Source organism: Cryptomeria japonica, chromosome 10 (genome assembly GCF_030272615.1).
Source record: "Cryptomeria japonica chromosome 10, Sugi_1.0, whole genome shotgun sequence".
In the NCBI taxonomy this organism is placed as follows: domain Eukaryota; kingdom Viridiplantae; phylum Streptophyta; class Pinopsida; order Cupressales; family Cupressaceae; genus Cryptomeria; species Cryptomeria japonica.
This window is the reverse complement of record NC_081414.1, coordinates 921071104-921215282: the sequence shown is the minus strand read 5'-3', so window position 1 is coordinate 921215282 and position 144179 is coordinate 921071104. Positions and strand designations below refer to the sequence as shown.

At 37.3% G+C, this 144179-nt stretch overlaps 1 protein-coding gene across 3 annotated transcripts; it reads left to right on the top strand.

Moving 5' to 3' along the window:
- The first annotated feature begins 40949 nt into the window (after positions 1 to 40949).
- LOC131038356 (uncharacterized) lies at positions 40950 to 136432 on the top strand. Of its 3 annotated transcripts, none has more exons than XM_059213398.1 (5): positions 40950 to 41365; positions 62721 to 62914; positions 94388 to 94709; positions 96900 to 96974; positions 135939 to 136432. In XM_059213398.1, the coding sequence occupies exons 1-5, from the start codon at positions 41333 to 41335 to the stop codon at positions 135972 to 135974; spliced, it is 660 nt and encodes a 219-aa protein (XP_059069381.1). In that variant the 5' UTR covers positions 40950 to 41332; the 3' UTR covers positions 135975 to 136432. The 3 variants fall into 3 exon arrangements, with proteins under 3 accessions (XP_059069381.1, XP_057826740.1, XP_057826738.1); XM_057970755.2 differs by having other exon boundaries at positions 40960 to 41425; XM_057970757.2 differs by lacking the exon at positions 96900 to 96974 and having other exon boundaries at positions 40956 to 41425.
- Positions 136433 to 144179: the final 7747 nt, after the last annotated feature.

Below are 144179 nucleotides of genomic sequence, written 5' to 3'. Positions count from 1 at the left end.
TACAACTCGCCAAAGTAAATTCACTTTGCAAGGTGCTCCAACTAAAAACACCACTTCTTCATCAACCAAACCTGAGTATGACCTTGTAGAACAGTTAGGGAAGACACCCGCGCTCATTTCAATCCTTGAGCTATTACGCATATCTCCCGCACATAAAGCTATTCTTGACAAAATCTTGAGAGATACTGTTGTTCCTACTGATCTGAATGTGGACCAGTTTCAAGCCATGGTGGGATACCTTTCCATTCCACACTCCCTTACTTTCACAGAAGCCGATGACGCCTCTGTAAGTCAGCCACATAATGCACCATTACACATTGAAGCCTTCATACCCAAGCATCGAATAAAAAGAGTCCTGATAGATGGAGAAGCAGGTCTAAACATTTGCACATTTAGCACTATCACACAATTGGGATATTATGATAAAGCTGTAAATTCTACAAATCAAATCACCATTAAGGCATATGATGATGAAGAGCGTTCATCCAAGGGCACAGTCACCTTACCTCTCAGAGTTGGGCAAGTTACAAAGGATGTGGTTTGTCAAGTTCTAGATTTAAATCTCACTTATAACATATTGCTAGGACATCCTTGGATTCATGAAATGAGGGCAGTCCCATCCACATATCACCAATGCATTAAGTTTCCTCATAATGGAGTGGAAGTAACAGTTAACGGTGATCCTAATCCATTCATATACTGCAATAACCTGAAATCAAAGACTGAGACCATCATTTCTAGTAATCGGGAGGCTGTTCCTTCGTCGACATACATTGATCCTGAGTCATTAAAACCCTTGACCTCAAAACAAGGTGAGCTTAAAGGCAAGTTTCAGGACAAAGGCATGGGGGAATATACTTTCAATCAAACCATGTACTTATGACAAGTCATGAATTCCCCAAAAGAATATGGAAGACCACATCCTAACAAGCAAGTATCCATCATGATGCTCAAATGGGACCCTACTACCTTTCAAAGATGGGGTGAACTAGAAGAGGAAGATTTATACAAAATGCTTTTCAGGGACAATGAAGAGGAAACACAAGACCACATTAACCTACCATGTGAGAAATATGGCAAAGGCTTCAAAATTCTACAAAAATTTGGGTATGATGGAAAAAGCCCTCTAGGGTTACGAAAGGAAGGCATCATGGAACCTTTACAACCCGAATTGACCTTCAAAAAGGAACGCTCAAAAGGACTTGGTTTCTTAACTTCCAAGGTCCACACCCAAAGGACAGAAGAAGCTTTACAAATCAAAGCTGCCAAAATGCAACAAGAGGATCTCTATTCCACAGATTCTAACGAATGGGAATGGGGTTCAGACAAGTCTTCTAGTGACTACGAGCTCACCGAGACATTCAGAGAGCTAGATGAACCCACAGAAGAAGAGGAATTTTATAACAAGTTCAGAGTTGGTCAAGAAACAACCCAGGAGGATTCCACACAGTCCTTGTCTCAAGGTTCTAGGTTGAAATCACATAGGATGAGAACACTTGTCCCGAAGTGCGCTACTAGTAATGATAATTTGGATTTTCTCGTGATCGAGACTGATGAGGAGAGTGCCATCGATGACCTCGATAATTACCTTGACATACCCGAATATAACCACATCTTCACTCTTAGCTCCCCTAACCTCGAAGACATTAATGGCCTTCCCCTTGTCCACCACCAACTCATTGACTGGGATCATGAAGGGCCTGCATAATTTGATACATTCCAAAATGACGAAGCTTTTATTGACTATTTGGGCATACGAGACGATCTTCCCCCTGGAGACCATAAAGCGGGACACACTATAGAACTCAATAGTGTGGCATATTTTGGTGAGGGTGTCGGACCTTCCAGTCGCAAAAATGTGAAAATAAGAACAAATCAAGGGTCTTATGGCGAAAACCACACTGTGGCGCTGTCTGACCTCAAAAAAGTAAAAAAGAAAGGACGTATCTGAGGGTGAAAACCTCTCTGAGGCACCTGAAGATGGAAGGCTCGACATTCTCCCAGCATCATATGAGGAAAAGTCATCCATGTTGGTAGAGGAGACTATCAAAACAAACATTGGTACAGAAGAGGTTCCACACAACATATTCCTATCTCAATCATTGACAGAGTCCGAAAGGTCAAAATTCATAAGTTTCTTTAAAGAATGACAAATCAACTTTGCCTGGTCATACGCTGATATGCCTGGATTAGATCCAGATTTAGTAATGCATCATCTGACAATCAAACCAGGGGCAAAACCAATGAAACAGAAATTAAGAAAAATGCATCCACAAGTGGCATTACTAGTCAAAGCAGAACTTGAGAAGTTATTGGATGTCGGATTCATACGCCCAATCGATTATCCTGAATGGATCTCTAACTTGGTACCTGTTAGCAAACCAGATCGCAGCATCAAAATATGTATAGATTTCAGAGACATCAACAAAGCTTGCCCAAAAGATGACTTCCCATTGCCAAATATTGACTTGATTATTGATCTCACAGCAGGTCATGAAATGTTATCATTGATGGATGGATTCTCTGGTTATAATCAAATAAGGATCGCACCCGAGGATCAACACAAAACATCATTTACTTGTCCGTGGGGAACTTTTTGCTGGAATGTCATGCCTTTCGGGCTAAAGAATGCAAGTGCCACATATCAAAGAGCCATGACTATTATCTTTCATGATCTCATGCATGTAACCGTGGAAGATTATGTCGACGACCTCTTGGGAAAATCAATAGATAAAAATACACATTTGGACATACTTTCGGTCATCTTTGATCAATTGGAAAAATACAAAGTAAGATTAAACCCCAAGAAATGTGTCTTTGGAGTAACCTCCGGGAAGCTCCTAGGATTCATTGTATCCAAAAGGGGAATTGAAGTTGATCCAGCAAAAGTCAAGGCCATCTTGGAAATTAAACCACCAAGAAATATCAGTCAACTTCGATCCTTACAAGGCAGACTCCAGTCTATCCGGAGATTCATAGCCCAACTGGCAAATAAGTGCAATCCTTTTCAACACCTGCTGCATAAAAACATCAAATTCAAGTGGGATGATAACTGTCAACAGGCTTTCCAAATGCTCAAAGATTATCTTCTGAATCCGCCAGTTTTGATGCCACCAGTTCCAGGTCAACCACTATTACTATACATATCAGCTACTCCAACAACACTGGGGGCACTCTTAGCACAACAAATGGCTGAAGGCAAGGAAAAAGCAGTATACTATATCAGTCCCACATTAGTGGGATACGAGTTAAATTACACACCAATTGAGCGTGCATGTCTCATCGTGGTCTTTGCTTCACAGAAATTACGACATTACATGCTCACTCATAAGACTAAGTTAGTTGCAAGGATAGACCCATTGAAATACCTTCTTAACAAAGCGACACTTACTGGGCGACTAGCCAAATGGGTAATGATACTGAGTGAATTCGACATCAAGTATGTGGACAGAAAAGCAATAAAAGGACAAGCCATCGCAGATCAATTAGCAGATGCTCCCATGATAGATGATGTTCCTCTAAGTTCCGAATTTCCAGATGAATCCATTTTGACAATGTCACATGCGAAGCCATGGCAATTGTACTTCGATGGCTCATACACACAGCATGGGGCAGGAGATGGCATCCTCTTTATAACTCCTCAAGGAGATTCTATACCAAAATCATACGGCTTATCATTTCCTTGCACTAACAATATAGCGGAATATGAGGCATTAACAACAGGATTACGAATTGCAGTTCAATGGAAGATCCAGGAACTTCGCGTTTTTGGGGACTCCCAACTTGTCATCCGTCAAGCAACTGATGATTACCAAACAAAAGATGAAAAGTTAATGCCTTATAAACAAATGGTGGATGATCTGAAATAACACTTCACAAAGATAGACTTTGACCAGATACCAAGAGAGCAAAATCACGCCGCAGATGCCATGGCTACAATTGCTTCACTAATTGATCTACCTCCAAATGAGACCCGCTATGAGTTCTTGGTGGATAACCTTTTGGTCCCTTCATATGAGATCATGCCTATTGAGATGATATGCATTGTCGGTCCCGAGTCCCAGTTATATGGTTCCATTTTCACATACTTACGTGACAATACTCTACCTCCTGATCTCTCAAATAACCAATGTCGCACTTTCATTTGCCAATCCTCTTGATATGTCATTTTAGCTGATATCCTATACCGACGAGGTCTAGATGGCACTCTTCTTAGATGTTTAGAAAGCGACGAAGCTTAGATTGCATTACGGGAAGTGCATGGAGGGATATGTGGTCCACATGCTAGTGGTCCTACTTTGGCCAGGAAACTCATCAGGACTGGATATTACTGGCCCAATATGGAGAAAGACTCATATCATTTTGTCAAGAAATGTAAGCAATGTCAAATTCATGGAGATCTCATACATGCGCCAGCACAAGAACTTCAACCACTTGCGTCTCCTTGGCCTTTTTGTTAGTGGGGACTCGATCTCATAGGCAAGATTCACCCTCCTTCTTCCAATGGTCACAAATTCATTATCACTGCCACAGAGTATTTTACAAAATGGATTGAAGTCGTGCCTCTCACACAAGTTACCAGAAAACAGATTGCTACATTCATCCTTAACTATATCATTTGTCGATACGGTATTCCTGTTTCCATTATCACTGATAACGAGCATCCCTTCAAAAATCAGGATGTTCGTGAACTCTGTGATCGCTTCCATATCTCTCATCGTTTCTCCACACCATATTACCCCCAAGGTAATGGCCAAGCTAAGGCGTCTAACAAAACAATCCTTAAAATCCTAAAGAAGACAGTCGACGATGCTGGTCGTAATTGGCATATCCAACTCAATCCTGCACTTTGGGCCTACCGCACAAGTGTCCGCACACCTACAGGAGCTACACCCTATTCACTTGTCTATGGCACTGAAACTATCTTGCCTATTAAGGTCGAGCTACCCTCTTTACGAGTTTCTCTACAAAACATCATCAGTGATGAAGACTATAGGGTCTCTCGTTTACAAGAGCTGGAACTATTGGATGAACGAAGACAAACTGCTTTTAATCATCTCAAGGCTTACCAACAACGAATGAGTCGCAGCTACAATCACAAGGCTAAGCTTCGCACATTTGAGGTAGGTGACTTGGTTCTTAAAGAAAATCCTAAAAATCAACAAGATAGAGAGAAGAAGGGCAAGTTCAAACCAAACTGGCTTGGTCCTTACATTATTACAACAGCATATGGATCTAGTGCATATCAACTCTCAACTACAGAAGATCCTATCAACAGCATGCACCTTCGTAGGTTCTACACATAGCTCTTCGGAATATCCTAATTCAAAAATACAAAAAAATCAAAAATTTCAAAAATACAAAAAAAAATTTATAAAAACAAAAAAAATCGTTACTTGGTGAAAACCTGGCAAACAGGCGCCTTGTGACACAAAAAACATTGAAAAATCAAAAAAATTCAAGAGAAATAATTTCTTCCAATGGTGAAAACCACTTCGGTGGTGCCCTGGGCAAGTACCATGGTGAAAACTGGGTCACCAGCGCCATGCGTAGAGACATTGCTCCTCCCTCCTTCAAGATTCACTTTCATCCTTTCACCTTGCACACACTCACAACCTATTCGTTCATAATAAACTTACCCATTCCCATCATGGCTTGTTATTGATCTCCCTAAGATTGGTTAGCCATTCATAATAAACGTCCCTTTCCATCTATAATAAATCAAATCCTATCTGTGGCTAAGGCAAATCTTACGTCTAGTAATGGGTGTGGAACGGAGAACATCACATGTTTCGAGGAGTACAGTTTCTTCCAGCTTCCTTCAGTCTATCCGCACACAATCCACAATAAAGTTTCGTCTTCTTCACAATAAGGTATCAATTTCATGGATTTAGTCAGTTTCAGATGGGACACAGTAGCAACAATGGGCTTCAACAAATCAAATCTTTCAACAGACTCAAACAACATATGGTTCAGTGCTATCTATCCTTTTTGTGAAAGTAAACATTGTGACCACAATCAAATAAGACTTATACAAGTGACAAGAGACACTAAACTTGAGGACTATAGTGGATGTTGGTGTCGAGTCTTGGTTTTCTTTTGATTTCATCTTTTTTTTTTTGGTGACATGTCTTTTAGCTTTTCTGGGATGTCTTTGACTAGAGATTCTATCTCCAGGATGTCTTTGACTAGAAAGGCGAGGATGGGGTATCGTCACCTATTTGTATTTGTTGTCTGTGGATTGTCTCTTGGTAATGCTATGACTTGTCCAAGGATATGAAGACACTGCGAGTCTAGTGTGAACTGGGGCCTTCCTTGTTTGTGACTGTCTTATCTCCATGCAAACAGGTACAATGACTTCTTGGGTCGAACATATGTCTCGATTGTCATAACCTACTTGCCATAATAAAGCTCAATGATGATAACGCACAAGAAGCTCTTTCACTTTCATATCTTTTGTCTTTCATCCCCCTTTCTTGATTGACTTCCATCGTCCTTCTCGAGTCCGCGTAGCCTACTATCACATCACTGAGTATAATGACACGCCAAAAATATTTGCATTTCATGTAGTTACACCTACATTATCACATGTTAGCATTTCATACATACATATATATATCACAATTGCATCACATCCTGCACACAACACCTGTTAGCACAATTTATATTTGCATTATCATATTCATCTGCATTACATACATTTACATTTGCCTCATGCATAACATTTTAAAACATAAAAGAACAAAAATATTGAGTTGCAACATATACATATTTGCATCCATCTCATAAACAAACATCACATAAGAACATCTCATCACATAGGTACACATGCATATAGCTGCCGCAAAGATGAATCATCTCATATATATATATATATCAAAATCATAAGTGTCATGATACAATGATGTCAAAATCATATGGCTACAAAAGCACCTGCAGGTGTCTACAATACAAAAATGGTATAGTACTGATACAAAGGGAGCCCTCTACGGCTATGATGAACTCCCTCCCTCGGAGCCGCCTGGCCTCGGTGGAATCTGAGCCCCTGAAGGACCCGCCCCAGGATCATCCTGCCTGTCCCCTCTATCTGGTGGTGGTGGAGGAGCCATAACCCCACCACTCGATGCCTGTCTCCTCCGGCTCCCTCCCGTAGCTGTTGCTATACGCGACGGTCTATGGAAGCTCCTCATCCGCTGATCTGCTAGCACTGCACCATAGTAGAGGTCCCTCCAGTAGGCTCTCTCCTCTCCTACTCGCAGGACATAAGCGTATCATGCCCCTGTATCCTCAGCTACCTATCTCCCTACCCTCAGTGTTGTCTCAGCCTCTGTATAGTGCTGGATAGCCTGATCCCACTCCCACTCAGTATCTCTGAGCCTCATCCTGAGTCGATCCCTCTCCCTCTCCATCTCCTGGATCTCATCTGCCTGGCCTTAGCAAATCTCCCTCAGATCTAGTAGCTTAGCCTCCACTGGGTCAACCCCCTCTGCCTCTACCTGTGGCTCCCCCTCTGCGGGTGTTTGCCCCTGTGCCTGTACCTGTACCTGTACTGGTGCCTGTACTGGTACCTGTCTCTATCCCTGTCCCTATATCTGTACCTGCCTGGGACCCTATGCTGCTGGCACCTGTAAAGGCAATCCACCGCGACCCCTCACCACCTGAGTCTGCCTCTCCTCTCCACCCTCCCTCCGAGGTGCAACCCACCTCTCTCCAACTACTCCCCTCCTCCTCCATTGGCCTTTGCCCCCATCACCTCCACCCTCCTCATCATCTCCCCCCCCCATCTCCCTCCAATGCCTCTCCTGGATCTGTCAATCGTGGGAACAGATGCTCTGCCCAATAAGCTGTATACTCGGCATCCATGTCGGCATCCTCGATCTCAGGCCACATGTCCTAGGGTAGGGGCATCATCTCCACCAGCTGTGTCACTGAATGATCATATGACAGCAACAGCCCAAACTGTGCCTGATCTCTAACTGTGTGGGCATACATGCCTAAGCCCCGGGACATCCTCTGAATCCAGCCAAACTGTCGGCCAACCCTGTCCACCAGCTGTCTCTCTAACACATAGGGCATCCGCCCAATCAAGTACCTGCTCCGGAAGGTGTAGGGCAACTCAATTGCGTCATCCTCCCACTCCTCATAGCCCAGATATGGTCTCCATATGACCACATCAATGTCGTCCAACACTCGCCACCAATGCTCTAACCTGCAAACCCGTGGCTGTGATGTGATCATATCATACAAATGTACAAAGCTGCGTCCATGACCCTTGCCCTTGAAGTGTATCGGTCGGGTAACCGATAGATGCTCGTAGGCCCATACCTGCAGCAGTGTCACTTCACAGCCCAATCCTACTGATCCATGATAAACAAACTGATGAAGCTCATAATACAAATGGGCCAGCACACATGGTCCCCAGGCATATCTGGTGTGCTGCGTCACTAGTGTCTCCAGTGCTCCTCCCAGCCCACAGCCAAACCCCGTGTTGCCCTATCCGAACACAAGAACCCACTGATAGTTCCTCCTATCATTGCCAGCAGCGCTAGTCCTATGGTTGTCATGGTGTCCCATGCCACGTGTCCTGCCCTCATCTCCAGTCCAGGGTCCTGAAACACCCGTCTCAAGGCCTCTCTGTCTCCATCTCCATCGTATGGGATCAGCTCCCCATCGATCGGTACCTGTAGACATCCTCCAAGGTGAATGTCATCTCACCCATCGACAAATGAAACGTGCACGTCTCAGAGTGCCATCTCTCAGCTAGCGCAGTCAGTAAACCCATGTTTGCCCAAAACTCAGGCACATATAGTACATGTCTCAATCCCATCTCCTCGACGGCAGCTCTGTCCTCAAACGACAACTCGGGTCGCAACCTCTGCGTCGACGAGAATCTCTCCCGTGACTCCAGCATCGGCAAATACTCCTACAGTCAAGCAAATCAAATCATGTCAGTCATAGTGGCATTCCCCGTTCATCACAAAATACTACTTTTTATCTAAATGCATATGGCTATCTATCTGAGCGACACTCACTATTCATCACAAAGTGTTGCTATTTATCCTAGTGGTACTCCCTGTTCATCACAAAGTACTATGTGTGTGACACTCCCTGTTCATCACAAAGTGTTACTCACATTTGCACTCCCTGTTCATCACAAAGTGCTGCTCATATTTCAGTACTCCCTGTTCATCACAAAGTACTCTATCTTGGTACTCACTGTTCATCACAAAGTGCCTTGATTTATCCTAGTCTTCCTAGAGGACCTGCTTGAGTGTATCCTCTTAATAGCTTATCCAATCGATAGTGTATGTTCATCACAGAACTGTCGATTTGACCTAGAAGACAAAACTTAACACAAACGCGCTTACATGACATAAATGCGCTCAAAAACTGCACAGATGCACCTGAAAAACACAGACGCGCCTGCTTGACACGGACGTGTCTATGCTCTGCACAGACGTGCCTTCTTGGCACAAACGCGCCTGTCCATCACAGACGCGGCCGCAATTGACGCAGACGTGGGTCCAGACATAGACGTGGTTGGCACAAACACAGACTCGCCTAGCGAACATAGATGCGCCTAGCACCAACGCAAACACGCCTAAACATTTTTTGACACTTTTTGGGCCCTAGTCTAAGCGCATTTATGACCCTACCTAGCATGCATTAATGACAAAATTAAATGCGTCAAAGTACGAGGAGGTTTGGTGGAACTTACCAGCTCTTCTGCCTCTGCTGGCCTCTGAAATCGACGAACGCAGTTGAACCTATGAGTGAAAGCCATCGTTGCTGACTGCTCCTGCTCTATTTTCGCTCTGCAATATGCTCTTGTGAATGCGTAGATGACAATGAGGATGTATTTTCCCTCGTGGTCTATCTTATAGCCTACCCTAGCCCTCGCCTTCATTTCCCGAGTCAGTCTTCATTATCCCATTACTTTGTCACTTTATCCGGTCAGTCCATTCTAGCTTTTCTTTCTTATCGAGAGATTGCCTGCAATCTTTTTCAGACATTTTCATCCAATCTCTTAAGGGGGCATATCATTCCCATTCTGGGGCAACTCTGTATCAGGTCATCTTATCTTCTTTGAAACAACGTGACAAGCCGCATTGTCTCAAAGAGGGGCAAAATGTAGACATCTAAAATTGTCATGTCTAATTAAATAAATATCTTTATTTATTTAATTATCTAAGCCTAATTCTTCTATTAATTAAATAAATCCTTATTTATTTAATTAATTCATTTATCCTCTTCTAGCCTTATTTCTCATTTAAATAAATACATTTATTTATTTAAATTATCCTTTTCCTAAATTAAATAAATATTCTTATTTATTTAATTATCCTACTTCTTCTATTAATTAAATAAATCTTTATTTATTTAATTAATTCATTAGCCTTTTCTACCTATGACACATGTCATTCATCTCTTAATTCGTACACTACCTACCCCTTTTATTATTTTATTATTTCTCTACCTACCCTCTAATCATAGCTGACCTCTTTTTACACCTCTCAATCTTATCCCTCCATTTCATATAGTGTCTTCTATATAAGGAGATGCTTCCTTCATTATCAAACCCTAATCATTCATGCTAATCATCTTTTATGCAATTGACTACACTACGATCCTACTTGCAACCACATTTCGTTCTTTGTTGAGCTCTTGTGCACACATAAAATCTGAGAGCAAATATATCAAACAAGATCAATGGAGATAGGAAGAATGGAGATCCAAACCCTATTGGACATGTGATGGTATAATCTTTGTGATTTCATTTGATTTGCATTGTCTTAGGTAATCTTCATATGTTATGGTGGATATTTGTTGTTGTTAGGCTAGGGTTTTATGGTTGAATTCATTTAGCCTTTCAATATTGTTATTATTGTTATCCATTTTAACAATATACAGATGCTACTTTCACACTTCATTCTTTTCTGGATTGTAGTCCGATTATTTTGTAAGTTAGTGAGACTTCCTTTTGTGATGAGCAGTGCACTCTAGGTTGTTGGCCTTTTTGCATTGCATAACCCATTGTAATTATTCGCAATACTACTGCAAAGTATTCATCTAATTGTGGGTAGGGTTTCCCACCGTGGTTTTTCCCTTTTTCATGTTTTCCACGTTAAAATATTGGTGTTGTGTGTTGTGCTCTAGTATAAGGTTTATAATTCAATTAATTGTTGTTATTCTTAGTAAATTGATTCACCCCCCCCTCTCAGTTTACTATCGGTATCAGTGCATTCCAACAATTGGTATCAGAGCGAGGTCCTCTCTGCATAAGCTTAACCACTTGAGGAGATCCGATGGCAACTGCATCTAGTTCCACATTCAATCCTTACCAGAAGGAGAGTCCCAAATCTGATGGTACAAATTACAAGATATGGAAGGAGCAAATGAAGATTCATCTTAGATGTCTTGGAGCTGAAGTTTGGGAGATATTGGAAAAAGGGTATATACATCATGATCCTAATTCTAGAACAATGGCACCTTTTGGTGAACAAAAGGGAGCTAAAAATGATGTAAGAGAAAAAGAAGCATTGTTGAGCGCCCTATCTGATGAAAAGATATTGAATATCATAGAGTTAGAGAATGTTAAGCTGATATGGACAAAGCTTGAAACTCTTTATGAAGGTGACCAGGCTATGAAGATTTCTAAACTTGAAGGTTTCCAGGTAAGAGATGAAACTTTAAAGATGGAAGAAGATGAGAAGATAAGATATTTTATGGATAAAGTCAATGAGATTGTCATGGGTATCAAATGTTGTAGCGAATATGTTAGTGAAGATGAGATAGTGTCAAAAGTTCTAAGAGTTCTACCTCCAGCTTACAAGATGAAGGCTATTACTATTAATGAACTCTGGACAATGTCAAGTAGCCCTGTGACTAGAGATACACTACTTGGGAAATTGACTGCTTTTGATGACTAGGAGAAGGTTAGTTGCTGAAGAGGTATGTTTAATTTCTCAAATTGAACTAGAATCTTTCATTGAATCAAGTAAGCATGAAAATTGGATAAAAGCAATGGAAGAGGAAATAGATTAGATTGAAAAGAATAAGACATGAGAACTTGTACCTAGACCTAAAGACAAGAACATTATTGGAACTAAGTGGGTTTTTAGGAAAAAATTGAATAAGGAAGGTCAAGTGGTGAGAAAGAAGGATAGATCAGTTTGCAAAGGTTATTCACAGGAAGAAGGAATTGATTATGGGGAAACTTATGCCTCGGTTGCTAGAATTGAAGCGGTAAGACTTTTCTTGCTTATGCTGCACACAAGAACTACAAAGTATATCGGATGGATGTTAAATGTGCTTTTCTGAATGGAGATCTTGAAGAGGAAGTTTACATTGAACAACTTGATTGATTTTCTTTATCAGAAGACAAGGACATGGTTTGCAGATTGAAAAAAGCTTTATATGGACTAAAACAGGCCCTTAGAGAATGGTATGCTAGATTGGATAAGTATCTTTCAAAGCTTGGTTTCAGTAAAGGTAATGTTGATAGTAAGTAGTAACTTATATTACAAGATTGAGCATGATGACATATTGATTATTGAAGTCTTTGTGGATGATATCATTTTTGTAGGAGAAGAAGGTCTATGCATGAAATTTGCTAATGATATGAAGAATGAATTTGAAATGTCTATGATTAGTGAGATGAATTTTTTCTTAGATTTGCAAATTACTCAAACTAATAAAGGTATTTTCATTTGTCAAACTAAGTATGTGAAGGAATTACATAAGAAATTTGGACTTGAGAATTCTAAACCTGTCGGTACTCCTATGATAATCGGTTGCAAATTGTCAAAGGATGATGAATCACCTAAGGTGAACCCAAGTAGATTCAAATCAATGATTGGCGGTTTGTTGTACCTAACTCAAACAAGACCTGATATAATGAATGTTGTTTTTATTGCTTCTAGATTTCAGTCAAATCCTAGATAAAGTCATGATATTGTTGTCAAGACGATATTCAAATATTTGGCAGGTACAATAGACTTTGGGTTATGGTATCCAAAGAATGATGACTTCACATTATTTGCATATACAGATTTTGATTAGGTAGGAGATGTGGATGACTAAAAGAGCACTACTAGTGGTGCATTCTTTCTTGGGAAGAAGTTGGTTTCATGGGTTAGTAAGAAACAATCATGCACTTCATTGTCTACAGCTGAAGCAAAATATGTTGCAACTGCTACCAACTATACTCATATTTTATAGATGAAACATATGTTAAAGGATATAAGGGTAAGCTATGATGATCCTATTGTATTCACTATGATAATACTGCTTCTATTGATATGTCAAAGAATCAGGTATTTCATTCCAAATCAAAACACATTTCTATAAGGTATAATTTCTTGAAGGAAAAGGTTGAAGCAAAGGAAGTCAGATTGGTTTATGTGCCTGCTAAAGAATAGATTGCAGATATTCTAACGAAACAATTTCCTAAAGACACTTTTGAATATATCAGAGATCGGTTGGGGGTTACCAACCCTCCGAAAGAGACTTAGAGATCCAGAGATGCATCAATATGGTGAGATTGTCAGACATACTTTTCTTATCTGGGTTGATGAAGATGGTGCTACTACTCAGGGGGAGTAGTTAGCTATTTGGTTATGTACTCTTGGTTTAGTATCTATCCTTTATCATTGATATCAAAGGGGGAGAAGGTATTCATGTGAAAACTGCTAGATCTTTTGGTGTGTGTTTTGGAGTTTGTTGGCATTCCTTGGCACTTGGATGTTTTTTACATTCAGTGTTGCCATCAATGCCAAAGGGGGAGATTGTTGGCAATATGATGGATTTGGTTAAGTGTTGTCATTTATGTCAACATTGTATCTCAGTTAGAGACTATCCTGGTTAAATCTATCTTGGTTAGTCTTGGTGATCATTTTGGTTTTGGCTATCATTCTAATCCGATATGATCATACCTCTGGAATTGGTTTATGATACTTATTCAGATGGTTATATGCTTTCTATATTCTGGTGGTTTCATGGTTTGGTTATCGCTTTTGGTATTTCCAGTTACCGACTTGTTCTTGGCTTTGTCGGCTAAGCTTTTGGCTTTACTGACTTCTAGTGTTCTCAGTTAGCTTTACCGATATGTTTTTTTGGTGACTTGGTCAATGGTTTTTGGGTCCAGCTTATGGAATCAGTTTCTTTCATGTTGTTGGTTCTTCTTGATCATATCCTAAGAATTTGGAAACTTTGCATTGGATGGTGTGCTATTATGGTGGTCCTATTTGGATCCAGTTAAACTTTCACTAAGGGTTTCTACCGGCAAGTGAAGCATGTTGGATTTTGATCTTAGTGAAATCTCCGATGGATATAATTGTTTTGTTACTTGATTTAGGTCCATGGTATGTAATGTAAATCATAATATTGGTCTGGTGGTATCATGTGACGTAATTTTGTAATTATGGGTTTAGGGTTTAGCCGACCTTGTCAATAAGGTTGATGATCTGTATTTATAGGTGACCTATTCATGTTAATGGGCAATGTGATGGTTATGGTTGGTTAAGTTTGCATTATCATAGAAAGAATCAAGTGTGAATAAAGTCATATCATTCAGGTGAAGGTTGGAAAGGTTTTGTATTGCAGGGTAGACATTGGTGCTTAAACGGAACTGTATCAGGCATTAGTAGATGCTACTTTCATAGTTCATTATTTTCGGGATTGTAGTCCGATGATTTTGTAAGTTAGTGAGACTTCCCTTTGTGATGAGCAGTGTGCTCTAGGATGTTGGCCTTTCTGCATGTGCAAACGCCATTGTAATTATTCACAATGGTACTACAGAGTATTCATCTGATTGTGGGTAGGGTTTCCCATAGTGGTTTTTCCCTTTCCAGGTTTTCCATGTCAAAATATTGGTGTTATGTGTGTTGTGCTTTCATGTCATATTCTTTATTGGGTTGTGCTCTGGTATAAGGTTTATAATTGAATTAATTGTTGTTATTTTTAGTAAACTGATTCACCCCCCCCCCCTCTCAGTTTAATGTCAGTATCAGTGCATTCCAACAAAATCTACCTTTCCTGATACAGTGGATAAATCTTCGAGCAACAAGGATAATCTAAGTGAAAGGGGCTATACTTACATTGTAGCTGATATGGATTAGAATTTTCCCAATCTAAAATTTTCCCATAAATTTTTTGCAGTTAGGGATGGAGAGGATAAAGAAAATATGACCTTTGAAGAAGCTGGCATGGAAGAGGATAGCTCTTTTACTAGGGTGGAAAAGAGAAAAGGGAAGAGATCGAATAATACTCCTCTGGGGGTCTCCACCAGGAACAAGTCGAAAGCGGATTGTGGAATCACGAAGAACTTTGGAAGAAAATCTTCCAAATGGCATAGGGAGTAGGAATGCCTTCAAAATATTGTTGATGGGGTTAAAAGAACTATCCTGGAGATTTGCCAAAATAATACCCCAGGTAAGAAATGAAATTTATGTCATGGAATGTTAGAGGGCTAATTAGCTCTGATAAACAAGATATATTTGCACAAATTTGTTAAGGATCACAAACAAGATATTTTGTTAGTCCAAGAAACAAAGATACCTAAAGATAGAGTTGAAAGGATAAAGGTTTTTAAAGGATGCGGTGTGCAAGGGAATAGCTCGGGTGGAGCTTCTGGGGCATTGTTACATTCCAAAACCTTAATCACATTCAAGGAGATCCTATTTGGGAGGATGTGAATCATGTGGCTACTAGATTTAGGCATTTAAGAGATAGTTTTTGCTACATTCTCTCCAACATTTATGTACCAAATAATAAAGTGGCTAGAAGAAAATTTTGGATTAATCTTGCTTCCTTCAGATAGAAATTTCCCAATGATAACTGGATTATTATGGGGGACTTAAACACCCCTCTCCAAGATATGGAGAAGTATGGTGGCTCTCAAATTTAGTTAGATAGTAAAATGGACCCGATGGACTTTATAAATGCTCAAGGGTTGCATGATGTGGACTTAAAGGGAGCTACCTTTACCTGGACTAATAAGAGGACCGAAAATGATCTTATCCAAGTAAGATTGGACCTAGCCTTAATCTCTAATGAGTGGCTAATTATCTATTGTTGCTCCCTGAATGCTCTTTCTAGGATTGGTCCAAACCATTACCCAATTAGTTTTGTGGCAAATTCTATAGATGGTTAAAGAAACTTCCCTTTTAGATTTGAAAGAATGTGGTTGTCTCACCTTAAGATTCATGACTACGTTAAATATTAGTGGAACATAAATGTCAGTGGCATGACTATGTTCAAGATGGCTAAAAAATTAAGAGAGGTTAAGGTAAATATTAGAAAATGGAATAAAGAGACCTTTGGGAACATTTTTGCTATGAAATCTTCTATCCAATCTAATTTAAAGGAGATCCAAGATACGATTCAGATAGATGGATATATTGGGGATTACTTGCTAAGAGAGAATGAAATTCTTATTAAGTATCATGACATTATCTTCAAAGAAGAGGAGTTTTGGAAACAAAGATCCAAATCTTTATGGCTCACTTCGAGAGATAAGAATACCAAATTCTTACATATGACCACCGTTAAGCATAGAGATGTGAATAGAATATCTCATGTTATGAAGAATGGATCTAAGATTGAAAGGGATGAAGAAATAAAAAGAGAGGCAGTTCACTTCTTTGTTGACCTCTTGAAAGCTAATGATAGGTTGGTTGTGAAGGCCCAACAAGATCTAATTAATGTAATACCTAAAATTTGTGACCCACAATATTCACTTACTAGCCAATAAGAGAATATTACTTACAAGAGAGGCTTGCACATGCAGGAAGGCCAATTGCCTAGAGCTCATTGATCAATGGGAAGTCTCACTGACTTACAATGTGGATTATACAAATCCAATGTCTTGTACCACTTTACAATAGCATCTATAATGCCAGATTCAGTACCGGTTTCTGCCCTGCTTCTTACATAAACCCTTTAACCTATATTTCGCATAATAGGTCTGCCTAATTATTTTTCCCTTCTTCCTTACCAAATGTCTTACAATGACTTCTTATATATAAAAGTCATTTTACAATGATATCAAGTCGGCTTTCAAAGTTTTTACAATAATAACAAAATATAATATAACAAAAATCATGTCGGCCTCTGTGTCGGTATGCTTCCTTTCTCTGTCGGTGCCGATGGTCTGAGTGTGATCTGTTGATGTCGGTGTAATGCCTTGTCGGTGCCATAGGATTGTAAGGTTTCCATCAATGACAAAACCTTCAATCACCTTCAATGTCTCATTGGAGTGTGCATATGCCAACAATCTCCCCCTTTGGCATTGATGGTAACACTCATGAGAAAATTCAAAGGTGTATCCAAAAATGTGAAGTCCAAAAAAGTTACCAAAAATGTGTGTGCTCCCCCTGAGCATATGATCCCTATGATATTGGATTTTCTCATACCACTACTCCCCCTTTGGCATCAATGACAAAGGTTGTCAAGATGTCAATAGAGTTGTAGTCTCAACCTTGTACCTGTGTGGTCACAATTTGAAATAGATCTGCCAAAATTAAGTTTATACTCTCCATAAATTTCTTACTGTCTCTTATTGCTGTCTCGGTTCTTTGAACTGTACTGGTGAGGTGTTGCATATGCTCTGTCGGTGTTCTTTGTCCCTGTACAAGTGCCTCAAAGATTTCCTTCCGCATGAATGCTAGATAGTCCAGTCTTGGACTCAGTCTTAGTCTCAAACTCATTGCCTTATCTACTATTCTCTCCTTTTCTCTTCCCAACTTAATTAAATCTTCCTCAAAACTTGTTATCTTCTGTTCAAAAACTGATAAAGTATCAAGTGAGTTAACAAAATTGTCTGCAAGTTTATTGATTTCATCTTGTACCTTGCTCATCTGCTTATCTATGTCAGTTGTTAGTAGGTTTGTCTTGCATATGTCTTTGTACAAAGTTTTGAACTCTTTCAGTAAATTGCATAGTGCCAATATAAGTGTGTCAAAATCCCTTGTACACTTCTTTATCTAATCTTCAAAGAATTTATGCTTTTCAATTTCCATCTTATTCTTCAATGCCTCTTCCTTTATTTGCTCAATTGTCACTATGTTCTCAGTGATGTACTTGGACAAAATATCGATTTGACTTAAAGAATCCTTGTTGTCTATATTGTAGTTAGGAGCTAACTTCTTCAAAATTGGGATTGTGTCATCTATAGCTTTGTAAACCTGTGAACTACAACCTGTTATCCTTTTGATTGAATCTAAGAGTACTTTTGTTACATTTGTTGATTTATAGCCTGCTGATGAGGAACCAACATTCTGAATACCACCGGTGGTAGAAGTAACCAAGCTTGTTGTGACCTCTAGTAGGTCAGTCTGTGTTTCCATTTCTTTAAGCAATGGTTTTAGATCTTCTCCTGTTGCCGGTGGCTCTATTTCCATGTGAACCTGTCCCTGTTCTGGAGCCTGTTGCTCTTCTTGTTTCTCTATTTGTTGCTCAGTCTCAGTCTCAGTCTAAGTCTCTACCTGTTGTTCTTTATCTACCACAATGTTGATCTTTTGTGTATCAACATCCACTGTGTATAAGACTTCAGGATTAGGATTTGTATCCTCTACATTCATATTCTCAACTGTCGGTCGATCTTCAGTATTTGTTATTACCGGTGATGTAATTGGAGGAGGTGGGAGTAAGTTATCCTTTACTTTTATACTAGGAGGTCCACCAACCTTTCCTTTACCCTTGTCCTTGTCCTTCTGATATACCTTTATAGGTTTGTGGCTCATGTACTCTTCCTGTTTTTCTTTTTCAACTAGGAATATATCCCATGCATTTTCTATTTCTTCAATTACCTCATTGACTCTTCCAACCATTAATGCAATGTGCTGGTGTGCAGTAGAGAATACTGACCGGTTGGCTTCTGCAATTAAATCATCTATTTCTTTAGGTGAGTTCACTGGGTAAACAACAAGTAATCTTTCTATCTTGATTTTCTTGTCAAGTTCTACAATAGCTTGTCTTCTTGCTTCCAATCTTTTAAATAATTCATCTGGTAGTTCATCTACCACTTCCATAAAAAATTTCTTATACATGTCCATGTGCAAAATAACACTATTCTCAACTTGTTCTTTTTCATCTGTTGTCAGAGTATCATACAATTTCTCTATATTCTTTAGTTTCCCTTCCTCTGTAATTTCATTTAGCAATATGTCAACAGGGGCCATGTTTTGTTTTGTCCTCTTCTTCTTCTTGGGTGTCAGTTTCTTCTTTGGTGTAGTCTTTATAACTGAAGATCTCACTACTTGTTGTTTCCGTCTTGTTCTCCTAAGTGAAGGTGTGGTTGCTGGTGAAGGATCTCTTTTCCTTACAACTCTCTTGAAAGTTGCAAGCATGTCATTCTCTGAGGAAGTAGCTACCTGTGATAGGTGAGTTTCAGGCCGTGGGGCTGCTAACTCATCCTCAGTGATACCGGTTTGTTTCGTTACATTTTCTTTAATAGCCTTTGCCTGTCTAGAACCTCTTCTCACTACTGCTTCAACCTTTTTCACTCTTTTATGAGATTGAATTTGACTTTCTATGGTCTCAGCACTACCAAATACTTCATCCTTAGGTTCTCTAGGAGCTTCCAAAAGTGCTTTAGCATATGTTTCAATAATAAGGTCATCAGTCTCATAACCCATCTCTGTTACCCAAATTGTTCTTGGGATGACTGCTTCCTTCCATATCTCATCCTTTTTTATTACAAAGCATATGTTATCCTTATACTTCTCAACAATTTTATGTGATAATCTGATTCTCTTCTTCATTTTGGCCTTTAATGCTTGAAAGTATTCACGGATATTCTTTTCCTTGTCTTCACCCATGTTATTGAATAGTTCTGATAACTGTTACCTACCGGTATATCAAATCCAAGTTCTTTACAGCCTATACCGGGAACCTGTTTGGTTATGTGTAGCATCAAGTATACAAGTAGATTTCCAAACCTAAAAGTTCCTTTCTTATCCTTCTTGATTTTGCCTAAGTTATCAATCAACTCATCTTTTAACCACTCACATATATTAATTTTCACATTGTCTATAATCATGTCATAAGCACTCTTAATGCATAAACTTGAAACTGAATTAAGTCTATTTGCATGAGTAGCTTTATACCCTAAAATCATGCTGATGAATCTCACATTTATGTCGGTTACATCATTGACTCTTAAGGACCTTTTATCGGATGTTGCACCAATTAGTTTAATTACTAGGTCATTTGAGACCTTTTTAGTCTTGTCTAGTCTTTTACTGGTGGAAGGTAACCCTGTCACGGCTTTGACAGCTTCCTTGGTAATTTTGTGAATTGCATCTAACCAGAAAAATTCACCATGTACCCTGCTTAAGACTGTCCTAATCACATCCTTGGGAAATTCAGGAATGCTGAGGATTTCAGTAAATCCTAGGGTTTCGATAATTTTATGTTCGGGTTTTATATTTCTGGAATCATCACATATGATAGATTTATACACTGTTTTGATCTCTTCATCTCCTAATTCCTCTATGTTGCAATGGATGTAAATTCTGGGATCTTTAGCATAAACAACTCCTTTTGGAATTTGAGAAAAAGCACCTGTATTGTCATCCTTCTTTGCTATCTCGGGAACTAGTTGAAACACGGGCCTAGGGCGTTTTATAACCTCGACTACAGTAGGGTTTGGTATATATTCAAGTGCAGAGGTGGATGCCATGAAGATAAATACCTTTTTCTACCTTTGGATGGATTGATTGCTGAAATGCCTTTGCCTCTTTGCTCGAAATGCTTTAACTCTGCAAATTTCATGCTCTTCGAATGTTTGAAATCTTGATGAAGTGAAATGGAGCTTAAATCACAAATTTATAAGGTCTATTTGCCATCTACCACATTTAATGCATGCCGGTTAAGTAGTCACTTAACATTGTCTACTGGTAATGAAGTAATTTCCAACTTCTTACAATTAACCAAGGGAATAATAGCATATGCCTCATTTAATGCCAAACCCTCAAAGAAGATTTTCTTCAATTTGATGAAGAGCTCCTGCCAGTGGAGTACTACTCTGTCCTGTCGGTGAAGCATTGCTTTGTCCTGCCGGTGAAGCATTGCTTGGTTCTACCGGTGGAGGAGTATTCCCAACATTTAGGTCAGACTTTCTAATCCATTGTTTTGAGAATTCTTTCTTAACCTCTTCAACTTTTTCTTTTCCTTTCAAGTTAGAATTTCTGTTGTTTGTCGATGATCCTTTGCTTCACCAAATTTTCCATGTCTACTAGTGTCAAGATCTTCCTCAAGTTGTTAGGCTTCTGAAAATGGAGGACCAAGCTCTGATACCAATTGTTAGGATTCCCACAGATACTGAGAGGGGGGGTGAATCAATATCTAACCGGTGAATTGAATTTCTTAACTTAAAACATGTAGAGCATATTAAAACAGTGTACCGGTATGCAAGAAATAAAGCAATAAACAGAAATGAAAGCAACCACATGAAAATCACACCATAACACACTGATTTAACGAGGAAACCCGGTGTGGGAAAAACCTCAGTGGGATTTGTGACCCACAATATTCACTTACTGGCCAATAAGAGAATATTACTTACAAGAGGGGCCTGCACATGCAAGAAGGCCAATTGCCTAGAGCTCACTGCTCAATGGGAAGTCTCACTGACTTACAATGTGGATTATACAAATCCAATGTCTTGTACTACTTTACAATAGCATCTATAATGCCAGATTCAGTACTGGTTTATGCTCTTCTTCTTACATAAACCCTTTAACCTATATTTTGCATAATAGGTCTGCCTAATTATTTTTCCCTTCTTCCTTACCAAATGTCTTACAATGACTTCTTATATATATAAGTCATTTTACAATGATATCAAGTCAGCTTTCAAAGTTTTTACAATAATAACAAAATATAATGTAACAAAAATCTTGTTGGCCTCTGTGTCAGTATGCTTCCTTTCTCTGCCGGTGCCGATGGTCTGAGTGTGATCTGTTGATGCCGGTGTAATGCCTTGTTGGTGCCATAGGATTGTAAGGTTGCCATCAATGACAAAACCTTCAATCACCTTTAATGTCTCATTGGAGTGTGCATATGCCAACAGAGACAGGGTGACCCTATTTCTCTTATTCTCTTTACCATCATGGTTGAAAGTTTTGGCAGGTTTGTGCATAAAATGGTTTGTGATGAAATTTTAAAGGACCTAAAACCTTCTTTGGAAGATTTAGTGTGTTCCCATCAACAATTTGTTGATGACACCATAATGATGGGAAGTTATACCATTGGGCAAGCCATAACTATAAAGAAAATCCTAGTGAAATATGAAGATGCTTTGGGGTAGATTGTGAATAGGGCAAAGAGTTCTCTTTTCTTATTTAATATTGTAGAAGCTAGATAAAGGAAGATTGATGATATCTTGGGGTGTACATTGGATCCTTTCCATCAATCTATTTGGGACTCCCACTTTATACTAAACCTCCTGACTCCTTCTGGTTCTCTTTAGTGGATAGGTTTAACAGGAAACTGGCAGGGTGGAAAGGGGCTCTTCTCAGCCAAATTGGGAAAATTCAGCTCCTAAAGTTTTCATTATAGAATCTGCCTATTTATTCTTTAATCTTGTTCAAAATACCCTCTAAGTTTGCATACATCATTGAAAAAATTCCGAAACATTTTTCTATGCCCGGGAGTAGAGGAGAAAAAGAGAAGTCCTTTAATTGCATGGGAAGTTGTTTGTAAACCAAAAAGATATGGTGGTCTCGGCTTAAGGGATATAAGAACCTTCAATAAAACCCTTTTAGCTAAGCGAGTTTGGAGAAATTTTCATAATTTTAGAGAATGGAGCTCTATATGGCACAATAAATATCTACTTAATGTTAATTCTTTTATGGAGATCCTTGAGTCTCAAAATCTTCCGAATGGTTCTTCACTGCGGAACAATGTTATTAAAGCCAAGGATATGGTAGCTAAGGGAGTTTGTTGGAAACTTGGTAACGGTAGAAGGATTTTTTTTTGGAAAGATAGTTGGTTTGGACATAAGCCGCTATGTAATAACGCAAATTTTAGGCAATTAATGGTTGTTTGTAAAGATAGATATGGATCGTATGTTGTTGATTACTGGAGAAATGGTCAGTGGGTTAACCTAACCCATATTAGCTCTGCCCTTTTGCTCCTTCAGATATATCTTTATTGGTTAATGTGGGTCAGCATAGGGAGGAGGATGTTATGGTTTGGAAAGGATCTTCCTCGGGTATTTTTTTGTTTCTTTTGTTGTTGCTTTGTTGTATCAGTTTGCTTCCCCTCACCATGGGCTAAAGCTTGGATTCATAATCTTATCCCTAAAGTTAACATTTTTGCTTGGATTCACCTTCAAAATAAACTTCTAACTATATACAACTTGTGTAAGAGGGGCTTCTCTATCCCCAACAAATGTTATCTCTATTTAGCTAAGGTTGAATCTGTCTCCCACTTATTCCTTCATTGTCATTTTTCTTTCGCCATTTGGAATCAAATCTTACAGCTCTGGAATCTTAGTTGGGTTTTTCTTGAGTCTATTTTGGACCTTTTTTCCTTAGTGGAAGGCGCCTTAGCCAACCATGTTTTAAATTTTCTATGGTCTTATACCTTCACGCACGTGGCTTGGGGAATTTGGAAAGAACGAAACAACAAAATTTTCAAAGATCAGCCTCTTCCGGAGGACATTGTCTTTGGAAAAATTATTAGAGTTGTTGGGGAAATTTTGAATAGTCTTAATACCAACCCCAAGTCTAAGGAGAAATTGATATGCCAAGATTATGACCATAGGGTGGTTGAGGCTTGGCTCATAAATATTGATATTACTAATGCTTTAAGACTTGCAAAGAAATCCAAAGATGGATTTTATTGGAATTTCCCTTCCCCGGGATGGGTGAAAATTAATTTTGATGGGGCAGCCAAAGGTAATCCTGGGTTGGTTGGGTGTGGGGGAGTGATAAGAGATGATAATGATAGGTTTATTGTAGCAATGACACTCCCCTCGGGTTGCCAAACTAACCACCTTGTTGAAGCCATCAAGTTTTAAACTTGGCTCGTCATCTCAATTGTAAATGTGTTTGGCTTGAAGGAGACTCGAATAATATTATCCAATGTCTCAAAGGCAACTATAAGCCTTCTTGGACTACAGAGGGATGGATTAATTTATCTAAGGAGATTATTGGAACTTTTGAAAAGTGTGTGATTTCCCATGCCTACTAGGAAACTAACATGGTGGCAGACCTTTTTGCTAATAAAGGGGGTGTGGCTAGAGAAAGGATGGCATGGAACCTAAGTGATAAGAAGGATAAAGGTATCATTGCATTTCTTAAGTATGATGAGAATGACGAAAGAGGAAATAACTCCTTCCTTGGCATTGAATATTATTTAGCATGAGGCGGAGGTTGCAGACACCCTGAGGAATCTGGTTTAGTCTCTTCACTATCTTTTATGTTTTTTGTTGTCTTATGGTTTTTTGATGTCTTATGGTTTTTTGATGTCTTTTGGTTGCTAGTTTTTTGTTCATTTTTTTGGCAGCTTTCTAGATTTGTGTTTGTACTGTTCAATGTTAATCATGGTTTAAGACCAGTTGTTAAAGGGTTTTGGGTCCCTTCAAAACTTGTTTTAACCGTAATAAAAAACATCCCTTTCCACATCATCCAGTTAATGTCACTCAATTTCAAACTTTATTTTCCATCTAATTATTACTCCATTTGACTTTATGATCTACTCATGCATTTAGTAGACTTCACATCATGTCAAAGTGATTAGTTACAAGTACTTTCATTCCTATCTTATATATACATCATTGTTTAGTTAAGTAATTTTTTTGTTTTAAAAAGTGCATGTTACATCTATGGTAAGTATTTAAAACTATTATGTTACGATTCATAACTGCATGTTAATCGTGCTCTTTCAAAATTTTAACTTTTGACCTTTTCTAACTAGCATATGTTGACACTTATCTCATATTAAGTTGGGGGAGGGAAGTATTGTCACAACCTTTTGTGATAATCATTATTTTGTATACCATTTTTTTTTGTTCGCATATTGGTTGTGAAATGTGGCAATATATTCATATATGTCCACATAATTATCCTTTACCTCTCATTAATCACAAACTTCACATCATGTCAAAGTGATTAGTTGCAGGTACTTTCATTCATATCTTGTATATACATCATTGTTTTATCATGTAATTTTTTTGTTTTAAAAAGCACATAACATTTATGGTAAGTATTTAAAATTATTATGTTATGATTTGTAACTGCATGTTAATTGTGCTCTTTCCAAATTTAAAATTTTGACCTTTCTACCTAGCACGTGTGGACACTCGGCTTAGATTAAGTTGGGGGAGGGAAGTATTGTCACAAACTTTTGTGAGAATTATTAAATTGCATACCAATTTTTTTTATTCGCATATTGGTTGTGGAATGCAACAAGATATTCATATATGTCCAAATAATTATCCTTTACCTCTCATTAATGTCAAAATTTTATTTTTGAATACCATCTTGTCAAAACCCTCTTGTATATGTCATGCTCTTTGTTTCAAATTGAGCATTTTAAAACTTCAAGAGAATTGGTAATAAAATATCAGTTATAGAATTTAGACAAAGGAGTGAAATTAGGCAGAGGTAGAGGATAGTTGGGTAAAGCAGTGCTCAAGAGTGAGAATTTGGGAATAATTTTCAAGTAAAGTTGTTCTAACACCTGCATTTGCAATAGAGATGGATAGAGGCCCTATCAAGAAAGAACCTTTAGTCCACAACATGGTTGATAATGTGGTTCATTATAGAGATGAGTTGGTAAATACAGGGTGGATAAATTATTTTCACAAATTGGGTGAACATGAGACACAAATAGCTTTGGAGTTTGCATGGACTCAGTAAGAGAACATAGTCATTGTTAAGGGGTTGCATGTAGAAGCCAACATGATGACCATTACAAAAGTATCTACACTTTCCACATAAGGGGAAGATTATATGGATGTGCCCATGACATAGTCTCAACCATAGCAGAGTTTACTAGACCAAATGACCCGCCATTGCAAACTTATCAACAAGAAACTAGGACAGTTTCTTTACTAGGAAAGTGGGCATAAAGCAATATAATTCATAATTAAATATTTTTTTTGTGAGGGACATATGTCATTACCTCACTAGAATGGCAACAAAGGTGTAAAAAAGTAAGGATGCCTTGCTATCCCACCATTGTTTAATAACTATGCTTGTGAAAATAATTGTAGCTATCTATTTTCCTAGAATGAGCTACGAGGAATTCTTAAAGGTCAAGAAGATTAAACATGTGAATTTGGGTTCAAGAGGTAGAAAAATAAAGTTTAGAGGGTTGGAAAAAGGGGGAGGTCATAATCCCTTGGTGCATTTAGTTCAAGAAGAATCAACTTCTTTTGAAGAAAGAGACAATTATTTATTTTATATATAACCCTCAAATTTGTGTCTCTATAACCCTCAATTTTGTGTCATTTGGAGAAGACGCAAAAGAACTATTTTCATGCTTGAAATCACAAATTTAAGCTAATAAAGAAATAAGGACGATCACAGATCCTTAACTAATCAAGATAAATTCAAACACAGTGCAATAGAATAAATGAAATAAATGGAAGAATTAAACTAATTTAAACTCCCTATTCCACATTTGTGCTTCCATTGTTCTTCTCCAAATTGCTAGTGTAGGTGGCTCTCAGGTATTGCACTAGGATTCCTGCATAAAGATGGTAATTGTTTTGAAGAGTGTGATCTACCTTGAATTGAGAAAATGATCTTGTTTATATAGATTTTCATGAGAGATGGGGAGGGATTTTGAACTCAAGTTCTGATTGGGAGTGACTTGATTTAGATTGATCAATTAACAGAGTCGATTGATTTGTTAACTCAGATTGATTGACTTGTTAACTCATTTGATTAAGTAGTCAACTAGATAGATTGAATAATGAAATGAATAGATTAGTTAGTTGACTGGATAGATTGGGGAGATGACTGGATTGATTGATTAGTCAGAAAAGGTGATTTGGAGTGAAAAGAGGAGATTGATGAGTTGACTTATTTAATCAATCAGTCCTAGCATGTGTTGTAGGATTTTGAAGTTGAATTTCATTTTCATTTTCAATTTGCATTTGAATTTGGATTTTCAAATGTTGAAATGCACATGAAATTTACTGAAATTCTTTGAAATTAAGATTTGGTGAAATGTGAATTTGATGATTTGAAATTGGATGAAATTAATTGAAATTCGAATTTAGGGAATTGGAATTTGAGAGAAATGAAATTAGATGGAATTATTTTAGAGTATAATTTGGGGAATTGGAGGAATGGGTTAATTTATTTAAATAATTTGAATGAAATTATTTAAACATTAGAAATAGAATTAATTAAATAGTAAAGATTATTTAACTAAGGAATTAATCATAATTAATTAAATAATTAATATTAGTAGAGATTATTTAACCAAGGAATTAATCATAATTAATATTTGAGAAAGGGTTAAATGATGAAATGATTAAGAAATGATAAAAAATGGATAATTAGTAAGAAAAATGAATAATGATGATTAGGTCAATTGAGAAGATTTAATTAGCTTAATTAAATAAATTGAAGAATTATTCAATTAATAAGATGAATAATTAGCAATGATCAGTGAGACATTTTTAGGTGTCTACAAGAACCACAATCGACTCCTCCTATAGCCAAAAATCAAAGCTAAAAGTTAGCTCACAAATCTACTATGAAGCTCATACCTAGAGAAAAGAAGGGTAAATAAAAAGCTAAAACTCTAATAGAAGAGGGTGAATCAAACCCTACAAATAAAACCCCTATCGCTACCCCAACTAAAAAGAAGAAGAAAATTTCCTTTGCAAAATGGAAGAGAATTGAGGAAAAATCCAAACCTTAGAAGGGAAAGAAAATTAAAATTGATGAAAGCCCTATAGTTGAACAAGAAAAAACCTAAGTACACACTTGCTACTACTATAGGGAAGAAGAGAAAGCCATAGAATCACCCTCCTTCCATTGAATCAAAATTGATCACTAGGTACTGGGCATCATAATCAAACAAGATAACCAAATATACTACACTTGTGGCCCTCTCACAAACAACTATGTGCCCATGATAGGGATCTGGAAGATGTACCAAATGTCCTCTAGTGTCACTAAGGTCTCCCCTGTAGGCAAATGAAAAGAACTTGTCTTTGAGTGTCATCACTTGACAAGTATAATGATTAATCCTCAAATAGTTCTACTCTCAGACATGAAACACATGTGATATATCTCTAAGACAAGTAAGATTTCTTACTCACCTTGATTTAAATGATGCCACAATTGCATGCAGGTAGGCCTATTCTCACATGTATACAAATGAAACAACACCTCATGTGGTCAATCAACGTTTCACATCTACTATGAGTCTTAATTTAGCCAATTGGAGCTATGGGGGTCATTACTTTTACCCTAAACATGAAAATTTTGCCTAAACAGTCATATGTGTGAAACTTAACGATAATTGTGGTTCAATTATGTATATGTGTTACACTTAATGATTGTCCAGTGCACATAATGTGTCACCCTACATATTTAGTTGTGGTGCATTTAATAAAACTAAATTTCTAGTCAAAAGTGATGCATTTACAAATACATTGCTAAAACAACAATTGTATCGCAACATTTGTATTTGCATCATATGCGAGTGAAGTTGTGGCACACTACAATTGTTGCCCATTTTTTGATCCCTAAATCTACAAAAATTGACCAAGCAAAGACAAAGCACTCACTACTCTACCAACTCCCACAAGATATAGAAAAGTCCTCACTTGTGTTGCTTGGTGCTTGTGATCCCAAATACCCACCATAGCTCCACTACAATTCTCTGAGTACTCACTCCTCATAAATTTCTAAACTTGACAAGCACAAATGAGGAAAATAATCCCTAAATGACCTATTTAGAAGGTGAGTGTGGCCTAATGGACCTCTCTTTTGCACATTTTGTATTGGCCATGGTGCCTTTTGTCTTTTGAACCTCTTAAATTGAACTTACAGGCCCCATTTTTCTTCGTGAATGTGTCTATAGGTTGAAAATAACACTATCGACAAATTAGACCCAACTTTAAAAAAAATTGCCCAATTTTTTGAGGGGCCACAATATTATCCCATCACCATCCAAGTATGATTTAAAGAATTTTTTTTCTTAATTTTTCTTTGAAATAATGTTCAGAATCGCATTGTCTCAAAGAGGAGCAAAATGTAGACATTAGAAATCATTCTTCACCTATGACAACATATTTCACTAATTATTCGTTTGCACTAATCAAATGATTTTATTATTCAATTAGGACTAGTGTCGTTCTTTTATCTCTTCATAGTTATATAATTATCTAATTATGACTTCAACTAACGTCTTTGATTAAATAATTCATCATTTTCCCTAAACTGAGTAACTTTCATCATCCAATCACCTTGATTAATTATTCTTCGTCGATTAAATAATTCTTAATTATTTAACTCGTTAACCTAGTCAATTATTCTTCTTTGATTAAGTAATTGTTTTAATTATTTAATCCCTTTTGACCTGACCATTCTTCTAAGATTGAAATAATTCTTTAATTGTTTAATCTACCTATTTTCCAAACCTCATAATTAAATAAGTATATTGATTTAATTGTCTCCTCGCATGTGGGTGAGATTAAATAAATTTTATTTATTTATTTGGTGCAGTCATGACAAGAGGATCCTCAAAGAGAATAGTGTGGATTGTGCAACAAGAGTTGACACAACAGAAGAAACACAATGTGATGGACACAATGCATGATAGACTTAATTATATTATGAAAATCAATTACAATCTGTTGGCAACATGCAGCTTCCTAGATTCGACACACAGGCCTGATACTTACATGCTCAAATACAATATCTGGGCTCAAGCAAGAATGCGAGCCAACTTCGAACCTCCTAACCTTCATATTTATGTTCTATGTTCTTCTAATTGATTTTATAAATCCTTAATTACATTGATTTATATGATCAAGTATGATCCACATTAACCCAAGAAAAACAAATGTCGATGAACAAGATGTAACATGTAAAACAACAAGGTTGGCCTCCGCCAAAGAGATCCTTCTGGAAAATCCAAAGAATGAAGTGCGGACCCAAGGGAAGGTTGGCCACATGCCAAGGAACATTGGAAACAATGAACTAAAGCTCTGCAAGCTTCAAAAGTGATCCGCAAGAATCACCAATAGCAAATAGGTCCAAGTGGTTCTGGTATTCCAAGCTAGAAAACTGTCTCAAATTCTGGAAGTGATAACTTGTCGAAAAAAAAGATCCAAACCTCCCGCAAAATTAGGATAAGGTAGATGAACATGTCCACAAACAAAATCTAGCTCCACAAGATCTGGTGACCAAATGCAAAGAAACACAAAAAGAAATGTTGAAACTACAAAATAGGTAACAAATTGAAAAGAAAATGTTTTAGGTTGATGCAATATTGCCATGAACTAGGGATGCTTTTGCATTAGACATCTGGGATTGTTGAAAAAAGTGATTCCCTCACTTTTTTGGGGTCAAAGGAAAACCAAGGTGGTCTACCTCTACCTGAGAAATCCATTATGACTCTTCAACTAGTTTGCCCTTCCACTTCACAAGATACTCGCTGTATTGGTTGCTTCGGGTGCTATGCCCAATCCTACTGTCTAAAATGTCTTCAATCTGATCCAATTCCCTCAGGGGTATCTGCTTCTCCAATTCTACTCCAATGTCCTCACTAAATTTTGCCTCATGGTACTGATGTATATCTGCAATGTTGAATATAGGTGAAAAACCCAAACAATCTGGTAACTTCACTTCATATGCGTTGCCAGAACTGAATTTTCTCAAGATCTTACAAGGTCCAAACTTCCTCATCTAAAACTTATTATAGGTTCCAACTGGAAATCTCTCTTTTCTTAGATATACTATTACTTCATTGCCAACTTCAAATTCCTTATGTCTCCTCTTCTCATCTACTTTCTCCTTATACTTGTTGTTCATGTCTTCCGAGTGTTGTTTGACTTGAGTATGCATTGTCTTCATATGCTCTACAAATACTTTTTCTTGTACACTTCTTTTATCCTCATTAATGATGTCCCTCAACTCTGATATGCCTCTAGGGTGTGCTCCAGTAACAATCTCAAAAGGTGTTCTTCTGGTACTCCCGTTCACTGAATTATTGTAGGCAAATTTTGCTTGTGCAAGGATCAAGTCCCAACTTCCAGTTTTCTCTCCAACTAAACATCTCAACAAATTTCCCAAACTTCTATTTACCACTTTTGTCTGCCCATCAGTCCGTGGGTGAAAAGTAGAACTGAACTTCAAATCTATCTTCATCTTTTTTTCCAGAGTGCTCTCCAAAAATATCCCACAAACTTAGTATCTCTGTCAAAAACTATGCTCTAAGGTAACCCATGTAATCTCACCACCTCCTTGAAAAATAAGTCTGCTATATGCGTTGCATCTATTGTCTTCTTACAGGGTATGAAAAGTTCCATATTTGAAAATCTTTCTACCATCACAAATATAGAATCATTTCCTCTCTGCGTCTTAGGCAAGCCAAGTATAAAATCCATGCCTGTATCCTCCCAAGGTCTCTCCGGAATTGTCAAAGGCTTATACAATCCAACATTTTGACTACTACCTTTTGCAAGTTGACAAATTCTACAACTTTACACAAATTTCTTGACATCCTTATGAATCTGAGGCCAAAAGCAATTCTCATTGATCAATGTTGTTGTCTTATCAACACCAAAGTGTCCGGCTAACCCTCCACTATGCTTCTCCTTTGTCAGACTTTCTCTCATAGAAATTCTAGGTATACACAACTCAATTCCTCTAAACAACATCTTATCTTGAATGAAATAGTCCAACCACTCACTTCTATCCTCCATAACCAGTTCCTTACAAGCTTTCCAAGGTTTTGCAAAATCTAGGTCTTCCTCATACGAGTTCTTCAATTCTTCAAAACCTAATACCTCCATTCTCATCTCTATCAACAAATTCCTCCTTCTAATCAATGCATCAACAACTCTATTTGACTTTCAACTTCTATGCTTCAAAACAAAAGGTATAACTCTACAAGAACTCCATGCATCTCATATGTCTCTGATTCAACTTACTCTGACTATTAAAATATTGCAAAGCTTAGTGATCAGTATACGACACAAACTCCTTAGGCAACAAATAATGTCTCCACTTCTTCAATGCTTGAATTATGGTATAAAACTCTTGATCATACACATAATATCTTCTTCTTGCATCATTCAAATTTTCATTGAAATAAGCTACCGGTATTACTTCCTAACTTAACATTGCTCCAATCACATTCCCACTTGCATCACAATCTACTTGAAATACTTTACTGAAATTCGGTAGGGCTAACACAGGTTGCTTAGTCACCTTCTTCTTCAACAACTCAAAGATTTTGTTTGCTCTGGTTGTCCACTTGAAATCCTTCCTATCTCCTCTCATTGCTTCTAGCATAGGGCTACGAACTGAACTAGAATTTTTGATAAACTTCCAGTAGAAACTAACCAACCCATGAAATGATCTTATCTCTCCAATTATTTTTGGTGTAGGTCATTCGACAATTGCTCTTACTTTCTCATGATCCATCTTCAATCCATCCACATATATCATAAATCCCAAATAGACCAATTATTTCTTCATGAAACTGCACTTCTTAATGTTTATCAACAACTTCTCTTCTCTCAACCTCTACAAAACTTGTCTCAAATGCAACATATGTTCTTCCTTTGTCTTACTAAAAATCAAAATGTCATCCAAATACACAATAACAAACTTACCCAAGAATCTCTTCAAGACCTCATTCATCAACCTCATGAAAGTACATAGTGCATTAGTCAATCCAAAAGGCATCACCAACCATTCATATAGTCCTTCATTTGTCTTGAATGTTGTCTTCCATTCATCCCCTTCTCTGATTCTGATCCGATGGTGTCCACTTTTCAAGTCTATCTTTGTGTAGTATCTAACTCCACTCAAACAATCCATTATGTAATCCATCTTAGGCAAAGGAAATCTATACTTCACTGTGATCTTGTTTATTATTTTGGAGTCGGTACACATCCTCCATTATCCATCCTTCTTAGGTGCTAACACTACTGGCATTGCACAAGGACTCAAACTTTCTCTGATCAAACCTTTCCTCAACAAATCCTACACTTGTCTATTCAGCTCCTCATTCTCTATTAGTGTCATTCACTGTGCTACTTTATTATTCAAACTAGCTCTAGGAATCAAGTCCATGCAATGATTGATACTCCTCATAGGGGGTAATCCATCTGGTACATTATCTAAAATGATATCTCCATATTCTTTCAACAACTCCTTTATCTCCTTCGGTTGTTCTCCTTCGTGCTCCAGATTGTTAGTCTTCTTAGGAACTAGGGCAAAACACACATTCTCATGTCTCATCCCATTCAAGAATTTCCTTCCATCCACCAAACAAATTCTAGCACTTGTACAAACTTCAGTTTTCAGAGGCTCCTACAAGGGTAACAAGGTTTGCTTCATCCCATTTGCAAAAATAGTTTATATTTTCTTCCTCCCATCATGTATTGTTTGTCTATCAAACTGCCAAGGTCTACCCAACAAGATATGACAAATATCCATAGGCATAATATCATACAAAACTTCATCATGATAAGATCCAATTTTCAATTTTATCAAACATTGTTCACTTACTAATATCTTACGATCATATTAAATCCATGATATTTGATAAGGCTTAGAGTGCTTCAATCTCTCCAAATTCAAATGCTTGTGATATTTTTGTAATACTTGTATTGTCGACGCGTTCCTTGTCTTTCTCCCCAAGGATATCTAAACTACGACTATCAATAATGACTTTACAACACTTACTGAATACCTTACATCTGGTCTTGAACAAATTCCTCCTCTGCAAGGGCTCCTCATCATCTCCGATATGACACAAAGCTCTCCTCATCACCAATAATTCTCCATCTTCAGTTTATTAGTTGATCTGCAACGGTCTTCTTCTACTAATGTTGCTCTCCCAATGCTCTCTACCTTCCTACATTCAAAAGCATGATGTCCTTCTCCTCCGCACTTAAAGGAGGTTCCTCTAAACACTCTTTTATCTTCTTTTCCATAATCCTCATTCTGGTATCCATCAGGTTCCCTTCTCCGGTAAAAAATTCTATCATCCTTCTAGTATGAACTACTATCTCTACTAACTTCCTTGTTTTTGCTCTTATTTGTATAGGGTCCTCTTCCTCCGGAATAACTTCTTCCTCCTTGAAATTCTTCCTTCAGAAAACATTCCACCTCTACCTCTTTGCTTCTGCTCATGTCTTTTGTTCAACTTCTCTTCTGATTTAATAGGCTTCCTCAACACTTTGCAACTTAATTAGAATGAGTTCATCTTGTATAAAAATCCGCAATCCATTCAAATACCTAGCAACTTGTTCAATCTCATCATCTTTATGTCTGGATCTGATTTTCAACTTGTAGAATGCTTCAGTATACTCCTTCACACTAGATTCCTTCTGCTTCAGATTCTGCAACTTTCAAAACAGATTCACATGATAATCAACAGGCATAAACTTTGATTTCAACTTGCTAACCCTCCACTCCCAAGATTTAATCTCCTCTTTACCTCTTCTTTGTCTATCAACCTGCAAATGCTCCTTCCAAAGAGATGCATGTTCTTTCAACTTAGTGCAAACATATCTTACCTTTCTATCGTCAATGGTGCCTTCAAATCAAAATACTTTTCCATCTCCGTGATCCAATCTAGCTATTCATCTGAATCCAACTTGCCATCATAATGCGGTGGGGTAAAATGTGGTTTGGTATTCACTCTAGACAATGCTCTTATAAAATTCTCTTCGTCCAGGTCATTCCCTGGTGGATTTGCTCCTTTCTCTCTAGCTACTTCTTCTTCTTCATCATCACTCATATCCTCAACACGTCGACCTCTTCTCTGGGCCGTTTCAACAACTTCCAATCGGGTTGCAATTCATCTCAACATTTCCATCACAGTAGGGTCTACATTTCCACGCGCTCCACCACCTCTAACATTTCCTCTTCACACCATCTTCATGCCAGTCCTTTGTAGCTGCAGGTCGAATCCTCAATCTGCCACCCTACAACAAAATCTTATAGGACTCTACAATCTTCGAAACTAAAACTCGCTCTGATACCACTCGGTGTAGTCATGACCAGAGGGTCCTCAAAGAGAACAGTTCAGACCGTGAAACAAGAGTTAACACAACAGAAGTAATACAATGTGATGGAGGCAATGCAAAATAGACTTAATTATATCATGAAAATCAATTACGATCTGTCGGCAACATGCGAGCTTCCCAGATTCAGCACACATGCCTGATATTTACATGCTCAAATACAATATCTAGGCTCAAGCAAGATTGCGAGCCAAATCCAGACCTCCTAACCTTCAAATTTATCTTCTATGTTCTCCTAACTAATTTCTAAATGCTTAATTACATTGATTTATATGATCAAGTATGATCCGTGTAGGTCCAAGATGAAACAAATGTAGATGAACAAGATGTAATGTGTAAAACAACAAGGTTGACCTCTGCCAAAGAAATCCTTTTGAAAAATCCAAAGAATGAAGTGCAGACCCAAGGGAAGGTCGACCACATGCCAAGGAACATTGGAAACAATGAAATGAAGCTCTGCAATCTACGAAAGTGATCCGCAAGACTCACCAATAGCAAATAGGTCCAAGCGGTTTCGGTGTTCCAAGCTAGAAAATTGTCTTGGCTTTTGGAAGTGATAACTTGTCAGAAAAAATATCCAAATGTCTCATGAACTTAGGATAAGGTAGATGAACATGTCCACGAACAAAATCCAGCTCTGCAAGATCTAGTGACCAAATGCAAAGAAACACATAAAGAAATGCTGAAACTACAAAACGGGTAACAAACTAAAAAGAAAATATTTTTGGTTGATGCAAGATTGCCATGAACCAGGGATGCTTCGGCATCATTATTTTACATACCACTTAACTCTAACATGCCAGTTTCTTCACTCCACTTACCAAATTTCTCTCCTCACTTAACTCTTCCCTCTCTCTACTTCTCTCTCCCACTTACTAATTTCTCTCACCTCCCTCTCCACTTAACTTCTCCTCTCCTTCAATCTCCACCAGATCCCTTTTTAAACCTAGCCATCCATCAACCTCAAATTATCTATAAATTCAAATCATCTTCTCATTTCAATCTAACCACACTCTTAGAAATTTCAATAAATAATATCATTATTTTGAGCATTTATGCAATCTTGTGTATAATCAAAATATGAGAGCAACAAATATAAATTCAAGAAGTGGAGAAGAACAATGGAGGTGATTCAACATGAATGCTCCAAAGGTATAATTATGTTTTGATTTTATTATTGGTTGCATTCAATTTTGTTCTTCATTGAGTAGGATTATAATTTTAGTGTAAATCTAAGGTTTTGTGGTTGCCTTTGATGGTTTATGCATTCTTTTATGATTTTAAATCTTACAACAACATCAACCTGTAAATCAATTGAAGCCCCTCCTTGGCTATTACTCAAAATTATAAGAAAATAATTGTTGAGGGTAACGAGAAACCTTTCTTCATTTTACTTAAGCGAGTCTTATATATTTCATTAAGTTGCCACACAATCTCAAGGAAAGCTACTATGCTAGGGAAAAACCTTGGCAATAAATGTGGTGCTACTAGTGAACCATAGACCTTGATAACTACATAATTTGAATATAGGAACCAACCACCCTAATTGTGACCAATCCTCTTTTTGGGATAAATTGTTTAGGCCTCAAAAACCTCTTAACCTCTTTTGATAATCTCCAATCCGCTCTTTCCCCCATTTTGGCCAATACTTATTTGACAAAATACTCTTTAAATACACAATAATTTTCTCAAATGTTACAGTGCATGTCCCATATGTATGTCTATTTCTAGATTGGAAAGGTTTTATCATTTTCATCATGAGAATTTACCTTGAGAGGAGGTTGTCAAACCTTAATTCTACCATAAAGAATGACATGGAAAAGAATTGAATACCACTTAAAGGACACTGTGCTAGAATCCTTTTTCAATGAAGTGAAGGATTTATGAATGTCATCTCCAACATAGAAAGCATAGTCATATGACCTATTTTTATCCCATGATTGTACATTAGCAACAAGGACCATAAAATGGATAGGCATTAGAATCTTCATAATCCACATTAAAGAGGTGGCATAGAGAAAAGTATGTCTTCACAAGGTAATCCTCAAATATATCTTAACTAAAAGGCTTAATGTCCATGTTTGTAAATCTCCTTTTCTCCCTTGATAGAGATTTAGGTTTGAAATCATATAGCCATTTTATCCTATAGCTTCTCTTTAGCCTCTCATACTCTCTTATAAGGTCTCCAAAATCAATTAGCACTTGAGAATTTGCATTCAAGACAAACACGCTATAGATATACTACCTATCAAAACTTTGAGAAATTGACCTTATGGATTAAGAATGCCTCTTCTGATTGAATCATAATCTTTGGCAAGTGCTCTGATGAAATCCATACTATCAAACACATTTAGCACTACTAATTTACCCAATCTTAGTTTCTATACATTGCAAATGGGGGCCTTGGCTCTACATTTGTTACAACTATACTATAAAGAGTGAATCCATGGATTGGGATGCCAGGGTCTCTATATGATGCATTTTGTCTACTAGATTATCAAATAGAATCATTGCACCCCGAGAATGTCTACCCTTCTATGATGAACCAAGTAATTGGGCTGTGATATCCTTGTTTAAATTCATTTTTTCCCCCCTTGACAATTCAACCATTTTTAAGAAACTAGGATTTTGCAAAAAGAAAAAGGGCTAGGGTTTCTTGATAAATTTAAAATTTCTAACAATGAATTCATGGGGAGATACAACTTTTAACACCTATAATCTTAATCAGGCAACTTTAGGAAGCAAGAAAATCACCCTTTAGCAAGGAAATTTGATAAATATGGCAGGATTGCTCTTACTATTTTACTATTGTTGAAAATCTCAATTTGTTTTGAGAAGCTTTTGTAACTTCAATTTTGCAAATGGAGACAATTGATCACTTTTACATAGCTCTAGAGGTAAGAAAGATCTTGCGATTGATTGAGAAATGACCGTTGGAATTAGCTTTGCAGTGGCTTGAGACACTATTAACACTATATACATGAAACAGGTAGGCAAAACTAGTCTTTCACTATATTTGAATCTCAGTCATTGATCTCCTTAATTTGATTGTTTTGGTGATCTCATAGTTACCTTTTGAAAAAATGCATTAATAATGACAAGACTTACACTTTTGAATAAATTGACTCAATTGGGGATGTGTGGAAGATAAATTCACAAGAAGAAAAGCTCTAAACAAAGTTTTTTGTGATGTGCAATACATTGACACATAGCAAAGAATGGGCCCTATGGCTTTATATTACTATCATGTGCTCAAAAGGAAAGAAAACCCTTAAGTTGCAAAACAACAAAACCAATAGGAAGTCGCTACCTGGGAAAAGTGGGCCCCATATTTTTTGTTTGAAGGTGTGGGTCCATTTCACAATTTTGTAAGCTTTAGGGGAAGAGCACCAGTAGCCGTCGTAGCTAACTTCACGCACCCAAAGATCCTAAACGGTACATCGTGTATATATATATATATAGTTGTCTTCGTATGCGACTCAGCTGCTTATAGCTATTGATCTGGCTTCTGGGTAGTAACGATGCATGCTGTGGAATCAATTATGCACACAAAGGTCAAAAATTACACATTTCAAAGTGTCACCTGATACCTAACTAAAGATGTTCTAGTAATCGTCCACTCAAAATCGCCGGTACTTTGGAAAAATGTCCCAATAGTTTTGCACAAATGTTCCAATAGTGGTGCACAAATGGGCCAATTATGAACAAAAAATGTCTGTCTATTGGTACAAAACAAATTTATTAATGGGGTTTTCACTATGACGACTATTGGGGGGTCAATATGGCAATAAGTGTGCGGGTATTGGAACTATGTTAGCTATTGGTGCTCTTCCCCTAGAGGAAAGAGTATCCCTGACCTACGAAATAGTAATACCAATAGATATCAATGTTTCAAAACTTTGAAGACAAGCCCCACCATAAAACCTGTGATACAAATGTTAGTTGCAAAACGAGGATGAGGTAAACTTGGGTGACATGTAGTGTGTTAGAAACATGGGTGCCGTTGTACCAAAAGATTGACCTATTAATGCCTGATACTACTGTGAGATTTAATGAATCCATGGGAGGTGGTTAAGCCATCTCGCAAATCCTAGCACTGCACTGCACAACACAAGGAAACTAAGGGCTGACACCTTGCAATAATGCCCTCCCACCATGCAAGAGAGGGGTTTGAACTCGTGACCCAGACTCTGATACCACTTGTTAGAAACATAGTTACCGTTGCACCAAAAAATTGACCTGTTAATGGCTGATACAATTGCAAGATTTAATGAATCCATAAGAGGCGGTTAATCCATGTCACAAACTCGAGCACTATGCTACATAACACAAGGAAACCAAGGACTCACACCTTGTAACACAGTGCCTTTAAAAAAATTCATGACTTCAAAAGGTTACAACTAGGATATTTTGTGATAAGTAGGCTAAGTGTGATATAAAGGCAACATGGTGACGAGGACTCCAAGTCAATGTATTGGGGTTTCAAAGCTTTGAAAAATAAGAAATGCATGCATTGGTGAAATGATGGCAACTAGTACGAGAAGTTGACATAGTTGGTATTGTGGTTTCACAAGGACTTATACTTTAGGACTTAAACTATGATAACAAATTTAGATGTGATGCAATCAAGAGATGCCACATGGATAAGGGTACAAACCACAACCTACAAGCCTAACAATGATGACTTAATTTAAACACACATGCATGACCTAGGAACACTAGGATACTTGGGGGCAAAGGGGTCGGTCAACACATGCTTAAAGGGACTTCACAAAATAATTTAAGTGGAGGGTAAATAGCTCAATAGGTCAACACAAACTTAGAAGATAAAGCACCGTACCTTAAACAAAGGATTTAGGGTTTTAGCCAAAAAAGAAGGATAAGCCCTAGGTTATTTAGAAAAACCCTAAAACTTATAGAAGCATCACTGGACCCTACTCATGAAATATCCAACAAGAGTGAAATTCTCAAGCCATTTGTAGGCTTCATCAAACTTTGAAATTGTAAGAACAATATCTGCAAGCGGGTTAGGGGGCTTACCTTGTGAAACACCTTTAGGATGAATTTATTAGGTCACTAGAGCGGGGAAGCTATGAAATATTGTAGTGAAACTTTCAACTCCAACAACAACAATTGCAAAGGAATAAAATGCTGGGCCATACAAGATGACAAAAAAAGGCCCTCAAACTTAACGAATACAAAAAGACCACAATAAATATGAACAAGTGCTAATAAGATCCTACAAAAAAATATAATATGACATGCATACCACAAATCTGAAAAATCCTAACAAAATTCTATTTAGAAACTATTTTTTTACTTCAACTATTTTATTTTTTATAATAATAAATTAAATAACATAATAATTTTTTTCTTAATATTAAACTATATAATTTTAATATATTTTAGTACTTTGTATTCTTAATATTTTTTTTGGGTCTAATTTTGAATAATATTTTTTTAAACTGTATTAATTATGAAGAGATTTTAGAACATTCTCACTAAGTACATCTTGCATCCTACTATAAATTGAGAAAGAACGGATAAAAAACAAGAAAGCATAAAAAGAGAAGACAACCAACCGCTCAAACTTCTTTGTCCCAGTGCATGTGTATTTCTTTCTAACTACCTCAATATTAGGTGTATTTAATTTATTTTTTATATACGCTTTTTCCCTTTTCATTAGTTTTCGTAATTCACCGAAAATCATATATTTTTCTTCCCGCTATATATATAGAATCGCGTCTGTCCATACGCTCAGTCTATAAATACAAACAGTCACTTTTTCTTGTCACTGCACGATCCATTGCCGGGTCCAGGTGGCATCTCCCGCCTTAATTTATATCCACCCTGCTGATTTATGAACTGTATATCTGCAATTTGATTTATGGGGATTTGGGCAGGCTTAATTATTTGCCGAAAAGTTCCTCACATCAGATGCTCGAATTGTGGCGAATCTTACAGGGCATCGTTATTCTTTGGACATTTGCGGAAGTGGGTTACATTAGCTTGATAAAATTAGGTTTGATTAGTGGGCAGTTTCATGAATGTTTTGGAGCGGAGTGAAAGAGATCACAATATAACATGCTTTGCTCATCGGCATGGGCACAGATTAGGGTATGGTGGGGTGACTACGACAAAATTCAAACCCTTGCAGTTTTTATGCTTTACATTCAGGTGTGTTATGGTTGTTTCTTTTTTAATAAAAGTTTGTTATAATTTGAAAGAAACCTAGTTGAAGACGTTTATTCAGGAACTGACATTGTTTATTAATGGTAAACCCTTGAGAATCCACCTAGACATTGAGACACTGCCTACTGGGGGAATGCCGCATAGGTTAGTAATGCCGTTTTTAATTTTTTATTATTAAAGGAAGAGATCTCCCGTGCCATCAGGTTTCTAAGATTGATGTATTTTAGCCTTTCTTTCAAGGGACAGAAGATACATTGTTTGTAGTAAAAATAAATATAGTTAAATTCTAGGTAGCATTGCCATTTGCCTTCATATGCATCTGTTCTTGGGTGAAGTTATTCAATAGCTATAAAGAAATCAGAGTTCGATTCATTGGTATCAAGAAGAGGCAAAATTGTCTCGGTTAGCTTCATATCCTGTTCTATTTGGGTTGTAGTCTGCCCTATTACGGTTATAATTTGAAACTGGGTCGCGCTATTATGCGTGTCTACAATCACCGGATTTATGATACTTTTTTGTGATTATTGTCTGCTTTATCATTATGGGGAAGACCGGATCCTGGTTGAAGCTGTTACGAACGCTTGCCATCACTATTATACCACAACCTTTTGGATATTGGTGAAGCTTAAGATCAAAATCCTAATGCTGATGGCACAAACAAGTAAGTCTGTTGTGGGGTTTGCTCAAATTATAGTACCAAGTACCCACATGTAGAATTATTTTGCCCATTAAGCTGTTGTTTAACGTAAGAGTGGACCGCATTCATAAGATTTGTAAACTTTGGTTGTGCTGAATGTACTCTACAATAATTATGCGATTACCTCGTTACATTATCTGATTTTTTTGTTAGAAAGATATGCCAAAATATATACCATAATTGTTAAATCACCCTGCCATATGTTGAGTAGAATTTGCCTCAAAACAATACTGGCGATTGCTGATTTTGCAGTAGAACTTCCAATGCAACAGAACTGTCTGCCGAACCTTAGAAATAAGAAAAGAAGTTTATTAAACAACAGAAAAAAAACCTGAAGAATTGAATGAATGTTAGGAGAAAACAACAATGCAATTTTATTAGAGAGGGTATCGCTACACATTAAACAGATATCTCTTGTACCTTTCCATTGTGGCAAGTTTCAAAATATATTATGGCTTACACCCTACATGATTGTGGCCCTAAATTGCCTTCCGCTATCTCTTCATCCAAAATTTTAACTGGCAACAATTCCGAGTTATCTTTGTCTAACTGTTTATTGTTTGTACTTAAGTGGAATCTGGTGATACTGCAATCATGGGCTACCTTACTGTGAAGGATTCAAACTTTGGTACTTACAAGGGTCCCTGTTACCATAGTGTTGTGACGTATTCACACATCGCCCCATTGCAAATGGGGACCCTTGCTTTTTGCCTTCTAGGGTTCATTTTCTGGGTCTCTAGGGTTTTGTCTGTTAGCATTTGCATGATGAGTACTGTCAGGAGGATCGCTAGATAGCAGGCTCTGCTAGAGCTAGGATGAGTCAGTGGATGCTTCGAGTTAGGGTTTCTTTGATAGTCTTCCTTAGGGCCTGGTTTCGCTCTTGTTGCTAGTTGTGTCTTGCTTGGTGAGTGAGTATCATTCTTGAAGGTCTGAGCTAGGTCAAGTTGGTGAGTGATGAAGTCTGGAATGTCATCCCGATCTTCAAATGCCCTGAAATTTGCCTAAGTTTGGAATTTCCTGATCCTGAAATTTGGCTAAGTCTGGAATGTCCTGATCCTGAAATTTGGCTAAGTCTGGAATGTCCTGATTCTGAAATTTGACTAAGTTTGGAAAACTGAAGAATCCTCCAAAAACTAGATTTTGCAATATAACTCCTGGAGGTCCGAAACCACTCTCAAACATCCTGACAGTATATATGGAATATAACTTAAAGTATAAGTGACTTCTTATACTTAAATGTTATATTCCATAAAATGATCCTGACGAAGAGACCAAAATGTCAAACTTCGCTCCTGACCCTTCCAAAGGGTCCAAAGCGAATTTCTCCATAAGACATTCTACTTTGACCAAAACCTAGAACTAACGCATTCCTAGGCTTGAATGAAGTAAAAACGCTTGTTTGAATGAGGAAATGTGAAAATGAAGTAAAGATTTGAGCCCAAGGATGATTTTCGCTCTTGACCCTTCCAAAGGGTCCAGAGCAAAATTCACTATAAACCTCATTTGCTACCTTGAATAGGCTTAAAACTTGGTTCCTCAAGTGGAAAACGATCTATATTTGCCTCCAGGAGAAAATTGAAGTTTGAAAAATGAACAATCAAGCCCAAATCATGATTTTCGCTCTTGACCCTCCAAAGGGTCCAGAGCGAAAATCCTCCTAGACCTCATTTCCTTCCCTATTTGACCAAATTGTGATGTCCAAAGCATGTTGAAAGGGAAAATGGACATTATCTTGCCTTTGAGAGTGTTTGATAGCATTGAGGAATGAGGTTTTTAGCCAAGAAAGGAAATTTCGCTCCTGACCCTTCCAAAGGGTCCAGGGCGAAATTCCTTACAAGCCTACTTTTTTGACCTTTCTTAGGCTTAAGACCTTGTTCCTAGGGCGAAGAGAGATGAGATTTTACCTTGCAATGAAGTTTCAAGTTGAAAAAATGATGATTTTTGGTCAAGAATGAGATTTTCGCTCCTGACCCTTCCAAAGGGTCCAGAGTGAATTTTCTCAAAACCTCTCTTTGTTATTAACTTTGTGCTAGATCAAGTGTGGGCTAAGGTAAAATCAAGAAGGAGATGCCCCTAAGAGTGACTTCAAGTTGCTAGAAATCATTGAAGTTGAAGGAATTTTGCCAAATGAAGAAATTCGCTTCTGACCCTTCCCTTCCAAAGGGTCCAGGGCGAAAATTCTTCTATCACCTTTTTTCCCTTGCGAAATCAAGTCAAACTTGGGTTGGATGAGTGGGGAGACGTGTTTTCTTGCCTTGTGAGGTGGATTCAAGTTGAAATAATGGAGGAATAAGCTCAAAACAAGATTTTCGCTCCTGACCCTTCCAAAGGGTCCAGAGCGAAATTCTTGGAAACTCGTATTTTCTTCTTGGAGATGGTCAAATTCTTGAGTTTTATGGAATGGTTAGATAGACTTTGATGTGTTCTTGCCTTTGAATATTAGATTGAGGTAATGGAGTAGCCTAAACAAGCTCAAAATAGGAAATGCGCTCCTGACCCTTCCAAAGGGTCTAGAGCGAAATTCCTAAGATCCCTTATTTTCCTAGCAAAATCAAGTCAAACATGGGTTTTTTTTAGCTTGTATGAGTGTGAGGATTGATGTTCTTGCCTTTTAAGGTGGATTCAAGTTGAAATGATGGAGGAATGAGCCTAAAACAAGATTTTCGCTCTTGACCCTTCCAAAGGGTCCAGAGCGAAATTCTAAAATCCATCTATTCCTCTCATATTCATGCCAAGCTAGGCTTAGACTAAGATGGTAGAGGTCCTTGAGATTGCCCTTGAGTGGGTTGTCGTCTCCAAAAATGATGATTTTAAGGCAAGTATAGAGAGAAATTCGCTCCTGACCCTTCCAAAGGGTCTAGAGCGAAAAACACTAAAACCATCTTTTTCTCCAAATTCTGTGTTAAGTCAGGCTTAGACTAGGGTGAGAAAAACTATTTGGAATGCCTTGGAAAGATGTTTGACCATCAAAAGTGTGAATTTTGAGCTAAAAGGTGAATTTCGCTCCTGACCCTTCCAAAGGGTCTAGAGTGAAATTCTTCATCTACCATTTTTCTCCTTGTGTCAAGTCAAGACTTGGAGTCCTAAGGCGTAGTTGAGGTTGAAATGATGTTACTTTGCCCTGCAAGATGAATTGAAGTGAAGGAGATGAGGAATTGAGACCTAAAGCTTGAATTTCTCTCCTAACCCTTCCAAAGGGTCCAGAGCGAAATTCCCAATTCCACTCAAATTGCTCATGATAGAGGTCAAGGCGTGGATCCCTGGGCTCTGGAGGAAGGAAAACTAGCATATGCTTGCCTTGGAAGGCATTTTGGAGTAGAGACATGATGGAATTTGTCCAAAAGTGCAACATTCGCTCCTGACCCTTCCAGAGGGTCCAGGGCGAAATCCTTTGAAACTGCTATTTTTCACCTTGCTAGGGCCAGGCGAGGAGCTAATTGTGAGGTAATGTTGAAAGTAGGTCTAAATGAGCTAGGACTGCAAAATTCGCTCTTGACCCTTCCAGAGGGTCCAGAGCGAAATTCTGGATAGGGCCTGTTCCTGGGGAGAATCTTGAGCAAGCTTCATTTTAACATCTTCTTGTTGATGATTTAAGGTAAAAAAAATGCTATGCTGAAATGAATATATTATGTGTCCTTAATCATCTTATGGTTTGTCTTGCAGATGAAAGAAGACCAGGCCAAGACAAGGACGACCTTACCCAGTCTAGCATCAACAAGGACGACCTTCTCCAGTCTAGCATCATCAGGGACGACATCTTCCAGTCCAACATTCCAAGGAAAGGTACACCATCCATCCTGCACATCAAAGACAAAGGAGGTCAGAGCAAGGGTCCATTGGAGAAGCAGACAGTTTCAAAAGAGTTAACTAAAGTTAGCTTCTCAGCATCATCAAATTGAATATCTACCAAGTTACAAGTGTCAGACAAGGTGGCATCCCAGTCATCACTCCTCCAGTCGGATTGGTCCACCTCAGTGTGTCCAGATTCAATGTACCTGACTCATCAAAGATGGCACAAACTTCGAGGTACCTACCCTGGTTATCCATTGGTCGAATATTCTAGAGAAGTCATGTGTCCAAATAATGCAATTATTTCATTGGCTGGAATTGAGTTGGTTGTAACAAACCCTAATTAGGGTTTTCATTGTAAAATCTCGGCCATTGATCTCAAGTTGATCTGAGCCATTGAATTGTATTGAGGGCATTGTATAAGCCCTGGCTCCTCATTTGTAAAGGCTAATAGTTAGTCAGTAGTGAATAGACAATAGTTAGTCAGTAGTTAGAAGGTGAATAGTTAGAAATAGTGAATAGTCAGTTAATAGTATAGCAATTAGAGTAGAATAGAAAGAGAAGGCAAAGATTGTTGCCAAGATGTTGTTGTAAAAGGCTTGTAAAACTTCATTGAAGAAATGGTGAAATCTGTGGGTCGATTCAACAATTGGCATGGTCTCTATACTTCTCAGATTTGATTTCATGTTATTAGATGAATGGAAGAAATGTGTTTGATTGATGGTGAAATTTGTATATCCATACTACTAGCAGTTTGTTGATTGCAGACTTGCCTTGTGTAGGCAACTGGAATCATTCAGCTTAAGCTTAACTTCAATTGTCGCTTCTTCACTGATATGCATCAGCCTGATGGTGTCTATGCTTGTAGCGATGATCTGAACATCATAAAGCTTTCCTCCGAAGATCACACTAATCTTGTGGAGATGGTCCTGGGATGTCAAAATAAGACTTAGTTAGAATTTCATCAAAGATCATTCATTGCTCCTACATTCTTAGTGTCAGAATTAGATCCTTTCCTCGCCCTCATCCTTTTCCTTTTTTTTCAAAATCTAGGACCAGTATAAAATCTCACATTCCAGCAATATTCAAAGCAAATCAGACGTTTAGTCATCAAGTGTAAGTCCCCTTGTGATTCCAGCAAAATCACATCATACCACAGAGAGCTTATCCACGAGTAGAGATCCTACACACGAGAATCTTGGAGTTACTCTGACTGATCCTTCGGCGAAATCTTCAGCAGTCGGGAATTTTGTTCAAGAGAGGATAAGGTACCCTTAGGTATTTTATTCTGTGTTTGCATGTGCACAAAAAACACATCAACACATAGCACCATGACCCATAGGATACATGTTGTCTGTAATTATGGAATTGTCTTATTTTGGATTCTTGTGATGTCTGCTTTCTGTGTATGAGAAAAATTTATCAGTGTTAATAGACTTAAAGGTAACCACGAAACCTAGATCTATTAGCAATCATCCAATCATAACTCAATAAGGGAAAACGACCTGCAAATCAACCCTATGGTCAGACTAAACCCATCACAGAACGAAAATGATCTAGTTCAAGGCAGACCCAAGATTTATAAAGCAGAAAGATCCCTATTTTGACAATTGCGAAATACAACACTATCAAATGCGAAACTCTTAAATAATTGCAGAATTCAATAATCAGCTGCGAAATATCATTAATAAATGTGACAAACATTTAACGAATGCGAGAAATCTAGTTAACAGATGCAAAATTTGATAGTCAAATGTGGAACAATTAACAATTGTGAAATACAAGTAACAGTTGCGAAAAAGTTTTAACAGTTGTGAAAAAAGTTGAATTACGATTGTGAAACTCTTTAAAAAATAAATTGCAGGGAATTTTTTTTTCAATGAGCAATTACTGCTAAAAATCAACAAGTAGGGATGATCTATTTACCCTGCCGCCTGAGCCCTCTGGTCTACCAAATGTGCTGACTCGCTCCGACAGGTGTTGCCTTTTTCCAACACACACCATAGCTCCTTAATCGCTCAAATTTCGCTCTGAAAATTTCAAGCTCCAAGGGTGCAATTTTACACAATGAAGCCCTAATTTTCCTACTTTCATATGGGGCTTACCTAGCAAATATAATTAAAGAAATAATGCGAGTTTTGGTAAGTGGCTAAGGCTGTTGGATTCTTAAAAAAGCTCACATAATTTAACACACTTTGAAAATACCACTTGAAATAATTAAAGAAAGAAAAAAGAGAGTGCATTTCTATAGTTGGCATCATATAAGTCAGGTGTGTTGACATGAGTAAGGTTTTGATGCGATGCATGCACATATGGAGTTAAGCACCCTTTGCACTGTTTAAAAGGTGTTCACCCTGCAAAATAATTGAAAGAAGTAGAAACATATAGACATGCATCAGACACACCCCAAAATAGTGAGGTTGTACTGCACATGTTGTACCCAGATTTCTGATTATAATGTTAAATTATGGAGGTTTTTGGTTATGATTGTGATCTTAAAATACCCCCCACAGTGTTTATAAGGGCTTTACTTAGCTATATAAAACATAAAAAAATGCCAGACACCTCACAAATAATTTGTTGATGATGTACTCTGTCATGGCCAGAGTTGTGATTATATTGTAGAGGCTGGCCATTATAACTTTAGCAACTACTTATGAGTGGGATAGGTAGTTGCAGCAGGGCTCCTACTATTCTATGGTGGGGGATATAGTGATTCCCTGGGGATTTGATAGTATTAATATGTACAAGGTTAAACTGGATGAAAGTTGAAATGACGAAAATAAGCTCTTATTCTGGGGATCCACAATAAAAGAGATTTCATTTTCCTCATATTCATTGTAGCAGTTTCATTGGTGTACATCACTGGGTTTAGATGGTAGTTGATGCCACCAGCTGCATGGATACTACCCACAATCTTTGGTTGTAATGCTTTGTTGGATTTTTATTATTCTAGCATTTTAAATTGATTGTGTTTTTTGATTAAGTTTTTGGAGTTCTAGTAAGGGTCTCCAGCCCTAAGCATAACCATAACAAACAAACAACATATAGATCAAGATGCATGTAAGATCAACCCAAACTGGGTGGAACAGGCACAGCTGAAGCATTGAACATTACCGTGAACACATATAACAAAACAACTGCTGAAAGCTAGCATGAACAGCCTTTACAGGTATATCTGGATCATATAGAGCCTCCAACACACAATCATTAAAATTTGTCTACCTAAAATAGTAGTTGCAAGCTAGGTATTGCCAAAACCAGTGGCTTGCTAATCTTTTACTTCAGCTAAACAAATGCCTTTTGTTGAATTCTACCGTATATAAAAGACTTACCAATTGCCATCAGCGAATATAAAGCATTGTAACTGTGGAATATGATTTGATAAGGTTTCTCAAATATTGAATTACCTGTATAAAACTCCTTGTCTCAATCACAATGAAAGTCTTGGATCACTTCAAAATGGCTGTAATGTCCCCTTTATAGTAAGCCCAGCTATCTAAAATAGTCAATCGCAACCTTCAAATAAACTAGGAAAGTCTAATTGCCAAAAGGAATTCTTCAAATCTGAATAAATGGAAATTAATTTGAATTGTTACTAATAAAAAAAAATAGGGCATGAGTTTGGAAATAGGAAGTGGGAAATAGAAGTTGTTAAATTAGTAGAGAGAAATGGATTTTGCAATGGAATGTTGAAAGGTGGTTGACAAATGGCAAGTGAATGTTCTAAATTTGAATTACAAACATATTTCCTTCCTAGGCGTTGGATTTGGGTGCTTAAATTAGTAGAGAGAAATGGATTTTGCAATGGAATGTTGAAAGGTGGTTGACAAATGGCAAGTGAATGTTCTAAATTTGAATTACAAACATATTTCCCTCCTGGGCGTTGGATTTGGGTGCCAAGTTTGAATTCAAAATTATTCTGGGGTTTAACTATTGTTTTGGTTCCAATTTCATTCATTCTATCTTATCATTTCAACAAGGTTTTGTTGTTCTTCTTTAGACATTGAGAAAACATTGAAGGAGTGATCTTCCAAGTTGATAAATCAGGGGGATAGAGGCTTGCAGGCAGTGTGTTTACGAGTCTCTAGTGGCAATCACATTCAGGGGTTGCAGTTGTGCTTCAAAGAGACTTTTATGTGGGTTGTTTTGGCAGGGGTTGTAATAGTTAGTGTGTTTTAGTTTTTTAGTTCATTTTCAGATTTGTATTGCTGGTAATAACAACATATATTGTTGTTCTTGGCTGTTGTTAGACATTTATTTCATGCATCTTGCTATTGTGGGGAATTGTGAGGAGTTTGGATTTTATAGTGGATTTGTGAAACTTTAAGCTCCATTTTTTGGAGTCTATTTTGTAATTCTTCATGGCAGATTTGTAGACTGTTATAAACATATTTTTGCATGCTATAATAATGCCAAAATTTCTGCAGAATCTTCTTTTTGTGTTTTTATGATGGTTTAAGTGTAATAAGCTCATTGGTGCAATTTTTGGCACACCCGATTTCATTGTTTGGTTGCAAATTGTAAATCTGAGTTGGGTTATTGAAATTTTGTAAATCTGATATAAAATTGCAACAAGGGTTATTATAGTGGTATCAGAGCTAAGATCTAGCCAACTTGTAGGGTTCTGAGTTGCAAATAATGGGGGGAATTTTCAATTACTTCATGAGAAGTACCTCTGGAGGGAAGAAGTCAGTATTCAACACAAAGATAACCAAGGCCATGCTCGATTCAAATAGCTACCAAATGGTACGAGGATTATATTAAACAATTTGATGCTTTCAAAGCAGTTGTTCCCTTTGAGAAAATTATAGATATTTATGAAAAGGATCCAAAGAGAAGAGAACAAATGGAAAGGTATTATCATAAATTGTACCTACGCAAAGGATTCCAAGCACAATTATTACAAAGATGAAAGAAGACACTAGAAGTGAACTCAGAAGAAAAAGGCTTTGTTTTACATGCAAGGAACATTGGGAAGCAAGTTATAGATGTGGGAACAATAAAGAAGCAAAGGGAGAAGCATGTATGAATGAGATGGTGGAACTAGAAAGGATAATGGATACATCATTACAAGATCAAGATAAGGAAGAAGAATCAAAATTGAAGCTTGAATATTTTCATAAAAAATACACATCAGAAGCAGAACAATTCACTGAGCATGAACCAAAGAATGAACAATCAAATTTGGAAACACGAGACATCATGAACAAGGCTGAAATTACCAAAAATAATGAATAATAGGTGAAAGTGAAGGTTGATTCACAAGATCTCACAAAACTAACCTATGAGGTTGAGGGTGTGCATGAAGAAAAGGATCGAACATCAACTTTGGGATTAATTTCAATATTAGCAAGTGATGTTTCTAAGATTGATAAATCCGATGGTGTTACTTGTGTATTTTTAGATAAAAGGAGTATTTATGATGATGTTTTGAATTTTGAGCACAATGCATGCATGAAGGATGATTTTGAGCAAGGGCTTCATGTGAGTGATGATCGATGTCATATTGTTGAGCATCTTCCTCAAGAGGCACAAATGTTTGTTGAGCATCTTTCTCAAGAGGCACAAGTGATTTGGGATAGCTATGGAGTTACTATCCACAAGTATGATAAGTGGTTTGATTTTGGTGTTCATCATTGCAGCAGTTCACTCTCTATGTTACCACAAAAATTTTATCGTGATGAAGAGAATGCCAAAGAGATAGATCATATTCCAAAGGCTCAAAGTTGTTTATACATACTAATGTGGGATCTAGGTGTGAAAATAAGACAAATAAAGAATGCAAATTTTGATGGGTTGAATACTGTATTTATGAAACCATTTCATAGCTCTGGACTATCAATTTCCAGTTGTATCATAAAAGAATAGTGGAAGTATGTTGGTGTCTCCTCAACTTTGAGTTTGGAAAAAGAGAATGAATTCCTTGTTGAAAAATTAAGGTATGGAGAGAAATTCCAATTTTCAGATTTATCGCTTTTCTTTATGCCAATACAAAGATCTTGTCATAAAAGGGTGCATGCTAAAGGAAATATTAGAGTAAGAGATACATTTTGTAAATATGGGAATGTGGATTCAATAGTACCAATTCAAGGTTATTGTTGCAAATGGAGTCCAAGTGATGTAATGAGGATCAGAACAAATGGAGGATTTATTGTTGCTAAGAAGTTTCCCAATTTTCTCATATATATTGAAAGAAAGTCTCTATGGGTTATTTGGCACTCGAACCATGTTGTGAAGGATAATGTTTACAACCCATGGATCATTTTTTGGAGCCAAGTACAACAAATGAAGACAAGCTTATGAGTGATTTCAATGTGGAGATAGTCACTTTAAAGTGTTTGATGCTACAAGTTCTTGGGGCATCAAGTTGCTTAGTTTTGGAGAACATGCATAGCATTTCAGGGTGTGATAAGCATTGCAATCCTTATTTTGATTTTCAGATGCTTTCAAATAAGCATAGAGAAATCTTCAAAACTTTACCACCACCAAAAATAGAATTCCAATATGCCATGAAGTTGAAAAGTTTGTATCAAAAACTCACTTGTGAGAATGATGCCTCTAAAAATAGGATTCCAATATGACATGAAGTTGGAAAGTTTGTATCAAAAACTCACTTGTGAGAATGATGCCTCTAATGCTCATTTGCATCCATTCATAAGTATTGCAATCTATGGTATATCGGGCATCTCAGTTTGGGGAAGGAATATTTTCTATTTTGTGGCTACTGATGGGGAGTTCTCAACGCTCTTGTGGTTTATCACCATTGATACTTGTGTCAAAGTGGTGATTTTTGTACAGGGATTCCCTTATGTCATAGCACCGATCACCAACATGACAAAGAAAGGAGTACTTATGCAGATGAATGGAATACAAAGAAAAATCCCCAAATATGAGAAGGTGACCACCTCATATCTTATTTACATTTCAGATTTCTCACATTCACTTGTGGAAGGATAGGATAATTCAAGAGGAAGCGACTGGGCTTCATTTATTCCAAGGTATGGCTTCATCCAAATTGAGTACAAGAAGTTCACAATTGTGGGAAATGGTTTTTCTTTTTATGGGTTGCATTGAATATTTCTCCTTAACACTTGCTACCTTATGTGATCATGTGGAAGAAATCCAAGGAGATGCCCAATATGACACGTGATGGCTTATTGCACTCTTGCATATTTGCCTAGGAATTGATGTGTACTCATTCATGAGGGTCACAACTTATTTTCCAATGGAAATTTTTGATATGGGAAAGAAGGATTTTCAGATTTTGGCCACTCATGGAGATTTTGTAGCCCTTTTATGGTTGCTCACCCAACATATAAGGCATACATCATGGTTTTCTACTCACATTGCTCATTATTGCAATTATTGCATTATGGATGTATTGCTGATCATGGTAACTCTGAATAGCTATAGAATGTTCAATTTGGAGAATGTCTCCTTACGTCATGAGGCTAGAAGATTGTATTTGTTATTGATAAATGATCCAACTACTATACCTTTGATTGGAAGGAGATCCTATATTGGAGAAGATCGCAGGGAAGAGGATGATGTGTATAGAGATTTCTATGATCAGTTTTGGCAAAGTTTTCAAGATGATAGTCATAGAAAGGAAGGTGAGTCCAATTTCCATATATAGCATCTTTTACCTAAACCCAAGAAGAAGATAAGGATATGGAGGGAAGATCAAGGCACTTAATATTTTAAGAATGTCAAATATTTACTGATGTATGATTGTAGAGGACGAATGTTATTGTTGCATAATAAAAATGATGATCCACATAATGGGCTAATGTATGAAGCCACTGTTGTGCATTTTTGTCATTTATATTTCAGTATAATGAAAGAGAAAAAAAGAATTATTTCCAAAAAGTGCATTAGCTGTAGTAGTGGATGCAGTGGCTATAATAAGAGTCTTACTAGTAGAAAAACTCAGATGCAGAACATCATCAAATGTACAAGGAGTTTTTGGTACAAGTTTCTCTATGCTTGTGCAATTATATGGTTTGAGAGTTGAGCTAGGAGAGATAAGGTTTTGAAAGAAGGAAATTGGAAAATGATAGAATGGAAAATTTGCTAATGCATTGAAAGAAGTCACAAGCAAGTCATTCAACATTGGTGCACCTCTTAGAGTTTTTGTGAAATGCTTGAAAGGAAGATGCAACTTCTCACAAGTATGTGATCTAGATTCCCTATGCAGTGTGACATGATTGATTATTTTAGCATCAGGACCTTGGACCATCATGTTTACAATTGCTTGAGGATAAGCAATTTTGGGAAGGGAGGATTTGTCATGTCCCCTTTCTAAATTTAACAACTTACTATTTATAGTAAGCCCAAATATCTAAAATAGTCAATCACAACCTTCAAATAAACTGGGAAAGTCTAATTGCCAAAAGGAATTCGTCAAATCTGAATAAATGGAAATTAATTTGAATTGTTACTAATAATAAAAAATGGGGCATGAGTTTGGAAATAGAAAGTTTAGTTTGTGAAGGGAAATAGAAGTTGTTAAATTAAGAGAGAAATGGATTTTGGAATGTAATGTTGAAAGGTGGTTGACAAATGGCAAGTGAATGTTCTAAATTTGAATTACAAACATTTTTCCCTCTTGGGCATTGGATTTGGGTGCCAAGTTTGAATTCAAAATTATTCTGGGGTTTAAGTATTGTTTTGGCTCCAATTTCATTCATTCTATCTTATCATTTCAACAAGGTTTTGTTCTTCTTCTTCAAAGGCTGAGAAACCATTGAAGGAGTGATCTTCCAGGTTGATAAATCAGGGGGATAGAGGCTTGCAGGCTGTGCGTTTACAAGTGTCTAGTGGCAATCACATTTAGGGGTTGCAGTTGTGCTTCAAAGAGACTTTTATGTGGGTTGTTTTGGTAGGGGTTGTAATAGTTAGTGTGTTGTAGTTTGTAATTTTAGCCAATTAATAGATGATGCATTGTTAGCCCTTTTTGCCTTGATCTTGAGGGCTAACCAGGATTTTGTAGGGATCAATGAGGGATTTGGCCCAAGCAATTTTTTTTTCAGGCCAATCGGTGGTGTTTTGACAGGGTTTCCAGATACTTACTATTTATAGTAAGTCAACAGTGGCTCTAAGTCTGATGATATTCTTATGTAGAATTTAATAGTAATATTAATATAGACTGCAATATGATGACAATTATAATTAATTCCATTTACATTAATAAAAGGGGACACTACATTGTTCACCAAGAGAGGAATAAATTCATTCTATCACATCTGAAGATATGAAATTTGTCTTTAACAAAAAGACTTCACAAATTTCAAATCACAATCATTGAAGTTCAAATGCGAAACCTGAATGATTCTACCTATAACTAGCTAGGGTGGATAGTTTCACTAGCAAAATCGATTACCCAAGGGTTTCTGTCCTAGAGTTTGGCTCTTGAAGAGGCTCTTAGAATCCAAATATGAGAAATAATCCAAGCATGTTAAAATGAACCTCAAAATGTACTTTTATATTCCACCTAGGAAATTTCTTATAAAGCTTTTTGAATTCTCACTCATTTAATAATTCATTTAAATCTGGGAAATAAAGTGAATTTATTAATTTCCTTAAAAAATTTCACTTAAGTCACTTATAATACTTTAGTAAATTTATTAAATATTATTACACATAAAATATACTTGTTTGAATAATTAAATTAAATTATTCCGTTTTACTTGACATTAGCCTACGAAAATTAAGTAGGTTAATTAGTCGTTCCTATTACGATAATAGATAGTTTCTATTTATTGTTAATGGTTATCTACTGTAATATTCTGTAAATACTTAGTTAGCTGTTAGCTAAAATAGAATGTTTCTATTCTTCACGATTGTTTCCTAAGGAAACATCGTCTTTCTTCTTGTATATAAAGATCTATTGATCTCTATTAGTATCATTCAATTATTTACCAATTACCTGTGTAATATGGTATCAGAGCCATAGGATAAAAATTCAAATTTTTTTCATTAAGTGGAATTTTTTCGAATTTTTTAGTCTATCCTAAGGGCTTTTGTGTTTTCTGCCTGCATCGTGGGTTTGTTTTTGAGGATTTATTCCTCAACCCGCATTGGATTTTTTGCAGGGTTTTGGTGGTCTGTCTCAACGAATTTCGACTGCAACAATTGCGATTTTTGTTTTGCGATTCTGTGCCCTTCCTCGACATTTCTACTCATGATTTTGAGCTCTGTGTGTGCGTGATGGCCATCTATGCATGTCTCTTTTTCGAGATTGCGTGTCTCTTTTTCGAGCCCGCCTGTCTTTTTTTTTTGGCCCGCCCATGTCTTCTGCTTGCCGCGGCAAACTCGCGCGTTTGTCTGGCGAGGGTTTTCGGCATTTTTCAGCGCAATACAAACCCGCCATTTTTTTTTTGCAACCTGCAACTTGGTCAAACCCGCGTTTTCAGACTTTCGGCTAGGGTTTTGACCCTCCAGATTCAGTCGAATTTTTTTTCTGAGCACAGATTCATGGTGGGCTTTTTGAGAGATCAACTGGGCTATCGTTCGTTTTTGCTGGGTGCCTCGATTTTCGAGCCAGCGGATCCAGATTCCGACAACATATTCTTTCTGGGTTTTTCAAGCTCTCTTTTAGGTGCCTCTTCATTTTTTTTGGGTCCTTTGACATTTTGCCTCGAAGTACGTGCCTTCTTAGTTTTTCACGTTTTTCACAGACATTCGTGCCATGGCATCTCTGACGAATATTTTGCTCGAGGGAAATCAAAAGTTTAATGGTCGGAACTATAGCACGTGGAAGCAATGGATGCTAACCATCTTCGAATATCGCGGCAGCGATCCGGTGGTTCTGGGTACTACTCAGCGTTTGACTATAGTTGGTCCTGATTAGGTTGCATATGACCAACATAATCGGGAGGTAGTGATGCTTCTCAAATTATCCGTAGCTGATGATCAGCTCCCTCAGATTCCATCCGGCAAAATAGCTGCCGAGATATGGGCGCATCTCAAAACCCTACATGAGACTTCTGATAAAGGCATGGCCTTCTTTCTCAAGAACACTGTGTTTTCTATTGTCATGGGTGAGCGGAAATCTCTCTAGGATCACTTGAATAGGATTCAGAAAACCCATGATCAGTTGCTTGCCATTGGATGCAAGATGGAGGAAGAGGACATTGTGGTAATCACCCTTAAAAGTTTACCCAAGTCCTACGCGCATTTTATCGAAACTCTCAACATCACTTCTACTGGTGTTGATCTGAAGTTCATAGATCTCTGCACACTTCTGCTTCAGCAAGATCGGTGGACACAGCAGTTTGGTAGCAGTTCCAGCTCCACCTCCACAGAACAAGCCTTTGTTGCTAAATCTTTTCACAAGGATAAGGGCAAGTCTCATTCTTAGCAGAAACCCTCTGCTCTTGCATTAGAAGGCTCCAAGAAAAAGAACATTCAATGCAACTACTGTCACAAGTATGGTCACATGAAGGTTGAATATCGGAAGCGCTTAGTTGCCCAAGCTAAGCAATCTAGTTCGCAGCCCAAAGCAAACAGTGCAGAGCACACTGAGCAAACAAAATCTGCCTTTTACGCCTTCATGGCTAAAAGACCCGTAGATCATGTCAAATCGTCTGCCTGGTATATTGATTCAGGTGCCTCTCATCATTTCACCCACCGTCGAGACCGGTTCACTAACTACCAACCTTATTTAGATTTTGTTATATTTGGTGGCGGGGAAAAATACACGGTTGTTGACAAAGGCAACATTTAGATTCAGTCTGTTGGGAGGAATCTCATTTTCCTCGATGTCTTCCACGTTCCAGGGATGGAACTCAATCTACTCTCAGTCAGTCAGATGCTGCGACACTCTCCACGGTTGGATGTCACCTTTAGTTCACATTAGTGCACTATTACTGATCGGGAGACTCAGTCAGTTGTTGCAATTGGTCTTGAGGATCATGGTCTTTTCAAACTTGCAGATTCTGGTGTTTCTCAAGACCTAGCTATGGCTGCTCGGCAGTCTTCTCTCAGTACACTTTTGCATCAGCGATATGGGCACTTAAATGTGCACTATCTTGCTCAGCTTGATCGGGATGCAGTTGTCCTCGGATTGCCAGAGATTTAGACTCAACAGCTTGGAGTTTGTGATGCATGCCAGGCTGGGAAGCAACATCGCACACCCTTCAAAAGTGGTGATTCATGGCGGGCTTCTCAGGGACTTCAGCTTGTTCATGTTGATATCTGCGGCCCTATGGCTACTCCTTCTGGTTTGGGTCCAGGTATTTTCTGTTGTTTGTTGATGATTTTAGTAAAAAAATATGGGTCTATTTTCTTGCAAAGAAATCAGAAGTGTTTACTGTATTTTAGAAGTTTAAATCTCTAGTTGATAAAGAGTCTGGGAAATCTATTATTGCTCTTAGATCAAATAATGGGGGGAAATTTTGTTCTAATGAATTCTCTAGCTTCTGTGATATTCATGGCATTAAGCGCCAGTTAACCACACCCCACAGACCCCAACAGAACAATCACTGAGATGGCTAGATCCATGCTCAACCATAGACATGTTCCGAAGCAGTTTTGGCCAGAAGCAGTTAACTCTGTAGTCTACCTGTTGAACCGGTCACCCACTATGGCGGTCAAAGGCAAGACTCCGAAAGAGGCTTGGTAAGGTCGCAAGCCCAAAATCAGTCATTTGAAGGTTTTCGGCTCCCTTGCTTATGTTTGGATCCCTGATGCTTCACGCACCAAGTTGGATGCCAAGAGCCAAAAACTTATGCTTATTGGATACAGTAGTCTTCACAAAGGCTACCGCTTGATCGAAATTGAGACATCTCGTCTCTCGTATAGTCGTGATGTAGTTTTTGTTGAGCAACAAGGACCCTTCATGCCTCTCTCTTGTTCCTGATTCAGCAGACCAGCCTATGAAGGCTCATGATTTGGGAGTTAGACTTCCCTTAGGTCCACCTGATGGGAGGGCTCCTGCAGCTCTAGTAGCTCCAGTTATCCTGGTGATTCCTGTTCATACACCTCCGGCTTCTCTTGCCGGATCACCCAGATTTGCAGATGCTTCACCTGATTTTGATCCGGATTCTTTTGATGAGGAACCTGATCATAGAGCATCTCTTGATGCTAATGTTGGTCCTCCTCTCCGGCCTAAATGGTGGGCCAAGACACTTGTTGATCTTTGAGATGATGAACTCATCGATGGGAGAACTGCTCACAAAAAGAGCAAACCTGCAGGGATAGTTAATTTTGCTCTCATGGCCAACATTCATAGTGTGTTTGAACCTCAGACATACTCCGAGGCCAAAGGTATTCCAGAGTGGGAATAGGCTATGCAATCTAAACACCAAAGCTTGTTGAAGAATCACACCTGGGAGCTTTCTGATCTTCCACTAGGGAAGAAACCCATTGGTTGCAAATGGGTCTACAAAATCAAATACAAAATCAAATACAAGTCTGATGCTACTTTGGATAAGTACAAAGCTCATTTAGTTGCAAAGGGATTTTCTCAGCGTCAGGGCATTGATTATGAGGAGATCTTTGCTCCTACCACAAAGATGAGCACTATCAGATTAGTCCTAGCCATGGCAGCATAGTTTGGCTGGAAGGTCCATCAGATGGATGTCAAGAGTGCTTTCCTCAATGGTGACCTACAAGAAGAGGTCTACATGACGCAGCCTCCAGGTTTCAAGGTTGCAGGTAAAGAACACCAGGTTCTCAGACTGGTGAAAGCTCTCTATGGTTTGAAGCAGGCCCCTAGGGCATGGTACATGAAAACTGATAAGTGCCTCAGTGATCAAAGCTTCAAGAGGAGTTCTTCAGACTCAAACTTGTACATCAAAACTACTGACAGTGATATCATCCTTCTGGTCATTTATGTGGACGATTTGATCATCACCGACAGTTCGGCATCTTTGATTCAGGGAATCAAACATAGTTTATGCCAGTCTTTTGACATGACTGACCTTGGACTCATGCATTATGGCCTAGGTGTTGAGGTTTGGCAGTAGTCTTTTGGTATATTCATTTCTTAGTCTAAATATGCTAGGGCTCTATTAGACAAGTTTCGTATGCAGGATTGCAAGACTGCATCTACACCTATGGAGAAAGGTCTGAAGTTATCAGCCCAGTCTGATTCTCCTCCGGTTGATGATACTACATACAGGCAACTAATAGGTAGTCTCATCTACCTCTCTGCTACTAGACTTGATATCAGCTTCACAGTCAGCTACATTTCACGCTTTATGACAGCTCCCAAGGCTGATCATTGGATAGCCGCAAAGCGTGTGCTTCGTTATGTGAAGGGCACTACTGATTGTGTAATTCTCTACTCTCGGAATTCTAATCCTAGACTCCGTGGATTCACAGATTCAGATTGGGCCAACTCTCGACAATAAAAAGTCAACTTCTGGATATGTGTTTAGTTTGGGATCCGGTGCTGTCACATGGACCAGTAAGAAGCAGCAAGCTGTTTCTCTCTCCTCTATAGAGGCCGAATACAGAGGGGTAGTTAAGGTAGGTTGTGAAGCTGTTTGGCTTCGTCGGATGCTTGGGGATATGCAGATGTCACTAGCAGGACCAACCACCTTGTTTGTTGATAATGATGGTGTTATCAAGTTAGCACGGAATCCAGTCTTCCATGAACAAACCAAGCATGTAGATGTTCATTGTCATTACATACGGCAGCTGGTTGAAGACAGAATCATAGACTTGCAGTATGTTCCTATAGCGGATCAGACTGCAGACATTCTCACCAAGCCACTTGGTCTAGATAAGTTTGTCAAATTCAAAGGACAGCTTGGTGTAGTGGATAGATTAACGATAATAGATAGTTTCTATTTATTGTTAATGGATATCTACTGTAATATTCTGTAAATACTTAGTTAGCTATTAGCTAGAATAAAATGTTTCTATTCTTCATGATCGTTTCCTAAGGAAACATCGTCTTTCTTCTTGTATATAAAGATCTATTGATCTCTGTTAATATCATTCAATTATTTACCAATTACCTGTGTAATAGTTCTGGACTACTTGAAAGGGGACAATACTGATAAAACTTGTGCTCCCCCAAGTTTTGGGGAAGGGGATGACATGGGATAATGGGACACAGTTTTGGTACGGGGGTACTTTTTAGCCTTTTTATGCCGAGAGGCATACTATACTTACATAATGGATTGAAGAATGTCCGTCAATAAAAACTCCCTTGATTAAAGTTGATGCCCATCTATAATTACTATTTTCTTTTAATGTTTTAGTTTAATAATACAAGTTTTGCATGGTAAGTTTGAAACAGTTTGTTTCCAATTGCTGCCATTATATCACTTCTATAATTGCACATGGTTGCCTTGATTCGAATTTCCATGTGTTGGACGAGGGTTTCAAGAAGAAATTTGCATCTAGTTTGGGATGATTTTAATTGTAGGTGGCAGCAGAGGGTGGAGTCTAATGGCATGGGCATGTTAATTGTTAACAAAAAACAATTTTAAAAATATTAAATAGCCGAAGATGTAATTATGTCTAGAGGTGTAATTCTACAGTGGCACCATCTTTCCGTTCTTACACGTGTCATTAAAAAAAAAGATAAAGCATGCCAGTTACGGATAAGATTCTAATATTTCTTTCTCACGTGTTGATAAATTTTTATTTAATTTGAGATTTCATTTGGATTTTATTTGATTTAGCTATAAGTGAGTGCTGGAGCCGTGGATTGAGGCTAGATGTGGATAAATTTCTGAATGTTTTGGGTGGCTTGAGTATTGAATTAATTGTTAAGAATTCTCTGATTTCACTCAGTTCACCTTTGAGTAGCACCCATGTGTGCAACAGATTGTGCTTGGAGCTTGACAACTATGAGAATTATTCCATGTAAAATTTCTAATCTTATTTGGGTATTTTAGATATAAATTCTTTTTTTTTTTTGTAATTACTGGTGTTCAAAGATGTGAAGAAGTGCATTAGAATAGATCGAAGCTATTCATGGACCTTTTAATGCAAACAAGTAGCAGATTAGTGGACCTTTTGATGCAAACAAGTAGCAGATTAGTGGACCTTTTAGTGCATTATGCTTATTCTTTAACAGTTATAAATAAGCCTTTTAATCACTTTTCCAAAAGTCTTCAATCATTATAGCTAGCTTTGTTTAAATGACTTCATTAGTTGAAGCACAGACAAATCTACTTTAATGTCTAAACATTGAAAGAAGTGGAAGTTATCTTTGAGAATGCAATGCAACTGATAAATTAAAGAAGATATTTTATTCTATACATTGATTGACTACTTTTCCTTATCGACCTCAATAAGCTTGGAGAAAAAAATAGCTAGTTGCTTAGCCAAAGCGACCCTGGATTCAAATCTCCAAACTTATCATTTGTGCTGTTTCCTAAGAAGCATCACTTTCAATTGATGTTCTTCTAGATAGCTTCAAGTATTTTTCCTTTGTACTAGTAATGCCAAGCAGAGGGAATTTGGACTTTGTCTGCCACATGGGGCTGCTTTTCAATGTTGTCATTAAGATTTTCATAATAGGATTTTCTAGACTACAGGTGTGTGAACTACAGATTCATGGTATCTTAACATTTCTATTTTATGTATCTATGCATGTTGACTTTATTAGAATTGAAAGTTTAAAGAGTTTCTATCATATTTTTTCATTTCCTATGGTTCTCTTTGTTAAAACAATCTCTAGTTCATATTTGTTATTGATTTTATGTGTGCTTCTTGAAGCTTTAACTCTGCCAGAAATGAACTTTGTTTCATTTTTAGTAGTTATACATGTGCTGCTGGAATTTATCTTTGTTATAATTTTCATAATGTATATCTGTTGTTTTTCAGATTGCATGCGCTTTGGTTGGGTCTCTTGGTGCATTCTATACAGGCATTCTGTTAATTAACTTGGTGGTGGCTTTATTTGCTTTGATAGCCATTGAGAGTGGCAGTCAGATTTTGGGGCGTACTTATGCAGTATTGCTGGCTGCAGAACTTAGTCTAGACATCATTTGGTTTATTTTATTCTCTACAGAGATATGGTGAAATTCTAGATCCTTGACAATTCTGATTCCTTGAAACATTTCTGAACAGCTTAATATTAGCAGCTACAGTCTATTAACATATGTTTTAGCTTACTTCATGAATATTCTCATGAGCACTTTTATATGCCTTTGCTAATGCCAAAGTGTTAGTGCCAAATTAGTAAGATATTTAAAATAATAAACAGATTCCTTTATTTTTTTATGAAAAATCCATTTTTGGAGTAGAGTTGACAGCAGAAGGCATCTACATTACTAGATTCTTTAGAAACCTCCTCCATCTTCCTGCCATCCACTCTATCCCTGGCATCCAAATTTGCTTGATTCTGGTTCAGTTCCTGGGTCAAATTGCCCTAGGAAATATGTCTGGATCTTTAGGGATCAGAACCACTAGGCTGGATTCTGGTTTGAACCAGCAGCAGACTGCTGAAATTTTTATGAAGAAAAATGGTTTAGCTTGACCTATTTAAATTTTAAAGGCTGGCTTGTGGTACTTTGTGAGATGCATCATCAGCTATCCTTTTGGCTATTACCTTAATATCAACATATTTGTCTTCCTGACTTCTTTGTTCTCCTTCTGATCCACATTTTCCTTTTGAACTGCATGGAGCTGACATCATCAGTTCTGGCCAGCGATGTGTCTATTTTAACTGACACAATTTGCCTAGATGATGACATTTTGTAGCACCCAAGCTTACCGGAGGAAGTGTCCTTTGGCCTGATTGACCCGTCTAGGAAACTTGGACGTTGGGGAAGGCTTGACTTGTGAATTCTCACTTTAGGTTATTTAACAAAAATGTTATATTTTAAGGTTCTATAATGTATACATGCACACTTTATCCATGTTTTCATATGAATATTTAAAATTTCCCTATTTATTTTTGTAAGAATTTGTCAAATATAGCCAAGATAAAGAGCTCAATGAATAGCACAACAAGAGAGACAAAATATTGATAAGAATAAATTGTATTCTAATCAAGATACAAAATACCATCAACTGGATTATTCCATACAATGTAAATGAGCTTGCTTATAAAGGAAAGGCCATATGGATATGTGAGCACACAATCATGACATGTGGCCCAATGAGAAACAAGGTTAGGTTGGAGAATAATAAATTATTCCATAGGAGGTGGATCACCCACTTAAGGTGGAATGTAACAAGATAAGACCACAAAAGGTGGAATTTTTCTTACAAGCAACTTCCCTATGCGCACACTTCCCTAAGTGTCTAATATGCAAACTACTATGAAATGCATTTGTCTAAGTCTCATTAAGTTAAATGTAATTATGAGACATAATTTACACCAACAATTTTACATAGTTGTTCCCTAGCTGTCCCCAAAAATGGCTCGAAAAATTGGTACCCTTGTCCTAGAAACTTAAGGTAGAATAGGTATCCCTGTTTTAGTTGACATTATAATTTGGGCTAATGACATTGGTTAAAACTAAGATTTGTTTCTAGGGTTCTAATTCATATTTATAGGTTTTTGCTTTGTCATTTTTAAAAGAAGAAAAACACATCATTCACTCTTCTTGTACAAACATGTCTACCTTAAGAAGAAGAGGATTTAGGTTTTAAGAGGAATTTATGAGGTTTCGAAGTCTCTGGAGTGCCCAACTTTGGTTTTCTTTTATCCATCACAACTTCACCTACAACCATCTCTCACAAAGTGCTGCAAGCCAATGGGCAGATTAATGTGTTGTTAAGTCAACCCAATGTAAGTATTCCTAATACTAACCTATTTCATTTGGTACTTGGGTTGATATTGTGGATATTTTGTGCTTTGTGTATTAGGTAGCGTAGTATTTCTCAATACATTGTTGTTACTTATAGCCCTTGCTTACAGCTTAATGACATATTAATCTTGATAGCCCTTGCTAGCTCTATCTTACCGCTTAGTGTTTTAATAATCACCTTTTAGTGCGAGACACAACATAACAATGTGTGTAGTAGAACTGTTTTTCAAATTAGAAGGAGAAGCTCCCTATAACAAAAACTAACGTAATTTTAACAAAATGTATTAGATATATATAATTTGTATGGTGTTTTTTTGGGTGGTTCATGTAGAACAAACATAATTGATCGTATACTTTTAAGTCTGCAATACCAATAGACTTCAAGTAAGTAAAATCTATCTTTTTGGTTCTCAATCCAAGGGACAACACAATTCAACACTTTTGCTCCAGGTGAGAGGTTTTTATGCTTCTTTGATTAAAAGTAAACTCTACATCAACAACCATTCTTATGTTTTTCAACTAAAGTAGAAATTGGGCAATGCAAGTATATGTAAGGTTAGGATTAGTTAAAATTTACAAAAAAGAATCAGTAAATTAGACGAGGGGACTGACATACAAAGCCACTAAACCCGCTTCACTGAGACCTACAATACAAAGCCAACAATTAATAGTAAAAACATCGCAATTCACTTCTACACATATATTATATATTATGAACTAAACATAGTAGTTGTATTCAAAGCTACAGTAACCAACTTAACACTTGCTAAGCAATATTCGACTTATAAAAACATAATAACACAAACATATAACACTTCACAATGGCAACTTGAGTAAACATATAAGCATTGAATGAATTTTTAAGTGCAAATAACACTTATTTATGAAGGATTATTATAATGTTTTGAAAATTAGGGTTCCCACCACTAGGGGTAATAAAACCACTAATTTTGCTTAAGGACCAATTACATTAGGGAAAGATAGAATTTGATAGATCTAGTCTTGATCTATCTAGATTTTGATCAGATTCTAGGGGTTTTAGATGTGCCTCTTCTTTCCCTTGAAGATTTTGAAATTAGGGTAAATGTGGGTAATTGTGCTGAAATTGAAGAGATTATGCATAAATAGTGAGCTGCAACTATCAAAAGGAGCCACGAACCTGGATCTGAGAAATATTTGAATGTTCGGATATGTTCCCAGAAGATCGACCTAAATTGTGAGGACAAAAATGCTCGTCACTTTGGTCCTCTGAAATTTTTGCTGTCCAAAAGGGAACTTGTTCGTTTCTGCGAATAAGGCCAATCCTAAAAATGACAGCTCTGTACTTGTCTCTTGCACATAGAAAGGAAGGGGAAATTGTTGGGAATAGGGGTTTGTCTAAGTCTAACCCCGGTTTAGGAATTAAGTTTTAACCTTAAATGAAATAATGCAAATATTGAAATAAATACTGGAAATATATACCTCAGATCTGCATTTGTTGGTGATGATGCTTTGCTACTTTAATGTAATCACATATGTTGTATGAAATGGCATGAACATAACAAAACCCTAATCACACACACATGCTTGTATATGAATGATGTAATTTTGCTCCACAATGATTGATTGAAGAATATGCAGCTTTGAAGATCTTTGAAAATACTTGATGATGAATGTTTCACGGATGCTGGAATTGATTGCTTGGAGTCTTAGGATTGAAATGAATTGATTAATGTCCTTATTTATGGCTATCTAGGTCATTTAACAATCAGGCCGATCTCCAACAATCATGCGGAGCCACAAAATTGAATTCCTGTTGGAGAGATAGGACCCTTTCATAATAGGTCCCAACTAAGAGGGACCAAGGCATGGGCGCCTTGGTCCTCCTCACCAAGGGACCACCATTAAGCCCTAGGGAGGACACCCCTCCAGGAAATCCATCAGTATGTGCACAAGGTATCAGAACTAGAGATTGAGCACAAATTGGACCTAAATAGGAGATGAGGGTAAGATACGTTAAAGTAGGGGCACAAACATGAGGTGTAAATTGGCCCGGTGACAATTTATAACACTACAATTACGAGACTTGAAAAATAAATAAAAATAGTAAACCCCAATGTAGTAAATCTTTAAGTAGATTCTTGATGAGGATAATTATCAGATAACAATAGATCTTCTATAAGTTCATCTAAAAATAGCTAATCCATAAATAGCCATAAAAATAGACTTATCAAAATTGCTTGTCTCTTGACAATTGGCTTTTGGCTATGATTTTTATAGGACTTTTTGGTTTGGAACATTGCAAATCCTTTGAAAAAACTTTGAAACTCTTGCAAGTAAATTTTGGTGGTGTCAATCTGATTACCCTTCGTTGTTGATTTCTTCTGCAAACCCCAACTCAAACTGCAACCTTAGTTGTTGGAAACCCTAGTACACATGAATATACTGCTCTCCAAACATGCCAACCTGATGATGTCATGTTTGTTGATAACTTGTTTTTGATCAGTTGAAGGCTTCCAGAAACAATGAGAAAACCCTAACCAGCTCTGGAAATGGATCACTTAATGGTGAAATTGTCATAAATAAAATCATAGTGGTCTGGAAGAATGGAGTAGAGGCAGTATTCTTTATTATGACTGAAAATCATCTTTGAAACCCTAGACACACTTGAAAAAACCATGTTTTGGTGATGAGAAATCTCTGTGATCTGAAAATCTGAATTTTGGTGCTCATGAAACCCTGCACAATGTAGAAAACCTCGCCCATGAACCCTAAGCACCGTTGCTGATGTATGACTATATTTGGGGCAATCTTGTAAAGGAGTGCAACCAAAGGTTTGATCTAACTCAAGATCTGAAAATTAACCACCCAAAAATCCTAGGCACTGTCTGAATGTGTTTGAAAATCTGAATTTCTATATTTAACTCTTGTTTATGAAGTTAAAACCTTGCCAAAATACAGTTGGCTTTTACAAAGAATTGATAAGAAAATCACTAAAAAAGGATGGAAATTGCTTAAATCAAATGTGATGATGGGTGATCTCTGCTGGTATGACAAAAATTGATGTCATAAACCCTACTGTAGGCTGCCAAAAATAGTAAAATCTCTTCAGTAATGAAAATCACTGCTGCTGTTATGATAGAAAATTCTGCTGCTCTTGTGCATTACTGTTGCTGATTTCTGATAACTGTTGCCAAACAATTAATGCCCCTGCTCATCTGCTGATCTGTTGCTTGATGAATGCAGACAATGTGCAGAACAAAGAATGGAATGATTCAAACCATCTTTGACATTTGATTGATTTGTTTGAAATGTCTGCTCAATACAGCAAGGCATGCCTTAACATGTAATCATAACTTTCACTTGGTAAAAATACACTAAGCATACATATCTTTAGAGGAATATAGCTAAAGATATGCCGAAAGATATCATATTTGTTTATTATTCCACTTAAAAATTTATTATATTATTATTATTTTGTAATAAAATGTTTTTTTCGCTTTTTTTTTCTTTTAGTATCACAAAACATGTCAAATTAAATGCTTCTAGTTTTATTGACAGATGTTTTGCATCCATATGTGAGTATAATTTATTATAATAAGATATTGTAATAAAATGTTTTAATTTGCTTTTTTTGCTTTTAGTATCACAAACATGTCAAATTAAATGCTTCTAGTTTTTATTGTCAGATGTTTTTGCATCCATAAGTGAGTATGATCTGCTTTCGACGTAAAATTTTATGGAGCATATTGGTATATGGGGTTGCAACTACGTCTGCGAAAACTTGAAGGGAAGCTAGATAAAATGGAACAACTTCCTACACTAATCTTGAGAGGAGAGAATGTGAATAGGCCAGGATTTAAACAATCTTAGAAAGATACATCACACATGCAACAGCATGCAAACATAAAACAAACTTAACACAATATTTACCTTGGGAAAGAATCTAGCAACAATGGAGTATGTAACGTCCCTTCCTTAGGCTTCTCAAACTTTAGCATAGGTTGGCCTACTATTAGGGTCCCGTAGGTCAGTAGTGTGGTTTGGGGACCCAACCGGGGGTTGTGGAGCTCAACAGGGAGCTTTACGGGCCTTTTCAAATTGGAGTTTTGGGGTTGAATCCATGATTAAAATAAAAATATTAAAGTTGGCCTTAAGGGAATAGTAAAAAGTGAATAGTACCAGAGAAACATAAGAGTAATAGTGAAACGTTCCCCCCCATACTAGTAACTGAAGTTGTTTTTAAAAGGGGGCCAAGTTCACAATGAGGAATTAGACCCTCAATGTTATTTTATGATTTTTAGGCCGAATAGTAACCCCAAAATGGATCAAACTTTCTTGGAGAGGATAAAAAGGCATTTTGTCTATCATTTGGATTCATTCTTATGATTTCATTTTGGAGAGAAACAACAAACTTGAGGGTCTGAACAACTTGGAGCTTCAAGGAATGCAAACTTCTGGGAGAATTTGGAGATTTGGACGAAGACCCATCTCTCTTGGTGACAGGTTTCAGCATTATCCAGTTTAGTATGTAGTTGGCAGCATTATTTGGGGTTCTAATTGCAGATTTATCAGCTTGAGGGTAGATCCTCTTCAACTAATTGCAGATCAGAGCTTCTAGAGGTGACTACAACTCATTTCCAGCATTATCTCAACCAGCCGTTCCATCTTGGAAATAAGGGCATCAAACCCTAGGTTGTATTTGGGGTTTTTAGCTAATATTAAAGCTGATCTTCATATTCAATCAGCTGGAAATTTGTATTAGACCTATATGCTCAGCTAATGGTATCTACCATGGAAGCAATAATCATTTGGAGAATTAATCAGCAAAACAAAAGTATAAAATCGGGAAAAAATCGGATTTCCAAAAAAACATAAAAAATTGCAGAAAAATAATCAAAAACTACTTTTTAAAAATATTTTATGGCATTTCCTTATAGAAAGATAATATGATTTTTTACAGAAAATTATACACGGAAAATTTAATTTGTCTATGATAAATTATATACACAGAAAAATATAATATCCTAACAGTATTCATGTGATTTAAATTTGCTGTGTATATAATTTATTATAGACAATGAATTTTCTGTGTATAATTTTCTGTAATAAATCAGATTATTACTTTAAAAAATGTATAATTTTCTGTGACATAATTTTCTATGTATATCCAAACGGTATTCATGCACTTAAAAAATGGCATCGAAATTTATATGAATCTTTGTAAAAAAGAACCTGAGCTATTTTGGTAAAAAAAAACCTGGCAATGGCATGCGCCTTGGCTCTTCTTCCTGTTGAGCTCTTCTTCCCATCAATGGCTCCTGTTGTTCCACATTCTGCCTCTGAAACCCTTCACGCAACATATTTATAAAAAAATTTCACCGTTTTTTTAACTTTCCGCACCGTTTAGGGTTTTCGTGGGTTTTTTGTTCTGCGCTGGCAATTTTTCCCCGACTACTTGCGCGTGATTGTTCCAATTTTTTCAGGATTACACCCGATAAAATTGTTGACTGCGTTGACCGGAAAAATAGCGATTTTTTCAAGGAATTGATCGACCAGGCCCACGATCATCGATTAATTGGGTATAATCGCGATTTTTTTGCAGAGTTTTGCTTCTTTGGTATGTACATCGGCCATTTAAGTGAAAGAAAGTCCTCTTATTTGTTCTTCTTTGTGTGTTGTGCATTATTCTATTTTGTATCAGCAGTTTCTGTCATTTAGCATTCAAAAATCACTCAAAAACACTCAAAAACCAAATAAAAACAAGAAAATCAGTCAAAACCCTTTTCATCATATGCTGGCCAAAGACTATCAGCAAACAAACAGTTGCAAAAAAAAAAACATCAGAGTTTGGATCAGATTTGGTAAAGATTGGGTTGGGGATCTTTCAGAGTATCAATGTTAACCATCATTACTGCAGTTACAATACAATATTAGAGTATCATTTTTCAGTGTCAACATCATGTCTGGAGAAATTTTGGCAGCATACTCCCCTGCTCCCCTGCAAAATACAGTGCTACATTTCTCCATCTAAGCATCTAATATATATTAGTTAATCCAAATCAAAAACCACAAATGATTTTTGAAGATCACAAGACAAACAATTATGGCTAAATGTGGTGCCCAAATCTTTGACCCAAATTCCAACACCCACTCTATGATGGGTCAACAACTCAAAATAGAATGTAAATACTATATTATAAGTCACCTACCAAACTTGGGTGCCCCATTTGGACCTATTCCTCCTTTAGTAAAAGATAGACATCATAACTTTGCCAAAAGTCATTGGTGCAGGAGCATCCTAGACCTATGAGCAATTTTGCATCAACACAATAATTTTTCTTATTACTTTTGTTTTGTTTTTCAGTTTAGTAGTTTTTTGCAGTCATCTTGGTTTGTCACAGTGGATTTTATTGACACAATTTTCAATTCAGCACTCAAGCTACCAAACTAGAATCGTTTGTAGGTGCATTTGATCAGAATGTGGCATAGTTTCACCTGAAGGATACGCAGAGCACCCCATCATGTCTCTGTCCTTGTTTCATATTTCGTTATCATTACACTTGGCAGCATGCGAGATCAACTTAAGGAGGTCTATATGTTGTGCTCTAAGATATAGGGCCTTTTAACAAAGGATAATCATTCAAGAGGCTTTCCAAGTCACGTGGTGGGTTGTGCTTAGAACCACATTGGATTTAGAATCAATATTCTCATTCTGGAGTCATTAACATCTAATATACACTATAAAAGGAGGTCTAATTCATTTGAAGAATGACAATAGAGGGCAGGGAAAGATACGAGGACCAAGTAGTGTCCAAGTAGTTCAAAGAAGAGAAAGGGACGTGATATTAGCTTGTGGATGCCCATGGTTGTGGCTGCACTTATGTGAATCACTTGAATTGCATTGTAAGCTAAGAGTGAGGTCTAGATTGATTTTTTGCCATTGTGGCAGAAATTGAGGATGTAATTTTGATTGTTGAGTATGTATATATATTAAATTCAATACATTATTATCAGGCTGTGTTGATGTTTTTGTTAAGGTTGCATGTTTGGAGAGTCATTAATTAGACTCTCCATCTATGATTAAATCAAATGGTGTATCATAGGGGGAATAATACCCACTGAGTGTTGAGGAAAAGTAGAAAGTGTGAAGATATTTTTCAGCAGAGGGTTGTTGGGTCGAAGATATCAAGATATTTAGTAGAAGATGAAAGTTGCATTGTCTTCTAGCATAACAGTGCTGGGTAGAAGTGAATAGAGGTCACTGAGGTTGTTGACAGAACATTGAGTAAGTATACTTGGCTTCAAACATTTGTGGTGTTAGGCAGAAGATCATTATTAAGTTGATAGATCGTTGAGTTTGAGGCAACCAACATTGCATTAGAAAAACAAGGAGGTTGCCGTACGGATAGAAGTGTCAATGCCAATAGAATAATTGACAATGAGAAGAACCTGAACATTATTAAGAAAGATGCTCTTGGTCCCATAGAATGATGGTCTCGTGGATGTCATTAAAACTCATTCATTCATTCAATAGTTAGGAACTCCGATGGTGGTGTTTGAATACAAGTTTGAAAAGTGAAATCTGAAAGAAATTGGGAAAGAACAAGATGGATAGATTGCTGACCTGTGAGGTAATTTGCAAAATAGTGAAGAAATTCAGTGGAGAATTGAAGATGTGCGTGTAATGTCCCCGTTTGGGATTTATCTCCATTTAGGCCTGAAAACAACATTTCTAACTTAAAGTGAGAGTTGTAATACATTAATAAATATAATTTTATCAAAATTGAATATATTTTATTATAATATTCGACTTGAAAATTTTAAGGCTAGTTTGGAAAAGTAATACTTATCTTGATAGATTCTCTGATTTGAGATATATGTTTCTATATTGTAGACATCCTCTTAGACCATCTGATTGATATCTCACAATTAGTGGAGAATGGGTAAAAAACACAAATAATTTTCCCAAACAAAAATCTTCAATCTTCAACATGTTGTTGACTCCTCTTAGACCATTGTTGACCTTTTGATAATGCTGATTGTTCAAATCACAAACAATAATCTGCAAGGCTTAAGTGGGGCTAAAATTAAAACCACAACCAATATTCCAAAGTCTTCCAAGTGGGTCCCATTCCCTCTAGTGGAGCTGCTGCTAAAAACACAACAATAATGGTGAAATCTCCAAACCTTTTCTAATTGCTGCAAACACTGTTTTAGGATTCTTTTATTATAGGAATCTGAATAACTATTGTCTGGGGCCCACAAAGCACTTTGACAAGCTTATTCTAATTCTAATAAATCTGAATTTCTATTGAAGTCCCCTTTAATTCTGATATCTATGTCAGATCAAATGGTATTCCTCTGATTTGTATACTTGACATATATGCCTCAATGTTATAAATTGTTGCTACATATGATCTTCTTATAGATTAGACTTCAGTCTGGTGTATAGATTTTATATATATTATCTGATTTATTGCACTGTCTTCATATAATTCCCTTCTTATATAATATTCAATTTTGCATATGTTATTAAAAAACCATCCATGATTGCTGAAGTGGAAATGAGTGCCTTCATATATCTTCCAATCGAAATGATAAGTTATGTTGTAAAGGACATGACTCATGTCTGTTCATAATCAATTTCCTTCCTTATACTAATCACACCATTCCATATGTGATTAGTTATCTTATAACCACCGATTAGTCTCCTTACTAATCGATGTCCTCCTGACAATTAATCGCTGTCATTAACAAAATGAATTGCTGTCTTAATATTGTGCTTCTTCAGATATCGATTGGTTGTTTGATAAGTCCTTCCCTTAATCGATATTTATAGTCAATACTCTTAATTAGCCGGGCTTGCTATCGTCGATATTATTCAGTGTTTATATTAGTCACTGTTATCCATTAATATGTAATCGATATATGCCTTAGCCGATATGCTTATTAGCATATTTCGATCTCCATGATATATTTGGCATCTAATATCATTCATTGTCAATACTGATCATTCTTATCTTAATGACTTTGATCACTCATCTTCTTGGACATTACTTAATCTTATGCTAACTTCCCCCATCGATGCTTGATGATTAATATGTATCATCGATATTTGCTACTTAATGAACATTCTTTACTTATCGATCTGGGGTGATGAATTGATTGTTTATGGAGGGTATGCTTAACATCGATGAACATAACTAATCGATTATTAGATGCTCAAGTCTTTGTCTTGTCATTATTCTTTTGAGACTATACCATAGCAATGTCTTAGAAGAAACTTTCCTCGTGAATTTCTTTAGAGAAGGATCGGCTCTTCAAGGAATATGATACTCCTTAATCTGAACTTAGACGACGTCAAAGATCATTTATGCTGTCCTTATTAATTCTCCATGATGCCCATGGAGCATTAAAAGGTTTGTTTGTATCTGAACTGAAATGTATAAACTGTTGCTTGTTTATTCATCGAGTCTTGATTGGGTCTTTTGACCAGTGATGGTGCTAGTGAGCAAATCGTATATAGATGGTTCTTCCCTCCACAACAAGGTCAACTTATATGACACAATCCCTACGATACTTGAATGATGTTATAATATTTATATTTTGACTATTGGTCTTCTTAACATATGTTTTACTTCCATAATAATATGTGGATGATTGATTACATACGAAGAATGCAATCTTTACTTAGTTACTTTGGTGGATCTTAATACATGCACATGATGTTTTCTTCCTTGCAAACACATTTCACCCTCTCGATAACATATCTGAAATCTTTTGATACAAAATTGTCTCTCTAGAGTCTTAACAATATTGAAGAGCTTGGTTGCCATGATGTGTAGAGGATGAGAACATCATAGTGCGAGTGGGTAGATCAAACATTAAAGTTGATGCAATCTGCAAGTAATTATTTTTTGTAATTCAATTTCTTAATTGTGAAGATTAGAGTAATGGACATGAAACCTAGAGTTGAGTTTATTATTGTGGAACAAGCCCTAGAGAACAATTGGGAAAATATAATTTTGATGATGAAGCATGTAGTAGAAAGATTGGATAAGTTGTCATAGAATTGATGATGAGGAATGTAGCAGAAAGACTGGGGAAGTTGCAACAGAAATCAACAAGAGTTGTAAAGATAGACATAAAATTGAAAGAAGTAATAGTATAGAACCAGTTTCCCTACAAGCAACCTGTCATGTCCCTTTCTCCGGTGTAAAATTAATGAAAACCCTTAGCTTGTTTCCTTAGTTTTCCTTAAGGCTAATGGGTTCGTAAAAAGAGAAATAATTAAATAATTAAATTTAAGTTGTCAAAAAGTAACTTCATTTTAAAAAAGGCACTTTATATTTAATTATTTAAAAAGGTTGTCATAAGTTTGGTTAAAAAGTGTTGCCAGGACCAAGGTCCTAAAAGTAATTATTTTGAAGGACACTTAGTATTTTATAACTTTGAAGGAAAATAAAATAAAAGAATATAAAATTATATTATTTTCCCTTGAAAGGTTATAAAGTAGGTTTGGACATAAAGAAGAATCTTCTTGCTCAGTTTATCAATTTCTTCTTCTAGAGAATGAACATGAGTTCTTCGTTTGCTTGAGCATGAAAATACTTTGGCAAGTGAGTTTCGTGGGCAAAAACTCTTCTGGCCATCTGAGTGATTTCATCCAGTGATCATCGGAGTGCTGAATGCTTGAGAATGAAAACCCTTTGGCAAGATAGTTTTGTGGGTGAAAGCTTTTCTAGCCATTTGAGTGATTTCATCCAGTGATCACTAGAGTGCTTAATGCTTGTAGTTTTAGAGATTTAATTTGTGTTTGTTGTGCTGTTCAAATTCAGATCATTTCCAGAGTATTGCAGTTGAAGGTGAAATGATATTTGCTTTTTTATTTTATCAAAAATATTGGATGTTTTTCCTTTGGTGCGGGCTGTATCATTTTGGAACAGATTCATAGCATTTTTCAAATTATAGAAGCAGACTGTACAATTTAAATGATATTTGCTTTTTTATTTTATCAAAAATATTGGAGGTTTTTCCTTTGGTGTGGGCTGTATCATTTTGAAACAGATTCATAGCATTTTTCAAATTATAGAAGCAGACTGTACAATTTACTCTTTCGCCATATAGTTTGTCACTTGTGGGTGAGTTTTATACTAGCTGCACCAATTATAACAAGCCCCCACATCTACTCTGAAGACCCTACACACCAAGCCCCAGTCAAGAGTTACAGCCAGCCATAGGTTCGACCTCCGAAGAAAAATCATTCCCTGCAAAAAGTGCTTGAAAAGTACATGGGAACTGCTCACCTAGCTGTAAGAAGACTATTGTTTTGAAACCCACCGAATCTCATCAAGTCCTCCAACCTTGGCATCCAAAAAGAGGGGTATGGCCTGCACTAGGCAACTGTACGGCCAGATTGATATGTGCACTGAAAACACCTTCAAAAGCACCGAAAATCTCTGCAAAAATATCAAGAATCAATCCTTGAAATCAATCATCAAAATACCTTAAATTTTTTTCATTGCTCCTTGAAACCTCGAACTCCAAATTCCATGAGAACCAGTGTTTCCTTTGTGAAGGCACCAAACCAGCTAGGGTGGATTTTTTGTTAGGGTTTCAAGCAGATCCGAAGCAAATATGAACTAACAATTATATGCAGATTTAAATGCAAAAGATAAAGAAATAAAACAGGACACAGATAACACAAAGATTTAACGTGGTTCACCCAGAATGGGTTACGTCCACCATACACAGTCGTCCAATCTTTCTTATTATCCAGCAAAAACAGTACATCAACTTTACAATGCCTTAAGCATCCCAGCCACTTATAACATGCCTTTTTAGGGCAACAAACAAAGTCGACCTTTTTAGGGTTTTATTACAATGTTGGTTTTCATCAACGAAAAACGGCAAATTTTTTTTTTTCGGGGGCTCCCGCCCCTGAACCCTCGGACCCCGGCGAGGATACGTGCTGAGTGCACAGTACTTTGTTGATCAGTCGCCACATTTTAACAATCTCCCACTTGGAGACTGATCAGGCTCCACACTGAACAATCTCCCACTTGGAGACTGATACTACATGACGCCACTGTACATACAAAATCCACTGGATAAAACACTAGGACTCGACTGGTATAAATTCCACAATTATCAATCAAGAAGACCAGCAGAAATTGATGAAGAAATCAAGATTCTCACTTGTGTGAATCTTCTCAAGCCGTAACTGACCCTCCTCCAAAACAGTCCGGATGAAGTGGTACCTGAGCTGAATGTGCTATGTCTTTGAATGAAAAGCAGAGTTCTTCGCAAGATGAATGGCACTCTGGCTATCAGTATACAATGGGCTATCCTCTTGTGTTTGACCCAATTCCTCCAGAAAACATTGCAACCAAATCATCTCCTTGCTGGCTTCTGTAGCAGCAACATACTCAGCTTCAGTGGTTGAAAGTGCAACAACCTTTTGCAGCCTAGAAATCCAACTGACTACAGTTCCCCCTATAGTAAAAACATACCCTGTAGTACTCCTTCGTGAATCAATATCACCCGTCAGATCAGAGTCAACAAATCCACTTAGAGTAGCATTAGATCCTTTGAAACATAATGCCTTCGTAGTAGTTCCTTTCAAATACCGAAGAATCCATTTCACAACATTCCAATGTTCCATACCCGGATTACTCATAAACTTGCTCACAACTCCCACTGCATGTGCAATATTTGGCCTTGTGCATACCATTGCATACATCAGACTGCCAACAGCTGATGAATACGGGATGTTAGACATTTTATTAACCTCTTCCTGTCCCTTTGGGCACATCTCCTTAGTCAGTTTGAAATGACTAGCCAAAGGTGTACTAATTGTTTTTGCATCCTGCATGTTAAATCTTTTCAACACCTTCTTTATATACTCACTTTGGGACAAATTCAAGGTTATATTTTTCTTTTCCCGTGTAATCCTCATATCGAGAATTTGCTTAGCTTCACCCAAATCCTTCATAGCAAATGACTTGGCTAATTTCTGTTTAAGATCATTTATATGTTGCATGTTAGACCCAGCAACAAGCATGTCATCAACATAAAGCAACAGGATAATATAACTGCCATTATCAAATCTCTTAAAATATACACAATGATCAGAATGACATCTATGATAACCGTGTTCAGCCATGAAACTATCAAATTTTAAATACCATTGTCGGGGTGCTTGTTTTAGGCCATACAGACTTTTCTTCAACCTGCACACCAAGTTCTCCTTACCTTTGACCTCATATCCCTGTGGTTGCAACATGTAAATTTTCTCCTCCAAATCTCCATGGAGAAAAGCTGTTTTGACATCTAATTGTTCAAGATGTAAATCATCTGCAGCCACAAGACTAAGTACAGTTCTAATTGAAGTGATTTTTACAACTGGAGAAAATATTTCATCATAATCTATACCTTTTTTCTGTGCAAAACCTTTTACCACCAGTTTGGCCTTGTATCTTTTCTGACCTCCTTCCTCCTCCTTCAGCCGATAAACCCATTTATTAGGCAAGGCTCTTTTTTTTGCAGGTAAAGGGACTAAGTCCCTAGTCTTATTTTTCATCAAGGAGTCCATCTCCTCTTTCATGCCTAGCTCCCATTGTTGTTTGGCATCTACCTGCATTGCTTCTTCATATTCTTCTGGTTCACTAGAATCCGTTAATAAAATAGAATACAAAGAAGGAGAAAATCTTTCAGGGGGTCTACTTGTCCTCGTAGAACGTCTAACACTTGCAGGAGTTTGTGGGACAATCTGTTGTTGTAGAGCATCAGGTACCTATGGCATTTCATTTTCAGGAATCTCATCCAACACCACATATTCTTGTTTGTTTTATTCATGCTTCTTTTCCTGCATCTGTTCTTTATACATAACCTTCTCATTGAATATAACATCTCTACTTATAATTATTTTTTTATTTTCAAAATCCCATAATCGATAGCCATATTCATCTATCTCATATCCAATGAAGGTACATTTCTGAGATTTAGCATCAAGCTTGGTTCTGTTTTTTTTATCAACATGGACAAAAGCTTCGCAACCAAAAGTTTTTAGAAAAGAATAATTTACCTTTTTACCAGTCCATGCCTCCTTTGGAATACCACCATCCAAAGGGGTTGAAGGTCCTCTATTTATCAAATAGATAGCAGTATGTACAACATCTGCCCAAAAATGTAAGGGCAATCCAGCATGCAAGCTCATGCTCCTTGCGCGTTCCATGATTGTCCTATTCATTCTCTCTAACACACCATTTTCCTGTGGAGTTCCTGGAACTGTCTTCTGCTTTCGAATCCCATTTAAGGAGCAGTAATCTTCAAATGCTTTGCTGCAATACTCACCTCCATTATCCGATCTGAGACACTTCAACTTTTTTCCTGTCTCATTCTCAACCAAAGCTTTCCATTTCTTAAAAGTTTCAAAAACATCTGATTTTTGTTTTAGGAAATATATCCATGTTTTTTTGGTTGAGTCATCAATAAAAATAACATAATAACAAGAGCCACCAAGAGATGATACCTGAGTCGGTCCCCATACATCTGAATGTACAAGCTCTAACTTCTCACTCTTCTTCTCTTTCCCAACCTTGAGAAATCTGACTCTTTTCTGTTTACCATAAACACAGTTTTCACAGAACTCTAAATCAATCTTCTTTAGTCCTGACAATAGATTTTTGGAGTGAAGGGTTTTCATCCCTTTCTCACTCATGTGCCCAAGCCTATGGTGCCACATTATCGAATCTGTTCTTGCAACATTTATTGTTGTTGTCCCTGCAGTAACTTTATCTGTAGCAGCTAAGGTAGAGTAAGTGTTACTAGTACACAGATATAATGTGCCTACCTTCGCACCTTTAGCTACTGCTAATGATCCTTTAGTGACCTTCCACATACTGTTTGAGAAGGTAACTATGCAACCTTCACTACCTAGTTGCCCTGCAGAAATTAAATTTCTTCTTAAATTAGAACATGTCTTACCTCCTGCAGAAACCAGTTATTACCATTCTGCAACTTGATCTTTATCTCTCCTTTTCCAACAATTTGACAGGGCTCATCATCACCCAAATATACCTGTCCAAAATCACCTTGAACATAATCTAGAAAATATTTTCTATGGGGTTGTTGACGTGTATTTTGTACACTATCAAACACAGAATAAAATACCCAAGGGCACCTTATCCTCTCTTGAGTAAAGCCTCTGATTGCTGAAGATATCGCGGAAAAGGATCAATCAGGATGACTCCAAGGTTCTTGTATGTAGGGTCTCTACGTGTGGATAAGCTCTCTGTGGTATGATGTGATTTGCTGGAATCACAAGGGGACTTACATTTGATGCGTGAACTTCTGATCTGCTTTGAATATTGCTGGAACACAGGATTTTTACTAGCTTGGACTTGAAAAAAAGGAAAAAAGAGGAGGGTGAGGAAAGAATCTAATCCTAATACTAAGGAATGTAGGAGCAATGATTGTTCTTTGATGAAATTCTAACTAGGTCTTGTTTTGACATCGCAGGACCATCTCCACAAGGCTAGTGCGATCTTCGAAGGAAAGCTTTGTGATGTTCAAATTATCACTGCAGGCATAGACACCATCAGGTTGATGCATATCGATGAAGAAGCGACAACTGAAGTTAAGCTTAAGCTGAATGATTCCAGTTGACTACACAAGACAAGTCTGCAATCAACAAACTGCTAGTAGTATGGATATACGAATTTCACCATCAATCAAGCACATTTCTTCCACTCATCTAATAACATGAAATCAAATACGAGAAGTATAAAGACCATGCAAATTGTCGAATCGACCCATAAATTTCACCATTTCTTCAATGAAGTTTTACAAGTCTTTTACAACAACATCTTGGCAACAATCTTTGCCTTCTCTCTCTACTCTACTCTAATTGCTATTCTATCAACTAGCTAACTACTCTCTTTCTATCTTCTAACTGCTTCCAACTATATTCTATCTTCATTTACAAAATGAAATGCCAGGGCTTATATAGTGCCCTCAATACAATTCGATGGCTTAGATCAAATGGCCAAGATTCAACAATGAAAACCCTAATTAGGGTTTGTTACAACCATTACATAACATTTAATGCTTGACCAATGATAAAATTGTATTGCTTGGACACATGTCCTCTCTAGAAAAATCGACCAATGGATAGCCGGGGTAGGTACATCGGAGTTTGTGCCACCTTCCATGAGTTAGGTACATTGAATCTGGACATGCTGAGGTGGACCACGCTGACTGGAGAAGTGATGACTAGGACGCCACCTCGTCTGACACTTGTAACTTGGTAAATATTCAACTTGATGTTGTTGAGAGGCTAGCTTTAATAATTCATCTGGAACTATCTGCTTCTTCAACGAACCCTTGTTCTAACTTCTTGTGTCCTTGATGTGCAGGATGACTGATGTACCTCGCCTTGGAATACTGGATTGGAGAAGTCGCCCTTGATGATGTTAGTCCAAAGAAGATCATCCTTGTCGATGCTACGCTGGAGCGAAGAAGGTCGTCCTTGTCCTTACTTGATCGTTCTTGATCTGGCTTGATTTTCCTTGAGGAGAGTCTTCCGACTTGTAGATCTTTCGAGCTTGGAGTCGCCATCTTGATACCTACACAACATTTCAAAATTAGTAATATATCTTGAAATCTAAAAATTAAACTTTAAAAGGAAGATTCAAGATTTTAATTAGGAAACTTCATGATAAATCTTGAGTTATCATTTCCTAATTAATCATGCAATACTTAGACTTTTCTAAAAAAATGTCTAAAAAAAAAATCAAACCTTGAATAAGGGTGTCAAGATGATTTTGCCATACCTCTTCTTGAGAATTAACTCTAAGAAATGATGTAAAAATAGATGAATTTTGCTAGGCAAAGTGTAGATCAAAGCCTTCTCTTGAACAAATTGCGCCTCCATTAGCTAGCTTCTTCAAGATCTGGAAATTCGCCTTCAAATGTCTTCAAAAATCTGGAAATTATCCTCCAATCTAGCAAGATTTCGCACTTCTTTCTTTGCCTTTTCCAAATCGCACTTGAAACAATGAGTGAATGATTTGAATAATGAAAACACACCTCAAATATATAGAGCGCTCACCATTTTAATTTCCCATAGGCCGACTTTGAAAATAAGCCAAAAATAAATAAAAATTAAATAAAAGAAGAGGCCGACTTTATAAATAATATTAAAATAATACCCCAAGCGCTCTTTCTTTTTTTTTGATTTTAAATTAATAATTAATTTCAAATTCCTTTATAATTAAAAATTTCGATTTTAAGGCTCAAAATTAATTATTAAATGCCATGCGCCATCATTAAATGTCAATTTAATTTCAAAATATTTCAAGGTTTTATCGAATTTGGCATTTAGTGCGACTTGGAGGATATTTGCGCCTAGGCATGGTAAAAAAATATCAATTTGTTAATAACCTCGCTCTGGTCCCTTGGAGAGGGACAGGAGCGCCTATACCTTTTGGACCTCACACCTCTTGTTTCTTACGTCCAAGACCTCATTTTTGACGTCCAAGATGGCATTTTTACTTAGAATTTCGAGTTCAATTTATTCGATCTTTGAAATGAGTGCATTTTAAAGCATTTTCGCCCTGGTCCCTTGGAGAGGGACAGGAGCGATTTCATCTTTTGTCCTTGGTCCTTGTCTTTCAAATCGCCACTTCAAGTTTGGAGGCAAACAATGATCTTCGTTCGTCCTTTAATGCATGTTCAACTCCATTTTGCAAGGCAAACTTTGACCTTCTTAAGACTTTCGCCCTGGTCCTCCAGTGAAGGACAGGAGCGATTTTTACATTTTGGCCTAAGATTGTTGACTCTTTGGGTTATTTCTTTGTTCACCATCTTTCAAAAGACATTTCTCACTTTGCATCTCTTCGTCTTGGCATGATTTTGGAAGGAAATGATTGATTTGAAGAATATCGCCTTGGTCCTTGAGTGAAGGACAGGAGCGCCACTTAGTTGATTGTGCAAATTCTTGATCTCATCGTCCTCCAATTATCTTCACAGCATAAAACATCATTCCCCACTCCTCCTTGAGTCTTGGAAACAAAAGTAACGTTCCAAAATGTTAGGCTATTGGGCATATTTAAAGATTTCGCTCTAGTCCCTTGGAGAGGGACAGGAGCGCCCTAGCCAATTTTTCATCGATTTGGTGGTCTTTGCAATCTCGTACCCTCTTGAAGCATTTTAAATATCATTTTGACCTTGTGTCTTGACTTGGATTCGTCCAAATTTGGAGAGGAAGGACTGGATATTAAGTTTTTCGCCTTGGTCCCTTGGAGAGGGACAGGAGCTATTTTGCAAATCCAAGCTTATCCGTCCTTTGTTAGCCTTCCAAATTATATTCAATGGATAAATCATGTTTTCCTTGGTCTCTTCAAATCATAAAATTGTCTTGATCCTGCAAGAACAGTGCAAATTTGAAATTCAAGCTCCGGTCCTTCAGTGAGGGACGGGAGCACTTTTGCAATTACAAGTCAATTCGTCCTTTGCTAGCTTCGAAAATTATCTTCAACGGATCGATTGTGTCTTCCTTCACCCACCTCAAATGCGAAACTTGCTTTCCTTTTGCCAAAAACTTGCCTTGAGGGAAAATCGCTCTGGTCCCTTGGAGAGGGACAGGAGCGCCCTTTGAAAATAGCCCTAGTCCCTGGGTGAGGGACAGGAGCGAATTTGACCTTCTAGGCAAAAACTTTATCATTTCATTGTTTTTGATCAAGTCTGGATGCTCTATCATGCTCATTTCGTCCTTCACCATGCTTTTGATGTCTCAATTTAACCAAACAAGGCCAGGAATGGCTCAAATAAGTATTTTCGCCTTGGTCCCTTGGTGAGGGACAGGAGCGCTTTACCTTGGTCCCTTGGAGAAGGACAGGAGCGAAATTTGACTTTTTGAACTCTTTATCAGGATAATTTTTATGGAATATAACATTTAAGTATAAGTGACATTTCCTTCTATGTTTCTTCTTTTTTATACTTTAAGTTATATTCCATATATACTTTTTGGATGTTTGAGAATGGTTTCAGACCTCCAGGAGTTATATTGCAAAATCTAGTTTTTTGAGGTTTTTCAGTTTCCAGACTTAGTCAAATTTCAGGATCAGGACATTTTAGACTTAGCCAAATTTCAGGATCAGGACATCACTCAAGCCGGACTTGCTTATCCATGTGATCTCCCCGACAACACTCAAAATGCAAAGGCTAACTAACAAAACCCTAAAAGACCAAAAACAAACCCTAAAAAAAGCAAAAAGCAAGGGTCCCCATTTGCAATGGGGCGATGTGTGAAAACGTCACACCAGGGGTGTAGCATGAAATGAAGCCCCAGAATCTATTACCCAGGAATTATTAACATTATCCAAACATAAGATTAAAACATCTTGTAAAGTATTACTTGCAATATTAGCTTCCTTATTGTCATTTTCATTTTTGTCTCCTCCTTTGTTTTTCCGAGACCAACAGTCTTTCTTTAGATGACCAGGCTTTCCACAGTACCAGCAATCTTTTTTTCCTCTAGATTGAGAGTGTCCTTTCTTTGACTTCCCTCGTGACTTCTCATTCCTAGGGCCTTTTCCTCTTTCCTTTGATCTTCCTTTGTTCTCCACATTCAAAACACTACCCGATGATGTTGGAGTCTCACCTGTGCTTTTCCTTCGCATTTTCTCGCTTAGGATAACACCAACAATATCATCAAATACCAATGTATTTTTACCAGAGACAGAGTTACTTACAGCCTTAACCAAGCTATTCCAGCTTTCTGGCAAAGAACATAAAATCAAGAGAGCCCTAACCTCTTCTGCAAAGGTAATTTTTACTGAAGACAATTGACTGGAAATTGTATGAAATTCATTTAAGTGCTCCGCTACAGATCCTCCCTCACTCATTTTCAAATTAAACAAATGCTTCATAAGAAATACCTTATTCGAAGCCGAGGGTTTCTCATACAACTTAGCCAATGTTGCCATCAAATCTACAGCCATTTTTGCTTCTATTATATTGAATGCTACAGACAGCGCAAGGCACAATCGAATGGATCCCAGTGCCTTTCTATCTTAAATGTCCCACTCTTCATCTGACATTGTGGTCGCTTTCTTTGCCTTTCCTTCCAATGGCCGCCACAAATCCTTTTGATACAGGTAATCCTCCATCTGCATTTTCCATAATTGATAATTCTGGCCGTTAAACTTTTCGACCTTGAATTTGGAATTCTCCATTGCTCCCACTCAAATCTGAAAGTCCTGCCAATTTACAGAAAACCTCGCTCTGATACCAATTGTTAGGGTTTCAAGCAGATCCGAAGCAAATATGAACTAACAATTATATGCAGATTTAAATACAAAAGATAAAGAAATAAAACAAGACACAGATAACACAGAGATTTAACGTGGTTCACCCAGAATGGGTTACGTCCACCATACACAGTCGTCCAATCTTTCTTATTATCCAGCAAAAATAGTACATCAACCTTACAATGCCTTAAGCATCCCAGCCGCTTATAACATGCGTTTTTAGGGCAACAAACAAAGTCGGCCTTTTTAGGGTTTTATTACAATGTCGGTTTTCATCAACAAAAAATGGCAAAATTTTTTTCCTTGGGGGCTCTCACCCTCGAACCCCCAGACCCCGGCAAGGATACGTGCTGAGTGTACAGTACTTTGCTGATCAGTCGCCACATTTTAACATTTTTCACCATTGAAACTAATGATTATTGATGTTGGTTTTCGTCCTCAATCAACTTTGGGAGAACTTCTCTGTTCACTCCAACAACATCTTGGTAAGTTTGCAATTTTGAATGTTTCAAATGAGAGCCCCAATCCTCCTTTTATAGAGTTGGAGGGAAAAAGAACAATTTAATAATTCAAATTAAATCATTTTCCATCAAAAGCCTCTTGTATTTTATGTCTAAATCCCCATTTTCCCCTAGACGTCCACTTAAGGGGGACAAAATATAACTTTATTATATTAAAACACTAAAGTAAATATTTTAATGTAACTTCATAATTTTAGTGTAATGATTACATTTTTGAAATCACTTTGTGGAAAGCATCACCAAGGCATTGAAAACTGAAACTGAACACACCAAGGAGGAGTTGATGAAGAATAATGATGTCAGGTGCCAAAATGGGCACTTACTAAAAATAGTAGTGTCCTCTAAGAACTGTGGAGAACAACCTAGAAGGCCCAAAACACTATAATGAGCATCACCACAAACTTGAAATCTAACTAAACTACAAACCATCACCAAATGCCAAGAAAACCCAAAATGGATCTCTTGAAGAACATTGGAACTCTCCTAGCTCACTTGGAAACTTACGAAATACTCTCAAAAATTGGCCAATGCTCTTAGAACAATATGGCATAAAAATGGGGACATTACAGTTGTGACCTATTGACAAACAAAAGATTGAGAATGAAGTTGGATTGTAGTAGTTTGGAATTGTTAATATAGGCTTTTTATTTTCCTTAGATTATGTTAAAATAATATTAATATCTTCTATTTTTAGCAGTCATCTTAGTTGTCGACTTATTTAGCTTGTTAAGTTAGTTTTTTATTATTTAGCCTTCTAAGCTATATTTAGCTTTTTAAGCTTTTTAGCTTATTTGATTTCACTTTAACGACTAGTTCTATTTATAGAACATCGTCTTATAACCTCTATATATACGTGTGTATATCGTTCAATGTAATTATCCGATTATTGAATCATTCATTCAATTATTTTTCATGGTATCAGAGTAGAGAATTAAATTTTTTTGAAATTTCTTTGTTATTCTAAAAATTCTCGTTTTCAAAAGTTTTTCAAAGTGGTTTGCTTCCAGTTCATGGATTTTTTGCTGCAAATCGCGTCACGTTTTTTTGCTCGATCTGGTTCATTCATGGTCGCCTAGGGTTTTTGCAATTTTCGACTAGGGTTTTAACCCTTCAGTTCAAGTCGAAATTTTATTCTTGTTACAGAGTCTTGGCGGGTTTTTTTGAGACCTCAACTGGGGCGCCATCAGATTTTTCTGGGTGCATCGTTTTTCATGCCTCAATTTTTGAGCTGTCGGATATGCATTTTGTTGTTTAATTCTTGGTGGGTTTTTCGAGAGCTTTTTTGGGTTGGTCTCATATTTTTCTGGGGCCTCGTTTTTTGTGCCTCAAATTTTGTGATAGCAAATTTGCCTTGGAATTTAAAAATAGTCCGCGATTTCTACTAATTTTGTGGACGTCGAGAATTTTGGTGTCTTTTGGGCGTTGTTTATGCTGTACATCCGACCTAGGTTTTTTACCCCTATTTTTTTGGAAAAAAAATCGTCTATTTTTCTGTGTTTTTTACAAAAAAAAAATCAAAGGTATTTTTTTATTTTTTGCAAATTATTATTATTTTTTTATTATTTTCAGGAAAAATTTCAGGTTTTAAGTTTGCAGAAAATTTTAATTTCTAGGTTTCTTCCAAACCTCGAAATTCGCGCCTTGGAATTCGTGCCAAAATTCTCCTCCAGGGTTTCAGTTTTTTCAGCAGTTGCTTCTATTTTGATTTTTAAAAAAAAATCAGATTCTTCTGTCTCTTGCTTTCACTCAGTTGACCTTGATCAACCTCGATTTCCGTGATGGCATCTTTGACCAACATCATGTTGGAACATAGTCAGAAGTTCAGTGGCCTCAACTAGAACACCTGGAAACAACACATGTTATCGATATTTGAATATCGTTGCCTTGATCAGATTGTTCTTGGCAAGGTTCCTCGTCCTACAACAGCAGGTGAAGATCAAGACAAACATGATATGAAGAATCGAGAGGCTGTCATGCTTATCAAATTCTCAATCACAAATGATCAACTCCCTCAAGTGCCTTTAGGTAAAACAGCTAAAGAGATCTGGGATCTTTTGAAGGATTTTTATGAAACGTTCGACAAGCGCTGAGCTTTCTTTTTGAAGAATATGCTGTTTTCTATCATGATGGATGAGAAGTCTTCTATCCAAGTACATCTTACGAAGATCAAGGAGATCCATGACCAGTTGGAGGCTATAGGCCGAACCATGGTGGAAGAGGATATGGTAGTGATCACGTTGAAAAGCCTTCCTAGATCGTATGAGCATTTCATTGATACTCTCAATATCTCATCTACTAGTGTTGATCTAAAGTTTCCTGATTTCTGCAACAAGCTTCTACAGTAGGATCGATGGAAGCAACAGTTTGGAAGCAACGCTAGTTCGTTCGCTGAACATGCCTTCACAGCTATAGTTTTGGATAAGAACAAGGGTATAGGTCAGTCATTCCAGCAGAAGGGGCAAGGTCAATATTCACAGTCTTCAAAGAAGAAAAGTGTACAATGTAACTATTGTCACCAGTTTGGCCATATGAAGAAAGATTGCAGGAAATTGTTGGCATCCGTGCAATCTAGGCTGGGAGGGTCTCAGGAACAAGAGCAGGCTCATGTTGCAGAGCATTCTGGAGAGAAGGAGTCAGCCTTCTATGCTTTGTGATAAGCAAATTTCTTGTTTGGTTGGTTTTCAAATTTTTTGTTCCTCAAAAAATGTTCACAGGGTTTCGAATTTTTTCTTTAAAAATTAATCTGTCATCCGAAAAGATTGCGTGGGATTTCTAGGTTTTCATAATTTTTTCTTCAAAAATTGTTTGCTGGTTTTTACGATTTTTTCTTCAAAAATCATCTGTAATACACGAAGTTCTCTGGTTTTGATCGATTTTTCTCCTCAAAAGTCGAGCTTTGTTGTAGTCAGTTTGGGTCACACCTGCCAGGGCAAACATCTGCAACCGTGATATCTTGCAGTCAGTTTTGGAGTTGGTACTCTTCTGCAGATCCTGGGAGGGTCTCCGTAGCAGCATATGGTCTTTGCATTTGTGATCATAACACTTGCAGTGTCTTTTGTAGGGTATTGAGTACGATGACCATTAGGGAGGGTGTTAAAATAATATTAATATCCTCTATAATGGTCATCTTCTATTTTTAGCAGTCATCTTAGTTGTCGACTTATTTAGCTATTTAGCTTTTTAGTCGACTTATTTAGCTTGTTAAGTTAAATATTTATCTTTTAAAGCTTTTTAGCTTATTTGATTTCACTTTAATGACTAGTTCTATTTATAGAACATCGTCTTGTAACCTCTATATATACGTGTATATCATTCAATGTAATTATCTGATTATTGAATCATTCATTCAATTATTTTTTAGATTAGGGGTTATTTCTTTTTTCCTATAAATATCATTAAGCTTGCTTAGTTTATTTAGATTTGGTTATTATGAGGACACAATTCATAATTCATCAATTACATGTGCCGCTCTCAGCCACACTTGGGTAGTTGAGTCTCACACCCTCATTTGAATTTATATGCCACCTCTCATAACAATGTGATTTGACATTTACCAAGTAGGCAAAACTCTTGCCTATTTTGGTAGTTGGAGTTATTACACCTCTTGGATGTATATGCCCCTATTTGTGCTATATATACAACATTTACCTCTCTTCTCTGTTAGTTAGAAAGAGTAATGTGAGCATTGCTTATACTCTGTTGCATTTTGTCTCTTGAGTTCTCTCTTTTAAGGATTCTTTGTCCATTCCATTATTTTGATCTTCAATCATTTGTTGATTGGGTAAAATCATAAACGAATATTCAATAAAAAGAGCGACAAAATTGAAGCAAAGCATGGTTGTTGATGGAAAAGAATTGAGATGGTGGAAGAAAGTAAAACCCACAAAGGATGAAGAAATATTGCAAGGTCTAGATGGAGAAATGTGGATACAATAACTAGGAAAGACATGATGACAAAGATTTTGGTAGCACACTTGAGAGATGATGAGTTAAAAAATGTGAATAGAAGGCCCTTTATAGAGTTGTGGAAGATAAGGAACTAAGAAATAAACGATTTGAATAGATTTAGATAGTACGCAGTAAGCATAAAATAGTTATAAGGCACCATGAGGAAGTAGTGGATTATTGCATATGGGACTTGGCAATGGTCGATGACGACTACAAGATGCAAATAAGAGAATCGAGAAAAATAGATACAATGGGAATGTGTAAGTTGATATAATAGTTTCAATCGATGTTGTATTGTTGGAAGGATGAAGATGTGAGACTCCAATTGAGAGTCAAGAGAATCTCTCGAGGTGAGATATGATAAGGGGCAAGACAAAGATGAAGAGGCAAGTAATAATAAATATTGCAAAACTAGAGTTGGATAGTAAAGGTAATAGATATGGATTGAAGTTAATGCCATATGTGGAGATGATACTTTTAGTATGCTTGTTTGACATAGATGCAAATTGTTAGTGGATTAGAGACAACATGCATAGGTGGATATGCAATGAAGTAGGAGAACATAACTTGAGTAGGATAATTAATGGAGGCATGATAGATGAGTTAGAGATTCCAAAGGATAAACTTGAAAGTTGGAATATGGTTGAATTAAGATGAATGCACCAAGGGAAGGTACAATGATGAGACAAGTGAAAATTTGAAAGTGATTGTAAAGTAGAAAAGTGTAAGAGATGTTGTGGTAGCACAAAGGATGGATGGAAGTTGTATGTGACAAAGAAAGAAATGGAAGAAATGAAAAAACTTGGATGTTGGTGATTAATGTAGAGCATTGGAGTCTAGGACATTTGTAAGATATCAAGAAAATCATAGTATGAGAACATGGCCAAATGTGGAGGTTGCAGTTAGAAGCATGATAGCTAGTCACAATAGGAGAAAGTGGTAGAAAAATATGAAAGAAGCAGCACTAGGAGAAATTTCAGAATAGGATAAAGTAGTGTAGTTAAGATTAGTGGTTGAAAGTGGGAGAAGGAGATTGGATTGGTGGAAGAAGTTAAGCTTCAAGAGAGTGAAATGGAAGATGAAATATTGTCTTTGTATCAAGAATTGATGAGGAATAACATTTGGGAACCTATTGATTTTTCATAGAGGAAGAAGGCGACAAGATGCAAATGGGTTTTCAAAATCAAACAAGGTAGCTGGTTGCATTGACAACTACAAGGATCAACTTTTGGCTAAGGGCTATGGATAGAAATAAGGCATGACCATGAAGAAACCTTTGCTTCCACTATAGAGACGAAGATTTTCAAGATGTTTTTGACAATGGTAATGCAATTTAGTTGGTAGGTTCATCAAATGGATGTCAAAAGTACCTTTCTGAATGTAGATCTCAAGGAAGTCTACATGACCAAATTAGAGGGGTGTTTTGCATGTGGAGAGCTACAAAAAGCGTGCAAACTTGTACTATCCTTCTATAGTTTGAAATAGGCTCTTAGAGCTTGGTACTTCAATGTGCATCTCCTCAATCATGCATTCAATAGGAATCCATATGATCCCAATTCCTAACTCAAAGAGCAAGGGAGGGAGATTGTGATTTTGATAGTATATGTTAGTGATATGATCATCATTAGGGTCTCTCAACAAATGATTGATGTGGTGAAGGATGATCTCAAATGATCCTCTGACATGATAGATCTCATGGTCTTGCATTATTGTTTTGGACTAGAAGTTTGGTGAAAGAAGAAAAAGATTTTATTATCACAAATGAAATATGACAAAACATTTGAGGAATTTAGGATGGAAGACTACAAACCCATGTCAGCACTGATGACAATAGAATTGCAACTTCAAGACATGATCCATTACCTTAGGTGAAGGTTATTTTATATTACTAATAGATTGGGAGTTTCATTTATATGACTTATGCCTAGCCAAGTATCATCTATGTTGATAGTTATCTTTGAAGGTTTCACATTGGAAAGTCATAAAGCAAGGTTTGGGATACCTTTGTTGTACAATGGAAAATGGCTTGGAATGCAAATAGAACACATATTTTTCTTTGACAGGGTACATAGATGCAGACTATGTAGGATCTTTGAATGATAGGAAGTCTACTTCATGCATTGTTTTCTTTTAGGGATTTGGTTCTATATCATCGGGGAATAAAAAGAAAATCATTGATCACTCTTCCACAAAAGGAGGATATCATGTTGTAGGTGGAGCTATTCGTGAATTGACATGCTTACATTAGATTTTGACAAGAATGGGTGTGCATGAGCAACAACCTATAGTTTATTTTTTTGAAAATTAGGTAATGTTGAAGCTTGTTTGTAATCTAGTTTTTCATGAGTGCACTAAACACATTGAGGTTTCCACTACATCTATGAGCATTTGCAACGACAAAATTTTCATCTCCAATATTTTTTGATTCAAGAGCAGCGTGCATATGTTTTCACAAAATCTTGTGCTACCATTGAATTCAAAGCTTTTTGGATCTTCTTGCTTTGCGCTCTTGAAAGAATGATGTATAAGGGGGTGATTGTTATAATAAACAAATATTTAAATATTACATCAATGTAATAATATTATTATTAATAATTATTAATTAACCTTATTATGTAGGAAATGACACCCCCCTTCCTTTGGTACACGTAGTGCCATACCTGGCATAGATATGGTATGGATACGTTTTGGAAACGTGTCCACGTGTTTTCAAAATAAAAGGCTTTTTTTCAACTTTGCTGGATATGTTTTAGCCCTTTTTTATTGTTTTGCATGACACATTTTAATTATTTGGCTTCCGTGTGACAAGATTTTCCTTCTATCTACATGTTTTTGGTGCCCTTGCGATTCACATTCGCATTTTTGGGCGTCTTCAGACTTTTCTGGGCAGTGTGCACTTGCAGGGTGCTTGCATTTTCTTCCTGAGTAGCTTGGTGACATTTATAAATTATATCATTGTTTGCCCTATATTTTATCGTTGAACATTAGGATATAAATAATCTACTAAAGGAGAATTAATAAATATTAATAATTTAATATTTATTAAATGAATGAATAAATAATATATTAGTACTCTATATAAATTTTTCTTTATTATACTTTAGTCTTTTTTATTTTTGATAAAAAATTAGATATTTTTTGTAGTTTAAACTTTAATAATAAAAATATGAATAAATATTTATTTAATTTCTTAATAATTATATTTAAATATAAATTTGTGGAATGTGTAACGATTATGTCTCCATATTGCTTCTAAAATAAAAATAATGAAAATCTCGTTGAATGGCTTAGCAACTTTGCTTATCATTATTGTTAATAGCATTGGGTGGTCTGTTGGTTTTTCTTTTTAACCAATTACCTCTTGTATATATTGCTGCTGTTTATCAATAAACATTTTGCTCTTTTATTGACCAATTTCATTACACCGTTGGTATATTATATGAACAAATTTTTTGTTTCACAAGAAATCTAGTTTTTCCTTGAGCTCTCTTTTTATTATTTATTATCCAGATGTGCTATTTTAATGAATTTTATTATTTTAAAGGTAGACATCTCTTAACGCTGCCACTTAGCATAGTTTAGAAATGTAAGTAGTATGACTATATGCAATTTTGAAATCTTATAATTGGCTTTGTGATTGTTCACTTGGTTGGTTAGATCCATCATATTTTTTTCATTTCCTTTCCTGGAAAAGTAGGCAGGTTTTTACAATACATATTAATGGTTATCCTTCATTTCAGCTTTTCTTTTTTCTGACATATATAGACTAAGTCACCAGGTTTGAATTCGAATTCGAATTCGAAGTTTGACAGCTTTGAAATTCGAATGAAGTTCGATGAGGAGAAAATTCGAAATGTATAAAATTCGAATTAAATTCTCCATATGTAATTTTTTAAATTTTTTAATAAATATATGTAATATATCTATAAAATTGCCTAAATAGTTTAACATTGATAAATAGATTTGAAATCATTACAAAAAGATGACATTTATAAAATATAAACCATAGGAAACATATGTTTTCGTGATTGCAAAGATGTTCTTTTGTTTAAAAATTCACCGCAGATGAAATTATATATTTTAATTTAAATTTATCAAATTTAATATATGAATAATTAAAAATTTGAATTAAATATTTTAAAATATTTAATTTTTAATATATTAAATGTTAAATCTAATAACTTTTATGCTAAACGTTAATATATTAACAACATTATTAGTTAACATTTATATTAAATTTTAATATTATTTAACATTTTATCGGGCAACACCATTACATCCAGCAACAACTTATATTAGATGTTTAATATTATTAAATGTTTTTAATAAAGGTTCACATTTATCAGGCAACTTTATGAAGTTTCTTTAATTTTAACATTTACCTATATCCTCTTTCTCCTGATGCAGCCGTCTAAAAACCCTACCGGCGGCAAGCATCGCATCGACCATTGACTCGCAGCCCTCGTACCTCCCGACGACAATAGCGAACTGGTTATCTGCCGACAGCAAAAAAACACCTCTGCCTGTTTCCTGCGAATTTTAAACGAATTTTGCCCAATCGAACTTTAACGAATTTCAACGATTTTTATTGCATGTTTTAATGTTAGGCGAATTTCGAACTTCAAGGATGAAATTCGGCCGAACCTGGTGACTTAGTATATAGATGACTCAAGTACAGGGCTGTGTATGTTTTGTGTTGTGAGTTTTTTATGTAATCTTTCTGCACATTATTGTTTTGGGAGTTTTATTTCTGAACCCTACGTGATAGCTATTAATTTGCTAAATGAAAAATTTGTTTTATGTTGAGAAGCTTGAATTATTTCATTTTTCTGACAATTTTGTTTGCAACAATGTTGAAGCTTTAATTATGTTTTTTTGCAGTTGAAGAGGGTCCATATGAGTTTAAATTACAGAATTCTATTAGTTCTAATAAATTATAGCTGATTTTGAGTGGTGGCTTTTTGCAGGAAGATCGATCCCCTGAAGTATGGAAAATTTTCTGTCTTGTCAGTGAAGGTTGTATTTTGGATGCAAACTATTGGATTTTCAGTTAGAATGATATCCTCAATCGTATGGTTCCAGATGTATAGATTGGGGGTTTCATCAGTTAATACTGCACTTTATCAATCTGCCGATCTTGAAAGCAGGGGTGCTTTTCTTCATGTATCAAGTCCAGTTCCTGCTAGGCAGACATCTCTCAGTGATGAAGTATTAGGAGGCTCTATCTATGATCCAGCTTATTACTCCTCTCTTTTCCAGGACACAGCAGATCTAGGACCTTCCCCGGAGGTTGGTATAGCTGTATATCTGAACTTTCATTAGAAGCATGCATTTTGCTAACAAAGTAGATATATTTTAACTTTTTGTTTGTCTTCATTTGAACAAAATAAAATGATCTCCAAAATCTTGAATAGTTGACAATGAGAAATATGCAAATTGCTGACCTGTTTTGTCATAATGCTATATTTTGTCTTTAATGAACACTTGAACATTTGTTAAAAGGTTTTTTAAATGGAATTTTGTTATGTGAAACATCTTAAAATATTTGTTTTTGAACTGTGGCTTTATTTTTACATGCACATAATTATAGCTATTTGCTTGGTCACTGTGTCAAATCTCAACTGTCATATGTGCAAGGAACTTCTCAACACGGCAAAAAGACCCTTCATATTTTGGGCATCATACATTGCGCTTTGTTGATCAACTTGAAATTGTTTTCCTTGCATCAATAAAAATGCCATGCCATTTTTCAAGTATCTTTTAGGTTCTTGTTCTTTTAGATTTTACTCCATGATATCAAGCCTCTAATATGTTGTGGTAAAACACAATGTAAACATTGTTTAGTAATCCTTGAACAACCAGGATTTTAATGTTCTTGTAGTCTCTGACTGAATTAGGAGACATATTTTAGTCTGGTCAAGGGGGTGGAAATCAGCGATCAAAATGTGGACTTGGCCATTTTGGGAGATCTCAGGATTATGTCTCCAAATGTCAATGATTGTTTGTCTTTGAGAGACCAACCTACGTCCATTCAGGTTGTGTTATGACTGAGATTTTTCCAATCCTCACCTCCGTAGATCTACTTATTTTTGTAACATCTTTTTATAACGACCTTTTTGACTTACCATCTATATGGTCCCTGCTTTGATGCCAGCAACTTCCTTACTGATGGGGTGTGTTTGGTCTAACCATGAAAGTAATGCTTAGGTAAGGACCAGAGGTTGTGAAAGAATTAGTTGGTAGTTAGCTTGGTAGTGAATTTGTTACTTGAATTAGATTTATTCCAAGAAAATAAACTGTTTATCCTTTTTTGTTTCTTCACAGAATTGCAAATTGAAGCAGGGGTAAACCAGAGGGCATATTTATGGCTTAAAAAAGACCCAAGATGTTTTAAGTTGACATACATTTGGTTCATGTAATGTTTGAAATGTCAATGATAGCATTATTATAATAGTAAATAAATAAGATGTACTATTGAACAGTGAATATGCCAAATATTGCACATAACATAGAACTAGATAGCTTTAGCGTTGTTGGTCTATAAGGTATAATGTGAAGGTATTTTCTCAGGTTTTTACTGAGGGGGACACCAATTTATCATATGCCCCCCTTAGTAGAAGCCCACAAGGGATTCCTTCCCATTTATTATATATATTGTTCAAACTTGTTCTTGTTTTGCTTTCGACCCTTTGACCAAGCTTGTGATAATCAAGTCTTGCCAATCCATTGTAGCTTTTGGTAGTGTACATCTAATGGGTTTGGAACTTTGGTGCAAGGCAAAGAGACAACCTCATGGGCTAGTGCACTTTATGTGGACCCATTGAGCACGTTTCTTAGGTGTGTTTGCTGGGAAATGGATAGCTAATAATGTGCCTACAATGACTGAGCTTCTTTCATACTTTTCCTTGTTTGCTGGTACCATTGACAATCCTTGAACCTCATCTTTATTTCATATTGATCAGCTGGAAACCTGTGTCATCCTGCAAAAGTTATTAGTCAACAAACAAAGACTATGACATGATAATCTTGCAATTAACCAAAGAGACCACAAATTGAATATGCTTAACACACAATGACAATCAATCATGGGCAAGTACAATCATTGAGTTTCATATGGAGCAACATATAACAAGCATTTTTATATCATTGTGAAGTAAGTCTTAGTTGTCTATTGGAATTTTATTAGAATTCACGTGTATAGAAAGCTATCCTTTGGTGAGAGATTTATACTTTTTAAGAATATTTGATGAATATAACAAACAGTTAACAGCAAAAGGCTTTTATGACATTATGAAGTGAGTCCACTTGACCATTGGAGCTTTATTAGGATTCCCTACTGAGGAGAAAAAAATAGCTTTTGATTTTTTATGTTGTTGGATAGAGTATTATTACATGAGAAAATTATAAGAGCAGTAAAAAGATAGTCAGGCTTTTCAAGTTTTGTATATCTTGTTCTGACAGATTAACTGTCCTATGTAGATTGATAAGCAGAGTGCAGGGAGTAATGGTGCTAATTCTTCACCTGGTTTAGGATCTTCCCATTTTAAGTGTTATGTAAGTAAATATTATTACGTTAATTCTTGGAATAAGGCTCGCTATTTAAATTCACAATGATATATTCCCTGTATTTCAATCTTTCTTTAGATTAGAAATTAATGTGGTTCCATTCTTAAAATTAATAAATGGCTCCACTCTTAAGTTTTAATCTGTAATATTGTTCGTTATCGACTTGATTTGTCTGCTGGGATATCTCTAAACAAATAATATGGAACTTACCATAGATGCAAAGTTTGATAGTGCACTTTTATGGAGTCTTATTTTCACAATTTTTTTTGACAAATGTGCATGCATGCTTACCCATACTCATGCAAGTGCATACACACATAGGTAAGAATTTATTTTAAAATTCTGTCCTAGAACCATCAATTAACTTGATACCATTGGAAGTTATCATGATACCAAAAGTATCAAGATTGACAAAATGTTAAAATTAGACTGCCTTTTCTTCATTACGAATACCTAATTGTAGTCTTTAAAGGAGAGCTAGGTGCTTGGATTCTATTTCTCTGTTGCAAAAGAATAGGGATTTTGAAGTGTGTGTATGTGATCTAGGTTAATGATAACAAAATGATTGAATTTGACAGAAAACATCAAATGCAAAAAGAATAATGTAATGTCCCTTTCCGCGTAGCCATTCGAGGACTTATTAGCCTATTTACTTCCTATAGGCTATAATTGGGATTAAGGGATTTAATTAATTTAATTATTTAATATTATCTGCCAAAATTTCATTATAAGGTTATTATTATTTAATTAATTTAATAAGTTCATAAAGTGGCTTTAATGGTTATTTAAGTGAGAGTTTTGATAAAGTCACTTTATTTTTCCCATGGGCTTAACCTCAAATTAAAAAGAGTGGGAAGCTTGGAAAGTGTCTAGATGCTTCTCCAGTTGGCTATAAAAGAGCAGTTTGGGTTTTATTTGAGATATGCTTTGCTTATTTGAGAGCAGTAACCCTCAGACAAAAACACTAAGGGATTGTTGGTTTCAGCAGTTATCAATTTAAACTTCTCATTTCCAGGTTTGCAAATGTATAAGGTCAGATTTGCATTGCTTCTTTATTCTGGAATGTTACTTATCCGAGCAAACTGAACTTTGAATTCTTCTAGTTTAGTAAGATATATTTGTTTCTTCTGCATCAGTTTTGTATGCCATATTCCTGCAACTATTAAACTCAAACAACAAACTGAGGGTTTCAAATAATCAGAAATAATTGCCTTATGGAGAAAATTTGGGAATTTTTAGCAAGGGATGCTTCAAATAATGGAAACACTAAGGCAGATCTAGAATGGAGATACAGAAAGGAACCTGGATCTGAAATTTGGAGCAGAATGTGCCAAACATGGGTGCTGGGCTCCCTAATCTGAAGGTGTTTGTGACTTCGGCAGATGATAAAAAATGCAGTTAGGAGGCTTTGTGCTATTCTCCCATAAATCCAGCTCAGAACAATAAGACATGGGTTTTGGGAGAATTAGTCCAAGAGTTTTTGTCAGTTTGAAGTCTGTCGCAGTGTGCTGTAATATCCCTTGCCCAAACTGACTGATTTTGGCTCAAGGAATATTGTCAAACACTTTGTATGCTGTCTTTCTCTATTCTGATTTTTGTATTTCAGATTGTTTGATACACTTTGAAAGTTGCCAAGAAATTTAGGAAGTTCACCAATGATGTTGACAATACCTCTTACAATGAACTAGTATGCGAGTGCAGTTCTTTTTGGTATTTTTAATGCATATACATGAAAACTAGATATGGAATGCATACCTACAGCCAACTGACATTTCGAATAACAACTGGCATGCAACTATTATGCTGATCATATATGCTATTGAAAGGACATTTCGTCAAACAAATGGTATGCAACATATATCTTCTTTATTGAATTCATTCCTAAGTACAATGCTGCTATGGATTTGCCTAGACTAATTGGCTTACAAAAAGACTACATCAATGCCAAATCTGATTCTAAGTTATCACTTACAACAGCAAAATTATATGCCTAATATTTCAATACTAGCTACTAATAGTTGCAAGAGGAACTGATAATAGTGATGCTTGATGATGGAGATGAAAGTTGCAATCGGAATCAAGCAAAATACTGTAGCGCGGCACTGTTCACGCGCATTGTTCATGCGTACTGTTCACGCGCACTGTAGCAGCAAGAACAAACTTGCAATCTGCTCTTAAAACCTTGAATAATTTGTTGATAATCTCTCCCAACAAGAATAATATAACTCCATGTGCCAAAGAAGGATGATTCACAACCAATTATAAATGTTCTCCAACAATAAACTTCAAACCCTTGTAGAAAACTTCACCAATTTGCATAAATGAAAGAACTGAAGTATTTTTTCCCACAACTACAATAATTCAGGTGTTATTTCACACCTTCAAAATTGCTATCAATAGGAAGTTTTCGTTTCCTATGATCAAAGAAGAAAATTGCGAAAGCCCTAGGCTCCACAATAAAAATCAATCAAAATACTATTCATCAACTGCATGCCGAGAATGAACTCTTGCCTTTCCTTTTATTCTTTCTTTAAGAGAGCTCAAACACCTTCCTGGCCAATGTGGGATAAAAGATTTATTCCCACATTAAATTACTCACTTAACGCACTTTATTATATTAAAGTGACTTTATTATATTAAAGTGACTTTATTATTATAAAGTTACTTTAGAACTTTATAATAATATTAAAATATTAAATAAATCACTTAAGTCACTTAAACTTTAATATCTCTTGGTGTACTTGTCTGATTGCTAAACCGTCTGAGCCAGGAGTCGACTCTCCCTGTTCTCCATGTGATTGGATGCCTGTCTAAAAATAGAAACCCTGAATAGTGACTTACTATAAATAGTAAGTATGTGGAACTGAGTCTAGAAATAGCTGCAAAGGCCCAATCAAGGTCGACACTGCCAATAAGCTCTGCTCAGGTGTCTTTCTATTAATAGGAACCCTGACTCTCCCAAAATAGTAACTTACTACAAATAGTAAGTGTGCCAATCTGAGTCAAAAAACCTGTGCAAAGGCCAAAACCTGAATCCAATTGAAGAGTAATGTCTCAATCACGAAGTAACTGCCACACGAGGCCCTCTATCAATAATTATTAGCCTACGAGGGTCAAATGATAGGCTAATTCTTACAAACTCTGATGCTCGCAAAATGGGGACATTATAGTGTTGCTGTCTGCTTGGCTTGTCTGTACCTGGCTTGTAGCTAGATTTGAACCTGCACACAAAAAATTAGGGAAAATGGCTGTGTTGTATAGGGGCTTGCCTAAGTCAAACTCCATGTTGGTGTTCCCACCTCCACAACAACAATGATGAGGGATAGAATATGCTCCCTTGCAAGGACAGAGGCTAAACAAGTAATGAAATGTAGAAATGACAAGATTAGCTTAGATATGAAACCCTCTCAAGGAGTTACACATAAAGGCGATGATGCGATGTTCTTTTTGGAAGTCTTGTAAGTGTGAATGCAATAACTTGTCAACAATAAATGACAATTATGAACCCACTCCTGAATGTAGAATGCTTATAGTTTGTTGCTCAATTAGCTAATAACTCTATATTGTATGAATGCTTGCTTAACAATGTTGCTTAGACCTTATGACCGATAGATGTTCTTTATATAGGGATAACACACATTGACAAATAATGATTAAATGCAAAGATAGAGACCGGATCACAAATGACGGAGGTTGACAGTCACAAATATTAAAACTTGGGCCCCTTTTGGAGGACGCCAAAGTCCACTTAGAAGGAAGGCCGCAAAAGGAAATTCAACGTGTTGGGGCCCTAAACATACCTAATCTCGGATTTTCTGTAATATGATATGCATAAAAAAAAAGAATAACTAACTGCCTCAAAAAAAAGAAAAGAAAACTAATTGCTTCAGCTGAAAATGAAAATAACCATCAAGTGTTCTTCAACATAACTGAAAACAACCAACTTCAATTGAAAAAGGAAATGCAAAATATAAATCTCTTTCCTTAATTTAATATACATAATAACATGTAACAAGCATTTATACTCAAGGAATAGAAAGGATCAAAGATAATTGAAACAAGCATACTATACAGTTGGAATCACTCTTACAAGTATTGGCATTGCTGTGGAGAGGGAGAACATCATCAAGGGCTTTACCTCCAACCACAAACCTGGCGGTCCCTCACACACCTTCCTGCTGGAAGTGGCCCTACCCTTCACAAGGGTGTAGACCAAAGATTAGGACAAGTTGCCATTTGAGTCCGGTGTGTAGAATCTACACAACACTAGTCGGTGTCACACTATAGGTACCTCCTAAATAGCATGACTATCTGACTAGGAGGTGTATCTGATTCATGTGAATTGACGGCCGCATGCAATGCAATACGCCACCTTGGCCAAGTTTTAAAAGTTGTAAGCATGATTATCCTGCTATCAATACTCACCACCCTTACTCGACTTGTACAAACATCGAAGCCCAACTGACTCACTGCTTAACTAACCAACAAGACAGGCCAATTGCTTAACGTCTATTGACACTAATGGACCATAACAACCATTTGGATGATCACTATTTAGTTTGTTATCAATAATACTTAAATTAGTTACCAACCAGCTTCCCACTCTACTGAATAGGACTTTACTTTAACTGACATTACAAGAGTTACTCTATCTGACAGTGAATAATAATAATCATTATGACAGTTCCTTTTAAATTTTGTTTTATTTATTTCTGATTTAAATCCTCTTCTTATTACTATGACATAAATGACCTTGCCAGTCTGATCATTGTACATTACTGAAGATATGTTAATTGTTGTAGAAAAGACTTATACATCCTTGCTAAAGGCTCAAACAGGGAGGCCATATACAGCTCAACAATGATGCACACAAATTGCTTATCACATATTGAACACATAATATTATTTCACCGGTGCAGAATGTTCCAGATTTGAATAATTTCATCTAACTTTGGGTTCTGAGTCTAATCTCGACCTATACATGACAAGGTACAGAGAGACTGCTCTCTACAAATATGCACAACAGTAAGTGATCGGATCTCTGTTCATACAAGACCAATCCTCTCCATGTCATTCTTTACTCAATCAATGCAACCATTAAGATCTAGCTGGGTACTCTGATATAACATGAATTATAACAATGCAACGCAGAGTCTATTTATAATATTTCTATAACCAGAAGAGACAGGTTGTACTATGTTCCCAGTCCTCAATGAATATACTGCAGATACGTTTCACAATTCTATATGCCCATGCATTGGCTAACAAACAACAATGATTTTTTCATTGAGAAATAATGATTCCCTATCATTTAAAACAATACTTTCATCCACATGATGATTTCTCAGAATTGAAGATAGTTACATGACTGTAATGGCCCAACTGATTATCATTTGGCAACTATGACTGCTTTAGTCCAGTCCCTCTTTCTAACTTGATTCATGCAAGTATTTACGGTCTGAGAACTTCTCGACCCCCAAAGAGTAACAATAGAGTTCTCCAAGAATATGATCACTAGCATGGGAAGAAGAGTTTCTCCCACGTTAAGGACCTTAATAAAGATCATCAACATTCACTCCCCATATACGTTCTTGGGAGTTTTTTTCTTAATAACCGCCGCCCATGTGTTGTGACCATTTCACACATCGTCCCATTAGAATGAGGACCCCCTCTTTTTCCTCGGGTTTTGCTTTTCCTAGGTTGAGTTTTCTCTCTGCTTGCTTGGTGTTGGAGTGAAGTGAGTGGTCGCATGGGCTGGGTAGATTAGGGTTTCTCTCTGAGAGCTCGTCTTAGGGTCTCTTTCAAGTTGAATCCAACCTGGTGTTTGGAAAGTCCTTAGTTGTCTGCCTGGAGCCCTAGGTTTGCCTTAGTGGATCTTCTCCTTTTAGGAGAATGAAGAGGGATAGGATGATAGGTCTCAAGATAGGGTAGGTCTGGATTGGTGGTTTTCTTGTCAGAATCTTGTTTTCCTCCCAGTCAGAGTCTATTGGGCAGAGTCGGTGGTCAAAGAGAGATGGAAACAGTGATTTCAGAAACTGGTGAACGGATGCACTTGACGATGATTGAAGGAGTTTTGAAAGGATATGATCAAGGTTGTTGACTTTTGAGGCGTGATTGGGAAAGTTGATACATTCTTTGCCTTGAAGAGGAATTTTAGACTTTGAAGTGATGAAAGCCAGCCTGGGAGGAGATTTTCGCTCCTGACCCTTCCAAAGGGGCCAACGCGAAATCTTCCTTTCTTGCCTTCCTTTGGCCTTGAAAACCTAGTTGGACCTTGCTTAGACCAAGTTGGATGAGGAATTGTCTTGATTATGAAGGGAGGAAGATGATTTGATCAAATTTGGAAGAAAATGAGATGAACCAAGGTGAGAAACTAGCCTAGAATAGGGATTTCGCTCCTGACCCTTCCAAAGGGTCCAGAGCGAAAATCCTTGAAGACCTCAAATTCTCACTTATCAAGGCCAAATTTCTAGTTCCTAAGGCATGGTTGAAGGTATTTTTGAATGTTCTAGCCTTGTCAAGATTGAAAGATGAAGGATTTTAGTCAAGAAGATGAATTTCGCTCCTGACCCTTCCAAAGGGTCCAGAGCGAAATTCTTGAAAACTCTCATTTTTCCCTTGGCTAAAGTCAGGATCTTGATGGAGATGCGTGAAAAAGGATCTATGTTTGCCTCTCAAAGAGAATTGGAGTTGAAAAGGTCAAGAGTCAAGCTCAAATCTTGATTTTTGCTCCTGACCCTTCCAAAGGGTCCAGGGCGAAAATCTTTGTAACCCACATTTCCTTCCCAATTTTGGCTAAGTGTTGGTTTCTAAGGCATGTTTGAGAATGAGTGGGTATGTTCTTGCCTTGAGATGGAATTGGTTGATTTTGAAGAGCAACATTTTGGCCTAAAGGAGAATTTCGCTCTTGACCCTTCCAAAGGGTCCAAAGCGAAATTCATCATAAACTTCATTTGCCACCTTGTTTGAGCTTGAAACCTTGTCCTTAAGTGGAAAATGATCTGAGTTTGCTTTGTGATGTGGTTTGAATTTGGAAAAGTGAGTGATCAAGCCTAGAAAGAAATTTTCGCTCCTGACCCTTCCAAAGGGTCTAGAGCGAAAATCCTCTTAAAGCTCATTTCCTCCCTAGTTTGACTAAATTTTGATTTGCAAGGTATCTTGAAAGGAAGGATGGACATCTTGTAGCCTTTGGAAATATTTGGAAGCATTGAAATATGAAGAATTTAGCCCAAATCTTGATTTTCGCTCTTGACCCTTCCAAAGGGTCTAGAGCGAAAATCTCCCTAGGATGCATTTCCTCCTTTATTTGGCGAAAATTTGATGTCCAAGGCATGATGAGAAGGAGAATGAACATGACCTTGCCTTTGAGAGTGTTTAGTAGCTATGAAAATGAAGGATTTTAGCTGAGAAAGGAAATTTCGCTCCTGACCCTTCCAAAGGGTCCAGAGCGAAATTCCTTACAAGCCTACCTTTTGACCTTTCTCAAGCTTAAAACCTTGTTCCTAGGGCGAAGAGAGATAAGATTTTACCTTGCAATGGAGTTTCAAGTTGAGAGAATGATGATTTTTGGTCAAAGATGAGATTTTCGCTCCTGACCCTTCCAAAGGGTTCAGAGCGAATTTTCTCAAAACCTCTCTTTGCTATCAACTTTGTGCTAGATCAAGTGTGGGCTAAGGTAAAATCAAGAAGGAGATGTCCCTAGGAGTGATTTCAAGTTGCTAGAAATCGTTGAAACTAAAGGAATTGAACCAAAACAAGATTTTCGCTCCTGACCCTTCCAAAGGGTCCAGAGCGAAAATCTTAAAATCACCTTGTTTTCCTTACAAAATCAAGTCAACTTTGACTCTTTATGGTTTGGATGAATGTGAGGAGAGGTGTTCTTGCCCTGTTGAAGTTGATTGAGGACAAATGATGAAGGAGTAAGCTCAAGTCAAGATTTTCGCTCCCGACCCTTCCAAAGGGTCCAGAGCGAAAATCCCAAGTCCACCTGCTTTCTTTGCAAGACAAGTTAAAATTTTGATTTTTATGGCCTAGAGAGGAGTGAGGCAAGGTGTTTTAAGTCTTGGAGGTGATTTGAGGTTGAAAGGATGAGGAAACAACCCTAAAACAAGATTTTCGCTCCTGACCCTTCCAAAGGGTCCAGAGCGAAAATCCTAAAATCTACACATTCCTTTCAAATTTGTGCTAAACCATGCCTAGTCGAAGGTGAAAGATGCCCTTGAGTTGATTGTTGTCTCCAGAAATGATGATTTTGGGCTAGAGCAAGATTTTCGCTCCTGACCCTTCCAAAGGGTCCAAGGCGAAAATCCTTCAATCACCTTTTTCTCCTTGCAAAATCAAGTCAAAATTGGATTGGATGAAAGAAAAGATGTTTCCTGTCCTTGTGAAGTGATTTGAAGTTGAAATGATAGAGAAGTGAGCTACAAACAAGAAATTCGCTCCTAACCCTTCCAAAGGGTCCAGAGTGAAATTCCAATTCTTACCTAATTTAACCATGTGAAAGGCTAAAAAGTTGAAATCCTAGGTTTTGTTAAGCCAAAACAAGCATATGTTCACCTTCCGGAGGATTTTGGAGACAAAAAATGGGGTATTTAAGGCCTAATCAAGAAAATCGCTCCTGACCCTTCCAAAGGGTCCAGGGCGAAATCCTTGAGGATACCTATTATTCACCTTGTTTAGACTAAGTCAAAAGCAAATTGCAAAATTATGATGATAAGAGCATGAAGTGATGGCAAATCTAGGTTGTAAAGATTTTGATTAATGAAGTGAACAAAACCTAGATAAAAAGTTAAAACAAGCCTCCTTGGAGAGACCTAAACTATGAACATTCTAGTGCCTAAGGAGAATGAAAATCCATCAAATCTTTATCAAGGTTTAGCATTCGCTAAGCTAGCCCATATCTTTTCATTAAATTTGCCAATTAAACACATTTGGGAGACTAAGACAAATTCACATAAATTGAGGCACTCATAAATTGATCAATTAATTTTTCTAAGCCTTGAAATAAATGAAAATCCACCTTAGCTTTGAAATTAATTTAAAAAATTAAAAAATTCACACTTGAGCGCTCAAAATTCATTATTTTGCCTTTGCAAGCAAGTCGGCCATGCTTATAGAGGAGTTTTATTTTATTTTATTTAAGCCTTTACAAAGTCGGCCTAGAGGAAAAATAGGGTGAGCGCCCTATAAAGGGAAGGTGTTCTTTTGAAATTTTAAATCATTCATTCACTTTCTCTCATGCGAACTTGAAGAGCAGACCTATAAGGCGAATTTCTTGCTAGTTGAAGGCAAATTTGCAGATCTTGAAGGTTAATTGAAAGCGAATTTCTGATTATGAGGGCGAAATTGAGCAGGTTGAAAGATAATTTCCAGATTTTGGAAGATATTTGAAGACTAGTTGAAGGCAAATTTCTGATTGAGAAGCTGATTGAAGGCGAATTTCCAGATTTTGAAGGAGGCTTGAAGGCTGATTGAAGGTTAATTCATCCAAAGGAGGAGTCTAAAATTCAGATCAAACATCTTTGTTCAGCAAATTCTTATTTTCCTTTATTCATCTTTCAAAGGTTGATAGCTAAAAATCAAGGAAGAGATATGTATAATCAGATTTTTTTTTTGAAAGTTTATTCAAGGCAGTTTGATTTTCCATAGCAATCTTTTGAAAGTCTAAGTACAATCTGATTTCAATTCTCAATTAATATTAATTTGAAAATTCATAATTCTAGGATTTATCACATTATTTTCAAATTAATATTTAGTTAATTCCTTGAAAAGACTTAAATCCCATACCTTAAGGTATTATGCTCGAACCCTAACTTTAAGCCTTTTGTGTAGGTATCAAATGACGACCCCCAAGACCGGTGGATCCACTACTCGGCAGGCTCTCATTAAGGAGGATCAGAAGAATGATGAATTGGAGACCAAGATCGTGTCCAAGTGGAGCAATATCGGAGACACCAATCTAGGAAACTTTAATGTGAAGAAGTTTCGGGAAGCGCCCTACATTGGCAAACCGTCACCTGTTGCAAAGAGGATAATTGAGAGTGGCATCATCAAGGCCACGGGTTTCCCTCCTGTAGTCAAGTGTCACAAGTTGATGATCGAATGTGCCTGGCACTATGATTCACATTCAAGGACGATTGTAGCCGAGGATGGAACCATCTTAGCCTTCCTTTCGGAGGAAGCTATAAGTGAAGCCTTTCATCTCCCAGAACATAGAGACATGATCTACAAGAGTTTGGAGGGAGCTAGGTCTATCTATGAGGATGATCTTGATTCCTGTTTGAACTTCATTAACAAGAATTGGCTACTCAAGAACATACCTCACCTGAACAAGATTCCCAATACACCGCACAGGATTGATTTCCAAGAAGAGTTCAGGGACTTGATAGCCATGCTCAATCGAGTTATTGGTGCCTCTCAAGCCTTCTTCTTCGACAAGTGGATGTTCTTCTTCATACAACTGATCATCCAAGGAAAGGGAATGCTCAATTGGGCTAGAATCATTAGCAACAACCTAGATGTGCAGTTGAGAAGGCTAACTCCTACCAAGTCATTTCACATGAGTTCATATGTTATATATTCCTTAGTCAGAAGTTTTGAGTACGCAGGACTACAACACAGAGGAGTTGTTGGGAGAGGACCCGGAGAAATAAGAGTTTGTGATTCTTATATTCAATTACATCATCCACCAAAGAATGATTACAAGCTAATCAATGATACCTTCACGATGTATATCACCAGGACATTGCAAGGAGGGATTCACAATCGATTGTCTCCAGAAGCACAAGAGCTCGTGAAGAAGCATGGTGCATGGTTCATTCAGTTTCTGAAATTCACATACATTAGAGTTCATGGATGTCCTTCACCTCCTTACATGTTGCCGAGATATCCTACAGATAGGATAATACTACTTGAAGTGACTAGGCAGTTGGCAGCTTATGCTAGAGCATCAAGACACAAGCATGGAAATAGAATTCCCGTGCCTATCCTGCTAGGAAATTCAATTGAAGTGTGTCCTAATACTCAAGCCACGGAGGATGCAGAGAAAGAATTATCTCTATATTCATTCACATCCTTTGCCTCAAGGGAGAATTTCGATCCTCATGGTCATATAGAAGAAACAGTCGGGAAGAAGTACAAGCATGAGTTTCAGGTGGAGGACTTTTGGATAAATGTCCAAGATGATGTAGAGGTCAAAAGAAAGATGCATTCTAGGTTGCCCTTGGATCTCATCAGGAAATGCAAAATCTACAGAGTAGTCGATCAAGCCCAGGACAGTGGTAGATACCTCCAATCATCCTATGAGAAAGAAGATAAAGAAGTAAAGTTAGATTGGAATGAGCCAAAGGTTTCGGACCTAAGAGCTTTGATGGATCCTGTTTTAACTTGTACTCGCAGATGGGTGGATGTACAACATCAAAAGTTGAAGGAGTAGAATGTATCCATGACATTCACCCTAGAGACAAGAACAGAAGAAGGTGAGGCAAGTGTGAGTGAGAATACTTCTCATTCCAAGGGTTCAAAGAGAAAAGAAGGACCTGAGAAGAGAGAGCCTTCCAAGAAGAAACAAAAGGTGAATCCTGATCGTCCACCAAGTACATCTTCTAGGCATGAAAAGGAAGCAGGTCGAAGAGAAGATCAAAGGTAGATAGTGTATGAAATTGATGAGTCTATGGAATCCATGGTACAAAATGATAATCAAGGTAAAGGACAGGCATCTTAGCATTCATCTAGTCAATCTCTTCAGGGTGGTGCTAACGAACAACAAGAAGAAAAGAATGATGATGAAGCAACATCTCCTTTCAGGGAAGATAGACCTTTGCTTAAAGAAATACAAGTGAGGGAAAGGAAATCTACCATATTCCAGATTGGCTAAAAGAGAGGTTGACAAGGGTAGTTGTGGTCGAAGAGGAAGAACAAGTATTTGACTTGGAAAGCCTCATAGGAAATTCTCATGAAGAAATAGAAAAGAAGAAGGCCACTATTGACGTGTATTTTGTACACTATCAAACACAAAATAAAATACCTAAGGGTACCTTATCCTCTCTTGAGTAAAGCCTCTGAATGCTGAAGATATCGCGAAAAGGATCAATCAGGGTGACTTCAAGGTTCTTCGATGTAGGATCTCTACGTGTGGACAAGCACCAGTGGTCGTTGTGAATGCTGTTTCATCAAGGGGCCTTACGTTTCCGAATTGCAGGAACAAATTTCCTAAACTAACAAATTCAAAAAAGATCAAAAGGTAGGGTTTGCAAGAGATGAATTCTAATCTAATCCTAAGAATGACTCAATGTAGGATAGACTCGGTAAGATTCTACCAATTTCAGTATTGCCAAGGAATTACAACTTTACTGGAATTGATGCGATCTTCTAAGGTGATTAGTGATTTTCAAATCATCAAGAATTAGAAATACTACCATAAAGGTACATATCAATAGTCCAAGAATGATTGAAGGTTCAGGCAATCCAAATATCTCCAGTTGACCACACAAGGCGTCCTTACAATCAGTAAGAAGCTAGTGGTTTGGAACGTGAATCTCACCAAAGATCAAGCTCAACACTTAGTCCTTCGAACTAAAATACTACTTTGACTGAGAATGATTCAAGAAAGTAAACAACCATAAAGATAGCCACAAGAATTGCAATAAAACACCATAACTTCAATATTTTATTGATCTCAAAGCCAAAATAAACAACAATTGCTTGAAATTCCTTCTTCAATGCTCAATCTTGCTACAAAATAACTTTCTTCTCTCTAATATCTAAAATCTGATTTCTGATCTCTCATCTAGTATCTAATGACAAAATGAAAGTGAGTGAGAGTATATATAGCATCCTCAATTACAATGAACGGCCCAGATCAAAAGAAGATCAATGGCTGAGATTCTGACACCTAAACCCTAATTAGGGTTTGTTACAAAAAGTTCCCTTTTTAGTTGAACATTATTAAATGCATAGCCAAATTTTTAATTGGCACAAAAATCTAGGAAACATAGACCAATGATAATTAAGGCGCCACATCATCTACAACAACCTCTCTTCTAGAACCTTATTTCCTTTCCAATGCTCTTTCTTAGCATATGCAATGAATCTGGACAAAATTCCTTCAATCTGAGCAATAGGAATCTCGGGAAGATTCCTCATCCGTTCCTCCAAGTGGATAACCTGATCAAAGGCCTTGAGAAGAGTCGCATCCCATCCAGGTTCGAGTTCTTTGATTTTCTCAATTAGGAGCATAGTAGCGAACATTTGATCCCGTTGTCCATCTGTGATGATATTCTCATCCTTGCAAAAGATGACCTTGACTCTTTCTTCCAACTCTTGAAGGTCCACATCTGTCTCAACTTCGATCCTCCTACCAAGAATGGTACATAACACCTCAAACACCTTGTCCTGAATTGGATGGATGACGCCCTCAACTTGATTGCATTTGGTGCTGATGTCCTCAAAAAGAACCTCCTTCATTTGAAGTAGAGTTGACGACTGGAGTAAATTATGAGCTCCTCCATCCATTATCTTTTCTTGTGCTATGATCTTCCTTGGTGTTTGCCTGATTACTTGTAGAACAGGAATGATAACATCTCTAGTGTGAGCGAAAGCGGCTACCGTTATCATTAGGTTGTGGACGATCTCAAGGACCTGGATAGCTCGGTGGATTGTCTGCATCATTCTTGTTGCAAATTCAACGGCTACTGTGTGGGATTTGTCAATCCAAGAGCTCATAAGTTGAACCAAGCTCTTGACCCTCTCTGCCTCGCCAACTGATTCAAGGGGAAGTGCTTGCATAGGAGACACTGCTGGATCCTGATGTCCCAAGGGCTGATTGAGATGGCTAAAGTAGCCTCTCCATGCACCGACCTCTCTCTCAAGCTTTCTATTCTTTTCCATTTCTTCCTTAAGCTTGTCTTTAAGTGCCTCAAATGAATCAGTTGCCTCATCTAGTGCCTGCTCAACAGTGAGTGGACCAAGTTCAAATGTTTCTACATCATACTCCTCTGCAAGGATTTCACCTTCATACTTGTCCACTGTTGGTGTAGCTATCTGCAACTTCCTGGACCCTGTCTCATCTTTGATCATCTTGGACATCTTGGTGGCCTTCTTCTTCTCCGTTACTTTCTGAGAATTTCCTACAAGGCTCTCTAAGTCAATTACGTTATCTTCATCCTCGATCACAATCACCCTTGTCAGTCTCTCCTTCAACCAATCTGGAATGGCGGATTTCGTCTCTCGAACTTGTATTTCTTTAGGCAATGGTTCTTCTTCTCGGAGAGGAGATGTCACTTCATCATCATTCTTGTCTTCATGTAGCTCATTGACTTGGGGAGATCGACTTGACGAATGTTGAGGTGCCTTCCTTTTTTCAGGTCTATCATTCTATACTATTGACTCCATAGATTCATCTACCTCAGGCATCGTCATCTCTTGTCCTTCAACTTGACTTGTCCTTTTCTCATGTTGAGATGATGTACCTGATGAGCGATCTCGATTAGCCTCTTGCTTCTTCTTGGAGGGTTCCCTTTTCTCAGGTCTTTCTTTCCTCTTCGCGCCTCTAGGATGAGAATTGTCTTCACTTGCGCTTGCTCCTCCTCCTTCTGGTTTTTCCTCCAAAATATAAGTCATTGGTACGTTCTGTTCTCTTAACTTTTGATGTTGTACATCCACCCATCTGCGAGTACATGACAAAATAGGAGCCATCAAAGCTCTCAAGTCTGTAATCTCAGGCTCGTTCCAATCTATCTTTACTGCTTTGTCCTCTTTGTCATAGGATGACTGGAGATGTCTGCCACTGTCCTGAGCTTGATCGGCCACTCTGTAAACTTTGCATTTCTTGATGAAATCTAAAGGTAATCTGGAATGCATCTTTCTTTTCACTTCTAAATCACTTGAGAGATTCATCCAAAAGTCTTCTACCTGAAATTCGTGCTTGTACTTCCTACCATATGTCTCCTCTATATACCCATAAGGGTCAAAATTCTCTCTCGAGGCAAAGAACGTGAATGAATATGAGGCCAACTCCTTCTTTGCATCATCCAAGGCTAGAGCATTAGGACATACCTCAATTGAATTCCCCAATATGATGGGCACGGGAGCTCCATTTCTATGCCTGTGTCTGAATGCCTTCGCATAGTCTGCCAATTGCCTAGCCACCTCAAGTAGCACTATCTTGTCTGTTGGATACCTCGGCAACATGTAGGGAGGTGAAGGACACCCATGAACTCTGATATAAGTAAACTTTTGAAACTGGATGAACCAAGCACCGTACCTCTTTATAAGTTCTTGTGCATCTTGAGATAGTCGGTTGTAAATCCCGCCTTGCAATATCCTAGTGATGTTCATCATGAAGGTTTCATTGACTAACTTGTAGTCACTTCCCGGTGGATGATGCAAATGAACATAAGAATCACAAACTCTAACTTCTTTGGGTCCTCTTCCGATCACTCCTCTGTGAGGTAGTCCTGCATATTCGAAACTGCTGATCAGGGCATATATGATGTATGAGCTCATGTGAAATGACTTGGTAGGCTTTAGTCTTCTTAACTGCACGTCCAAGCAATGGTTAATAATTCTAGCCCAATGAATTGTTCCTTTTCCTTGAACTATCACTTGGATGAAGTAGAACATCCACTTCTCAAAATAGAAGGCCTGAGGAGCCCTTGTAACTTGATTGAGCAAAGTTATCAAATCTCTGTACTCCTCCTGGAAGTCGATCCTATGTGGTGTATTGGGAATCTTGCTCAGGCGAGGATGACTTTTGAGTAACCAACTCTTATTGATGATGCTCAAGCAAGAGTCTGGATCATCTTCATACATCGACCTGGCTCCTTCTAGGCTTTTGTAAATCATATCTTTATGCTCTGGAAGATGGAGAGCTTCACTTATAGCCTCCTCTGAAAGGTATGCCAAGGTGTTCCCTTCCTTGGACATGATCGATCTTGATTGTGGGTCATAATGGCGAGCACATTCGATCATCAGCTCATGGCACTGGATTGCTGGAGGAAAACCGGCCGCCTTGATGATACCACTTTCAATTATTCTCTTTGCGACAGATGATGGCTTTCCAATGTAAGGGACCTCTCGAAACTTCTTCACACTGAAGTTTCCTAATTTGGTATCTCCAATGTTGCTCCACTTTGACACGATCTTGGTCTCCAATTCTTCATTCCTCTGATCTTCCTTCATGAGGGCTGGACAACTAGTGGATGCTCCTGCCTTTGGGGTCGTCATCTTGACACCTACACAACATTTCATAATGAGTAACATATTTCGCAACGTGGAAATATAGAGTAGAAAGTAAGATTTAAGATTTTAATTAGGAAACTTCATGATAAATCTTTGAGTTATCATTTCCTAATTAACTATGCAATTTTCAAAAACTTGAAGTTCAAAATTCACAATTTCAACATTGAGACTAGGATGATCTCGCCATACCTCCACTTGAGAATTAATTCTAAAAAAAAATGATGCAACAATAAGGTGAATTTTGGCTAGGCAAAATGTAGATCGAAATCCTCCTTTTAGCAAAATGTGCCTCCTTTAGTCTTCTCAAGCATCAATTCCACCACCTTTAGTCTTCAACACTTAATATAATTCGCTCCACCTAAACCAGATTTCGCACCTCTTTCTTTGCTCCTCAAATCGCACTTGAAGTAATGAATGAATGATGATTACAATTGCTCAAAACACCTCTATTATATAGGGCGTTCACCATTTCATCTCCCCATAGGCCAACTTGGCAAAATAGGCCAAAAAATAAATAAATTTGCAAAAACAAGAGGCCGACCCCATAAAATAGATAAAAATAATACCTCAAGTGCTCCTTTTTCAATTTTAATTTATTAAAAATTAATTTTAAATGCCTTTCTAATAAAAAATCGATTTTTTGAGGCTAAAAATTAATTTATTAAATGCCATGCGCTTTTATTAAATGCCAATTTAATTAATTCTTTTTTCAAATATTTCGAAGTTGATGATTTTGGCATTTCATGCGATTTGGAGGATGTTAACGTTGGGATATTGCAAAATAAAGAATGCACATGTTAAGCGCTCTGGTCCCTTGGAGAGGGACAGGAGCACTTTTTTCATTTTTAGGCTAGGATTCTCAATTTTTGGAAGTCAAACCTTCATTCACCATGCTTTAGAGGATCCTTACCATCTCACACAACCTTGCCTTAGCATAATCTCGGAGGGAATTTGTTGTTTTCATAAAAAGTGCTCTGGTCCTTCAGTGAGGGATGGGAGCACTTTTGAGTCTATTGCATGAATTCTTGATCACATTAATCTTCAATTTACCCTCAAGGCGTAGAATATCACATTTCACTCCATCTTGAGCCTTGGTAATAAAAATATCCTTTCAGAATGCAAGGTAAATGGTCATATTTGGAAATTGTGCCCTGGTCCCTTGGTGAGGGATGGGAGCACTTTTGCCAGTTGTCATCAAAATTTGTAACTCTCGCATCTCAATTCCACTTCAAGGCATTTTAAACACTTTTTCAAACTTGCGCCTTGGCCTCAATTTGTCCAAAATTGGTGAGAAGGGCTAGATAACATGTTAAGTGCTCTGGTCCTTCAGTAAGGGACAGGAGCACTTTTTCAATTTCAAGCTTATCCGTCCTTTGCTAGCTTCCCAAATTATCTTCAATGGACTAATCATGTCCTCTTTCATTCATTTCAATCACAAACTTGCCTTGGCCTTGCAGGAAATTCACACTTTTTGGAAAATCGCTCTGGTCCCTTGGAGAGGGACAGGAGCACTTTTTACATCTTGGCATACTTTTTTGTTCTTTAAACCTCTCAATTGCGTCCAAGGCATAAAACATCATTCGTCCTTCCCATCTAAGTCAAGTTTTGCCATAAAATATCAAACAAAGAAGAGAAACTTGAAAAAGTGGCATGGTCCTTCAGTGAGGGACGGGAGCACTTTTTGCATCTTGGTGCATTTCTTTATTCTTTTAAACCTTCAATCGCGTCCAAGGCATAAAACATCATTCGTCCTTCCCATCTAAGTCAAGTTTTGCTATAAAATATCAAACAAAGAAGAGAAAGTTGAAAAAGTGGCATGGTCCTTCAGTGAGGGACGGGAGCACTTTTTGTCATTTGGGTTGATTTACTCCTTTGTGAACCGCTTAAATTATATTCAATGGACAAAACATGCCTCCCTTAACCTCTTCAAATCATAAAATCACTTTAATCTTGCAAAGGTAGCGCAAATTTGAAATTCAGTGCTCCGGTCCTTCAGTGAGGGACAGGAGCACTTTTTGCCCTCTTAGCCAAATTGTCTCACTTTTCACCTCGAAATTCCTTTGCTAGGGAAGATTTCATCTTATTTCACGCTACGAATAAGAGTTAATGTCCAATAAAGGTCTAAAATTGTGCATATAAAGAAAAGTGTCTCGTCCTTCAGTGAGGGACGGGAGCACTTTTTACCTTTTAGGCAAAAACTTCATCATTTCATTGTTTTCAATCAAGTCTGGATGCTCTATCATGTTCATTTCGTCCGTCACTATGCCTTTGATGTTTCAATTTTGACCAAACAAGGCCAGGAATGGCTCAAATAAGTCTTTTCGCCTTTGTCCTTCAGTGAGGGACGGGAGCACTTTGCCTTGGTCCCTTGGAGAGGGACGGGAGCACTTTTTCCTTTAACTTTCAAAATTCACCATTTTTGTGCCTTCAAAATCTTCAAAAGTATCAAGTCATGTCCAATTATCATTTCGGAAGACCCTGCACAAAACAAAATAGAAAAGTCAGTGACAAATATGCATAAAATAACATTTGTGCTCTGGTCCCTTGGAGAGGGATAGGAGCGCTTTTATCCTTTCTGGCTAAAATATTCAAAATTTAGGTCTCCAATCATTTCACAAGGCAGAGTTAGGTCATCTTCAAGGCCAGGAATCAGTTAGCAAGCCCTCGCAAAACAAGAAATTGCACTTAGAATGAAATTCACCCTGGTCCCTTGGAGAGGGACGGGAGCACTTTCTCTGTTTCAGGCATCATCTTGCCTTCGAAATTTGATCAAAATTTACCTAGGCAAGAATATACAATTTCATCTTCAAAATGCTAACACTTAAACAAAATTTGATTTTTTACCCCAAAAAACCCTGACTAGACCTAACCTGAGACATATCTGACTTCCTGACAGACTCACCTTATCGACTCAATCTCAATCCTCGAGAGGAGGCTTAATAACTTTCAAAATTTGAATGGACTTAGCTTGAATAAAAAATAAAAAAATCCAAAAGAAACCCTTAAGGCTTAGCCCTAGCCCAGACAGACCGCTCACTCACTCAAAACCCTAAAAGCAGAGAGAACAGGCAAAACAAAAGCGAAAAGAGGGGGTCCCCATTCTAATGGGGCGATGTGTGAAATGGTCACAACAGCCACAAAGATGTCAAAGGTAATTAGAGATGAGACAGGATCCAGAAAGGTGCAGATAGCTACACCAGTGGTGGACAAGTATGAAGATGAGATTCTAGCAGAAGAATACGATCTGGAAACATTTGATCTTGGTCCACTTACCACTGTGCAAGCCATGGAAGAAGCCACTGATTCATTGAAAGCACTTAATGATAAACTCAAAGAAGAGATGGAAAAAAATAAGAAACTAGAAAAGGAGGTCAGTGCTTGGAGGAATTATTTTAGCCATCTTAATCAGCCTTTGAGACGACAGGATCCAACAAAATCTCCTTTGCATGCACTTCCTCTTGAATCAATAAGTGAGGCGGAAAGGGTAAAGAGCTTGGTCCAACTCATGAGTTCTTGGATTGATGAATCTTACAAGGTGGCCATGGAATTTGCAACAAGGATGATGAAGACGGTCCACCGTGCTATCCAAGTTCTTGAGATCATCCATAATCTATTGGTAACTGTGGATGCATTTGCTCACACTAGAGATGTTGTCATCCCGGTCTTGCAAGTGATAAGAAGGACTCCAAAACAGGTTCTAGCACAAGAGAAGATAATGAATGGAGAAGCCCATAGCCTTCTGCAGTGGTCAACTTTGCTCCAGATAAAGGAAGTTCTTTTCAAAGATATCAGTTCCAGATGTGGCCGAGTTGAGGAAACCATCCACCCTATTCAAGACAAGGTGTTTGAGGTATTGTGTACGATCCTTGACAGAAGAATTGAGATTGAGACGAACGTAGACATCCAAGAATTGGAAGACAAGATCAGGATCATCTTTTGCAATGAGGAGAACACAGTCACCGAAGAGCAGCGAAATTAGTTGCATGCTACTATGTTCCTGATCGAGAAAACAAAAGAGCTTGAGCCTGGATGGGAGGCGACCCTTCTCACAGCTTTTGATGAAGTCCTTCACTTGGAAGAACGAATGAAGAATCTTCCTGAGATTCCCATTGCTGAGATTGAGGCGACCACGTCCAAATTCATTGAATATGCTAGAAAGGAGCATAGAAAGGGGAACAAAGTTCTAGATGAAAAGTTGTTATAAAATGATGTGGCAACTTAATTCCTATTGGTCTATGTCTCCTCGTTATTTGTGCCAATTCTTATTGGCTATGGATTGATAATGTTTATCTAAATGGGGACTTTTTTGTAACAAACCCTAATTAGGGTTTAGGTGTTAGAATCTCAGCCATCGATCTTCTTTTGATCTAGGCCGTTCGTTGTATTTGAGAGTGCTATATAAGCCCTCACTCATTTCATTTTAAGAGTTAGTTAGAGAAAAAAAAGTTAGAGAGTTAGAGAGAAATAAGTTTAGTATCAGCAGCAGAGACATAAGTTGTGAAGAGAGAAATTTGAACAATTGTTGTTTTATTTGGCTATGAGATCAACAAAATATTGAAGTTATGGTGTTTTATTGCAATCCTTGTGGCTATCTTCATGGTTGTTTATCTTCTTGAATCACTCTTAGTAGAGATAGCATTTAAGTTTTGAGTTTGAAGGACGAATGTTGTGTTTGATCTTTGGTAAGACTCATATTCCAAACCACTAGCTCCTTACTGATTGTAAGAACGCCTTGTGTGGTCAATTGAAAACATCGAGATTATTTAAGAATTCAATCACTGTTGGAGGCATTGATATGTATCTTACTGATAGTATCTACCCCCTTTAGTGATTTGAAAATCATTGAATCCCCTTAGAAGATCTTACCAATTCCAGTGGAGTTGTAACCTCTTGGCAATGCTGAAATTGGTAGAGTCCTATCAAGACCAATCATCACTAAGTCATTCTTGGGATTAATTTAGTCTCGCCTCCTTGAAACCCTTATCTTTTGATCTTTTTTGAAACATCCGTTAGCATTAGGAGAATCTTGTTTCCTCATTTGAAAAGTAGTCACATGAACAAGCTTTCTCTGAAAGTATGTAAGGCCCCTTGAAAAAAACAGTAAACACAACAACCACTGGTGCTTATCCACGAGTAGAGAACCTACACAAAAGAACCTTGGAACTTTTCTGATTGAACCTTCTGCGATATCTTCAGCATTCGGGAGTTTTACTCAAGAGAGGATAAGATACCTCTGGGTATTTTATTCTGTGTTTGGTCGTGTACAAAATACACATCAACAGAATTGGCGCTAGAAGGAGGGCCCCTACTTTTCTATGCAAAAGTTTGATCATTAAGAGGAACAGTACCATCTATAAAATCAAAATTTTTTTTTTAGCAGAATCTGAGATAAACATGTATCACCATGGTGTTGCCACATAGAGGATTGAATGAGGTAGTACAACCTAATTTGGAAATAGGCAACAATCAAGAGGACATTATTTCTGGATTGAATGCCCTGGCGTGGAACCTGAGGAGAAGTGAAGCTGAATATACTAGAGTCAAAATTATTTTGGAACAAGAAGCAGACAGAGCCGAAGAACTCCAAAGAACCGCTGCCCGAGAACTTCGTAACCAAAGGAACCCGCAGTAGTCCTCAGAAACAAGATCTTCACGCTGGATCGTATTGGTTCTTTCTCGCCTGAAAAACATCAAAGGATATTGAGATCTACACCAGGCACGAAAAATCTGATTGAACTCCAGTTCACTTCAAGATCGAAGCGGGCTAAAAGATAAAATATTCCAGCAAAATCTGAATCGAGATTAGAAGGTACTTCTGAGTTATTACAAGTTCCATCTCTTCAAGAACAAGTACAAGCAGTGATTCAGGCAAGTATCCATGCGATTTCTCAACCAGTAAGTCAGGTCGGTTCACTAAGTTCTCAACCAAGTTTCTGACCTTCGGGGAGCACGATGGCTCACAATGCTCCTCCTCCTCCTCCTGCTCATGCACTCAACGACGCTACATGGATGATCGATAATCCGTCACCATTAGAATTTGCAATATATCATGAAATGCCTAAAAACCCTGAGAATTTCTATCCTAAATTCAATGCCAATGACTTCAATCATACCGCAGAAGATCATATCAAGATGTTCGAAGACCTTCTTCGCAACAGGCGAGTTGAATACGGAGATGTAGCTTGTAGGCTCTTTCCCTATTCGTTAGGTGAAGAAGCGTATTTCTGGTTCATTCACTTACCAACAGGGTCAATCAGGACATGGGACGCAATGAAAGATACATTTATTGCAAAGTTTGGAATCCCGACCACGTTAGCTAAGTTATATAGACAATTTGTTGAGATTCGAAGAAGAGAACACGAGCCTATCACTTCTTTCAATAACAGATTCCATAGAGCTTACATGATGTTGCGACATCCATATCTCATTGCTGACCCAAGGGAGATTTATTATGGAGCCTTAGATCATCTCACTGCCATGTTCGTGAGAACCTATCCTATCCCGAATGATTTAAACACAGCATATGCAAAAGCTATTAAGGTCAGTAAGCACATGGGGCAGAATATTACTGGGCCGCTACTTCATATGGGACCTGCTGCAACATCGAACCAAATTCAAGCAGTTAGTATGGCATTGGCAAATCAGACCCCAGTCCTGAATCCTCTTCGCAAGCAACATATCCTGGTATGCAGCCGTCAAACTAGTTGGTACTTCATCCTAGAGTTGCACTTTCACAAGCCCCACCAGCGCAACCTGTGTACTTGCAAAATGCAACAAGCTCTTCAAGAACACAGGAAGAAAAGGACAAAATGAAAGAATTGATTGAACAAGTCAAGAAGCTGTCAACTGAGGTGACCCACTTGAGGAACCAAAATAACCAACTACAGAGCATGCAAAGAATTAATCAGGGACAACAAATGAACAATCAGAACTTTCAAGGGAATAATAATCAAGGTTTCAGAAACAACTATCAAGGAAACAATAATCAAGGTTTTCAAAGGAGACCATGGAATATAGCGCCTAATAATGGAAACGTGGTGACGCCACTAGATAACCCATCAAGTTCACAAAATTAGGAAAATCATCCTACCAGTAAAGTGTTTCTAGCAGAGGCGGCCTTGTCTAGCTGGTGTAGACTCCACAGTACAAACCAACATTCTGAATTGCAGTGTCTTGAATTCAAGATTGCAGCTGACATATTCTAGCAGGAGATGCGTAGCAATGATGCACCTGAAAATCCTCCTACAACAGGATATGAAATGGTCCCAACTACTCGGTATGACCAAGCCATGGTTGTGGAAAGTTACAAACATTTACCAAAAGGAGAAGTCGACTGGCCCCAAAATGGAAGATTTCTGCCAGCATCAGCTAATGGACCGATGGTACCTCCTGGTTCCCAGTTTCCATCGGCATCAGCAAATGAACCTGTTGAAGAGTCAGGATATTATTTCTCGCCTTTGAATAATAGTGTCCTAGTTGAAGGGATAAAAGAAGTGTTTCACTAGTCTTCAGGAGGCATAGGTCCGAGGGTATACCAAAGAAATCAAAGAAACCAGGAACCTCTGACAACATCTATCCCTCCAAACAACTTCTCTACTCCCCCAGATCCAAAGGCTAGCAATACTCCGGATTATCCGCAAGATGCACAAGAGTACAAACAAAGAAATGCTCCTCCTCCAAGAGATGAAATAAAAAGACCGGCTATGTTGGTGTTGGAAGAACTCAAAAAGGTTAAGATTAGCTTACCGCTCTATGAGTTGTTGAAAGTGTCAGAAATTAAAGATACTGTGATCAATAGCCTGAATGACTCAAACACAGTAAGGCCGAATAACCAGAATACTTCCAAGGAAGCGGCCAACAATACTCAAGCCACCGTCAATGTAATTCAAGATGAAGTTGATAACAAGCAACAACCTGAAGAAGACGAGTGTATGGTCCAGACCGTAGCCTTCCCAACCAAAAAGGAGGATATGTTAGAAGGAAAAGTGTTACTTAAAAGAGGTGACGTTAAGAAAATCCAACCCACCGTCAAAGAGAGTCTCACTTCAAGCCAGGTCCTTCTTGAAAAATGGGTTGCTACTAAGAAGGATGTAATAAAGAAAGGGAAGCCTTCAAAGAAAACGGAAAATTCAAAAGAAGAAACTTCAGAAAAGAATGACAATCCAAAGATCAATGAAGTAAAGAATCAAGAACATGATGAGGATTCCTCAATTCATTGCCAAGGAAAAGATGAGCCGGCCTCGTTCTTGCTATTAGTCGGAATCTTTGGAAAGCTATTGCACAACTGTCTATATGATTCAGGAGCTTCTAGTAATGTAATGCCCCTGACCATCTGTCAGAAGCTAGGTATAACTCCTGCACCCACCAGAAGGAAAGTCACTCAGTTAGACAAGATAGAGGTTCCAGTCATGGGAGAATTGAACAATATCCACATGTAGTTAGCTGCAGACCCGAGGGTCCAGAATTTCATAGACATATCAGTTGTGGATATACCTGACACATATGGTATGCTTTTGAGTAGAGATTGGTCACGAAAGTTGAATGGGAATGTGTCAACAGACTTTGCACATATGTGGCTACCCCGGAGAGGAGTTCCAAATCAAATCAAAATCGACAGTACTCCAAGATTGAGACTTATGATAACCGAGTATGGAGAAGATAATGAGGTCCTATTCCTAGAAACTGATTTGGGGACATACAAACCTAAAGTAGAAGAAGTCTTGATGATACAGGATCTGCGGGAGAAAGATAGTCAACAAGAGGTGATGAAATCCACAGAAATTATTGTGGAAAGTGATCAAGGATCTGACCAAGATGACGATGGAATGTTTGAAAATTTTAGAAAATTTGTCCACAAGAATGTGCAACAGAGTATGCAACTTGGCAACTTAGCATATGTTCGAGATTTGCTTCTCCCCAATTGGTGCAGGATACATAATGCCGTCCATTCAGAATTATCTTGTGCTATGTGCAAGACTGCATTAGAACAAGTATACAAGAGGTTCCCACAGACATTGATTATGGAAGAAATTGAAGAACCAAAAGTCGAAGATTCTTCAGAAGATGAATCTCTATCCGACACATCAGTAGAAAGCCAAGAGATCCAAGAGTCAGAAGACCAAGAGAATCTAATGTGGACGCTAAGATTTGATGGATCTAAGTTCAAACAAGGATCTGGAGCTGGCTTTGAATTGATCAGTCCTTCAGGAGAAACCTGCCTCGCCGCCCTTAGACTACAATTCCCATGCACTAACAATGTGGCCGAATATGAATCCTTGATTCATGGTTTATTGTTAGCCGTCAAAAAGAAAGCTAAAGTACTGCAAGTGTATGGAGATTCGGAAATAGTAATAAGACAAATCAGAAGGCAGTATGTGTGCCATGACAAAAGGCTGACTAGATACCGAAATCGAGTTTGGGATGTCATTGAAAGTTTTGATGCCTTCAATATTTTGATGCCTTCAATATTAAGTCCATATATAGACATCAGAATCAGGTGGCTAATTCTCTTGCACAGGCTGCCAGCTCTTTGGTACCATTAGCTATGGAAGGATTGAAGAAGTTTACAGTAGAGCTGACTCCAGTACCTTCAGTCTCGGACAACATCACCAACTTTCAGGTCTTTGAAGACGACAAGCACATATTGGATTTCTTGACTAATACAGATGTCTTCTTAGCCCAAATCATTGATGAAGAGGAAGTAGAGGGAGCAAAATTGGATGCAGAAGGAGTCTTGAATTTGAAAACAAACACTATTCCAAAAGGAATGATGGAGTTAGAAAGAATCTTTGATCCCGACAAACTAAGGGAACTGAAAATCCATGGCATGGAAGGAAATACATGTGACACAATCAATGTTGGTGATGACGGACAAGTTAAAAATGTATTCATTGGAAAGACTTGCACTTTGCAAGAGAGAAATGGTATCTTAAAAAATGTGAGAGATTTCCCAGATGTCATTGCTTGGAGCTATGAAGATCTCAAAACTTATGACACTGCAATCATCACTCATACAATCCCTCTAAAACCAGGAAGCAAGCCTTTCAGACAAAGACAAAGGCCGGTCAATCCTCTACTAGAACCATTAATATATCAAGAGGTCAAGAAGTTGCTCTCAGCTAAAATCATCTTTCCAATAAGACATTCGACGTGGGTTGCCAACCTGGTTCCTGTAAGGAAAAAGAATGGAGAGATCAAACTGTGCGTCGACTTCAGGAATCTCAATCAAGCCTCAGAGAAGGATAATTATCCTCTGCCGTCACTGGACGAAGTGTTGCAAATTGTCAACGGATCACAAATGATGTCATTTCTGGATGGATATTCAGGTTATAATCAAGTATTGGTAGAACCTGAAGATCGATTGAAGACCGCTTTTACAACCAAATGGGGGACATTTGCATATAAAAGAATGCCTTTTGGACTTATCAATGTCGGGGCCACCTTTCAAAGAGTCATGGATATTGCTTTCAGGGACTTGATAGGGACATGCATCATCATATACATGGACGATATCATAGTATTCTCTAGGAAAAGGGAAGATCATGTGGATGATTTAAGAAAAGTCTTCCAAAGGTGTAGAAGTTTTGGTGTTTTATTGCAATCCTTGTGGCTATCTTCATGGTTGTTTATCTTCTTGAATCACTCTTAGTAGAGATAGCATTTAAGTTTTGAGTTTGAAGGACGAATGTTGTGTTTGATCTTTGATAAGACTCATATTCCAAACCACTAGCTCCTTACTGATTGTAAGAATGCCCTGTGTGGTCAACTGGAAACATCGAGATTATTTAAGAATTCAATCACTGTTGGAGGCATTGATATGTATCTTACTGATATTATCTATCCCCTTTAGTGATTTGAAAATCATTGAATCCCCTTAGAAGATCGCACCAATTCCAGTGGAGTTGTAACCTCTTGGCAATGCTAAAATTGGTAGAGTCCTATCAAGACCAATCATCACTAAGTCATTCTTGGGATTAATTTAGTCTCGCCTCCTTGAAACCCTTATCTTTTGATCTTTTTTGAAACATCCGTTAGCATTAGGAGAATCCTGTTTCCTCATTTGAAAAGTAGTCACATGAACAAGCTTTCTTTGAAAGTACGTAAGGTCCCTTGAAAAAAACAGTAAACACAACGACCACTGGTGCTTATCCACAAGTAGAGAACCTACACAAAAGAACCTTGGAACTTTTCCGATTGAACCTTCTGCGATATCTTCAGCATTCGGGAGTTTTACTCAAGAGAGGATAAGATACCTTTGGGTATTTTATTCTGTGTTTGGTCGTGTACAAAATACACATCAACACCATGTTGTAATAAACTTTTAATTATTTGGCTATAACAGCTGCTATGTAATAATTCATATTTCGTATTCAAGATGATCATACCTATTTATATATATGTACATACGTATATGTATATATGCATTAATCATGACAATTTATAGATGCATATATATGTGTGTGTGTGTGTATTGTAAATCATACATATATATTCGTGCATTAATTTAAAGTTGAGTTTTAAAGATTATCTAGTCTGAGTTCAATTTCTACAAGATAAGATTATATTTTAAATTTTTTATATCTAAAATCATTTAAGACGATTAAAGATTAGACCAAGAATCGAGTATTTGACAAATTGATAGACAAGGTCACTACTTAACTACCTCGACAAAGGAAAACATCTGACTCTAACCCAAGGCCAACTTATCTCTAAGTTTATGGCTTGATGGCAATCTCATCCTCTTCTAGGGTCTACATTCCTCTCCTTGATGATAATCTCCCTCCCTTCTAAGGGCGTTAGCCATCTTGCATCCACTTAGACACAAAAAAGGTAGTTAGGTTGAATCTTAGCCATTGAAGATTCCTTAAATTAAATTAAACATATTAGCTAACATCAATTTAAATATTCATGCCGATAGTTTCATCTCTTTGATGTTCATATCAACTGCAATGGTAGCTATGTAAATCTCTTAAAACAAAATAAAATCATTCATGTAAAGAGGGATGTAATAGAATAAATGAGCTAAAAATGATTGAGGGGAAGCCACACTAAAGTGGGTGCCAAATAGAGTATGAAATTTTTAAGGTCTAGAATTTACGACACTATATTTAGCCCCTACTTTAGCGGGAGTATGAACTTACACTCGTACTCGTGGTAAAGGCTTTTATGCTCCTACTCATGGTAAAGGAAGAGGAGGCAATTGGGAGGAAGACATACTAGGGATAGGATGGTACGAAGTTGAGAGATGCAAGCCCCCAAGCTTAGGATTCTATGAACTCACACAAGAACATCCAAAGCAGGATACGCTTACAAAGAAAACACAAGACACTCAAAGCAAAAGAAAGCACAAAACAAAACAAAACACACAAAGCAAAAGAAACAAACACAAAAAATGTTAGTACAAAAACGAAGGCTCCAAGTCAACTAGTTGACGAGACCTTGAATAAAGATTGTCTCAACCTCTATCATCCTTGGAATGCTATTGTAAATGCACAAGCAGATATCTAGAAAGACAAGAGCATACACCATTAAGATGAGATTCCATGGCCCATCAACTAACAAGTTCTGTTATATCTAGAAAGAGACAAGAGCATACACCATTAGGATGAGATTCCATGGTCCATCAACTAGCAAGTTGTGTTATGCTAGGAGTCCACAAACATTTCACGAATTCCACTAGCCAACAAGTTGTGTTATGTTGGGTGAGTTGTTCATATATACCATATGGATTCTGTGTATTGCAACAAAACGATCACACTAGTAAGCAACACTATACTAGGTGATCAAATTTATCATCCCGTCTTGGGATATTCTTGATTTTTGCCTTAAAATAACAATTCCAATTGAAAGTGAGAATTGCAATATATTTAGAAATATAACTTTATCAAGCTAAAGACATTAATTATAATATTCAAGTAAAAATTCTAAGAATGATTCGGAAGATAGATTTTATCTAAGTTGTTGGTCCCGGTTTGGGCTCGGGTTTGGGTTCAAGATTTCGGTTCGCAAGTTCGGCAAATTTTTTTTGGGGATCTGGGTTCATTTTGGGTTCATTAGTACAAAAACATATAAAAATAAAAAATATATACATATATAAAGCAGTAGTTAAGTTCAAAATACACCACTATGCTAATAGTCAAATAACATAGCAAAATACACCATCATATATTAAAGTTTTAGTTCAAATAACATAGCAAAACAGTAAACAGTAAATAAACCACCATATTAATGTTTAAGTTCAAAAATAATAATGTCAAGCTACAACAATCAGCCATCATTGATCAAATATCATATGGGTCATCGAAAATATCTTCATCATCCTCCATATGTTGATAATATCGAAGCTAAAAGGGTGTGAATTAATTTTTTTTTTTTATACATATATATTATATGCGTATTTCTCTATACAAGCACTTATATGTATGTATTCATTAATGCCCTGGATACATACATATATGTACTTATATATGAGAGTATACGTATATAATCAGTGTTCCATGGGGACGCATCCCCCCGTCAGAAACGTCTCGGGGACGGGGGGATGAGGACGCGACGTCCCCCACCACCGCCACCCAAACGCCATCGGGACGTGGAGACGTCTCCTCGGAGACGCCTGGGCGTCTCTCGCGTTCCCACGTCTAAACAAACCGAAAAAGGCAATTTTTAAAAAACATGTGCCTTTTGGGGGGGTGAAGGGGTAACCCTAATTGGACGTGGGCCCCACCCTATCCCCCAAAACAATACAAAAGCATGTTTCTTTTAGATTTAACTCTCATTTTGGAAAACTGATTTTTTTTTCAGCAAGCTGAAGAAGACTGATTGAAGGGGTGAGAAAAGCTGATTGCAAGCGTGATAGGAGCTAGAAGAAGCAAGAAGAAGAGGAAGAAGAAGATTCTTCTACATTTTGGAGAGATTTTTCAAGCACAAGGTAGGGTTTTTCAACTTTTTTTTGTTTTATTTTCTGATTTTCATTGTTCTATATGTCATTTTTGGATTTTTTTTCCCTATTCATCTCAAGACTCAAAATGAGATTTGATGTTGAATCTTGAGGTTTGCCCTCAAGATTCAACATCTCAAAATGAGATCATTTTGCCCTCAAGATTCAACATCAAATCTCATTTTGAGATGAATAGGAAAAAAATTTAAAAATATATTGTTAAACTAGGCTGATTATATTTTTATTTTTATTTTGTGAAATGCAGTGTCAATTTCACAATGAGCTCCCAAGGCATGAGTGAAGATGATATGGAAATCCATTCTCATAGTGAGAATGATTCAGAATATGAACCTGAAAATGAGGGGGGAGACCATGGGGCTGATCCTGGAGCCCAATCTAGTTCTATGGCAAGTGCACCAGCTAGTACAGGTTGCCCTTCAGAGTTGTTGGCACCATATGCTAGGGGTCATTTTGATCCTAAGTCTCCTCTAAAACAGTTTTCTTAACGAAGATCAGTACAAGGCACATCACATTCAAGTGGGGGAACAAGGAAGTGGAAGTGCAATATTTGTGACACAGAATGGTTCGGTAGCATTAGTAGGGTGAATGCACACTTTCTGTTTTGGAGAGGAAAAGGCGTGAAACATTGTAAGTTTTTGGAGGAAGCCAAAAATATACAGTACAAAATTGAGTTTAATAGGCTTTGGGGGGTTCTAGATGACACAAATATTTCAATGCCTACTACTTTGTCTGCTAGGGCAACACTTCAGGGCAACCATAATGTGCCACATACTTCTCATGCTTTGCAGACGAGAGGAATGATGTTTGGATCTCCATCCACTTCCACTTCTATTGCCGCCGGGGTTGGGAAACGTAGGTTGCAAACACCACAGAGCAACCCCATTGCTGATATGTTTAATGTGCAACTGAGAGATGAGATAGATGAATCCATTGGCAAGTTCTTCTTTGCCAATGGCATTCCATTTCATGTTACACGGTCTCCTTATTATAGGGAGATGATGGCTATGGTGGCCAAGGGAGGACCATCTTATGTGCCACCAGGGGAGACGAAAATGAGGACCTCGATCTTGGATAAATGCTATTCCAAGATCAATATTTTGATGGAGAAGATGAAGGCATGTTGGGTGGCATCAGGGTGCAACATAGTTATCGATGTGTGGACGGACATTAGCCATCGTCCACTCATCAACATCATGGTCACATGTGCAGAGGGCCCATACTTCCTTAGAGCAGTTGATTGTACAAGGCATCGTAAAGATGCTGATTTCCAGTTTCAAGTCCTAAGGGAGGCTATTGAGGAGGTTGAGCCACAAAATGTGGTCCAAGTAGTGATAGATGCAGCCCATGTGTGTAGAGCAGCGGGGAGACTCATTGAGGCAGCCTATAGACACATTTGGTGGACCCCATGTTGTGTGCATGCCATGAACAATGCACTCAAGGACATGGGGAAGATAGACTGGATTAGAGGAGTGGTCACTGATGCGAGAGATGTGCAGATGTTTATCTGCAACCACCACACTTCACATGCACTCTTTAGGGCCTTCACGAAGGAGTTCTTGAAACCAGTTGAGACTAGATATGCATCCTATTTCATTCTCTTGGAGAGAATGATTGAGTTGCAAGAGGCATTGCAACTCATGGTTATGACTAATGAGTGGAATAGGTGGGCTGAAGCCAAGATAGAGCAGGGGAGAAGGGTTAAGGAGATAGTGAAGAGTGATGTGTTTTGGACTGATGCGAAATACATTGTCTCTATCATTTCTCCAATATTCGAGGTGATCAGATATGGGGATGGGGATGCACCTAACCTTGGAGAGGTGTATGAGTGCATTGACTCTATGCTTGACCAAATGAGGGCTGCTGTGCGAGTGAAGGACCCCTCTTTAGCATTCTACAATGAGCAAATCTAGCTTATCATTCAGCGTAGATGCGACAAGTTGAACACTCCTTTGCATATGGCTGCCTTTGCCTTGAATCCTAAGTGGTACAAGGCTAGACCCGGTAGACTGACACTGATTCAGGATGATGAGGTGAAGGCGGGTTTCTTTAGGTGCATAGAGAAGATGTTTGATTCCATAGATGCCGGCACAATGCGCACTGAGTGGGGAAGATTTGCCACTCTTAGAGGTTATTCAGATGCGGCAAAGATGGATATAGACAACATGGCACAGGAGGACCCACTTTTATGGTGGAATTGTCATGGCCCGAAATCTTTGACCGCCACTCTAGCCATCTGTCTGCTATTCCAGGTTTCTAGTTCTTCAGATGTTGAAAGGAACTGGTCTACATATAGCTTCATCCACTCTCTTAAGAGGAACAAACTTACCTCTAAGAGAGCAGAGAAGCTTGTGGCTGTACACAGTGCTTTGTGTCTCATGGACCTCAAGCCAGTTGTGTACAAGGAGAGTCCAGCGGCATGATGGGATGTAGAGCCAAAGGAGCCTTCACAGATTGATGAGGATGATCCTACCACTTCAGATGTAGGGCTAGTTGGTGTGAGCTTGAGGGACCTTGATCTTCAGGAGTCCAACAGTTCCAGTGAGGAGGAGTTCGCAGATGATTAGAGGCCTCCATTAGCTACATTTTGAGTTTTGCCATTTTGTATTTGACTCTAGTCTCTTTTGTAATGCTATTGCTACACGCATTTGTATTTGGCTACTCATTGTAATGATGAATCATGTAATCATCTTTATCATTATAGACTTTGCAATGGCATCAGATATTCGTATTTTTGTTTTCCTTTTTCGATATTCATATGATAGAAATGAGAAATCTCCAATTTGACAATTTCATTTGTCAAATTTTATTTACTTTTAGCAATTAGTATTACTAATCTAAGTAATCTTGGTATTTCCTATAGTTTCATTTGAAATCTAATTCTTATACTGTTATACATCTTTTCAAAACTAGTTTTTCAAGTACTATATGTATATGTATAAGTATATGAGCACCACCACCTCGCCACCCCCCCCCGCTGCCATCCCCCCACCGTCCCCAAATTTAGACCATTGGTCCCCTCGTCCCAGAGACGCGTCCCCGCGTCCCCCCATCCCCAACGCCCATGGAACACTGTATATAATATGTATATATATTAATATAAACATGTATAAACTATATTAATGCATGAGCGATAAAATGATTAAATTTCATAATTTAAATAATTCATAAATTAACTTGGTATACCAATCCACGACTTAGAGTCGTGAAACCCTAAAAACTCATATTAAGACTAATTAGGGTTACCTGACACGACAAGTTGACAAAAGACATGTTAAACATGAGACTATCTGACTCAACTTATGGTTAGGGTTTCCATATGGCATGAGTTCTCTTTCATTACCTCTCGACCCGATGATACTTCCCTTCGCTTCTCGGAGGACAACGAACTCCTGCACGCACTTGGCCAGTTCAAACAGTTAGCCTGAAATCTTGGCATAAACATTTCAAAAATATTATCAACAAAAGTAAAACATCTTACATGTCATCATGTTAATTATCAAAACATCAGTTTAATTGTTATGAGTCATCATTTCATTATACTGAGCACAATTAACATCATTCAATTATAATATGAAACATCTAGGGCACGATCATTCAATTAAAACATGAAACATCTAGGGCATGATCATTCAAATAAAACATGAAACATCTAGGGCACGATTAACATCTCGTAATTATAGCGTAGAACAACTAGGGCACATATAACATGGCATAATGTCGCATAAAAAAACTAGGGCACAAGTGGGATGTAACAAAGGTGGCCAGCTGAAAGAGGGTATGAAATGTTTTTTGAACCTTTAGTTTAAGCTTAGATTTAGGAACTAGCATCAATCTCTCCTTGTAAAATATGAGATCATCCAAAATGCTATTGGCAAGGGTGTTCTTGGCATATTCAACATGAATTTGCTCGTTCTAATCAATTTCTATCTTTGTAAGTGAGCACAAATGTGGACTTCTTGACAACACATCAACCACAATATTCCTTTTTCCTTTGACATATTCAATGTCAAAATCATAGGCTTGGAGCTTGTTAACCCATTTTTGTTGTTTGTCATTAAGATCCTTTTGATTTAGAAAGTACTTGAGGTTATGAGTAGTTTTCACTATGAACTTTTCACTATGCATAATGGCTAACATCTCTTTATTGGGTTTATTTTGCATGAGGACAACAAACTTTCCTCCAACAAGGTATCTAACTTTAGCCTATTCATACATAATGGCTAACATCTCCTTATCATAGATGGAGCAACTCCTCTCACCTCCTCTAACATCTCCTTATCATAGATGGTCGTTTGTTTTGCCATTACACCTTTGTTCGGTGAGCGTCCCTCCACGACGACATCAAGTGCTAGTGATTCTTGTTCGATGCGTGTGTGCATTGGTTGCATACTCTTTTTCAGTTGGAGGGAATTTCTTGTGCACACTCAAATGTTTGTTATCCATCATGCACTACTTGGTGACACACATTTTCAATGGACTTGTCATCTCTCTCCATTGTTATTATTATGGGTGGGTTTCTACTATTGGTGCTAATGCTTTTTTGGTTTCGCTTTGGAGTGAGCTATGTATTCAATATTTGTTCCTATGTACTATCTAAATGCAGTGGTTGTATTTTGGTGAGGAGTTTTTACCATATAGACGTTTGCATTCTAGTTATGTGGAGGTGACTGTCTTCAATTGATCAGTTTTTTAGACTATTGGCATGTGTACTTTTGGCTAGCAGTTTACTCTTTCATGGTTGAGTAGTATTGTTGGGGTCCCTCGTGCAGATTGTGTGATTTGTATCTTTCACTGATAGATGTTTGCCTTTGTTTGCCATTTGTTTTCCATTTGTTCATTGTTCGAGTAGTGTTGTTGGGGGCACTCATGCAGATTCTTGTCTTCTTGATCTGATCATCATATTGGTTTTAGAGGAGGTTCTTCATTCGACACTATAGCTGTTATCATTTGATAGCTTTTTTGTGTTTCGATGATGTTTTTCATGTTCCTATTCTTTTTTGGGACCTTTTCTTGGAGGCTTCTTAGTCCTTCATTCTCTTTTTCTCTCAGTTGGAGAAGATTTTTCTCCCACTAGGTTTTTCTCCTTTTCTTCAGTTGCGAGAGATCTTTTTTGTACATGGGTATTTCATCAAGCCTTTTATTGTCAGGACCCATTCTTGCATTTCATGCAATTAGAGGTTTTTTACTTCTCCCTAAGTTTAACTTAAGGGGGGGTGCTAGAGCAATCAATGTTTAGAAACATGCTTTTAGCTTAAGTTCACTTAGTTAGCTTTAGTTGAGCTTTATTTAGCTCCTTTTTGCTTTTTCAAGTTTTCCTAGTATCAGATTAGGGCTTCTCTTGCTTTCTATAAAGCAAGTCATCATGCATTGTATTATTCATTCTGTAATCTATGTTTTTGAGGAATATGGCATATCTTTCTTGCTACTCTCAGTTGTGGAAGGTGTTCTTATTTGCTGTTTGATTGTGCAGGCTTGTGTTGCAAAATTCAACAAAAAGGACTACTACCAATCTCCTCTTTGTAATCCTTGAAACCATCACTGAAAGCCTCTGAAAGTCTGATATGTAAGCCTCAAGTGCAGCTCAAGATCCTTTTTATCAAATCCTCGATAAGTTTATTAGTAAACTCATCATATGTAGTGATGGATCCGTGACTCAAAGTGATAAGGCCATGGTACTACCACTTGTGCAATACCATCCAAGTGTAGACTGGCAAACTTAATTGTCTCATCCTCAATTATAGGCCTAAGAGCCAAGTAATTGGCCAACTTCTCAACCCATCCTCTAGTTGTGGATTTGTTGCTACCATCAAACTGAGCAAGTGTAACCTTGCCCAAGGCGTGCTGTAGGTCTGTCTGAATTGCTAGTCCTCTATGACCTGCTCTTCCTCTTCCCCTCTTCTTCTGTCACAAGATTGCACCAAATGACAAATGACGTTGAATCACTTCAGGAAGGGTGTCATAAAAGTACTCCTCAATTCATCCACCAATGGTAGTGGAGTCTCATGAGCAAACTGAACCTCACCCCTATGTATGAAAGTAGGTTGAAATGGCCTAAGCACTGACTTTTGACCCTGCTGTTATAGTCTGTCTCTCATTGTTACCCTGTGGATTGGTAGAACTAGTTTCCCCACTGTGTTTGATTGCTCTGTGAATTGTTTTACACTCCCTATGACATATTATGATAAATCTTGCCCATTAATTGTGACATCATGTCCATCATAACATTAAACCTTCTTTCCATCTTTGTTTGGACTAACAAAACCAACTCTCCCTTTGTCTCTTTCTGCCATATCACCTGGTGGACTTGAGAAATTGGGAATGTTTTTGTGTCGAACTATCACTGCTGTTACCAAAGACTTGTGGCATTGTTTGATTCCCTGAAAATGAATCTATGTCCTTGGTTGGTTGGATTGGTAAGTTAGGGTTTGACCTGTTCATTCACGAGTGATACTGATGTGTAACTACAGGCTGCATAATTCAATCCAATAGCTGGTAGTTTTAAACTGTGCTCTGATAATGCTGTAATATTTAGCCCTAATTTTTTTGATATGTTTGCAAGTTTGAAATGCCAAAGTAATAGTTTGTGATTGCTTCTTGTTCTCAGATTCCATTCATGTTCTCATTGCAAATTACGTTCAGAAACATTTAACTTATAACATAATGAAAAGAACAAGTGCGCAGAATCATCAAAGGACAATTAACTCATCAGCTCTAAGTGCATAACATCAAAAGAAGACTGATTACAAATATTGCAGACCTGAAAATAGTAGATTTAATTATGAGTTGCAATCAGCTACATCGTCGAAAGATAGAAGTCTGATTTCATGATTCAAATGAGTCCTTGGAGTGTATTTGAACCTACCCCATTAACATAACAACACCAATCTCCTACAGACTTATAAGAACTGATTTTGATGACTTCAAAATACTTTCTCAAATCTGAAAACATTCTTAAAATCCCTGCTACAGAAACCTAGGCACCAACATCATGAAGGGTGATTCTCATAGATTGAAGATTCACTTCCTTAAGGCCACAAATTGCCTGAAACACTTCCAGATTTATTAAGAAAGCCTAGATGCCTTAAAGTAAATTTGCAGATTAAAGAGGGCAGATTGGTTCCTATGAACTCCCACGTGCATTACCAAGAGGGGCACTTCCTTCATAGGAGTTTGTTTGCAGCTAGAAATTCATTCCTCAACCAAAACCCTAGGATTATATATCAATACTTGTCACCTAGAAATCAGAAAATGAATGAGCCAATACCGAAAACAATATTAAATTCGCTCGAAGATACGTAAGCCAAAATATGGTTCCCCATGTCTCTAAAGATGGAATTGCCAGCACTGGAAAAGTTTCCAGAACACACCAAGCTGGAACAACATTCCAGAAAAGAGCTAAGCAAACCAAAAACTTAATACCCACATCAAAATACTTTATAAATATTTATCTTTGTCAAACCCTTATCATCAAACTTCAACTAAAATCGCTGAAACTCAACTGAAAGCAATAATTGACTAGGGTGGATACTGCACCACTGAAACCAAAACAATTGTAGAGGGGTTTTGTCCTGAACAATCTTCAGAATAACTCTCCAATTTTAGTCCAGTAGCAATTCCTCATGTTTGCACAAGCAAAAGGAGAGAATGAGAGCCACAACTCTAATTTATAGAGTTGGAGGGAAAAGTTAGGGCAACACAAATTTGAAATATATAATTTTTCCTCAAAAATTCTCAACATAACTTTTGAAGCCTAGGCATCCACTTTTGAGGGCACTTGATAAAAACATTTATCACTAAAGTTATAAATTAAAAGTCACTTTTTGATTACTTCAATGAAAAATATAAAATATTATTCCCATCACCTTAGGAAACTCGCCAAGGCACTGAAATTGAGAAAATATAAAATATTATTCCCATCACCTTAGGAAACTCGCCAAGGCACTGAAATTGAGAATACCTCACTCTAAGGCAAAGAGGGAACTGAAACTGAGGTAAAGTCCCCAAAATAGCACTTACTAAAAACAGCGTATGCCAAAAATAGAAATGTAGTCGAAAAAACACTAGTTCACTATTCCTATGAATTATTGAATATTAAGTCTCAAAGTTTTAAACAATAGACTCTGTTTGTAGGTGAATAATGTCCTGTTTTCAGGACTACCGAATTTAAGAAATCGGATTCTTGAGCCATTAACTTATCAAGGTTAATCTCTACATATAGTCCTACGACTTCTATCTAATACTCTTTCAAATCTTCACTTTCTTGTTTACTTAAGTTGAGTTCCTTGTTAAAATGTGATGCAAGCTCCCATATTGTTTTATCAAAGGTGTAATAAATCTAGAATGAAGGTTTATTGAATTACAAAATTTAGTTGGGAAACAATATTTGGAATATCATATGATTAATATAATATTCTGAAGTTTCTTGTTTAGGCAACCATCTCAGAAACAGTATCAAGTGGTAGGATATGAATAGTTGTGCCACTGGAATTGTGGTCTATTTCTGCCTTAATTCGTTATGGAAATACTTCTTGTTTTATTTATGTTGCATGTGGAGCTATATTCTTAGAATTGCACACAATTCAATAATTAATGAATTGTTATTTTGATAGATTCAAAGAAACTGTTGTGCTTAAGTTTAATTCTCAAATTATGGACATTTTGTTGTCAATATGCTCTTGACGATAAATCTATTTAGTTGAATTTGGCTTTCCAGTGGCATAAAATGTCTTATTAATTGTTTAGTAAATCTTGTGCAGACTTCAAGTTTGCTGGAGGCACCTGAAAGCGTTTGACATGGTGAAGTAACTGAAAGCTTCTGACATTTGAAGCACAAACTGATTTGTGAATCCCATATCTGTTTGCACATTATCTTTTGGTGAATTGAATATGTACATCTTGTATTATACGCATCTGTTTGTATTATTTTGGAAATATTCAAGATACATTGATTTTTTAACTAAACTTTACAGAATCTTGAGTTTTTAGTCTTCGTCGCATGAGAATGCAATTATAAGGCAACACAGAAAGAACTTTCTTGGCCTTCTGAGTGGTTTCCTTAAAGCACTGGCCCATGCATGATATGACCGATATGACCAATAGTGGTTCCTTATATTGTCCAAGCGCAAGCATAAGAATATGCTCAGAAAAACTTCTGAGTGAAACCATAACTATTCTTCTCTCAAACAATTTCAGGGTCCATGTTATTTTTGGGTCAGAAAATTTTGGCAATGAAAATTTTGGAATTTGTGTATTTGCGACCCATACTTTTAAGACGTCTGGCATTTGGCTTTATTTAATAGTAGGTGCTTCTATTTTAATGATAAGATAATAATGACCGTTAGTAAAATTTAATTGATCTGTTGATATATGTGGTTGATGAGATGTCTAGCTATGTGAGCATCCAATTAGCAACAGTTCTTTGACTTGCCACCTTCACAAGCCACCTTTTCTTATGTATAACTGGCTTCTTGTAATGTTGGTATCTTATCAGTTCTTCTGCGTCATTCAATTACTTGGTTGTATTGGTTGTTAAAACGCTTGTGTGGCTTCTTGTTAAAACGCTTGTGTGGTTCATGTAAATGTCTACTGCCATTGCCTCTATCACTCCTGCTTGCTGATAACAATACTCAACATGTTTGAACCACAGTAGCAAAAATCGTTTAGGGAAAAAATCAGCAAATCAAAAGTATAAGATTTTTTGAAAAAATGGGGAAAAAATCGACAAAAAATTGGGAAATAATCGTTTTTAAAAAAAACATAAAAATTTGTAGAAAAAGAGAAACCATTTTTTAAAATAACTTCAGGGCATTTCCATAGCATGGAGATATAAAGAGCAAATAAAATATAACCCATGAATTGTAGAAAATAATTTTTTGCTGTTTATATTCATATTACTGATTACATAGGCAAATAATTAGTTTACTTTTTAAGAGGGCAGTCACCAAATACACCAAATAGCTGCCTAAGTCATCTAATATTAACTAAGTCTATGAAGTAACTGAGATAAAAAGCTAATAAACAAATAGTAAAAGTGAAAGCCGTTTTGAAGTGATCCAAGAATTTCATTGTGGTTGAGGCAAGGAGTTTTGTAGGGTTAATTCAATATTTTAGAAAGCTTATCAAATCATATTCCACAATTGCAATGCTTTTATATCATAGTAACAAAAATCACTTGGGGAAAAAATTGGCAAACCAAAAGTACAAGATTTTTTTGAAAAAATGGGTAAGAAATTGGATTTTAAAAAATTGTAAAAATTTGTAGAAAAATAGACAAACTACCTTTTTTAAAAAACTTAAGAGCATTTCCATAGCATAGGGATATATAGAGTAAATAAAATAGAGTTTAACCTTGAATTGTAGAAATTAGATTTTGTTGTTTATATTCAGATTGTTGATTACATAGGCAAATATTCATTTAACTTTTTAAAAGGGCAGTCACCAAATAGTTGTCTAAGTCTATGAAGTTGCTAAGATCAAAATTTATCAGATTGAGATCCAACTATTGTTAGGAATTTAGTAAAAGTGGAAGCCATATGATTTTCGTTGTGATTGAAGCAAGGAGTTTTCTATGGGTATTAGCTAAGTCTATGAAGTAGTTGAGATCAAAATTTATCAGACAGAGATCCAACAATTGTTGGGAATTTAGTAAAAGTGGAAGTCATTTTGAAGTGATCCAAGACTTTCATTGTGATTGAGACAAAGAGTTTAACCCATGAATTGTAGAAAATAGATATTTGTTGTTTATATTCATATTGTTGATTACATAAGCAAATATTCATTTAACTTTTTAAAAAGACAGTCACCAAATACACCAAATAGTTGTCTAAGTCTGAGATCAAAGATTAGCAAGTCTATGAAGTAGCTGAGATCAAAATTTATCAACAGAGATCCAACAATCGTTAGGAATTTAGTAAAAGTGGAAGCCATTTTGAAGTGATCCAAGACTTTTATTGTGATTGAGGCAAGGAGTTTTCTAGGGGTAGTTCAATATTTGAGAAAGCTTATCAAATCATATTCCATAGTTGCAATGCTTTATATTCCTCGATGGCAATTGGTAAGTCTTTTATATGGGGTAGAATTCAACAAAAGGCATTTGTTTAGCTGAAGTAAACGATTAGCAAGCCATTGGTTTTGGCAATACCTAGCTTGCAACTACTATTTTAGGTAGAGACACTTTTTAATGGTTGTGTGTTGGAAGCTCTTTTATTACAACTATTTAAGTTTCAAATCTATTTCATGGAGCACTTTAGATATATTGCTCACATAATGAATTGCATGTCTTTGTTTGAGAAAAATTAACTATATATTTTATAAATTAAAAATCTTATATCTATATCTACATATATTAAATATGTCTTTGAACGTTTAGTGTTGTGGTAGAAAAACTCCATTGGTGAGGTAGCCACCAAGGTTCAAACCTCTACTGAGCCATTGAGCTCGTTGGTTTTCTACCTTTGTTGGGTTGTGTTGTGACTTTTTCACACATCGCCCCATTGCTAACGGGGACCCCCTTTTTTTCCTGCTCGTTGCGTTGTTAGGTTAGGGTTTTGGCTACTTAATGGGCAATTTTGTGTTTCTCGTGCCCGAGTCTCGGAGTTTTGATCATGCCTAGTGCTGTTTAGGGTTTTGAGATTATAGGATCAAGTTGCAAATGTTGGAATTTTAATGATCCTAAATTTTGTCTAAGTGTTGACCTTCTTGAGGTATTTTCAGACCTTTTGGAGTTGTTTTCTCGCTCTTAGAAAATTATTTAAGTTGATTTTGCACTTTATCCTGATAAATTACCTTGTGTTTCGCTCAATTTTTTGGAAAATTTGCCTAAGTCCAGTTGAGTTTTATTAAGTTGCAGAGTTTTCTAGCGATTTTGAGTGGTTAAAAATGTCAAATTCCTAAGTGAAATCCTTATTCTAAGGGTTAAAAGGTCAAATTCCATGCCTGTGTCGTTTTTCCCCTAAAAGCATCAAAATTTGACTAAGTGTTAGGATTTTGTCCTGACTGCCTTCGTTTTTCCACCAGGAGTGCAGACTGGAGTGTGGACAAGAGTGCAAATGAAGTTGAGGATGATTCCATGCCTAGATGGATTTTCCACCAGGCTTATTTGTGACAAGTTAATGTGGATTTTTGTGCAGTCTCAGTCCATACCTAAGTCGATTTTCCACTGAGAGCAATTCGATGAGTTTTGAGTCTGGATTTTCATCTAGACTGAGGTTGAAATTCCACTAGGGAGTGTTTTTGAGCAAATGAAGTGAAATTTTGTGTGGATTCTTTGTCCATGCACATATCGATTTTCCCCTGGCCTATTTTGTATGCATTTTGATGAGTTTTAGCATGGATTTTTGTCCATACTAATATCGATTTTTCCTTGTGGGAAATTTTTTGACATTTTAAATGATTTTTAATTGGATTTCTTAATCCCTACCTATATTAATTTTCTCCCAGAGGCTCAATTTTTGACTTAAATCGAAATATTTAATGAATGAGCCCATTTTTGAATTGTTTTTAAATGATGATTAAATGATGATATTCAATTTCTAAGTATAAGGAGGTATTAACGAATTTTATAGAGGGTTTCCATGCCCTAGTGTTGTCACATTTTGAATCTAATTGCCAAAATCTACCAAGAGTGTGGACTATTTTCCTGACTTTATGCTCTAATTAGCTTAAAATCTTTAGAAAGTTAGGAATTTTATCTATTTTCCTAAGTTCTAACTTCAAGCTTCGTACAAGTGTGATGTCAAAGTCTGGATTTAAGGAAATGAAAGAACTACTGAAGATGTTGGAGACTAGATCTATCTAGAGCCCAAGATTTCATCCAGATGGAAGGAGATCACAGATACAAACATGCATTTTCTGGATCTGAACTAGATGCGAGAATGGATGTTCGGAGTCAGAAATCAGATTCCTTCCCCAGCATATGTGAACATTATGAAGAGTGGTATTTTTCATGCCGTTGGATTTCCACAGTCCACACAGTGCAGTGAGCTCATCTTGGAGTGTGCACGATGTTATGATCCTCTCACGTGAATGATCAAAACTCCTAAGGGCGTTGTTATTGCCTACTTTGTTGAGGATGCTATTGCTGAGGTGTTCGGAATTCCATGCAGAATAAATATGAAGGGTGCGACCAAGGATGAATATGAAGAGCAGTATACGAAGAAGATGGGTGCTTGCAAGGATATGATAAACAAAGAGTGGATGATTGGGCGTAGGCTTCATCATTCCAAGGCTCCCAAGACACTCACGTGCACAAACTTCAAAGAGGTGTATAGTGATGTAATATTCCTGCTCAGTAGAGTGATGGGGATGTCGCAAGGAGCAATATTCGATGGATGGATGTTCTTTTTCATTCAGGATTGTCTTAGAGGGACATTGGTAAATTGGTCTAAGATTATAAGTGACAATCTAGACTTTCAGTTGAGGAATGTAGAGCGGTCCAAGTCATTCGCTATGACTTCCTACCCGGTATACTTGCTTGCACGGTTCGTTTCATACAGATGATTGATATGAAAAGGTGAAGTCGGCAATGGGCAAGGACAATTCAGGAGTCATGAATGCTACCCCCAGCTGAGCATGTATAGAATTGAAGACTATAAGAGAGTGAATGATGTATTCACAATGTACATCACGCGGATGCTGCAAGGCAGAATCCACAGAAGATTGTCCAAGGAGGCAACATAGCTAATAGAAAAATATGGATCGTGGTATATTCAGTTTCCCACTTTCAGGTACCTTAGGATTCATGGGTTTCAATCCGAACCCTACAGGCTTCCTAGGTATCCGACTGACAAAATAATCTTATTGGAAGTGGTGAGACAACTTCTAGAGTTTGATGCCATTCAGAGAGAGAAGCATAGGACATGCATGACATTCCCTATTTCAGTTGGGAAGACATCAAAGGTCTGCCAGTCTGCCTTAGCCGCCAACACTGTGAGTGAGGAGCTTGCATTCTATCGATTTGCAACTTTCAAGAAAAGAGAAAGATTTGATCCAGACAAGAAAGTTGAAAGGATCAAGGGAGAGAAGTTCATCCACAAAGTAGACATAGAAGATTATTGGGCCAACCTGATGGACGAGCAAGTAGTAAAGAGACGAATGTGGTCTAGAATGTCAGTGGATTTCATGAGGAAGTGTGGACTTTTCCTCATTCCTGATCAAGTGTTAGATGATAGGGATCATATGCATCCACAGTATGAGAATGAAATGAAGAAGACAATCCTATTGCCAAATTGGTCAGAGTTAGAAGAGATTGACCTGAATGTATTGATGAGAGAGGTCTTGAGTTTCTCCCGTGCATGGGTAGATATACAGATGTATAAGTTAGTTGATATGGGTGTTCCCTTCACTTATGAAAAGATGAAGCCAGAAAAGTCTACTTCCGAAGATGATCAGAGGACTATCAGTGATGTCCTCTGGCCAGTCAGGATCCCCTATGTGGCTCCCAAGAGAAGGAAGAACACGTTAGGAGAAGTCAAGGCCAGAGGGAAGAAGATTGAGGAGGTGAAGAAGAAGAAACAAAAGACTATCATTCCTCCACCTATCACTCCACCACCTCTCAGTGTCTCATCAATTAAAGTGATTGAAATAACAGAGTAGAACAAGGAAACCCAACAATGTTCCAACACAGTAATACTACCAGAGAATATTTAGGAGTTACATGCCACAATGACATCTGCACCTTCAAATGAGAATGATGATCAGTTGGGATCCCCTACTGTCCTTTTGGAAGTTAGTTTGGGAAATGAGATATACAATTTGACCAAGAATAATCTTGATGATGACGATGATGTTATCTCGACGTTGAGAGGACTTGATCGAGAGATGTGTCTCGGTGATGGTATGGAGATGGCCACTATTCTTGATTGGCTGATGAGAAGTATGGAGAAAAGTAAGAAAATGATAGAGGTACAACCTATTTATAACATTGATGACTACCTAGATAGGAGTGCTAAGGAGAAGGAACCTAAAAGAGAAGAGATTTTGTTGCACATAGCTAGAGATGAGAAAAGAATGCGGATTGCGAAGATTGTTGTTCCTATTGCAGGCATGACAACAAACATTGCTACTCCTATGGATTTCTAGATCACTTTCCTTGCCCTTGGTTGTACATCCAAAGAGCAAGAGTTTATGGAGGTTGGTGATAACCTCAAGGCGATTAACGCAAGGTTAGATCGAGAAATTGCAGAGAAGGAAAGGTACATAGAAGAAAATATCAGACTTAGAGAGCATATTGCAGGGATAAGGCATGAAAATCCCACCCTTATTTCTCCTATTGCAGTTGACATGGAATACATTCACACTATGAGGCAACGAGAGATACACTCTTGATGGTTGAAAAGTGGCTGATTGAGAGACAAGAAAGCAGACAAATGATTTCCTTACTCAGTTTGTCCAGGCATATGACAAGACAACAGGGCTCATATTTAGAATCCAGTATTTGGAGGGAGTTTGGAAAGAATTCCGACCTATTCAGGAGAAGACTATCCACGCCTCCAAGCTTTGAAGAAGATTCCTAATTCCACCTTGGTCAACGAGAACATTGTGCATAATGGAGACATATATGATTTCCATGGTTGGTATTGTTCCTTGACCGTGAAGAGATCACCTTATGAGAACGCCCAGTCGAGTTGTATGGAGATGGAAGCATTGATTCAGGACATTCAGACGAAGATCCTTGCCTCAATTGAGGAATTATTGGGTGTTGATGTTAGTGATGCTAGTGGTTTACACTTAGCCGAATTAAGAGACGAGATGAAGTTTATGTATTTTTGTCAGTTGGACTCTTTGAAGAAGAGTTAGATGGATGACTTGGTCTCTTTGTTGATTCATGTTCATAGTTCGCAAAAGCTCAAGCCAGATTGGGAGAACACTTTGGATGCTTGCTCGGATTCACTGGACGAGATTGATTTGCAACATGATACCTTACCTAGCATTTCCATGGAGGAGTTAGATTCAATATTGGCTAGATTCTTGGAGTATGCTAGGAGAGAGAGAGATGCAGGGAGGAATCTTCTAGAAGATTCCCTATTTGATGACTAGATATCTTTTTATTGGGTCATATGATGGTGGCTCCATTTTTTATGTAAACCCTAATTAGGGCAATTCTAGGGTTTTGTTGGCATGATTTTGGCCGTTGATCTTGTATCAATCTTGGCCATCCATTTTGTAGGAGACTCGATATATACCTCCTCGTCTCTCATTTGTAAGATAGAGTTTTTGTAGAATTATTGGTATATGCTGCAACTATTTGAATCATAATCATTGTTCAATTGTTGGTGATTTTGCTCTTCAAGTGTTGTCTTTGCATTCATGGTTCTGAATTCCTCCAAGTTAGATTAGAATTTATTTTCATGTATGTTAGATTGAGTGAAAGATTTGTTGAATATATTTGTGTGGAATCCTTAATCCATACCACTAGCCTCTTGCCGTTAGTAAGCTTAACTTCAACTATTACGCGTCCATTGACAAACATCAACTTGGATGGTGTCAACGTTTGATGGTGATAACCTAAAAATCTTTAAGTATACCTTAGAGGATTGCACTAAGTTTGTGTCAATATCTGTTTTTGAGACCTCGCCTAGTTTGATTCCACTAGATTTGCTCACCATTTCCTACATTCCTAGGCTTAGAATAGATTTCTTGAACCCTATTCCGTTTGCCCATTTTTTAGTAAGAATTAAGTCCAGAGATTCATTGTGAAATCCTAAGTTGTCAGTACACCTATTTTGCATTTTCATGATTGAAGAAGATAATCCAAACATTTGCGTAAGTCCTTAAGTGAACACATTAATTCACATCAACAATTGAGTTACCCACTCGTCAAGACCTAACATGTAGAAACCTTGGAATCATTTTAGTTGATCTTATCCTTAGCATTTGAGATGATTTTGTTCAAGAGAGGGTAAATTACCTTGGTATTTTATTCTGAAATATTTGTAAGGAAGCAAAGGTGTGCGGAAACGCTTCCTACGCTAATCTTGAGAGGACGATTTTGCAAATTT

Coding starts and splice junctions, on each gene's coding strand:
- LOC131038356 (XM_057970755.2), top strand. CDS start 41,333: ATGCTTTGCTCATCGGCATGGGCACAGATTAGGGTATGGTGGGGTGAC. Junction 94,710..96,899: donor ATCTAGGACCTTCCCCGGAG/GTTGGTATAGCT, acceptor TGTCCTATGTAG/ATTGATAAGCAGAGTGCAGG. Junction 96,975..135,938: donor CTTCCCATTTTAAGTGTTAT/GTAAGTAAATAT, acceptor AATCTTGTGCAG/ACTTCAAGTTTGCTGGAGGC.